Source organism: Mirounga leonina, unplaced genomic scaffold (genome assembly GCF_011800145.1).
Source record: "Mirounga leonina isolate KUSES-001 unplaced genomic scaffold, KU_Mleo_1.0 Mir_175, whole genome shotgun sequence".
Lineage (NCBI taxonomy): Eukaryota > Metazoa > Chordata > Mammalia > Carnivora > Phocidae > Mirounga > Mirounga leonina.
Window position 1 is genome coordinate 23,923,050 of NW_023270453.1, and position 112,054 is coordinate 24,035,103.

Sequence of the window (112,054 nt, forward strand, 5' to 3'; positions counted from 1 at the left end):
CTCCCACTCAAGTTATGTGGTCCTCTGGTGGCCCCCATTGAGACAGGGGGAGAGGGAAGCATCATGCACGGTGGGGAATCTGGACCTCGCAGATGTCCCTGAAAAGCATTTTCCATCTACAGCACATAAAGACTTGTAAAACCCTTCCCATAATACTATTACCACTCCTGACAGAATTAATGACTCCCAAATACCATCCAATACATGGCGTTGAAATTTCCCCCAATGTTTCCAAAAGAAAAATGCTGTTTTTACAGCTTTATGGAGATCTATCTCACATAGAAGGTTCATCCATTTATATAGTTAATAAATTTTATCCATCCATTTATATAGTAAATAAATAAAAAGTCAATAATTACACTATATTCACAGAGTTGTGCAACCATCACCACAATCTAACTTGAGAACATTTTCAACAGCTAAAAAGAAACCCCGTCACATTTAGCAGTCACTCCCCATCCCTGTGCCCTCTTGAGCCCCCTCTTCACTCAGCACAAAGTCTTCAAGGTTCAGTCGTGTCATAGCAGGTATCAGTACTTTGGCCTTTCCGTGACTGAGTAATAGTCCACCGCGTGGATGGACCACTTTTGTTTATCCATTCATCCAGTGGACATTTGGTTGTTTCCATTTCGGGGCTCTTGTGAATAGTGCTGCTGTGAACGTGTGTACTAGTTTTTCTGTGAACAGGGCGCCTGCGTGGCTCAGTTGTTAAGTGTCTGCCTTCGGCTCAGGTCATGATCTCAGGGTCCTGGGATCGAGCCCTGCATCAGGCTCCCTTCTCAGTGGGGAGTCTGCTTCTCCCTCTCCCTCTGCTTCTCCTCCTTGCTCTTGCTCTTTCTCTCTCTCTCAAATAAATAAATAAAAATTTTTTAAAATCTTAAAGTTTTTCTTTGAACACATATTTTCATTTCTCTTGGGTAAATACTAGGAGTGGAATTGCTGGGTCATGTGGTAACATTACGTTTAGCCGTTTCTGAGGAGCTGCCAGGCTGTTTTCTACAGGGTCTGCACCCCAGTTCCCCACCTGCAGTGTGTGAGGGTCTCAGTTTCCCCACATCCCCGTCAGTGCTTGCTATCGTCGATTTGATTATAGCCACGCTAGTCTGTATGAAGTGCTGTCTCACTGTGGTTTTGGTTGGCGTTTCCCTGATGTTGGGCATCTTTTCATATGTTTCCTGGCTATTTGTGTATCTTCTTTGGAGAAATGGCTATTCAGAACCTCTGCTCTTTTAAAATTTGGTTGTCTTTTCATTGTTGTAAGAGTCTTTTATAGATCCTGGAATCAAGTCCTTATCAGATGTAGGACTTGCAAATATTTTCTCCCATTCTTTTATAATATACTTTTGTGCAATTGCAATACATCTTTTAAAGCAGCTGTCACCTGCCAAAATACAAAAGTGACCCACACGGTCACAATTCCTGAATTGGCGGTGAAACAGAAGTATGAGGCAACCCTCTCCAAGTGTCACTCTCTAGAATGGCTCTAGAAACTTGTCTTGGACCAGATAAGGGCAGAGCCAGCTAGACACACCCCAAGAACCTACCTTGTCTTGGGGGTGACTTGGCTGTAGTCAGATCTGAGGCAGCTCATTAAGCTGGAGGCAGGGCTTTGCCAGCCCGATAACCTGGATGCATCATTTAAAACATCCAGGCCTGTTTCCTCCCCTGGAAATGGGAAGACCTGCCCTGCTTCCCTCACATGATCGGTGAAGTGAACGTGTGTACGTGAAAGCATTTTGCCTCCTGGACAGCATCATATGAAAGGAAGGTGAATTCTGCGTCAAGTAATACAGAGCTTCTTGAATTCTCCCCTCAGCCCTTCAGATCCTGGAAGGAGCAAAGAGGCTGCAGGAATTCGGGGGAGGAGAGGTCCTATTTCCTGGATTTGGCATTTTTAACACCGCAGTCACAGGAGATAATGTCCTGAAAGGGAGAAGAATTTCTCCAAAAGGCTGTTTGGGGATAAAATTGGTGTCCTAGAGAGGGTCCCCAAAGCAGAGGCATCCCCTTTCTATCATGGCTCTTTGTGCTGCTCTTCGCTTTTTCTTTTTTTACTGTAGTAAAATATACATACAATTTACCACTTTAACCATTCATGATGGTTCAGTTCAGTGGCAGGAAGCACATTCACCCTGTTGTGCAGCCCTCGCCACCATCCTTCTCCAGAACTACTTCTTCCCAAACTGACACTCTGTCCCCATTAAACACTCCTCATTCCCCTCTCCCGGCACCCACCCTTCCACTTTCCGTCTCTGTGAGGTTGTCGATTCTAGGGACCTAGTGTAAGTGAAGTCACACGGTAGTTGTCCTTTTGTGACTGGCTTCTTTCACTCAGCATCATGTCCTCCAGGTTCGTCCATGCTGTACCGTGCGTCAGAATGTCTCTCCTTTTTAAGGCTGGATAATATTCCACTGTATGGACGGACCACATTTTGTGTAGCCATTCTTCCATTGGTGGACATTGGAGTTGTTGCCATCTTTTGGATATTGTGAATAACGTCTTCCTTACTTTTTGTAAATACCTAATGAAAAGTTTGCCACGGGGCCACAGAGCCTTGTGCGAGTGGCCCCCTGCTTTAGTGTTCCCGGAGTAGCTGCAAGCAGGAATGGGGCTGAGGTCTAGGGAGGGGCTTGCTCTAGAAGGTGGAGCAGAGGGTTAAGGGCAAGGAGAGAGACAGGGGTGGCAAAGGCAGGGTGTCCCTGACAGGAGCAGCTTTAAGCACCTTTTGAATACCCAAAAATGAAGGTTAAAATTGGGGGCTGCCTGGGTCCTACTGTGAGGTGTGAGGATATGTCTGGGGGTAATGGGCGGGGAGAGGCCACCTGCACGGGGACTCAGCTTTGTCGGGAGAGGACAGGAGCCGTGTGCTTTCTCCAGCTGGGGGTGAGGGGGGGTGAGTTGATGGATTCTGAGACTGACACAGTCCCAGGAAGTGGCAGAGCCCAGGAAGTGACACTGCAGAGGAGTACGGTTCATGTGGAACGTGGAGGTTCAGGCCAAAGACCGTGTCCAGAGGAGGAGTTTAAGGCACTTGCTTTACTTTTTGGAAAACTTTAAGAAAGGAGTGATGGGAGATAGTTCAGGGTAGTCACGTGTTTTAGTTTATTTGGGCTGCTATAACTAAGTACCAGACTCCATGGCTTACAAACAACAGACATTATCTCTCACGGTGCTGGAGGCTGGAAGTCCGAGATCAAGGTGCCAGCACCACCAGGTCGTGTTCCGGTGAGAGCCCTATTCCTGGTTCATAGTCGGCCATTTTGTCAGTGTGACCTCACACGGTGGAACGAGTGAGGACGCTCTCTGGGGTTTCTTTTATAAGAACAATAATCCTGTTCATGAGGCTCCACCCTCATGACCTAAGAACTTCCCAAAGGCCCCACCTCCTAATACCATCATCTTCGGGGGGTTCAGATTTCAACATACGAATTTTGGGGAAGCCTTAAACGTTTATTCAGACCATAGCACCAAGTGTGCATGAACTTTGGCTTTGGACAGACCTAGTTCCAATCCTGACTCTAGATCCCCTTTCAAATGTGTTTCTTCAGCTTTGTAAGGTTTAAATGAGAGGATCCAAGTTGTATGCTTCCAGGCCTGTCCTAGCCGTCTCAGGTTCTAAGATGCTGGACTTTGAGCCTTGCAAGCCTTTACCCCTGGGGCCTTGGTTGCTTCTGTGAATTCCCTGGAGAGGGGATGGGCAGGTGCAGGGGACCAGGGATGAGAGGGATCATGCTCTAGCCTCTAGAATGCCCGCACAAAGGCTTTGTAAATTTCTGTCCATCTGAACTCTTCTGAATGTAGGGAAGGAGCCTGCCAGGGATGGTGTTTTCAGGGTGAAGGTGAAGTAAAGCATTTGAGGACACAGATACTCTGGAGGGCATGCCCCTGTATGTCCACTTCTGAGGCATATATGGCACCAAGCAGATGCTCCCCTGGGTAGGAAGTACTGTTCTAGAGGAGAACAGGAAGAGTCCTGTCTGATCCAGGATTTGGAGGCATCAGAGGTCATAGATGACACCAGAATCAGAGACCTGCCCTCAGGAAGAAATCAGAGCTAAGGAGGAAGTTCTCTCTGATAGAGAAGTTTGCTCTAGAGAGTAAGGGACCTCCTGGGGCAGGCGGAGGGGATGAGGTGCGTAGTTATATCCCAGAGCACCACTCACACCCCCTGTGGGGGGCGGGGAGGGTAGGAGGCTGAGTGGGAAGTGCCACTCCCAAGGCGGACTTGCATCTGCTTCCACTCAGGGCCAAGCTCTTCCCCCAAACCCCAGAGAAAACCCTCCCATCCTATTCTCTGAAACTATGTGACCTATTTTCCCTTTGAAACAGGTGAGTTCTGTGGAAGGAAACTGCCTAAACCAGGACATCCCATCTTTTCTATTATTTATTTATAATCTTGCTGGGAACTGCATTCTTATATCAATATCCAGCTTATTTGATTTTTATTTTGATTTATAGTATTGAGCAAATTCTAACACACAGATTAGTTGCAAATGCGATTTTAACAGCTCATCTTACAAGAGACTCTACTCTGTAAAGACAAAAGCAGCTTTACTATCAGGTCTGCACACAAATAAGCTGGCAGCAGAGATTATTTTCATGTCTTTAACATGTTATTTTGTATATTACATTTAAATGTATGGCAGTTGTAAAATACATATTTCAACTGCTTTTACTTCAAAGTTTATTTTTTAAATTGAGATGAAATTCAGATACTCTAAAATTCATCCTTTTAAATGCAGTTCAGTGGTTTTTAGTATATTCACAAAGTTATGACCAGATACCTGTCTTTTTGAGAGAGACAAGTGACTGCTTCACAAGGAGCTAACTGATCCATGGCTAGCATACTGCTGCAGTAGACTTCACCAGGAGACAGCCTGGGACCCTGGAAAAGGCAATGAGCCAGGAGCCTGAAGACCCCGCTTCCATTTCTAGTGTGCAGCTGGCCAGTTAGTGAGTTCTCAGTAAAATCAGGGGCTTAGACAAAATGCTGTCTAGTTTTCTTTTCAGTCCTACTCTGAGCTGCCCAGTCTATACCTGGAAAGTTTGGTTCTGTCAAAGTAAAGGTGAACCTCAGAGCTCCATAGTGAGGATTCTTGTTAGAAGCCTTGGAGACAGGACCCCGGTGGGGCGGGGGGAGGGGGGGAGAGGAAGGCATCTGTTCAGGGTACCCCCCCCCAAGGAGGGGAGCTTTTCATCCATCCAGTGTTTAGGTCTCTTCTGGCCCTTCCCACCCCCCACCCCCCCAGCATCCCGGCTTCCTAGGCTCTCTCTGCAAATCCTCCATCAGGGTTACCACCTCTTGTCACCCTCTGGGTGCTCATGCTGAACCCAGTGTGGATAACTATCTCAGACAGGATAGTTACAAGCACTGCAGCAGCTTCAGGATCTGCTCCTTGGGGGACATCTCTGGCCTTAGCCACTGATGGCACAATCCCCACTGGTGGCCAAGAGCCTCCCTGGCCCAGCTACCTCCTCGTGGCAGAGGGTCTGATGCACTGACAACAGTGTTTCAGGACCAAGGTCATGGGTCTGAGGGTAGGATTCCCACTCCCACATGGCATCTTTAATCAGAAGGCTTTCTAGTTCTAGGGGATGGGGAGGTCCAGGTCACCCAAGTTTGCAGCCATCTTATGGCTCAGGAAATGGCCTCATACCAGCTGGGACTGGACCTGGGAATGTCACACCCTGTATCTCTGTAGGGTGTAGTCGAGCATCTGGGTTCTCCAGTTTCTGGCTGTTTTTCCCTTGAAACAGTACAGGTGAGCAGGGAAAGCCTGCTATATAGGTGGGGTCAGCCGACACATTCTCTGTTAAAGACAGCAGCCCCCGGCCCTGTGTCCTTTCCAGAGGTCTCTAAACAGTGAACTCCCAGTCAGTATTCAGCTCTCAGAAGAAAGTGGGCTCCCTGAGCTTCTCCGCCGGGTGTAATACCTCTCCTGGCCTAACACACCTCTCCTCTGTAGCACTTAGCACAGCTGCAGTGTCACTCGTGATTCTCCATAGGAAGTTAGAAAACCCATAGATTCATGAGGAGGCAGGACAGCCTCTCTCCATAGAGCTGCCGTCATCAAGTCACTCAACCCAGAAACTTCCAAGGCCTCTCTGACTCCCTGCCCTCTCCCCTGCTAAGTCGTTTCTTTTGCCTCCCGAATCTGTCTTGAAGCCACCCCCTCTTCCTCATTCCCAGGACCCCACCTACTCCAGGCCCTCCTCTCTCACTCGCTCCACTGCAACCCTCTGTCCCAGCCTGCACCACAAAGCAGGGTACCCTGACTGGCCTTCCCGCCCCACTACGCACTGGGGCACCCCTCACCCAAGGCGGCAAGCGGGCGGCGGGGGGGGAGCCGGGGCGCAGAAGGCGGGGGCCCGGGGATCGGGGATTCGGGAGCCAGGCTTGGTATCTCCTCTAATGGGCCCGGGACTTGCTCGACGGAAGAGGTAGTACCCGGCTCCCCCAGGGACGCGTACACAGACCCCTCCCGCGGAGCGAGCCCCTGCCAGCCCTTCCCAGGCGGACCCATTGGGCACTGGCCACCACAGGAGAAGCGGGCGAGGGTGAGGGACGGAACTTCCACCGGAAGTACCCTTCCCCTCTGATTGGGCCGTCCAGCCCCGGGCCCGAGGGAGCCTCGCCTCCCATTACCTGTCGTAGCTGTCAGTATGAAGAGGGCCCGCCGTGAAGCTCTCTGGGAAATGTAGTTCCAGCCGGCTCTGCCTCCTACGTGGATCGGAAGGCTTGGGGCGGGTGATGCTTGGTACCATTAGCCTCAAGCTGAAAGGCTGTCCTGGAGACTCACTCGTTAAGTTCGTTCGCTCTTGTGATAAATATTTATTAAATCCCTACTACATGCCAGGCACCTTCAGGTGCTGGGGTTACTATGGTGAACCCAGACCATGTGCCTGCTTAGAAAGCCCAGTGTTAGAGGAGGAAACAGACATGAATCAGACAATTGTACAAACAAATGTAAAACTGCAACAGTAACTATTAAGGAAAAAAAACTGAAGCAGGAATCACGTGGTGGGAAATGACTGGGGAAGCCTCTACTTGAGAGAGGAATGTCAGGGCCTCCCAGGTTTCTCCTGCCAGGACAACTGTTTGATGGCAGTAATGATTCCTCAGAGATGTATCTCACAGCATCTCCCTTAACCCTTACACACTCGAAGGTATACTTCATGATTATTCTCTGGGCCTTCCAGGAGACCGAGACTCAATCATTTTCTGGAGTTAGCACAATCACAGGTAGCTAGGCTTTAACCACACACCTTCAACAATGAACCTGACTTCCACCCTGTCTCCTCCTACTTCATAACACATCCTGCAATCCAGCCCTGTTTTCTGCATGTGAGAAATGTGGATGATAACAATGGTGAACTAATCCAGGAAAAGTGCTCAGCACAGGAGAGCCAGGCACAGAACAAGCCCTTGATTAGTGTTGGACGTTTCCATCACTACTCTAATTGCCTCTGTCTACTCTGACTCACCTGTTACCCCAGTGCCCATCCTCTCTTCTTTCCACAGTATCCCTTAGAGTTACCTCTTCTCTCCCACTTTGTACATATAAATTTGGTGGGCCTGACCCCAACCACAGCTCCAGGAGAGTGCATGACAAGCAGGCCCGGCTAGTCTACTCCATCCCCCCAGCCACAGTGGTTGGTTCAGAGATGGGCTCATGAGCCACATCAGTCAAATGAAACTTAACTTCTAAGAGGAATGTGAAACTGTTAGCCAAGTTCTCTTTTGTTCCAGAGTGCCAGGGTGACAGTAGTTCCCCTTCTTGTAATTTCTTGGGCAGCCTAGCCTGCAAGTGTAGGACCATTCTGCCCACTCTGGGTGCTTTCCCCTCCCTCACTGAGGGGATCTTCTAGAATGGGAACAACAGGCAATAATGTTGTCAGGCCAGCTACCCTCTGTGCCAGTGATCCGAGCTATTTTAATCACAACGCTTTACTCACAGGAGGTTCAAGGCATTAGGATATGTAGACCCAACTCTTTAAGGTCTCCTTATCTGTTGTATTAGCTCAAAACAATTCTATTTGAAATGCACGGGGCGCCTGGGTGGCTCAGTTGGTTTGGCGTCTGCCTTCCGCTCGGGTCTTGATCCCAGGGTCCTGGGATTGAGCCCCACGTCGGGCTCTTAGCTCAGCGGGGACCTGCTTTTCCCTCTCCCTCTGCCTGCCACTCCACCTGCTTCTGTTCTCTGTGTCAAATGAGTAAGTAAAATCTTAAAAAGAAATACAAACCATATTTACCTAATTTCCTTCAAATGTGGCTTGTTGCAGTTGTACCTCTTTGCTAAATTATTCCTTCCAAGCAATAGACCATCATTAACATTTTTATCCTGAGAACTATCTTAGTCAAGCTTTTTGCTAAATTCCTTACAGCTTTTCTGGGCCACTGTTAAACCTCCTGCCCACTTGTAAATGACAGCACCAATGCCTATTCCCTTTCCTCCTGTCAGTCTTGTAGCTGTATCCAACAGCATAAAAGTGCCAGAGCCACAGAAATGTCATTCTTTAAATGCACAATTTTAAGCACTTGCCATGTGTCCGTCCCTGCCCTCACAGAGACATTAAACCACTAGTTGTATAATTACTATTCAATTTTGTAATGGTAGGTAGGGATGGGGCAGGAGGGTGTTCCAGGTAAAAGGGAAAGCATGTTCACAGTTCCTGAGGAAGTAAAGAGCTTGGTACATTTGATGAACTGAAAGAAAGGCAGTGCAGCTCAAGAGAGAGAATAAAGACAGTAGCTGGGGGCGCCTGGGTGGCTCAGTCGTTAAGCATCTGCCTTCGGCTCAGGTCATGATCCCAGGGTCCTGGGATCGAGTCCCATGTCGGGCTCCCTGCTCAGTGGGGAGCCTGCTTCTCCCTCTCCCACTCCCCCTGTTGTGTTCCCTCTCTTGCTGTCTCTCTCCGTTGGAAAAAAAAAAAAAAGTAGCTGGGGTTGGCAGGGAAGTAACGGTTAGGAAGGTTATGTTGAATATTTTGGATGTTATCCTAAGGACAACCGGAAGCCAGTGGAAGATGTCAAGTTGGATGGTGACATGATCAGACGTGTTGGCTATACTGGCAGAGAACAAGAGTGATGTGCGAGGTTAGAGGGCTATTTCAGTCGACCCCAATGAGTACTGTTAAGGGTGGTGGAGACACAGAGAACCAGTCAGAGATGTATCTGAGGCAGAATCCACAGGACTTGATGATGGAATGGATGAGCAGAGGAACAGGGAATGTGTTGGTAGCATGAGCAACTGTATGGGGCACCACACACTGGAGGCAAACAGATTAAGGGCTAAAAGCTTGAGTTAAGTCTAGGGCATGTGTTTTGATGCCTCCGACATCCAAAGGAAGATGTCTCACAGAAACCTGAATATAGGAATCTGGAATGCAGGGAGGGAAGAAATCTGGGCGAGACATAAAGTGAGGTCTTTGTAATCATGGAAGTGGCGAAGCTCGTTTGGGGGCACCTTGTACTCAGGTGAACCCAGAATACAGTAAGCAACAGAAGCATGTTAGAATTCGGCTGCGAGGCACAGAGAAAGCCGACGAGGAGACTGGCGCTAGTTCTAGAGAGGAGATACTCTACCTAGGGCAAGTCGGAACCACAAAGTGTCCTTTCAACAAGCCAAAGGTACACAAATTGGGCGAGCCGGCAGCTTCGCATTGCCAAAGCAGGCTTCGGGACGGGGAGGTAGCGCGGGCTCCTCCCGCCCTTGGCGCGCGGTCTGCGCCTAGAGTCGAGGGACGGAGATTGCTCTGGCCCCGGACAGTCATACCGGTGGTGCAGAGGGCGAGACCGGAAAGACCCGTCGTCCAACGATCTCGGCCCCGCCGCCCAGTTTTTGAGGAGACCGCCCCGCGGTGCGTGCCGGGGATGGGTTGGAAACCAGTTCAAGGCCGCCGCTGGGAGCCCACCATCCATCGCTTCCTAGCCGCCCCAGACGCCCCGGGAATGCGCAGCCGCGCAGCCCAAGGAGGCCGCCGGAAGTAAACGCACCACTTCCGGTTCCCAGCCTTGTGGGCCGCTCTAGCGCGCGCCACCTCGCTGGCATTCCCGCCGGCCTGCGCAGCTGGCTGCGGAGCGAGAGCCGCCTGGGCGCGCGGTGGCCGCGCAGAGCCTTTTGGGAGTCGTACGGGACACGGCCGGTTTTCACCTCCGGTGCTGGGCGGGTAGCACGCGGGCCTCTGCTGCCCTCCGTGGCCTCAGGTATCGATCCCCGCCATACCGCGGCGGCGGAGCCGGGGCTGGAGCTGGAGGGGACTTCGAAGTCTGGGGTTGCCTCACGGGGTTACGCTGGAACTTTCTTCTGCGTTCTGGGGAGCTAACGACTTGTACCTGCATTAGGAAATGGCTCGAGGTCACGAATTCACACTCCAAACCCACAGTCCCGCCCGTCTTCAAAATTCTTCAAAATTGGTTGCCATCCAAAACCACTGGCGTGTAGAAGAACAAGTTCACTTCATTGCCCTCCTCAGAGAACAGCATTTATTAGATGCCATACCGCACATGGGACAGACTTAATCACAGCCTAGTGAGAGCGTGCATTCTAGAAGTAAGACTGATGAGAACACACCGAAATCGGTAAAATCAAAACATTAGACAGTACAAGTGCACATAACAAACCTACTTCTGAGGTATCCAAACGAACTGGAGATTGCAGCATATTCTCGGGGTTATATATACATTTATGTTATATCCCCAGCCTCCCCAGGGTGTTAATGTAAGGAGGGATGTCTAAAAATAAAAGACAAAAAACCTGTAGTCAGATGGACATGAAAAGATGGGTAATGATCATCCTGACATTGGATCAATAGCTCTCTCAATCTACAACTAAAGCAGATGAATATACATACTTCAAATGAAGATCAGTTATTTTTTTAACAGATGGTCAAAGCAAAAACACTTTACCACTGAAATCCTATGAAGATAACGAGTTCAATGAACCATTCAAAATAGACTAATTAGATAAACTATAATCTGCCTTGTACACATACTCAATAAATTGGCAGATTACTTTGAGCAAACTCTGCGGTATCAGATTGTGTAAGGCGCTGCAGTCATCAGAACAATGCCACTTAATTATATGGAATCTCAAAAGTCAAAGACTCAAAACACCATTTACTGTGAAATGTCACTTGTTTTCACTCCCTGTATACTGGGTTAGTCCTTTTCTGTGTTAAATGGGGAGATGTGAATAGCCTATTAACTACTGCAACAAGGCTCTAAACAAAACTATATTGAGTACAACTCCTTCCAGATTAACAACTAAATCCCACCCTTTCTTTAGTTATAAAATATAAACTGTTGACATCTGAAATCTACTGAAATAATGCTGTTTGTATCAGTGATGGCTGTTAATACACCCTGATATTCGGGCAGTCACATTAAGGACTTGTTTGATACACATTTTCATCTATGCATCAACAACAGAAACCACATTTGTTCAAAAGTCAATTTCTTCAGTACAAAGCTCTCACCCTGCATAGTATGTCAACATCCATGCTGCAAAAGGTAGTGAACCAACCGTTCCTAACAATAAACTCCTGCGTTTCTCATCCCTATATTAACTTTTATCCAGTATTTGTGTTTTTTTGTTTGTTTGTTTTTTTAAAGATTTTATTTATTTATTTGAGAGAGAGAGAGCACATGAGAGGGGGGAAGGTCAGAGGGAGAAGCAGGTTCCCTGCCGAGCAGGGAGCCCGATGCGGGACTCGATGCGGGACTCGATCCAGGGACTCCAGGATCATGACCTGAGCCGAAGGCAGTCGCTTAACCAACTGAGCCACCCAGGCGCCCCTATCCAGTATTTGTTAATACTAACATAGCAGGTTAATATCTCTCAGTTAATGACATACTGTGAAATCTAGTTCCATCAGTCGACGCTGTAAACAGAAAGGTGAAAAAACCATCATCATAAAAACAGCATGGATCTCATAGTGGACTAACTCCTTTCTCCGACTTTTTGGGCTCAGAGCAGCTTGAATTACATCCAGCAAATGTACTTAGGTGCAGGTGCGCAATAAGGCAACAACTAAAAATATGCCTCTTTCACAGTAACTGACACTCAAAGTTGTTTCAATTTTTTTCTGCATACCAGTCATTAACAATGATTATTACACCAAAAAGGCATCTTACACTTGTGTGTATGTTAATATTTTTATAAAAGTGCTATTTTTCTAATCTCTTATGGAGGTTTGGCATAATCTTACAAAATCTGGAAAATAAAGAAAAATGTAAAACCTGAATTTAATTGTGAAGGAAGCCTCATCTGGGAAGGTGACTTCCCATACTGAGGTGCAGAACAGCATATATGGCATAAATTCTCACCTTCCCCCATACTGTCGTAGGAGCAAAGGAAAGCATGGCAGCTTCCATCTTTTATGCCCGGCGCATTTTGTCCACATACCTTCTAAGATAGCCTTTCCTACTTTCTGCAGCAACTGTGCAAGTAGGGGCCTCTTTCCCAATTTCATTCCCTGCCCTGCAACTCTGTTCAGCCACTGAAGGCAGAAGCAGGAGAGCTGTCGGATAGTGCTTTCTGGTATTTAGCAAGATTATTATATCCCAAAGTTGGCTGATAAGAAATCTAACTAGAGACCATTTTTCTACACAAGTCTAAGCTCCCCAGAGATTTGCTGAAGAACCACCTACAGATGACCTCACTTTTTAATTTAAGACCCTAAAGCCCTAGCAGACTGGTGTCTCATATTGAGTGGAGACATCAGAAACAGAGAGTCTAGTATGACCTTTGACATTCAGAGCACAGGGTCTCAGCTGTGGATCTGCAAACAAGAAACAAGAACAAAAAGGGGGAGAGGAGTGGGAGCTGGGTTGGAGTCTCCATTTCCCTTACTCACCAGGAGTATTTTCTTGCCTCTAAATAGTGTTAAAAGCTTACAGCAGTAGCCAGCCTCTTTTTGTATATTCAGTTCCCAATTGGCTGTTCTGTAGAAAGACCACATCTTCCAGTACTACTCTCCTAAAGAGGCTTATCATTGCTCACGAGGTTTCCCAGTGATAACCCCACTTTAATCAATGCTGTACTTCTATACTATTTCTGTAAAATTAAGACCATCCTCACATCCTGATCAAAAGTCCATTAAAAACCGGTCTTGCTGACAGGTACACAATTTTGCTTTAAAGAGAAATTGTGTAATTTACAAGATTCCCTGGTTCTTAAACATTAGTAACCATTCCATTCAACAACATTTTGCTCCTATATTTATATGTAACAGCAGTATCTAAAGATCTATATATTGTCAAGTAGTTTGGTTAAACTCTAATTTTTTTTAAGATTTTATTTATTTATTAAATAAATTTTATTTATTTATTTAATAAATAAATAAACGGGGAGAGAGAGAGAGACAGAGACAGCGTGAGAGAGAACACAAGCAGGCAGAGTGGGAGAGGAAGAAGCAGGCTTCCGCCTGAGCAGGGAGCCCGATGCGGGGCTCAATCCCAGGACCCTGGGATCATGACCTGAGCTGAAGGCAGTCGCTTAACCAACTGAGCCACCCAGGCGCCCCTCTAATAGTTTTCTGTATGTATTTTTCTCTGGCGATCAGGAGGAAATTTTTTTTTAACCAAAATCCAACTAAAACCATAAGGACTGTACTCTATAGAGTTTGCAATCTCTGATCTGATCACAGGAATAGGAGTTTGAACTGGAAGTCCTGGGGAATCTTTCTGTTGCTTTATTACCATACACATTAAATCAGACTTGGGATAAAGCACAAAGGCAATGAAAGGGTTCTAGGATGCGTGTGCACAGGGTAGCCTCCATGATGATTATCCTCACCCACCCGTCTCAGCCTTCCTGGCTGCTTGTGGTCCTAACACAAATGCCAACACATAACAGGGTTGAAGAATGCACAACCTTCAGCATCAGAGACACCCAAGGTTAATGCCAGCTTCAGCACATTCCTATTTTTGTCTTAAGCAAGATACTGACTTTACGAGGGCTTCAGTTTCCTCGTTTCTGAAACGAGGATAGCCCTTTCTCTGTCAAATTTATCCTAAAGATTAAATTAGATAATACCCCTAAAACATCTAGCATGTTCACTAAACAAGAGTTACTGTTATTCATAGAAAGGCAGGTAATGTACTTTGGTAGAGACTTAGAGGTAACTCCTTCCAGAGAGGAGCAAGTATCTTTCCCTAGATCAAGTCGGGTGCCAGGAAAGGCTACAGTCAGATTGCCAAAATTCCTTGCAAATGAGTCACAAAGGCAGTGGCATCAGAAATATGAGAATGGAACTCCAAGGATACTAATAGCCATTACGACACCAACTTGCCCATCTATTTGGGAACTTTTCACACAGGCGTAAAAGCTCCTAAACCACATCAGAAATTCACATGTGAAATATCATCTCTTACAAATGTTACATTTAGTTATAACCCAAAAAAGTGTAAGACAGAGACAGATTACTTTCCTAGATACTAGATCTGCAGAACTGGCCAAAAAGAAAAAAAAAAAGAAAGAAAGAAAAAGGAAATTCTCCTTCTTCTAAAACTTACTTAGAAACCATGTAACAAAATTAAAAGAACTTCTAGCCAGACTTTCATTTTAATGAAAACTGAATTTAAAAAAAAGTTCCATATCATTCTCTGGCTCATACAAATGGAATGTGAACAGTGACTGAGTTACTGAGTTAGAATCCTGGCTTCATTCACTAGCTGTGACATTATCCTTCTTCAGTTATAAAACAGAAATCATAGTGCCTAAAGCAAGGTTGTGATGGAGACTAAGTGACATGTGACATAGGATGCATGTAAAGTGCCTGGTACATAAAGGGTAACTGGTCCCCAGTTTGCAGTATAGATACTGAGAAGCACAGCGTTAATGAAAACTTGCTATATTTACATGGTGGTTTTCGTATGGGTTTGCTGATGAACAATGAGATGCATATTCAACCTGAAACTTTTCCCACACATGGTACATTTAAAAGGTTCCTCTCCTGTGTGGTTCTTCTGGTGGCATGCAAGCTCTGAGTCCAAAATAAAACTTTTTGCACATGTTTTGCATTTATGGGGCTTTTCCCCTCTATGAATGCTCTGATGGGAAATAAGCTCAGAGACACGAAGGAAGGTCTTCGCACACTCAGGACATTTTAAAGGTTTAAATTTTGAGAACAAAAGCATATTTTCCCCACAGTCACTGCAGTGTTCAGAGTCATCTGCATGGCCCTGCTCGGGGAGGACGAGGTGTGAGGACTGCCCGAAGCACTTCACACACTGCATGCACTGGTACTGGGTGGCTGACGTGTGCGTTTTCTCATGCAAAGCAAGATTTGTTTTCTGCCCAAAATATTTACTGCAGTCAGTACATTCATAGGCTCTTTTGGCAGCGTGGGTTTTCTGATGCTGTGACAATCCTGGGAGCCACATAAAACCTCTCCCACATATGCCACATGTGTGGGGTTTCTCCTTTATGTGGATATTCATGTGCCGAGACAGATGTGAGTGCTGGCGGAAGCTGCTGCCGCACTCAGCACACTTGTAAGGCTTCTCGCCAGTATGGATCCTCCTGTGTGTCCTCAGGTTGGCTCTATGATTGAAAATCTTCCCACAGTCACCACATTTATACTTTTTCTCCCCTGAATGAGTTTTCTGATGCAAAACAAGGTATGAGTTATCACTGAAGCTTTCGTCACATTCAGGACACTTGTACAAATTTTTGGCTTCTTCCCCAGGAAATTCAAGAATTTCAGAAAGTGCTCCGGTTCCTAAACACTGAGACAGTTCTTGTAATGGGGTTTGGTTTTCAATGGTAACTAATAGGCTTATGAACCTTTTCTTGCAAGCAGGAGCTCCACCTGATACTTTCCTTTCTGGGTCTCCAACTCCAGTCTCAGATTTTTCTGGGTAATAGATAAGGGGCACAGTGATGGAGGAGTTTTCTGGGGCAAGTTCTTCAAATCCCGCAGACTCTAGATTTAACTGTTGAGAAATGTCAGTCTTGCCTTCCCCTCCTGTTGATAAAAACAAAACAAAGCAAAGCATAGATAACACCCTCAAGTGGTACTGGGGAAAGAACAAGCTAGTTACACAGGGACCAAGAATCTGTAGATGGCTTATCCTAGAACCCAGACACTCATACTATACAAAATCAGGCCAGCAGGCTCTACTGACTTCCCAGAGGATCTAGTTGTTAGTGATCCTGTGAGGAGGAAGCGGAAAAGATGTGTAACTATGTTAGGGTCCAGCAGGATAGGAACTAAGGGCAATCTTGGTAGATGCTGTCTACAGAAGGTTTCCAGTTAGTCTCCTGAGTCTCAAGAACTTTTCATCATTTAAGGAATCTCAAGTGACCGCTGAACAACCACAACTGGAATAGAGATTGGGATTCATATTTAAGAGAGAAAGAAAGAGAGCAAGTGAGTATTTTTCTACCTAGCAGAGAAACAATCTGGTTATTAGAAATAGTTTTATTGTCATCAGGAGAGTTCTTCAAAATTTCTTTACCTCTCCTGGAGGAAAGATCAAGGTAGAGCTGCCATGCATACAGCAGCCAAATGATAACTGGTCTCACTGCTGGGATGGCTGATAAAACTTGGGCTGCCAAAAAACATTCTTTTTTAATATTTGTCCAAATATTCTTAATTTGTAAAGCCAACATATCAATATAAAAGGGGTCTTTCCTTCCAGAGAAACAGCCCTATGACTGCCCTAGTACACTGCCTAGAAAGGATTTCTGGGCTGCAGTGCAGTGTGGTTTTGCTGTTTTGAAGAGACCAAATTCAGGGATGCCAAGATGGCTAGAATTTGACAACAAAATACTGGGGACAAGGCAGGTGCCCAGGCAGAGCTCTGGACATCTAGGTAGGGCCCCGTTAAGACTTGGGCTGAACATTAATCTGTAAGTGCACATGAAGAAACTACCCCAGACTGGGAAAAGAATCATCAAAAAGGAACACAGAGAACAATCTTCAGAGTTCACATCATACATAGTTCAATAGTTCATGTTCCTGACAGTCAAGATGGAACACACAAGGTATCAGGCAGTATCCTCAGAAAGACATTGCTTTAGCAGCAGGTCAAATGGGCCCTAGACTAAAGGCTGCTCTGAATACACCCTAACAAAACAAAAAGCAAGCCCTGAAAGGATCATACTGATCCCAAGTAACTTAAATGCAAAGTCCAAAAATATTTTTAAAAATACAACAAAATGAACATCCAACAACATAAAACTCACAATGTCCAACATCCAATCAAAAATTATCAGACATGTAAAGAAGCAGAAAAATATGACCCATAACTAAGAGCAAAATCAACTAACAGAAACAGACCCAGAAATGACACAGATGATGAAACTAGTAGCAACAATGTTAGAATAGCTATAACTATACTTCTTATGTTCAACAAGGTAGAGGGAAACATGAACATGATGAGGAGAGAGATGGAAAATATGAAACCTGAGTTACGATATAGTTCCAAGAGTCAACCCTAGTCAGAGACAAACTCTACTCAGGCATGGGAACATTTCTGCATATAGTTCCCCTTACGTGAAAATGGCATAGCACCCCCTTAAAAGTAAATCAATTTCGAATCTTTAGTAGATGACAGGAACCTATACTCATGAGGTTTTGCAAGTAAAACTGTGAATTGACTTTAACAAATATTTGGGAAGATTACTGGATACTGCCATATCTCATGCAAAACCACAGTCACTGTACTAGATAGGCTTTTTTTTGGTCTTTAAGAAATCATCTCATCCTTTGACTACTGCACTGTCGTGCAAGTTCTTGTCATATCCACATAGATCACCCAGAAAAAGGTCCCACGCCCCCATATCAACATGTGAATGAGACATGAAATCCTGTTCCTAGAACTGACTAAAGTTCCGAAATGCAGGAAAAACAACTGCCTTACCCATCAAGGCCATATCCTCGAAACACTCCTGTGTAGTGTCTCTGCTGAGGGACCTCTGGGCAGGGTGCAGACTCACATACTCCTCTTGAGAAAAATACACAGCCAGATCCTCAAACAGCATTGGCCCCTGAAACAACATGAGAGCCCATCTCAGGACAAGAGGCCCCAAGGCCACCCCCTCACTCAGTTTAGGAAGACTGAGAAGAGCTAGAAACATCAGAACCAAGGGAGGAAGGGGCTTGGTGTAAAAGGTTCCTGAGTGCTGGGGATGGTGTATAAGTGGGTTCTAAGGGTGGTGGTGGAAACTGGGAAGGACATAATTTCTGAGACAGTGGTATAAGGGCCAAGACAGTAAACTGTAAGAAGTTCTAGAAGAGACTTCTAGAAAAGATGAGGGAACTCTCAGGGAGGGAAATCATTACAAACAGATGCTCTAAGGGAAAGAAAACTGAGCAGCTCAGGAAGAATCATGAAAAGGGACAGTGGTTCCAGTGTTCTCCCAACATCCTTCTGCTTGATAGTCTCTCTCCTCCTTGCACATGACACTCAACTGCTAAGCTCTCTTTAGAATCATATCCAGGCCTAGTCCTCCTTCCCTTAGTTTACCAGTCTTATAAACCAACAGAACCTCAACGTGATTAAGAATCACCTGGGGTTTTTGTTTCTGTTTATTCAAAAGGTGTGGGATGTGCCTAGAAATCTGCAAGTTTGAGCAGCATTCCAGAAAACCACTTTGAGGTACTCTGATAGCCTTCTCCAATGGGCCCTGCTCCCAGCTGGTGGTTCTGAAAGGAAGAATGTGATACGCCATTTCTCCGAAGTGCCTGGTCCCGGGAAGACAGCTTGATCAGAGGGCTATTTGGGGATCGGGAGCCCTCCCACCGAGACGGGCATTCCTAACCCTCTTCCAAAGGAAGGCAGGCAGAGGCCGGAAAGTAGCGACAGGAACTGGGACCCCGAGAAGGGACCTTATCTTACCTGGGCCCCGGTTGTTGGAAGCGTGGACGCCATCTCAGGGGGTGGGAGTGCCTTCCTCAAGTGGCCAGACTGACTTCGAGACAGATCTAGGAAGGGAGAGAATCATCCTCAAGAAGGGCCAATTTGGCTGCAAAGCCCCTCCACGGACTCCCAAGGCTTCCTCGCTTTCCCAGCCCCTTTAAAACCTGAGCCGGGGGCGCCTGGGTGGCTCAGTCGTTAGGCGTCTGCCTTCGGCTCAGGTCATGATCCCGGAGTCCTGGGATCGAGCCCCGCATCGGGCTCCCTGCTCAGCGGGAAGCCTGCTTCTCCCTCTCCCACTCGCCCTGCTTGTGTTCCCTCTCTCACTATCTCTCTCTGTCAAATAAATAAAATCTTTTAAAAATAAATAAATAAATAAAACCTGAACTGAAGGTTCCTCTCCGCAGCCCAGCCTCGGAGGGGCCGACTCCTCGGCGGGCCAGGTCCCACCTACCGCTCCGAGACTAGTGATGTTAGAAAGTCTCCCGCTACCAGGGCAAAAAGAGCAGAGGGCGACGCCCAAAAGGCACTCTAGACCGAGAGCCACAGCCACTGCGGAGCTCCCACACTCCTCTACGCAGGAGCTGCCGGGAAAGCCGCCGGAACCGGCCCGCCCCCATGCGTTCATGAAACTCTGCCCTGTGATTGGCCAGCGGTACTCCGAAGGGGGCAGTCCTTCTCGTGTGTTGACCAATCGAGTACGTTAACAGAGGACAAAAACTCGCTGGGCATGCTGGGAGATGTAGTTTTCCTTCTGTCTCTCGAAGTAAGTATTTCCGGTTCCGCTGCCTGAGTCTCCAGGGTGAGCTCCTGCCCGCTTACCTGCCGGCCGGTAACTGTGTGAAGAGGTGGGGTGACCCCGGAGCGACGTAATGTTTCAGGGAAGAAGGAAAGTAAGAAGACAGGGAGATTCCGAACCCGAAGGACTATTGGTACCGAAATGTGGGTTTGGGCGGCAGTGCTCCGTGGGCCCAAAACGTGGGTCCGGCCAGGGTGAGGTGAGTGGCCACGAGTGCAAGTCCTAGTCTTGGCCTGAGCAGTAAAGTCCGCTGTGTTTTGGGCGGACTGTGGGGCCGTGGAGTGAAAAGGGGTGTTTTCTGCGTGGATAGAATTCAGATTGGCTTCGACCAGGTTGCAAGTCCATGACCCAGTGCATTCTAGGGGCGTTGTGCCCCGCGACTGCAGCCGAGCTGAGCCAAATCAGGCTCAGAGACACAGCGGAGTCTCAAGCGGGAGTAAAGCCATTGGCTTGCTTTGCGAGACGCCGTATGCCTCCTGATACCTCACATTCGACCTGTCCCATTGCCACATATTTTACACTTCACTGACACTGGGTGCGGTGGTGTAGGGATTTGGAATTTAAAACTGAGCTCGTTCTCAAGCTTTGCCACTGATTGCTTGGGTCATCTTGGCCAATATACAACTTTGCTTTCCTCAGCTGCAAAGAGTTCCAAATGCTTCTCCTCAGAGGGTAGTTTCAAATAAGTTGTCAGTTTATAAAGGTGTCAATTTACAAAGGTGAAAAAGCAAGGATGATAGGTACCTTAATAGAAAATACTGGGTAAGTCTCAATAATTATTTTCTTATTCTAGTGCCAGACATGTGCCTGTGTCTAAAAGGTTACTCAAGAAATTGTTGTATGGTTATTGAAACAGTATTATCAGAATTGACAAAATAAGTAGTGGAAACCAGTGGAATGTCAGACAGGAAAGTTTCAGTTGCAAGTAACAGAAAACCCAACAAAACTATGTTCAAAAGTAGGGCAGATACAGATTGGTTAATTCAGTGGCTCAGTGACACCATCAAGGTCTTAATGCTTCCATTTTTCTCCTCTGCCATCCTTAGCATGTTGGTGAAAGGGACACATAATACATGCAGACGTGCATTGTGCCAGATACCCATCCTAAACCAATCATTATCAAGGGTAAAAAGACTATACCTACCATAATTGGTTTTGACCAACCATGGTTCACCCCCTAGCACTGGGAGAAGGACCCAGCCTCCCCTGGCCAACTACCTGCACAAAATCAGGGCTCTGTTAGAAAAGAAAAAGAAGGGAGTAGAACAGATATCAAATCGGTAACTAAGAGCATCTGCCACAAGTGACATCTGTTAACAACAAAGATCTAGGCCTTCTGACAATGGGTCACAAAAGAAGTATCTAGAGGTGGGCGCTAGGGGGAGGAGAAAGGTGGTGAAAGGACAGGTAGAAGAATGATAAGGAAAAATTTCCCCACAGGCTAGACCAATCCAAAGCATAAATGTTGAGGAAGAGCTAACAGCCTGGTACGTGGAGGTCTAAACTGAAAGCACATTCATTATCGAATCATGGTAGTGCTGAAGTAGTCATATTCCTCCCCCCCTTCCTTGTATTTAATGCTATTCTTATGTCAAGGATATCTCATTTAGGGCTCAGATTCTCCTGATTTTGATTTTTGGCCCCTTCACCAAGAACAAGAGGCTCTTATGGCCTTTTCCTTTGAACTTTGGTCTCATAACAAAGAAATAAACACAGTTTCCAATGACCAGAAGTGAAGCTTGTGGTATTAACTCAATGGATAACCAGAGAGAAAGAGTTATCTCTGAAATGGGAGAGGAAACTAAATCTTCCCGAGACCCTCTAACTACCAAAACTGAGCAGAGTAGATCAAGAAGGGAGCTTGAAAGATTGATCTTGCTTAAAGTAAAGAGATGAGATACAAAGTCTAAGACCAAGATTGAAAGAATAAGACTGAATTATATGCCTAACTTTGTTTTTTAAAAATCAGAGATGCTTGACTATATATCCATTATATGTTCAAGTAACAGATTTTTTTTTTTTTAAAGATTTTATTTATTTATTTGAGAGAGAGAGAGCATGAGGGGGAGAGGGTCAGAGGGAGAAGCAGAGCAAGGAGCCCGATGCGGGACTCGATCCCAGGACTCCAGGATCATGACCTGAGCCGAAGGCAGTCGCTTAACCAACTGAGCCACCCAGGCGCCCTAACAGATTTTTTTTTAAGATTTTATTTATGAGAGGGCGCCTGGGTGGCTCAGTTGGTTAAGCGACTGCCTTCGGCTCAGGTCATGATCCTGGAGTCCTGGGATCGAGTCCCGCATCGGGCTCCCTGCTCGGCAGGGAGCCTGCTTCTCCCTCTGACCCTCTCCCCTCTCATGTGCTCTCTGTCTCTCTCATTCTCTCTGTCTCAAATAAATAAGTAAAATCTAAAAAAAAAAAAAAAAAAAGATTTTATTTATGAGAGAGAAAGAGAGAGAGTAGGGAGAGGAGCTGAGGGAGAGGGACAAGCAGACTCCACACTGAGTGCAGAGCCAGATACAGGGCTCAGTCTCCAAAACCAAGAGTCCGACACTTAACCAACTAAGCCACCCAGGTGCCCCTCAAGTAACAGATTTTAATATTCAAAACTCACAAATCCTGGGGTGCACAGAGACTGGTTAAGATTCTCTCCCTCTGCCCCTCTCCTCCCTGCCCCCCCCTCACTGACACACTCTCTAAAAAAAAAACAAACTCAAAAATCCTTTTGCCACAACCTTCTGACAAGCTTCTTCATTTCAGCCTTTAACATATCAATAATAATCTGTATGTATTAAAATTCTTTCTGTAGCCAAAGATCTGCTGTTTCTCTGAAGATCCCATTATCTTTCTAAAAATTAAAAATAACTTTTTATAGGAGCGTCTGGGTGGCTCAGTCAATTAAGCATTCAGCTCAGGTCATGATCCCAGGGTCCTGGGATCAAGCCGCAAGTTGGGGCTCCCTGCTTGGCAGGAGGTCTACTTCTCCCTCTCTCTCTGCCCATTGCCCCCCTCATGCTCTCTCGCTATCTCTCAGTCTCAAATAAATAAATGAAATCTTTTTAAAAAATAACTTTTTATTATTAGAAAAGCAGTATATATGCGTTTTAGAAAGTTAGAAAATACAGATAAGAAAAAACCAGAAAATAAGAGCACTACATTCTTATCATTCAGAGATTACCAATGTTCTCTTTTAAGTATAGATATTTTCCCTGGTAATTTTAAACATAATTTCCAGAACAAATTGCTTTCTACGTTTGGCGGGTTTTTTTTTTAAAGATTTTATTTATTTATTTGAAAGAGAGAGACACAGCGAGAGAGAGAACACAAGTAGGGGGAGTGGAGGGAGAAGCAGGCCTCCCGCGGAGCAGGGAGCCCGATGCGGGGCTCGATCCCAGGACCCTGGGATCATGACCTGAGCCGAAGGCAGACGCTTAACCGACTGAGCCACCCAGGCGCCCCTACGTTTGGCGTTTTTAACATTCACAGACAGTACTGTTTTTCAGGGTCCGTTACTTAAAAATAAGTATGTCTCTGGTTCCTACAGCCTTTGTATCCTTCGTGAGATGTAAATACCAATGAGAAATTGGCAGGGCCATATCAGGATGTACCAGAAGAGTACAGATAAGCAAGATTAGTTTTTTCTCCCAACTTCAGCAAGAGGCTTTTCTCGCAGGAATTCAGAATGCCTGACTGGGCAGTTAGGAACCCCGGCTCACTAGTATCCAGTCTCTAATGAAGGGAATGATGGTTACTGGTCATGCCTGCAGGACCTGCTGTCACAGCAAGAGGCTCTCACGACTTTGAAGCTAGGATTACCTCTACCTGGGCAGGAATTCCTTCATCAGAAAGAGACTCAAAAAAGAGAGAAAGAGTGGAAGGGGGGAGGAAGGAGGAAAGAAGGAGAAAGGAAGGAGGAAGGGGGCTAAGGGCTCTAAGTTGTGCCTCCAATACATTAATCCTGTGACCAGAAAGTGGTTTTGCTCTGTGTTGACTCTAACAGAATTTTCTCAGTCACTGAGGCTAGAAATGCTTGCAAAGGAAGATTCTGGACCTACTGATACTGACTGATTCTTGCAAATAGAAACTGTAAGCAGAGATTTCTGGAGGATGATAAGATCTACAGAGCATACAGGTTGGGCACAGTGAGGATGGAGAAGGAACAATGGGTTGGAGAGTAGACGAGAAGACAACATGCTTAGACAATTTCCCCCCAAAGGATCCTTCAGATTAAGCTTTCTGAGATCAGGGGTTTAACTGTCTGAGACACTTGGCCCAGGAGTGCACAGAAACAGCATGGCGTGGCCAGGAGGGACATGATGGCCTGGCCTCTTTCTCCCCTGCAGCAGACGGAAAGGCCGTACCTGGAGGAGTGAGGCACAGAGCCAGCTGGAGTTGGGAGAAGAGTTGCAGAGAGTGAGTCAAAGCCTGCTGTGTCCTGCTGTGGATGATGCGCTCACAGAGGAAACCTACTTGAATGAAACCCATTTTATTAGTCAATATTTTTAAAAGATTTTTAAAAATTTATTTATTTGAGAGAGAGAGCGCACACAAGCAGGGGGCAGGTGGGAGAGGGAGAAGCAGGCTCCCCGTCGAGCAGTGAGCCAGACAACATGGGGCTCAGTCCCAGGACCCTGGGATCACGACCTGAGCCCAACGCAGACACTTAACCGGATGAGCCACCCAGGCGCCCTATAAGGAGTTTTTAAATAATATGGGGAAATGCTAACATTAAAAATTTTTAAGGGAAAAATACAAAACTGTATGCAAAATACTATCATTATTAAAAATGTACTGAAGAGGGGCGAATGTTAAGTGATCATCTTGGGTTGGTGAGCAAATGGTAATTTTTTTCTTCTTTATGCTCTTCTATATTTTTCTTATTACAGTGAGTAGGTGTTTCTTCCAAAACTAGTCTGGAGTTGGACTGTGTGGCTTGAAATTGCTCTTAACAGCTCTAACATCTTGGATTCATTATTTGTCCTCTTGAAGCCTCAGTTTCCATAGCTGCAAAAGAGGAACAATGAGTGTAAATACCTCAGGTCCTTCCTCATGTCGTTGTTAGGATGATTAAATGAGATACTATGTGACACAACACTCTAACATACAAGAAGTGCTCAAAAGCGATCAGACACATCAACATAGTCCACATAGAGCTTCCTGCAATGATATGTTTCCCAAGAACTTGAAAGAAGGGGAATAAGGCTGAATGCTGAGAATTAAGCTGAGAAAATTGAGATGAAATCAATTTCTTCAGAAATAACAAGTAACAGGGCACCTGGGTGGCTCAGTCAGTCGTTAAGCGTCTGCCTTCAGCTCAGGTCATGGTCCCAGGGTCCTGGGATCGAGCCCCGCATCCGGCTCCCTGCTTGATGGGAAGCCTGCTTCTCCTCTTCCTCTTCCCCTGCTTATGTTCCCTCTCTCGCCGTGTCTCTCTCTCTGTGAAATAGAATCTTTAAAAAAAAAAGAAGTAACTTTAAGCAAAGCCTGGAAAGCTCATCAAGTTGTGATCTGTGGGTCTGAAAAGGAATGTGTTTACCAGAGGGGCCTAGTCTGAGTGGAACCAAGAGGAAGAAGAGTCAGCAAGAGTCTGGCACCCTCCTAGTGCTGCTCAGGCAAAGGAATGTTGAATGAATGGGACAAGCATTCATGACACTGTAGAAGGGTCTGCTGTGTTGGACCAGGGCTTGAGTAAAAGATCTCCCTTAAGACTCTGTTCCCTTCTTCATACCCCCTGCTCACCAAGAACTTCCTGATTAGTGATCTAGCTTCCTAGGAACCCTAATAGAGAAAGAGGTATCTGGAACAGGACTAGGAGTATTCCAGTGACCCTTAACCATAAACAGGTAAGCCAGAATTTGGCTTAAGCCTCAGCTTTTGTGAGTCTGAGCAGTAAGCCCAGTCTCAGGGTGTACTGACAATATAACTGGAGAACCATACCCTCCCAATATGCTGGCCTGACACTCCGAGACCAGGCCAAGTGGCCACGTGGTTATCCTGTGCTCCCTCTGTCTTGGTTTTATTGCAGCAAGCAGGATCATCCTTGGTGACCCAATATATACACTTGTAGCATTTTACACCAAAAGGGAATTTCTTTAGAAGCAAAATATTTGGTTCTTGGTTGTAGTGGCTTTGATCCATGCAAATGTTAATAAACCCTTCAGGACCATGAATCAGAATAATCTCCCCCACCTCAAGCCAGTCTCATAGAGCCTTTTCCTCTCCTGGGAGTGCTCCCAGAGTGGTCCAGAGCCCTCTCAGGCCAGGCAGATGCTGGTCAACCATTTACAGTGCTTGTATGAAGTGGCTCGTTCATGGTCTGTTTCTGGGACCCTGGAAAAGTGTTTTCAGGGTCTTCCTAGAAAGCCTGCCTTTTGAAACCCAGCTGTCCCCCTGGGTGAGTCAGGAAAGTGTAGGCATCATGGTCTGTAAAATGGGGTCAACCATACCTACTTCTCAGAGTTGTTGGGAAGTATACAAGGTCCCTCAGGAAGGGCTGTGACGCAGGGCATAACATATGGCAGACACTTAGCAAATACGTGTTCACTCATAGTCCGTTCTAAAATTCCCATTGTCCTGTGTAAGTGCCTCTTATCAGGCCATCTTGTAATCATACATCTGCTCAAAGGCAGAGAATACATCTCAGTCACCATTTGTACCCACAGCCCATGGCATAGTGGCCAGCTCTCTTGAAGAGAGGGAAGAAGGAAGGAACAAAAGCCTGTATCTAAGCTCAACCCTCACCTCACTCACACTTGCTTTTTATTGGTGAAAATATCATATTGCTTATGCGCATAAATAAGATCTACGAGAGGATACCAGGATCCTGGCAATAGTGGTTATCTGGAGAACTCTGGCACTCAGAGTCAGAAAAAGGAAAACTTACTTTTCACCATATCTCCTTTTGCTGTGTTTCTGAAAATTGGCCATGGGCAAGCATACTTCTAAAAAAAAGTTTGTTAGGGACATCTGAGTCTTTATCTTAGCTCAGGTCTTGATCTCAGGGTCATGAGTTCAAGCCCCACGTTGGGCTCCACACTGGGTATGGAGGCTGATGTGGGAAACAAAGGCAAAAGAGGAAACTTAGATTTCCTTGCTGCTTACAGCCCACTGACAAGGCCTTGAAAAAGGCAGAATGACCTTCCTCTGCCTCGATGTTGACACCTTGGTAAGGGCAAAAGGCAATCTTAGCCTGGCCTCCCCCCACCCACCCCCCAGGAGCCTGTAAGTCTACTTTGACATATAAAAATTCCTTGGAAACTTCCTTTATCTCTGCCCACCAAGATATAGGTTAGCAATCATCCTCCAAGCATATGGCCCACTGATATACATCTGAAGGGTCTCATGACTGAGTTTTTATTGGACAGTAATAAATGACCTTTTCCTAACAATAGCTAGCCTCCTCAGGGTCATGGAAACCTTGTTTCCAAAATACGTTGGAGGCTTCTGCTGTCCCTAACCCCCTCTCAACTTGAAAGTATATAATCGGCCACTCCTCGTGACCCAAGTGCAGATCTTTCTGCCTATAGGTCCTGTCCCTGTGCTTTAATAAAACCACCTTTTTGCCCCAAAGCCATCTCAAGAATTCTTTCTTGGCTGTTGGCTCTGAACCCCACCACTTCAAACCACATCAGAACTTACTTAAAAAGAAAATTAAAAGTTTGTGTTAGAAAATCCCCCACGCCCCAGTTAAGCCCAAACAAAAATATCATGTTGGACACATCTGTAAAAATCATATATAGAAGAAATATAAGTGGTTAATAAAAATAGGGAAAAGTGATCAAACTTACCAAGAAATACACATTAAAATTATGAGATCTTTTCACCCAGATGCAGAGAGGTAAGGAATAATAATACCCCATGTTGGGCACCTGGGTGGCTCAGTCGGTTAGGCATCTGCCTTCAGCTCAGGTCATGATCCCAGGGTCCTGGGATCGAGTCCCACATCAGGCTCCCTCCTCTGCCGGGAGGCTGCTTCTTCCTCTGCCTCTCTCTCTCTCTCTGTCTCTCATGAATAAATAAATAGAATCTTTTAAAAATTAAAAAATAATAATACCCCATGTTGGTGAGGATATGTGCGACAGAAGCTTTCTCACTCTTGGTGTCAGAATAAACTAGTAAAAACTTTTGGGCAGAGGTTTGTTTCCAAATTGAAATGTGGTCAATTAAAAATAATTTTGGGGGCACCTGGGTGGCTCAGTCGGTTTAGTGTCCGACTCTTGGTTTCAGCTCAGGTCATGATCTCGGGGTCGTGGGATTGAGCCCCACATTGGGAGTCTCCTTGGGATTCTCTCTCTCCCTCTGCCCCTCCCCCAGCTCTCTCTTTCTAAATAAATAAATCTTTAAAAAAAATTTTTAACCAACATTCTAGGAATTGTTCCCTAAAAAAAATAATCTGAAATGTGTGCAGGTTTCTCTACAAAGTTGTTAGTTGCAATGCTGTTTATAACCTGAATGTGTGGGTATTGCAGGGGAAACCTTGATTGCCAGCCCCTGCTATCCTCCTCCCCAACCCTAGTCCATTGTTGACAGAGTAGTGAGTAGGGCCCTAGATAAGTGGTATCACCCATGCTTGGAATAAAAGAGTAGTACCCAACTTTGTTCCTCTATGGGCCAGATGAGACCCCAGGGACCAGAAGGGAGAGGTGAAAATTTAAATGCCTTAATTTCTGGAGAGATCTTGGCCTTGGAGATTCATTAAATCGTGAGTATATTTTACTTCCAAAATTAGCAGAGTAATTAAGCCAGGGCTTGGGAAGGGCAGAGGCAGCCCATGTCGATGGTGGCTTGCTGCTCGCCCTGGCCCAGAGAAGCCTGGTTACCTCCCTGTCTCCAAGGCTGGGAGAGGGTTCTGCATCTGAGGAGGCAGGAATTGAGGGTTTCCCTTCAAGTGCTCCCTGGAGTACTGCCTCTGCTTGGCAGCTTGGAATGCGGCTAAGCTACAGGAGTAGAGATTGCTGGCTCTCCTCGAGAGTAGTGCCTCTAGGTTTCTCCCTGCTTGACCCATGGCCATGAGTAGGCAAGAGAAAAATAACAGTACAGCAGAAGAGGCCTTGCAGCCAGAGGGAGGAGGAGCAGACAGAATGCTCAGAACAGGCAGCTCCTGATGAAACAGAACTGGAGGAGACTGATGACCACACTACCCAAATCACTGAGCCAAGAGACAAGGGGCTGACCTTATTTCTTATCTATATACCAGAGCCTTGGATTTATTTATTTTTTATCTGTCAGAGAGAGCACACAATCACAAGCAGGGAGAGCGGCAGGCAGAGGGAGAAGCAGGCTCCCCATTGAGCAAGGAGCCCGATGTGGGACTCAATCCCAGGACCCTGGGATCATGACGTGAGCTGAAGGCAGATGCTTAACCGATTGAGTCACCCAGGCGCCCCAAGGGGCTGACCTTAATTGATTAAACCAATTAGGGACCATTTTGCGGGTGGAATGTTTTTTTTTTTTTTTTTTCAGAGGACAACTACCTTGAATAACCCTTGTAGTAACATGTAGTAAGATGTGGTACCTCCTTGTCCTGAGGATAAAAGAGATCCTGTTAGAAGCTTAACACAGCCCTTGGCAAGTAATAAGCCCTTGGGAGAATATTTTCTCATTTGTGTTTAAAAACAGTGTTTTTAAAGTTTGGATGTATATGCCCTTCTCAGTTTTGACAGTTCATCTTTAAGTACTGTGCATAGAACCCTGGAAACAACAATGTTATACCTCTGTCATCACATAGGGAGGGCTTCTCAAACTTTAATGTTTCAGTGTTTCAAACTTCCAATGTTTTAAGGCTTCTCAAACTATAAATCAACTAGGGATCCTGTTAAACATAGGTTCTTAGTTGAATGCAAATTCTGATTCAATCTGGCTGAGGCCTGAGGTTCCATATTTTTAACAAGCTTCCAGGGATGCTGATGCTGCTGGACCACAGACCACACTTTAAGTAGCAAGGAGATAGGTAGGGTTTCACTTCTCCCGTGTTACTGAAGGGGTTTATCACTGCATCCATTTTCCATGGACAGGAACACAGGGAAAGGGGAGAAAGAGGAGGAGGAAAGCAAGCAACTTCCTTTTTTTAAACCTCATCTCTTTATTTAAAAAAAATTCAAACCTGGGACGCCTGAGTGGCTCAGTTGGTTAAACGTCTGCCTTCAGCTCAAGTCATGATACCAGGGTCCTGGGATCAAGTCCCCCATCGGGCTCCTTGCTTAGTGGGGAGCCTGCTTCTCCCTCTGCCTGCCGCTCCCCCTGTCTCTGTCTCACACAAATAAAAAAAATTTTTTTTTAATTCAAACCTGAATATTTGAAAGAATAATGCAGCAAACACCTATGTACCTGCCAACTCAGCTCCATCAATTGGTAACATTTACACAAATTGCTTTTAAGGACATGACATGGTAATAAGTTTGGCATACAGCCTCACCTTGCTGCAAGGGAGGCTGAGAAATACAAGCCTACCTTGACAGCTATTTGCTTGCTGTAGGGGGTGGGGTTCTGTTAATACAAGAAGATGTGATAAAGCAGTTATTGGAGAAGGAGAAGAAAGACTTGTGGGACAATAGACAGTAGGTAGCAGTTAGCCACCTCTGACACATTGACCCCTTAAATCTTATAACCAGTTGTTCTCTTGGAAGTGGATTCTGGAAAGATCAGAGCTGAAGTTTCAGCCCATCTCTAGAAAGTATATAGGACCTCAAAGTGCATTTTACACACCCACCTCACCACACCCTGTTTGGCCCTCATTTATCTTGCTGTACTGTATGGATCTTTCTAATCAGTCTTAAATCTTTTTTTTTTTTGCAACAAATTTAATTTATAAATAATTTAATAATGACACACTAAATATAATTGTGTGAAGTCCTCAAAATGTTCTGAATGGGCCCAAACACAGTTCACCACAGCATCTTTGCTTTCAATAGCATGTTTGCGGTCCTTAAACATGTAACAGTGCAGAGGTGTAAAGAGTATTATATCAATTTTCATTTTGTTCAAGTGTTATTTTCAGCTTTCTTAAAAAAACAGGAACTTACAGAAACTGTTACAAAAAGGAAATATAAATATGGGTTGCTTTATATAAATCAAGATTCCATCAGCCTCTACACATCATACTATGTAGACAACAATAGATTATTCCTTCTTGTTTTATATTGTCTTGTTACCTCTCTTTTTTTTTTTTTTTTTTTTTTTTTTGAGAGAGCACACAAGCGAGGGGTGAGGGGTGGAGGAGGGGGCAGAGGGAGAGGGAGAAGCAGGCTCCTGGCTGAGCAGGGCGAAGGAAGTGGGAAGTGGGGCTGGATGGCAGGATCCTGGGATCATGAAGGCAGACACTTAACAGACTGAGACACCCAGGCGCCCCATATTACTCTTGATCTATTTATACCAGTTACTTTAAAAACTTCTCACCTCTTTACTTTTTCCTTTTCAAAATGTTAAAAAAAATACGCTTTTAACTTTTCTAAGATAGTGTTATTTTATTTAGACTTTTGACCTGTGATAACGTTTATTCTCTTGGATATGAATGAAATCCTTTTAGGGTGGATTATTCTAGCCTTTGGCTGTAAGCAGGTCCTTCTTATTCCACCCTTTGGCTATGTGGACCACTTTTATTTGAAGGCAAAGAATAAATTCCTGCTTTAAAGTTACTATCAGATGTTGCTCAACTCGGGTTCCCTACCAACAGAACTTGAGTTCGATCTTGTGATACAGACCCTCCTGCACCTTGAGTGCGACCGACCCCTACCCTTTGGCACGGCGACAGCCCTCCACAGCCTTTGTGCGTAGACGGACTGGCTGTCGTGGACGCGGCCTACGCTTCCCCGGCTCGACGCGCCGCCGGGCGCCGGGGATGGAAAAGCCCGAGCCCCAAGCCCAAGCGAGGGGAGCGTCAGCCCAGGCAAGACTGGAGAACAGGGAGCAATCCCTGTCTCGGGAGCCCCCCCGCTCTGCGTGTGGGGCACTCAGCCGGGCCCAGAAGGCACCAACCGGCCGGCTTCCACCGGGGGGGGGCAGGAGGGGGCGCCGGGGTCGTCTACGTCCGCCAGCGCAGAAGCGCTCGGCCGGCGGCCGGCCTCGTCCGCGCCTCCGCCCGCCACCGGGCCTCACCCGAGACCCGCCCGCTCGTAAGATGGCGGCGGCGGCGGCGGCGTCCCACGTGGGGGCCGGCGGCCAATGGGCTTCCGGCCTGCGCCGCCGGCCCGGCGCGGGAGGCGGAAGTGCCGCGGGCCGCCGCCTCCGTCCCGGCTGCGGCCCCTGCCGGTTACATAACTCGTTTCGGGCTCCGCGCGGCCGCACTTCTTGGCTGCCTGCGACTCCAGGATGCTCTGAGCCCCACGACGGCGTCCGCTGCCGCCGGCTCCCGTCCGAGGTGAGGCTCCCCCGGCTCCGGCCTGCGGTGGGGCAGGGGTCTTGAGGGAGGAGGGAGCCGCCCGGACCCGGGCCGGAAGGGAGAGGCGGGGCCCGAGTCGGCCGCGGCGGGGCGCGACCCACGCTTCTAGGTGCCCAGACGTGTACGCGGGGTGACGAGGGGGCCGCGGAGCTCGCGCTGGCGGAGGCTGAGGAGGGCCCGCGGGGCGTCCGCGGGGTGAGGACGGACGCGCTTCCCAGAGCCGCCCCTCCCCCCCGCGCCCCCTTTGCCTGGGTGCCTCCCGGCCAGGCCCCAAGACGAGTTAGTGGGAGGAAATTTGGGACCAGAGGTCAGGCTGCCCCTCGTTTCCCTCCCGGTCTCCCTCCTGCTGAAGGGCCTGGCCTTTTCGCAGGTCAGCGGTTCGCCTGGCCTTGCCTTTGCTTTGGTACTTGTTGCGCGGATTGTAGTTATTTGCCGACTTGTTTGCCCTCCTGTGAACTCCGAAAGCCTGGGGCTCTGTCTTCGTTGTCTCCGACTCTTTCGTCCTCAGCTGTACCTTTTGGTTTTAAGATGCGTCAATTTCTTACGTTTTTGATAATTTACAGATTGGCCATGCAGACCCTACGACAGCTCTGACCTCCTCCACCAGATCGGGCACTTCTCAGGGAAGACTGGGAGCCTGTAGCTCCTGTGGTGACGTGTCCCCGTGGGAAAATTGTGAGGGAGACTGTGGGTCTTCTCTGGACCACTGACAACACATATCTGTGTGCCCTGCGGGTGCCGGAGCTCAGGACCAGGAGTTATTCTGCAGTAAACGTGGGCATTGGCAGCTTCATTGATCTGTTTCACTCTGCCAAGTCCTGAGCCATAAGATTTTGTTACTCAGTTGTCCTGATGGAAAAGGATAGCAGCCCCACACAGTAGCTCCCTGTGGCGCCGGGGTGGTTGGTAATTGGAGTGTCAGAACTGGAGAGAACATTGCTGGTTGCAGAAGTGTCACCAGAGGACTGACGGCAGAAAGCCTCTAGTTAGTGATTAACTGAGTGATCCAGGAAAGATAGGTGACTCCAGGTCATCTAAAAAAATACCACAATTCCTATGACATCTTGTGATGTAGAGATAAGTGTGAGAAGTTATTTGGCCCGCGAGGCAGGAAGGAGGGGAGTCTTGAGCATCACTGAATTAAAAGGGGCTGGAACAAAAACAAATTTTGTCTCTCACGAAAATCTCTGAATTGCCTTGAGTTTGGAGAAGAAGGGAGTAAACACTAGAAGAAACTCAGGGATGGCTGAAATATAAGTCCCGGTCATCTTTCCAAATGGACAGATAAGTCATGGCAGTGCGCATAGGTCTTCAAGCCATTTAGGATTTGTACCCGTCAGAAGCAGTGTGCAGCTCGGCCCTGGAGAGTGCAGTGTGCCTGAGCTCCTTCTCCGTTGGGCCACAGTTGGCTGCAGTTCCCTCTCACTGAGCTTACAGAAATGCTGGGATTCTATGAAGACAGTTAAAACCTGTACAAAACAAAGTCAAGGCATGGTGTGGCGTTGACAGGCCAGAATAAAAAGTACAGGCATGTTTTTAAAAGGTCTTTGTGTAGCTTTTGCCTCTCTGTAACTTGCAGTGACTTTGTCATCTGTTTATTTTAACCACACCCACTCACAGACTTCAGATATGACTTGAAGTTGCTTAGTAACAGCATGCCTCAGTCTGGGATGGAAGAAAATTCCTGGATGGTAGGAGATTTGAGAGATAAAAGATACTTACACCTGAACCGGGGTGATGCTGTCATTGCTGACTGGGTACTCGGCTCCAAGACTGTCTGAGCATCAGGAGACTATTAGCAGCATTTTGGTTTCTAGCAACCTGACGTGTGTTTAGACCAGATGGACACAGCATCCTTACACCCAGCTGCCCCAGGTAACACAGTGTAGAGAAGAATCCTCAGAGCTCTGAATTTAGGCTGGCACACGTCTTTGCCCTGCTAAAATAGCCCAGAGGTCTCAGCTGTTTGTGACAGCTCTCCTACCTGAATAGAGAGCTGGCTGCCTATCAGGCATTGTCTTTTCTTAAATGGTTGCTCCTCCGTGTCTAAGTTTTTTCTCCATTATCTTCCCTTGACATCTCTTTCTGGAAGGAATCCACAAAGCCCTCGTGGTTTTTCCATTTCTGTTCCTTGTGTGCAGAAAGCAAGCTTGGGGTGTAGACCCCGTGTCAAAGCTGGTCTTGCTTATGTCTGTGTGCATTGCTTTCAAGTAAATACTGATCTGCAAAATAATGCTGGACCTCATGGGTCTCTTTCTGGCTAAGTTCATATGCTGATTTTTTCCCCCCAGGAAGTATTTGTGTCTTTGATAACATCACGATCAACCCTCCTTTCCTAAATATCATTCTTTTTTAGCACTAAGAGTCCATTTAGGGGCAAAGCTCCTCTGATAGGAGCTAGCTGGCAGGCCAGTTCTGGGTTAGCTGATTAAAGAGAGACCCATGCATCGGAAAACCCAGTGAGCAAATGGTAGGTTAGTGTTCTCCTGTGAACCTTAAGGCATTTGCTCAGTTCTCATGGAATAATAGGAAGGACGTCTGGACAGGGAGCCAGGGCTTTCTGCGGGAGGTGGTTTGGGGTCCAGGTCAACAGTTGAACCAGTGTTCCCTGGAGCCTGAGTGCCCCACTGCGGAGGCCCGCATGCATGCGACAGTCGGCCAAGGTGGTCACAGCACTGAGCTGAGCTAGATGGTCAGGTAGAGGAGTAACAGCCCATGAGGGCTGGTCCTTTGTTTGTCCTGTCTACATCTCAGACTCCCCATCTCTTCACCTGAGATCAACTTCCTGCTCAGGTAGGGCCTGTGTGGCAGGAAGGGGGCGAAAGTACCTATGAATGTGACAGTGTAGAGATTTTTAAATGTCTCTTCAAATTGTAAGAATGATTACCCATTTTGCCCCTAAATGGACTCTTAGTGCCAACTTTTACTCCATGGCCTTGGAATAGCATGGCATTTTGTCTACTGATGCAAGAAATAAACCTAAAGACAGATTGATAGTCGTAAAGAAGCAAAGAGGAGGTGCTTGTGGAAGGGGACACAGAACAGCTGTCTGAGAAAGTCTCTGTTCACTTTGCTTCCATAGGAACACCAGAGAAACGTATTTTGTCATCTTTAATAAACCGCATTAAAAAAAATCCTTCCAGTTCTATTTCTTGAATAGTTACTGTTGTTAAAAATCAGATTGCTTTCCTCTTTTTTTATTTCCTGAATTCCTGAAATATGATCTATTTGGGCAGTGAAGTATTGAAATTTGAGCCCATGTTGAAAATGACCGAAAAGAAAGCAGTTTCATTGTATAAAACAGCCTGTGGGTAATTGTCCCTTAGGTACTAAAAAGAATTCTTTTTTTTTTTTTTTAAGATTTTATTTATTTATTTGAAAGAGAGAATGAGAGACAGAGAGCATGAGAGGGAGGAGCGTCAGAGGGAGAAGCAGACTCCCTGCCGAGCAGAGAGCCTGATGCAGGACTCGATCCCGGGACTTCAGGATCATGACCTGAGCCGAAGGCAGTCGCTTAACCAACTGAGCCACCCAGGCGCCCCCTAAAAAGAATTCTTATCTGGAAAATGTTGACACAATATTTACACCTTTTCTGTAGTGTTCATGGGAGTGCTGCTGAGTACTTGCTTCAATTTTGTTTCTTTTTCAAACCACTCCTTCTCTCTTTAAACTCTGCAGAAGGGCTTGCTGGTTCAGAGAGTTGCTACTCTTTCTAGTCTTAGTTTCAGATTACTTTGTTTCTCCTCTGGCCATCCATTTTTAACAACTTCATTGAAGTGTGCCAACAGAAAAAAAGTACACTGCTTGACAAATGGTCATGGGATGAGAGTACCTGTATACCCACCACCCCAAAGACCCTTCAGCCCCTTACCAACCAAGCCCTCTCCTATTTAAAAACAACAACAAATCATTAAGATTTTATTTATTTGAGAGAGAGAGAGCTGAGAGGGAGCTGAGCGAGAGAGAGCATGAGCAGGGGTGGAGGGGCAGAGAGAGAAGGAGAAGCAGGCTCCCTGCTGGGCAGGGAGCCCAACGCTTGCTGGTTCCCAGGACCCTGGGATCATGACCTGAGCCGAGGGCAGACGCTTAACTGACTGAGCCACCCAGGTGCCCCCCAAAAATCATTTTCTCGTAGGAAACACCAGCAACATTAACAGTCATTTTACTGGGGATGGGGTGAATAGGGGAATCTTTTTTTTTTTTTTTTTGAATAGGGGAATCTTAGTTTTGCTTTATATTGCATGTGACTGACTTTACTGTGAACATGTGTTCATAGTAAAACAAAAAAGTTTGCAAGAGCATTTCCCTCCTTCAAGAAGAGGGAAATGTTTTTATCTTATTTTAATTTAATTTAATTTTAAGTAATCTCTACACCCCACATGGGGCTCAGACTGACGACCCAGAGATTAAGAATCGCATGCTCTGGGGCGCCTGGGTGGCTCAGTCGTTAAGCGTCTGCCTTCCGCTCAGGTCATGATCCCAGGGTCCTGGGATCAAGCCCCGCATCGGGCTCCCTGCTTGGCGGGAAGCCTGCTTCTCCCTCTCTCACTCCCCCTGCTTGTGTTCCTGCTGTTGCTATCTCTCTCTGTCAAATAAATAAATAAAATCTTTTAAAAAATTAAAAAATAAAAAACAAAAAAAATAAAAAAAAAAGAATCGCATGCTCTTTGGACTGAGCCAGCCAGGAGCACTGGGAATGTTTTTTTTAAACCTTTTTAAAAATGGTCATCTAAAACTTGTAAATATTTTAAATTGGCTTTTGTAAAGCCACTTAAAGTGTTGTTTAATAATTACACAGGAGCCCTTTACAATATGTTTACAAGTCTGTTTATCGTCCTTATCCACAACTACGTCCTTTTGCTTCATTACAACTTTGAATCTGTGTTTAGAACATTTATTTCTGGTACCCGTGCACAAAATGCCATGCTATTCCAGGGGTCTGGGATTTGAAAGCACTATGAGAGACTGTTTGGGGGCAAATGGGTAATCATTCTACTTATAATTTGAAGAGACACTGTAAAACTTCCAAGTTGTTGCTAATTAAAAACAGCCCATGAGATAATTTTCATAAAAATGTATTCATAATTTTCTCATACCACCTGAAAGTCTTTTTTTTTCTTCTGAAAACGAAAACAACTCAAGCTCATTTTTAAAAAAATAAATAAATAATACAGAAAGGAGTGGTGAACACAGACATCTGTGTAATTCCAGAGGCAAATGCTGACAGGAGGTTGAATTACTTTTTAAAAATAATAAGTTAGGGCGCCTGGGTGGCTCAGTTGGTTAAGCGACTGCCCTCGGCTCAGGTCATGATCCTGGAGTCCCGGCATCGAGTCCCACATGGGGCTCCCTGCTCAGCGGGGGGTCTGCTTCCCCCTCTGCCCTCTTCCCTCTCGTGCTCTCTGTCTCTCATTTTCTCTCTCTCTCAAATAAATAAATAAAATCTTAAAAAAAATAATAATAAGTTAACCTCATGATCAAGTGTTAATTTATACCAAATTTGACCCACTTTCATAATTAACATCTCTTTGATTCCGAAGGATCTTAAACGCAAAGCCAGAGAAACGGAGATTAAAAACCCATCAAACAACAAAACCTCGCTGAGATGGAAACCTAGAAGAAAGGCCGGGAGGCCTGGCCTGCTGGGGGCAGCAGGGGGGGTGGGGGAGGGGGCAGAGTCTCTGAAACCCAACTCCCCTATTGCTGTACTTTTTCCTTTCAAAGTGAGCAGCTGCCTGGTCCCTGTCACCTTCTGCCCGCAGTAGTGCTGAGGGCTGGTCGCAGCTGCCAGAGTTCTCTGTGGGAGAACACACACTCCTGGCTGAGTTTGAGCGCTAGACAGGGTTCAGTCTCGGCTGATAGTCAGGACTGCAGATTATTACATACGTTTTTATTCCCACCCCCTAAAAATTTGGCTGTTTACAGGTAGTTTTGTTGGTAAACCAAACTAGTTGACCACTCAGTGGATCTGAACTTGGAGCTCTATTCTGGGGGCATCTTGTCAGGTGGCCTCCTACCAAGATCCCAGCTTAAAAAGCCGAGGGGCAAACATGCTTCTTCTCCAAGCCATCCTCAGGCCCGACCAGCCCACGCCTCTGTGGCCCTGACACCCTTGCGCTCTGTGTCTTTCAGCGCCAGCATGTGAGCTGGCAGTGGGGGCTCATCTGCACCCTCGTGTTCTATTCTGGGAAGATGAGACACGTCTGGAACATTCCGGCAGGGGGACCATGGTGCCTGCTCTCGGCTCCACATTTCTGGCCCCCGGTTCCCGTGTCCCCTTTTTCTCCTAGCTCATATTATCCAATCTTCCTCTTTGTCCTTGTCTCACCCCAGACATGGGCTTTCCTTCTCCGGTTCTGACAGTGGCCAGCTAAGGCCACAAAAGGCAGAGAGCCCTTCGGCTGCCTGCCCACAGTCCAGTCCCCTGTCTGTGTGGAAATTCGCCGGCCCCAACGCTGTGACGAAGGTCCTGAGAACAACCAGAGGATTCTCTACGACTGTGTTGACCAGTGTTAGTGCAGATGCCTTCCCAAGGAGGATCCGAGGTTTGCAGGTGGCACGTGTGCACAGTGGTCTCAATATATGCCCTCCACATCTGGTCATTGTACCTTGGATGTGCAGTAAAACAAAATAGAGAAATAAATTTAAAACAAAATTAGATCTATGTCATCTTGCACAATGTAAAGCTTAAGAGCAGAGCTCCAGAATGCAAGATGTCCTCCTTGTACTGCACGGAGGTCTTTGTCTTTGCCTTCTCACCCTCGAGAATCTGAAGGAGGGCCCACTGTCAAGTGCAGGTACCCCAAGTTCGCCGGCCCCTGGCAGAGAACTTGGCACCTGACTAGTGTTTACTCTGCAGTCAACTGCTCAGATCTGAAGCAGAGCCATATGTTTGATGACCATTGAAGGAGACACAGCATATCACCATCGCCCCAGCAAGTTGCCTTCTGCCTCTTCTCAGTGTCCCCCACTGCATCTGCTTTCCGATTTCTGTCACTTTTGATTCTTTTAGCCAGTTTTAGAATGTCCTACGAATGCAAATGCAATCCTCTAATATCATCAATTCGCGTTTGAAGAGAATTGTCTGTGAGAATTACAGGCTCCCCTCAGAGCATGATGAGGTGGGTTTTAAGAGGAAGGCTGTTTGGAGCCAGAGTGTCGGGTGCTTGTTTCTTGTCATCTTGTACATTATTCATGTTGCTTCTACACTGAGGTTTTAGAAGGAGCCCAGGCTGCTGTGGAGACGCTTGCTCCCCGCCCCAAGCAGCTGCCCATGTGAACAGCTGAGCTGTGAAGAGTGCTCACTGTGTCCCTCGGTCTCCTGGGAGCCCTGTAGCCCATTTTACTGCTGTGAAAGGCAGGCTCCTGTATCCATCCCTAGCTTAGTTTTCCTTTTGTCCCACATCCATCCTAGAGGCAAGAGCTTAGAGCTCATTACTGTTGGATTTTTCAAGCCGATCAACTGGTGTCTGCAGAATTGCACGTTCCTGAGAGCCCTGCGTCTAGTTCTTGGGCCGAGGACGAGTGTGTGCTAATCTTCCCTTGAGCCTCACCTGAGAAGAAGCCTGGAGTTTGGGGAAAGACTTCATCATGGGTGAAGGGAGCTGAGGTTGTTTTTTTTTTTTTTTAAAGATTTTATTTATTTATTTGAGAGAGAGAGAATGAGAGAGAGCACATGAGAGGGGGGAGGGTCAGAGGGAGAAGCAGACTCCCCGCCGAGCAGGGAGCTCGATGCGGGACTCGATCCCAGGACTCCAGGATCATGACCTGAGCCGAAGGCAGTCGCTTAACCAACTGAGCCACCCAGGCGCCCGGGAGCTGAGGTTTTGAGAAAGGGATGGACTCAGTTGTGAGCTTGAGAGGGTTTGGGGAGGAGAGTCCTGAGGGAGGCTGCTGGCTTCCAGGGAGGGGAAGCTGTTGGTGCCTTGTTGTGGGTGTGCTGGAGCAGAAGCTGGGCCGACGATGGGCACGGGATAAAGCAGGAAGGTGGCGGCACGTGGGGCAGTGCAGGTAGTTGTGTGGAAGGGAAGCAGGTGGCGGGAAGGCCTGTCCAAGACGGGGATACACAGTACTCAGAGGAGTGGCTATGTGCACAGGAGGAGACGTGGAGCTGGGCCAGCAATTGGGGTGGCCCTTTGGAAAAGGCCATCTCCTTTTATCTTCTCAGCTACAGAGAAGCAGAAGCGCCTATAGGACAGATGTCTCAGTGGTCACAGTGACCCCAGCATCCTTGCAGGGTCTGACACCACATGGAGGACATAGCACCCAGAGCCTAAGTGGAGGGTGGCTAACCTCGGCAAGGAGAAAGGACCCTTTGAACCAATGGGAGTGAAAGAAGAAAAGGAAGGGAAGGTTCTATTAGTGATAGAGGGTGCAGTGTGGCCATGGCTGGCCTGAATACCGGATGTCTGATGAGGGCAAGGGGAGAGGCCAGAGCAACTCCTAAGACATTAAGAGGATGGGGTGGTTTTTAAAAGTTGAACGTGGCTTGTGTGAGACCAAGAAGCAGTGCCTTTGAAGAAGGACTGTGGGACCTGTGTCCCACAGGACTGTGGGTGTCAGGGCACAAGGGGAGGGGTGTCCAAGAATAGGGTTATTCCAGCCTCCTTACTTGGGATGGGAGTGGAGTGCCCTGTGGGCCTCATGACAGTGCCGGGAGACCCCTCCAGGAAGTGGAATGATTCCATTTTCAGCCCCCAGATTCTGAATCCCCAGCACTTGCCAGTGGAAGGGAGATGAAGGTGTTCCTGTGGATGTTGGGGATGTCTTGGTGGCTTTTCCACCACTTCACTCTGTCCCTCTGGCTGAGCATGTGGAGGCAGTGCCCAGGTGTCCAGACATCACCCCTTCCTGCCACCTGGGAGTCCTCAGGGAAAAGTGGCCTTCGTACAGGGACCAGGGGGTCATTTTAGCACAGAAAGAAGACAAGGTTTGCAGACAGCCTCCTGAGGATGAGGTCGGGGAAGGAGAAAGGGTAGAGCAGGTGAGCAGGCAGGCCCTTCATTTGGATCTTGGAGAATCTGGTTTCTGTCCCCCTGAATTGCTTCACTCAACCACCCCGCCCCCCCCCCCCCCCCCCCGGAGGCAAAGGGCAGGATGCAGACCCAGGAAACCCTGGCAAGAATTCTCATAGAAGCCTGAACCTTTGCAGCTTCATGTTTTAACTTCAAAGCCTAAACGAATTTGGGGTTCCCTGTACAACGTGCCCCTACTGTTGTAGTGTAGATGTGTCGGTGTCTTTGTAGGGAAATGTCCCGAAAGGTGGCTTGTGTGCTGAGGCTTCAGTGCCAGCACCCGAGGGCTCAGAAAAGAGGCCAGAGGGGGGTGAGGTGGGGCGGCTGTGCTCTGGCTTCACCCTCTGGCCCCTGTTCTCTAGTGAATCATCAGGATCCTTGTCCCTTAAGCCCTAAGAGTAGCCCATAGCAATAGGAGACTGGCACATGGTGGAAGGTTCTTGATGGGTAAGTGGGGATTCCTACAGGTGCCAGAGGTGGGTCTCCTGGCCTGCTTCCTGTCTGTGAACCGGCCACTTGCCACACCAGCATCTCATGTGCCCTGCCACCCTCTCTGTAAACTGGGCCTCCAACGCTGGTGTTTCCTATGGGACCCACACACCAGGCTCTCCCTTTCCCTGCCTTCCTGTCCTTTCTCTGCCCGCTGACAGCTGGGCTGGAACAGACTCGGCACTATAAATGCTGCATTTCTCCCTTAGTTAAAAGTGACTTGTTTCTATTTTTAAAATCAAGGCTTTTGAAAACATGGAAGTACTTTTAATAGGGATGTGAGAATCCGCAAATAGCTGTGCATCTTGGAGCCCAGTGTTTGTCTTGAAAGTCAAACAGGGAACAAATCCTGTCCCTTTGGTCAAGAGCCTTGTCTCAGGGATACTAAGGAAAAATTTATAAATCCCTGGAATGAGATGCTCATTTATTATAGATCTCTCCCTTTGCTATCAGGCTTAACGTAGAGGGTTTTTAAAAAACTTTTAAAACCAACTGTATTGAAGTTTAGTATACATATGACAAACGCATCCAGTGAGTTTTAATCTGTGTGTGTGTGTGTGTGTGTGTGTGTAACCACCACCACCATCTACAGAGAGACATTCCGTCCCCTCAGGAAGTGCCCCACCCCCAGCCCTTGCTCCCGGGCTCCTCAGATGCCCAAGGTCGGAGACTGTCCAGACCCTGACTGCTGGCTGATGTTGCTGGGTGCTTGTACTCCTTCTGTCCCCTGTGCTGGAGGGTCTGCTGAGAGCACGCTGTTGGTGTCCTGTCCTGCACCTCCTTTCCGCGGGAGCTCAGAGCACATTTGCTGTTGACCAGGAGCACCGTGGGGCACAGCCAGTGAAACACCTGGAGCTCTGCAGAGAGCAGCGAGGGCAGGCAGTCGTGGCACCCCGTTTCTCGGGCTGGCTCGAGCCTGCCTCGCAGCAGATGAACATGCTAGAGAGCTGTTCCTGGAAAGAGGAGGACATGGAGTTTCCTGGCACAGGTCAAACATTGGAGCCGAAAGTTGATTTCAGATTCATCTGGTGATTGTGGTTCGCGTTGATTTCTCGGCTGGGGCTGGGTGGAGTCTGACTGTGATCTTTCCTTTCTCAAAGGCATTTTAAGTTGCCTCCCCTGTGAAAACTCATAGACCGCACAGACATTCTTGGCTAAGACTCGGTAAGTTCCTCTGATCACTTCTTACACAGCGACAGATTTTTTCCTTTGAGTATGAAATAATTAAAATTGGCCCAAATCTGGAGTAAGCTACCAGGTGGGCCTTAGTGGGCTGGTGGTTCTTCCTCTTCTCTGAGTCTGTGTTTTTTGCCAAGCTCCCTGATCTTCAGCCTTGTCTTCCCAGGGGTCCCCCACCCCACCCCGGCCCTTTTGGGGGTGGCAAAGATGCACATGCATGCATGTACACCCCCCCACATGCCAGGTGGCAGGGTCCAGGCCAGCCCCCCATGGGCACCAGCCTGGGTCCCTACAGTTAATTTGCAGGCTACAAAGCTTCTGATTCTTTCTGGAATCTACTGTGACTGTCTTCAGAAATAATTTTTTTCATCCATTTGTTCACCAAAGAAACATTCAGTCAGGATTTGTTTTGTTTTGTTTTGTTTTGTTTTTAACAGCTTTATTGAGATATAATCCACATGCTATACAAATCACCCGTACAGAGTGTACCATTCAGCATTTTTAGTGTATTTACACAGCTGTGTGTCCATTACCACATTGAGTTTCAGGACATTTTTACTGCTCCCAAAAGAAACCTCACACGCATAGCCAACCCCCCCGCCAGATCCAGCCAGCCTGCAGCAACCACTCGCTTACTGTCTCTCTGGATTTGCCTGTTCTAGACATTTCATGTAACTAGAATCATAAGACATATGGCCTTTTGCGTCTGACTTCTTTCACTCAACGTCACGTTTTCAGCATTCATCCGCGTTGTAGCAGGTGTAGGTTTAAATGTCCCCTGCAGTTTATTGATTTGTTCATCCATTGACAGTCAATTGTGGACTCCCACTCCCCCGCCCTGCTCAATTCAGAAGCGGGAGTGTGTCCTTGCTGGGGTGCTGAGGAGGATTTTCATAGATCATCCTGTTTGGCCACCTGGATTGGCAGGTGGTGATGTGTTTGGGCTTGTCCACTAGGATTTTCCCTGAAGATTGTTGCAAGGGAGGGGGGGGCTTGTCCCCGGAGCCTTCTCTGGAAAGACTGCACTGAGGGACAGGGCTTGGCCTTGGATGATGTGGGGTTGTTGACTTTGACCCAGAGGCTCCAGGTTTTGGCAGGGACTTCGTGCATGTCCCAGTTTTCTTGGCCCTGAAGTGGGGAGGCATTGCCCTAAATTGGCCCTGTGGTTGATATTTAGCATCTTGGGCAGCAGGCCAGCTCCCAAAACAGTGTCCTGTGTCCTGTCGCTCCTTAAAACATCAGTGGAGTTTGAGATTTGGTTAGCTTGGGTCCTGAGCAGTATTCCCTGAACCCATAACCCTCTGAACCAGGCGCCTAACCCACCTGGGATCCAGAATGCAGATCAGCGAACCAGCCATGGTTTGCCGAGAACTCACTCATCCAGTGAGCAGGTGTGCAGAGGGGGCCGTGGCTGCTGCAGCGTGTGGCGCTGCTTTCCGGAGCTCGGGCTGCAGGCCACCAGAGACATTGAAGTCAGCCACCTGGCCAACTTGCCATCTGTACCCGAAACTCGGCCTCCGTGGAAAAGTTTGGTTGGGGTTGGTTGGTTGGTTTTTAATTGGGAGCATTTTCTTTTCTTTTTTTGAGAAATGCACTTTATTTTTTTTAAGGTTTTATTTATTTGAGAGAGAGCGCACAAGAGGGGGGAGGGGCAGAGGGAGAAGCAGACTCCCCGCTGAGCAGGGAGCCCGATGTGGGACTCGATCCCGGGACCCTGGAATCATGACCTGAGCCGAAGGCAGACGCTTAACCGACTGAGCCACCCTGGTGCCCCAGGAACATTTTCAAACACCTATTTGGCATACCTATCATCCAATTCAACAATTATTAACATTTAGGCACTTTTGCTCCAGCTAAATTAAGTTACAGGATATGATGTCATTTTGCTTCTACATATCCAGTGTACATCTCTAAAGAGTATGGACATTTTCTGCACAACCACAATGCTGTTCTCCTATCTTACAAGATTAATGAAACCTTTGGTTGTTGCTTTTGTGCATGTGTTGTGCCAGAGAGCTGTTTATTTTAAAGTATCAGAGGTATCTCTCTCTCAAATAAATAAATAAAATCTTTTTTAAAAAGGGTGGGGGGGTGCCTGAGTAGCTTGGTCAGTTAAGCGTCTCCCTTTGACTCAGGTCATGATCTCAGGGTCCTGGGATCAAGTCCTGTGTAGGGCTCCCTGCTCAACAGGGAGTCTGCTTCTCCCTCTCCCTCTTCCCCTCCCCCTGCTTGTGCACTCGCTCTCTCTCAAATAAATAAAATCTTTAAAAAAATAAAATAAAAAAATAAAGTGTCAGAGGTAAACTGTGTGTGGATTCAGAACCCAGCTAAGGGGATTGTGGGGCAGAGCCTCCTTCCAGTTTAGGTGAGCCGGAACTGGTTTGGTGCCTCTCACACTGAACCAGCAGCTGAAAACCACCTAAGTTAGGAATCGGAGTAAAACTACTTAGGACATCACTGTTTGTTTGTTTTTTAAGATTTTATTTATTTATTTGATGTAGACACAGCAAGAGAGGGAACATAAGCAGGGGGAGTGGGAGAGGGAGAAGCAGGCTTCCCGCCAAATAGGGAGCCCGATGCGGGGCTCAATCCCAGGACCCTGGGACCATGACCTGAGCCGAAGGCAGATGCTTAACGACTGAGCCACACAAGCGCCCCAGGACATCACTATTAAAGGCCAAGGACATCACTGTTAAAGGCCTAGTCCCTGGACTAGCCAGACCATGCTGGTCACCAGTTGGTGGGCACCAACAGCCCACATTGATGGGCAGTTCTTCTTCAGTTCCTAGCCCTTTGCCATCAGCAGCTCATTCCAGCCTCAGCACTGTCCTGTTGGGCCTGACCCTCTCGATTTTAGAGGGGACTCAGAGCCTGGCTAACGAAGGGTGAGCCAGATACAAGACCAGGCTCAGTGTCTGATTCCATCCCTTTTGTGGAAGAAGGCAGGGTTACCCTCCCTTTGGGTGTTGTGCAGAAACCTCCAGGGGAGCAGTACTTTGTACCTGAATGTGAAGTGCCAGGGTCCATCCTGCTCTTGGTGGGCGAACCCCTCTAACCCGTACACTCATATTCTGTGGGACAAAACAGCCCTTGGCTCGGGCTAACTGGGGAACCACATCCTATCCAGTGACTGCTAGGATATATTTTGGACAGAGATGACTCATAAAACTCAGGACTTGCCATTTTTTGGTTGACCAATCCCATGTCCCAAGAGGTGGCTGGCCACTTGAGAGGCATGAGGTCCCTAAGGTCACACCAGCACGTTCTGGGCCACAGGCCGCATCCTGGATACCAACAAGGACGTGGGCTGGAGTGGGCGGCCATAGGTGGGGGTGCTGAGCCCTGGAACGGCCCCACTGTTCAGGAACCAAATAGTGGAGCTGTTGTTGACCCAGAGATCAGGCTGGACGGGGTCTTGTTTTTGAAGTTGCATCCCAAGAAAGAAGAAACACCAAGCAACATGGGAAGATCAGATTTGCCTAGATTGAGGGTAGTTTCTGTTGTTTGGTTGGTGTTTCAGTTTTGTTTTGTGTTTGGAACTAAGAACTTAAATATAGCCCAGCAGCTGGGGCCTACCCTATCCCAGCAGGCCTCTCACTTTAACTTTTGTGATGGCTGTGTCCCTTGTTTTGTCAGCACAGCTGGCTGTCTCTGCCCTGCCCAGAAAGAGGCTTTTGTCTAGGTCAGCTTAGCTTTCAGGGGTTCCATCAAGATCTCGTATCCAGAGACCAGCTCTGTCCCCTTCTAAGTGATAGGTCTCTAGCAGGGCTCCTTCGTAAGGTCGAGTTGGTACCTCAGCTGCTGCCTGACCCTGGACCCATGGGGGCCCACCAGTCCTCAAGCAGGAACAAACCCTTGTCATGATGAGCACCCCATTCTGTCCCCCCTCAGAGCCCCGGGGGAGGGCACCTTACGCTGTGGGGCAGGCCACGGGAGGGGTCCCCACCTTGCAGACCCCACATAGGCAGTGCGCAGGCACTTGGCTGAAAACATGGAGGAAGGAGGAGAAAGCGGGTCCCTGCTCATTTCAGCTGTTGAGCCAGTGCTGTGCAGAGGGACGTGTCAAGGTGACATGGTCCCCGCCACTGGGAGTTTGGCATGTGCTGGAAAGACAGAACCCAGTGTGGCCACAGAGCTCCTGCAGTACGTCCACCTCCTCCTGCCCACCTCCTGACTGCTCAGCCCACGTGGTCCTAGGGGGCTGCCAGCCCACAAGCGGCCCTCACAGGAACCCTTCTTGCTGAGTAGAGCCTTCGGGGGTTGCGCCCAGGGCTTAGAGGCTGAGCATCTGCCTCGCCATCCCAGTGGTCAAGCCTCGAGGTGGATTTCAGCCCCTGGCAGCTGGCACATTAGGACATGACCTTCCCAGGGACCCTCCCGGAGACACCTGAAGTCTCATGGGAACAAGGCACTAACGATGCCAGGGCAGTCCGAGCAGGTGACCTTGAAGGATTGTCACAGGCACTTACTTGGGCTGGCTGAGTGGTCAGGGCTGAACATCCGGGTCCCCAAGACCTTTGGGTGTCGCCGGGATAATCTCGGTGCACACTCACAGAACTGGTTTCTGGATTAAGCTCAGGTCAGTAGGTGATGACCAGCCTCTCTGGGGTCCTGTCACCCCCAACATTTGTTATGAAAAAGTTCGAACATGCAGAGAAGTTGAATGTGTGGGCAGTAAGTTCCTGTATTGTGTCTTATCTGCCACCTGGATCCAGTGGTGAATAGCATTTTGTCATGTTTGCTTCCTAAGTAGTTGTATTGTCTTGAAACATTTAGTTTCAGACCTCACAATGCCTCACTCCCAAGACTTCCTACATAATTACACACTTCCTTGTCCAGTACCATCAGTAACAGCTTCGTAACATCATCTGCTGTCTAGCCTGTGTTTACATTTCCCCAGAAGGTTATTTTGACTTGTTCTTTTTCCCATTGGGGGTTTACACATCACAATCGGTAGTAGATCTCCTCGCCTCTTTTAGTTTACTTTTTTTCTTTTTTTTTCTTGACCTTGATCTTTTGAAGAAACCAGGCCAGTTGTCCTGTAGAATGCCCCTCCTTCCGTGTTTGGTGGGCATCATGGTGCCCTTGAACTGAAGCCTGTGTGCCTTTAGGCCTGGAGGCTTGATTGGGTCCGCGCCCAGCATTTTAGGTGGAACCCTGGGTGATTAGCGTATTTCACATCGCGGTTAGAGGCTGGGCTGGCCGGGCTGCTGGACCTGGGTTGGCAGGTTCCGCTTTCTCGTAGTCAGTAAATCCTGGGGGTGCAGGTGCTTTGTGGGAGCCCAGCCTTTCCACCTGCCTTCCTTCAACTAAAACAAAGAGGCTGCTCCAGCAGCCTGGACTGAACATACTCTCCTGATGTAGAAGAGTTGTTAGCAGGGCGCCCGCCCCGCTCTCAATCTCAGGGTCATGAGTTCAAGCCGCACGTTGGGCGTGGAGATTGCTGAAAGAAAAATAAGAATGCAGGATCCTTTATAAAATAAATAAATAAATAATATATTTTAAAATATAAAAGTTATTAAAAACTCATGACCCTTGATTTGAACTTTGGCGTGTCTCATAGTCTCTCTTCCTGCCCATGAGTCTTTGTCCGCTGGCTGGGGGAGGAGGAGCAGCCTAGCCAGCTAGCGCCACTTCTGCTGAAATCCAGCCCAACCGTGGCCCCCCCCCAGACTGCCCCAGGGGGGACCCAGGTCGGGAGACATCGGGATGTGGGGCAGAGTGGGGGCGGTGCTCTCTGCAGCGGCAGAGAAACACAGAGAAACAGCATCGGGAGTGAGATGCGAGACCAGCCGGGGAGGAGCCGGGCTGGGGCGGGGCACCCCATTTCCTCGTCTGCAGTGTGGGGGCGACTGCCACCTGTGCCTTGGGGCTGTTGTGAGAGACAGACACACTTGATGCGGGTACTGAGGAGACGTCCGTCCATGGGGGACCATACTAGCTTCCCTGTCTTGCCTGCCTCACAGGTTAGCATGAGGAGGAGGTAGCGTGCGGTGACAGTGCCCGGTGGGCTGGTGAGGGGGAGCGGCTGCCCTCCTGACGCCGCCTCCCTCCCTGCAGGTGTGAATGACAGAGGTGGTGCCGTCCAGCGCCCTCAGCGAGGTCAGCCTACGCCTCCTCTGCCACGATGACATAGACACCGTGAAGCATTTGTGCGGCGACTGGTTCCCCATCGAGTAAGTTGAGCAGCACCCACTGTCCCAGCTGCAGCTCGGCGGGGTGGGAGGCGAGGCTGGGGGGGTGGGACACACGTAAGTGCCGGTGCTGGAGCCAGAAGACTTGCTGTGACAGCCAGCGTGGCCTGGAGGTGCCGTGGTGGCCCAGGGTCACCTTGCCTACTGTTGGACCCGAGGCCTCGGGCCTTGGCTACCATCAGCCTCTTTCCACCTCACCGCATCCCTCGTGCAGAGAGTTCCCCAGAAGGCCTTTCCTGAGAGTCTTTAGTTGAAAAGATGTTCAGTGCAGTGCTATTGATAATTCAGAAAATTGAGAAGCAGCTTAAGTATCTTAACAGTGAGAACTTGGTTCCATACATTGGGGTATGTGCCTGCAAAGGCTTGTTATTCAGCCAGGGGGATAGAAATCTGTTGAAGAGGTGTATTTGTTGATAAGGATTTTTTTTAATGAGATAATAAATGGGAAAAGTAGACTAGAAAACAGTGTGTATCCCAGGCCTGCTTTTATTTATTTATTTACTTATTTTTAAGATTTTATTTATTTACTTGACAGCAGGAGAGCACAAGCAGAGGGAGAGGGAGAAGCAGGCTCCCCACTGAGCAGGGAGCCCGATGCGGGGCCTGATCCCAGGACCCTTGCAACAAGACCCAAGCCAAAGGCAGCCGCCTAATCTACTGAGCCACCCAGGCGCCCCTCAATCCTGCTTTTATTTAAAAACTTGTACAAGAGGGGCGCCTGGGTGGCTCAGCCGTTAAGCGTCTGCCTTCGGCTCAGGTCATGATCCCAGGGTCCTGGGATTGAGCCCCGCATCAGGCTCCTTGCTCCGCAGGAAGCCTGCTTCTCCCTCTCCCACTCCCCGTGCTTGTGTTCCCTCTCTCGCTGTCTCTCTCTTTGTCAAAAAATAAATAAAATCTTTAAATAAATAAATAAATAAAAACATGTACAAGATAAAAGCTTATGAGGTTATATTCCATGTAGCAGGGTGTTTTTAGTAGTTTGAGGTGGGCAGATTATTAGCAGTTAGAGTTTTGTCTGTTTTGCTTCCGTAATAGGCACATACAGCTTGTGTAGTGGGAAAAATAGATGCTGGCTTTTTTTTTTTTTTTTAAGATTTTATTTGTTTATTTGACAGAGAGAGATACAGTGAGAGAGGGAACACAAGCAGGGGGAGTGGGAGAGGGAGAAGCAGGCTTCCCGCCAAGCAGGGAACCCGATGCGGGGCTCGATCCCAGGACCCTGGGACCATGACCTGACCCGAAGGCAGACGCCTAATGACTGAGCCACCCAGGTGCCCCAGATGCAGGCTTTTTATTTTACAAACTGGCAGTTATAAGATAAAGAAGTACTGGGGTGTAATGAACAACATGCCAACTACAGTGAACACTGCTGTATATGTTATATGTAGGAAGCTGTTCATATAGTAAATCCTGAGTTCTCATCACAAGAATTTATTATTTAAAAAAAAAACTTGTAAAAATGAACTAGATACTGCCAAGCCTCGTATTTCCATGAGTCCTGACCTCAGACTGGTGGTTTAATCTGTTGCAGGCCGGGAGGGAGGAGACAGGCGAGCCTCACGGCTCTGGTGGGATGTGCCTCAGCCTCCTGGGGATGTGGGCCAGTGGCGGCTTTACGGGCCATAGAGGGGCCCGTATGTGCCCAGTATGTGCTCGGATAAGACCCAGTTGAGGCGCCTGCGCCCGGTAGAGTCCCGCGGGGCCGTAGCCTCTGCCTCCTGAGGCGCCCGGCCTGCCTGCCTCTCGTCACAGCTTCCTACGCCGAGGCCTCAGGTTCCAAAGGTGGTGGAATGAACTGCAGTCCCATGGGCTGTGTGGTGGCAGCTCCGTGTCGTGGCTGCCATGCCAGCTGACCCTCTGGGGTAGTGTGAGGAGGACCAGGGAGGGAGTGCAGGTGATACTCAGGCCCTGTAGAACCTTCTGGTGAGTGGTCAGTGGCCGCTGTGGAGCAGAGCCGAGTAGAGGACCTGTCTGCTACGTCACCGAGAGGGTATGGTGCCCTCCCCCAGCTCTTGGTCTCAACAAGGCATCTCAGGCTAACCTATTACGTCTACCCCAAGCTAAAAAACAAGCCCACACGCCCCTAGGCCCCGAGTGCCCCTGCCCTCCTGACCATGTCTCCTGGCTGTGGTGAGTCTGCCTTTCGTTACTGTCCAGGGGCTTTGCACTAAATGTTCTCTTCCTGCTCCCCTGAGTGAGGGGTCTTGGTGAATAGCCCCTAGCAACCCTAGCCACACCCTGCCCTCGAAGCCTTGTCCTCATCTCTGCCCAGGGAGGTGCAGTGAACTCAAATGCCACTCAGCTGTGAACTTGGCTCTTCCCACACCCCCAGTCTTCAGAAGGACTCACAGAATTCTTGGAAATCACCCAGGTCTATGGGCTATCAAGGGCCATCAGTCTTAACTCATCCAGCTATCCAGCTGTCCCTCTACTTCCTGCTCTCGTCAAGAGAATGTCATCAGAGATTTTTTTTTCTCTCATCTCTCAAAAAATGATAGTAAAATTATTTTTCCCATCAGAAATTCCCAGTCCCGGGGCACCTGGGTGGCTCAGTCGTTAAGCGTCTGCCTTCGGCTCAGGTCATGATCCCAGGGTCCTGGGGATTGAGCCCTGCATCAGGCTCCCTGCTCTGCAGGAAGCCTGCTTTTCCCTCTCCCACTCCCCCTGCTTGTGTTCCCTCTCTGGCTGTCTCTCTCTCTGCAAATAAATAAAATCTTTAAAAAAAAATTTTGTATAAAAAAAAAAAAAGAAATTCCCAGTCCCGTCTAGGGGCTCCTAGGTGGCTCAGTCAGTGAAGTGTCCGACTCTTGGTTTTGGCTCAGGTCATGATCTCTGGGTCGTGAGATCAAGCCCTGCGATGGGCTTCGCACTCGGAGTCTGCTTGAGTTTCTCCCTCTCCCTCTGCCCCTCCCCACCAAAATAAATAAATAAACCTTAAAAAACCCCACACATTTTTAAGAAATTCCCAGTCCCATCTAGACAGATTACTGCTTTGAGAAGACCCTTTGGTGTAGGCTGAGTGGTGGACAGACTCCTTATCAGCCGTGGAAGAGTGGGCAGGGTGTGGTTCCACTGTGAAGCCCCACATTAGTTGAGCTTGACCTTTGGGGGTTCACCTCAGTTTGTTCTTCTCAGGTACCCAGACTCATGGTATCGTGATATCACCTCCAACAAGAAGTTCTTTTCCCTCGCCGCAACCTACAGGGGTGCCATCGTGGGAATGATAGTAGCTGAAATAAAAAGTAGGACCAAGATACACAAGGAAGTAAGTATGTGTGGCAAGGAGTTGGTGGTCCCTGTCGCTGCACAGGCCTGCGGGGGCTTGCAGCCAAATCACGCTGCCTGCTCTGTGGCCCTTTCTCCTTGCAGCCCAGACCGATTATGAGACTCATACCCAGTTGGTTTCTTTCTGGGTGTAGGTGATACAGTTAGACAAATTGAACAAGAGACCTAGCTGCAGGCTGTCATTTTAAAGTAGGGAGGAGTTAAAAAACCCCAAAACACAAAGTAGGGAGGAGTGTAAATGATACTGAGAACCCCCAAAGTTGTCAAGGGCTCTGGGAAGATCAGTGATTTGTAGAAACTACTAATGGTGCTGTGGTTGGTTGAAGGACACGCTAGGTTCCAGTTAGGGGTTAGTGAAGATGGAGATACAATTTCTTTTCATCCAGCTTCACAGACCTCTCCGAGATCTATGTTGGAGCTCCTAAGAGTCTGTGGCCCTACATCAGCAAGCTCTGCTCTGAGTATAAAATAAAATGAGAGGTCACGGCCACAGACACATTATTCCGTGTGGTTGTCTTGGGTCAAGATTCTGCCCAGTAATTTTGGTCATCTTCGCGACTGAGTAGTGTTTATCATGTGGGTGTTTACTCCAAGGACAGGAAAAAACCCACTCACAACTGGCAGCAGGTTCTATCTGCTCAGCTTCAGGTTATTTCTTTAAAAGTACAAGAAGAACATCGCCCTTTGAAAGACCCGACCCGCTCAAGTATACCCCATTTTGCCCGTAATTAGATTCTGGCGAAGGTAGTTTCTTTTAAGAGTGACTTTCTGTCCCAGCTTCCTGCTGAGGTTTTTTCTTCCACTTCATCTCGCATGGTGGTCAGATTTGGGAGCCCCCCCAGGCCGGAACTCCCATCTCCAGAACCGCACCGCAGGCACAGGGCGGCGTGGGGCAGAGCTCTGCCTGGTGTGGGCAGCACAGGGCGGTGAGGCCGCTCAGGCCCCCACTTCCTTTGCTCAGAGACCACCTGGGGGCAGCGTAGGATCCTTGAGGCAAACCTTTTCAAACTTTGTCTCGTCCTGGGTGTCCAGTACGTGTCCACGTGGCACAGTCGCTTTCCCGTTACTGCTCTGCCTTCGACCCTTGTCAGGTCCACCACACAGCCCCAAGAGGAGTGACATTCTGACAAGAGGAGCGACATTCTGTGTGTGTCCTTAGTTTAGCCATTTGTGCCACAAGGACCTGCACCCTGTCGTTTCTGTGTGGGTGTGGGTGTCTGTGGGACTGACTCTCCATTATCCTTTGCTCTGTCCCCTCCCGCCCCAGCCCCACCCCATGTGTTGTGGTCAGGGAGTCCGTGGGTGGGATGTGCCCTGCGGTGGTACCAGGAGCCTCAACCGTTAACATGCCTTTATGTCTGACTTTTCCTTCAGGACGGAGATATTCTAGCCTCCAACTTCTCTGTTGACACGCAGGTTGCGTACATTCTAAGTCTGGGAGTAGTGAAGGAGTTCAGGAAGCACGGCATCGGTAAGGGGCGCTGAGCTTGTGGGGTTTGGCACATGTGCTCCAGCCACCATGTCCGGTCATTTCCCACGTGCTGATGACCAGCCCCTAAATGTCCCTCGTTCCCCTGGCCTGCGGGGACGTTCAGCCTCCCGCCCCTCCTAGCAGCTCTCCCTGCCCCACCTCCACTCTGTTGGCCGTCCGCCTGTGCTCTTTGCACCCATCGTCAGGTCTCTAGGCAGTGGCCTCATTCCCAAATCTGACTTGATCAGATTCATAACGCTCCCAGATGTCCTGGTCAGGGAATGGGCACCTCTCACCACACCTGCCGCCGCACACATGGCTTATGTTTGGTCACAAGGTGTTCTTGATTAATAATAGAAAACATAATTGAAAAACAGTCCCAGGGATGCCTGGGTGGCTCAGTCGGTTAAGTGTCTGCCTTCAGCTCAGGTCATGATCCCCAGGGTCCTGGGATCGAGTCCCGCATCAGGCTCCCTGCTCTGCAGGAAGCCTACTTCTCCCTCTGCCTGCCACTCCCCCTGCTTGTGCTCTCTCCGTCTCTCTCTCTCTTTCTCTGACAAATAAATAAATAATTTTTTTTTAAAGATTTTATTTATTTATTTGACAGAGACAGAGACAGTGAGAGCGGGAACACAAGCAGGGGGAGTGGGAGAGGGAGAAGCAGGCCTCCCACCGAGCAGGGAGCCTGATGCAGGGTTCGATCCCAGGACCTGGGATCATGACCTGAGCCGAAGGCAGACGCTTAACGACTGAGCCACCCAGGTGCCCAAATAAATAAAATTTAAAAGAAAAAGAAAAACAGTCCCAGCTGCCATTTATCAGATGCCCGTTGCACGCAGGGAGCTGTGCCCCAGGCCTATCTCCAAGTCCCTCCACTCTGCCACACAGCCAGCAGGCAGCAGTCTTCCTGAGTGACCCAGGCCTGTCTGTCCTACCTTTTCCTGAGCTCACATTTGCTCTTTCTGTTGTGGGAAAGGTTAGTGAGTCTCCACCCCTGGCCCAGCCCCTGTCAGGGAAGTACTTGGCCCCCGTCTGTGGTTCCAGATGCCCGATGGTGTGCAGCAGATGAGCCCCATCTGACCATGGGATTTTAGGGGCTCTGACAGGGTGGTTATGGGAGTTCCATCTTTGATACAATGGCAGGGAGATCTGTAGAGATGTCTGGCAAGGTCACTTCCTTGTCTGCTTCATGCTCCCTGCCTGTCTGTCCTGCCGTGTGACTGTCGCCCCTTCTCCTGCAGGTTCCCTTTTACTTGAGAGTTTAAAGGATCACATATCAACCACCTCCCAGGACCACTGCAAAGCCATCTATCTGCACGTCCTCACCACCAACAACACAGCAATAAACTTCTACGAAAACAGAGACTTTAAGCAACATCACTATCTCCCCTATTACTACTCCATCCGAGGGGTCCTCAAAGATGGCTTCACCTATGTCCTCTACATCAACGGCGGCCACCCTCCCTGGACAATCCTATATCCTTTACTTCTCAGGGGTGAGGGATGTGGCTTCCCAGCCACAAGGGTGACTCGTAGGGTCATGGCCCATGTGCCAGATGGAGCCGCGTTGCCTTCACATGATTCATGAGGCCAAGCCCACGGGACATGTTTTTCCTGACCAGATGGTGTTGTGGGTAGATCTGGTTGTACTCAGTGTTCCTCAGACTTCACTGGCATGAGGTGTGGGTTTTAACCCTCTTGGCCAACAATCCACCTGTCCAACAAATACCGATTGAGAGCCTCCTGTTCCAGGTGCGCAGGAGAGACACTGTGAACCCAACAGATGGGTCCCCTGCCCTCAGAGGGCCTTGTGCCGCCTGGGGAGAAGACACACCAGCGGGATGAAAAGAATTGCTTGCCTTTGGGAGTGCTTGGGTTCAGACCTCCCTTTCCTGAGGCACCAGAGCTGTGTCCCTCCCCTGCTCCCTCTTTAACCCTCTCTGGGCTGGAACAGGAAGAAGGGAGGCCAGGAGACTTCCTGATAGAGGGTGTGGCCCCAGACACTGAGAGTGAGCGAGCTAGGAGTGAACTGAGTGAGGCTAGGATTTAGCCATGTCACGGGAGTAAACAGGAGGCAGAAGCCTGGCCCCAAACCCTGCAGGCCTCCCAGTCCCTGTGAAGATGGGACCCCCCCCCCACCTTGTCCCAGGGACGGGGCCCTGCCATTCTAATGACCGAGTATGGGAGTGAACTGGGAATGCTTGCTCTTCCAGCAGACCGGTCGCCCTGGTCCCCAGTCCCTGTCCATCAGCTTTGGTCCAGGTGTCCTTGTGCCTGAGGCCTCGCCCAGAAGGTCCTTTTGTACCGCGTGCCACCCTTGATTATTTTGCACAGCGGAGGTCCCTCCCGCTAACAAGGCTTTCCAGCGCTCCACGGAGGCTTGGCAGGCTTTGGGGCTCTTTCAGAAATGGTGTGACATCTGCACGCAGCCCTGCAGATGACCATGTGGGCCCCTGCTGACCGTGCCATCCAGGGGTATGTGGGCAGGCGAGGCGAGTCAGAGTCAGAGTCTTCCTTAACGATGCCCCACGGACTACATTCAGCACCTGGGCTCCGCGCTAGCAAACCTGAGCCCCTGCTCCATCCCGCACAGGATCTACCGCCAGGCCCACAGCCTGCTCTGCAGCTTCCTGCCGTGGTCCGGCATCTCCACCAAGGGTGGCATTGAGTATAGCCGGACCATGTGACACCAGCCGGCCAGCCGCCATCAAGCCCCACCCTTTGGCACCCTGTAGAACCCGCCTTCCTGGCCATCTGACTTCTGTTGTCTGCGAAGTTGCTGGTCGCCCCTTGCCTGGCCTGTCGGCCTGCCGCAGCTGCAGGCCCGGTGCTACGTGGGCTTGGAGCAGAGCGTCGCAGGGCACACCTGGTCTGACAGGTACGCTGGAGCAGGTGGTGTGGGGAAGAGGGGAGCAGAGCCCAGCGGGATGATGGTACCAAGTAATGAAGCCCGTGGCACACTCAGCCATAAAAACAGAAGGGCCTGAATGGGTACTTGCTGCACCAGGGTGTTGGGAAATAGTACCAAGAGCTGAGGTAGCCTGACTGACTTTCAGAAACTTCAGGAAGGAAAACAGAGTCCTTGAGCACTTGGCCAGACTTCTGTCTCTTCACTTCCTGAACTGCATGTTAAAAAAGGATGCATTCACATGGTTCAGAAATGGAGAAGGTACCAAAAGATCAAGCCCCGGCCCCAGCCACTCAGCTGCCTTCCTGAGGGGCTTCTGATGCTGCTGCGTCATGGCCGAGCTTCCAGGTCCGCTGAAACAGCAGCAGCTTGGGGCAGGTGCCTGGTAGACCAGAGCTCTGCTCAGATGCGGCCACTTGTGAGTGCCGTGTGTGCCACAGGGGGCTGATCTCAGACTTCCACGCCACAAGGGGTCATGGGGACCTCAAGGCCCACCCCCTGGTGCACGGACATAGCCCAAAGCAGTTTGGTGGTGGGGGTCACTCACACAGCGGCACTCCATGACCATCTGGGCTGGAATCCCCCCATCTGTGCCTTGATTTGTGCAGGGACTGGGAGGGACTCTGGGCCTGGAGGGCTTGTGCTCCAGGCTAGGTTGTGCAGGCTAGCGCAGGACATCTCCTGGGAACCTTCATCCCTGCTCCCTTCTTTCCCGCAGGCTCTTCCAGCCCTCCTTCCTTTTCTGGTAACCTCCGGAAACCGCCGCCTCTGCCTGCACCCTGGTCCCGCCTCCAGGAGCGTGTACCAGCCCCACTGGCCGGCTGGGGTGTGGCGGCATTCACTGTGGTCTGTTTCTTCCTCTGCCCCCTTCCCCTCCACTGCCCATTCCTTCTAGCTCCTTCCTCCAAAGCCGTAATGAACTTTTGCTGGAAGGGAGGAACCCAAGTGTTATGGACAGACCTCACCCTAAAGACAGAGGAGCCTCAGAACAATGAGGGGGTGAAATAAAGGGAATGCCAGATCCTTATCCAAAACCAGCCCACAGAATCCTGGGGTGTGAGAAGCCCCTGCCTCTCCGTGAGGGGCTGTCGCGTGGTGGGCAGAGCCTGGAGGCTTTTCACCCCAGCACAGAGCTCTGGGACTTAGACCCTGACATGGGAGGTCCAGTCTTCCAGTGGCCTCCTGCTGAGGGCTTCCTGCTGTCCTGGGGAGAATGGAACTGTCCATCAGATGGCAGAGGTTGGCTCAGCTGAGCTGCCCCCAGGAGCTGGACTGAGGACGGGTGCCAGTGAAGTTCCCGGGGGTTCCCTCCCCACCTCCCCAAGTCCATGAGCTGCAGCTCCAAGATGCAGACAGGAGGAAGCTGAGAGTGCTCTCGATGGAGTGGGGCCCCACCTTTGGGGTGGGGGGCTGTCACGTGCTGTGCGGCCCCTGAGTCCCCAGGGGCAGAGACAGGAGAGGCCGTCAGTGCCAGGAAGTGTGCGTGCGAGCATCACTCGCTTCTGGCGTCACCCTCACCCCCGTTCCCCAAAGCTGCTTGCTGTCTGCCCTGCCCTCCGGAGTAGAGGGCTGGGCGGCAGAGTCATGCCCGGTGTTGCTGCAGTGTCTCGGAGCCATGGCCACGGCGCACCAGCCTGAGGGCAGGAGGAGAAGGGGAAGCAACTGGGCAGGGGGCCGGAGTGACTGCCATGCTTCCCTCCCTCAGAACTGCCCAGCCTGGGGCCGCCTCCACCCTCGGAGTGGGAGAAAGGTGTTCCCAAGAGGAGGGCAAGCCCTCGGCCGGAGGAGCACTTTTCCTCCTTCGACCGCCTCCTGACTGGTGGTGCCTCTCGGGGAGAGGTCTGGGTCTCGCTGACCTGTCCCCACCTCTGCACTGACCTTGGCGTCATGCTGAGGCCCAGCCTGATGTTCTCTCTCATCTGAATCAACGGTGATTGTGTGATTTTTATTTCTGCCCTGAGGGGTAAGGAAGAGTCTTCTGGAAGGTTTTGCCTTGGACATTCATAATTGAGCTCAGAGGCCTCGCCCTGCCCCTCCCTCCCTGCCCTCAATCACTGCAGTGTCCAGCCCAGTGTTGAACAGATTGTAATGTTTGTCTCATTACAAATAAACAGACTTTAATTGGTCACATCGTGTCTTTCCAGTGCCGGCCCGCCACGCTTTGGGCTCTACCCCAGTGGACTCAGCCCTGGTGGCTGAGGGCAGCTCAGGAACTGCTTGTCCACTGTCAAGTTCCAAGGATGGCTTCCAGCTGAAAGGGCCGATTGTTTTTGCGTAATTCGCCAAAGAATGCAGTTGTGGGGAAGAGCTTCTAGGGCTGAGCAGCATGACCAGGCTCTGAGATCAGAAGGTCCTCAGCAGCCGCCTGCAGTTTAGGGGTCTCTGCGCAGCTCTTGGCCTTAGCTGGGGCCCGGTCCTACACTGTCCTGGCTTAGAAAAGGTTCCACGGGGGGGACTCAACACCATTGTCAGGTAGGGACTCTGGGCCGCAGCATGGGAGCCTGAGGCAGGGCGCAGGTGTGTCCCAGCCCGTGGCTGGGCCAAGCCGGGGACCAGGTGGTTCCACCAACCTCTCCTTGGAGCTTCTGGCCACTCTGGGGGGACGGGGTCATGTCTGTCACTCCATTGGACAGATGAGGAAAATTGGTTCAGGGACTGCGAGTTACCCCACAGCTGCTCAGCACGTGAATGGTAGCCCAGGCCTGGACCCCTCCATAGCCCGTGTGTACCACTCCCTGAGGGTCGGGCATCATCCATACAGCCCTCCCTGGGGGATAGGGCCTGAGGCACCTGCAGAGCTGGGTGTGTGGGAGCCCCTGGGGTGGGGGTGGGAGGTGATACTCCTATAGGGAGCCCCGAGCAGCGTCCTTGGTGCTGGTAAGTGACACTCAAGTTACTTACGCTGGAACATTTGTCTTCACTGTGCCAATGGGTCAGCGTCAGGAGTAAGTAGCTAAGTCCTTGGGGCTCTTGCCCAGTTGTGTGGCCAAGCATCAGCTTGCCCCTGCGGGGATGGGGGTTCTGATTGAGCCTTGCCCTGAATACAGCTGTGCCCTCCCGGGCTGGCCTCCCCACAGCGGGCTTCAAGGACCCAGTGTCCCAAGGGCTGAAACCGACCCCTGGTGGCCTGGTGCAGGACCCTGCGGCTATTGAGAGGGTGGAGTGGGGGCGCCCCAGGGTGGCCAGTCACATTTCCACAAGTGTCTGCTTGTCTGGGATGTTCCTTCACATCAGCTCCCAGTCCCTGGGACACTAGGACTGTGGCTTCGCTCTCAGCCTCTTCTGCGTGTTTTTCAAGAAAGTCTTGGGAGGTTAAGGGAGGAACTGTTGAGAGGTCAGCCTAGCGAGTTTTCTTTGGATCCAGCTTGTCTACTGCAGCAGATGTCTCTCCAGGGAAGAGCTGGGGCCGAGGGATCTGCTCCAAGAGGGCCCAGAGCTTGGCTGTGACTATGGCTGTGGCTCCCTCCACGTGGCTTCCACTGAACTGACTTGGTTTCCCATCATGTGGGACTGGCCTCCCCAGCGCACACACTGGAAGCTGCCAGGCGTCCTTCAGGCCAGAAGTGACACCATGTCACTTCTGCCACATTCTCTTGGTCAAGCAAGACCTTGAGCCATTCCCAGTTCAAGGTTGCGGAGGGGGACCATAGGAGCCAGAATACTGGGATGCACGCATTGGAGGCCACCACAGTGGCCACTGACCACAGCCTGGGTATCCCGAGATCTGGACTCTGGAGTAGTCTGCGCTCCCCTCTGAGCCTCACAGCTTCATCCAAAAGTGAGGGGATTGGGCCTCTATCTACTAGGACCACATACTGTGGCTTCTGGCAAGGTCTCGATTCTGCCCAGTGCCTGGGATGGCCTCCCTAGCTTCTGTCTTCATTCTACCTGGCCTTGGCCTTCTGGGGCAGTAGGTGCTGTGGCAGAGGGAGGAGACACCCTTTTTGTCACCCCCCAATGGCTCATCTGGTGGACCCGCTGAGTGGCTATGTCCCTGCCCCAGTCCCAGCTGGAGCATTCAACACCTGCTCTCATCAGTCCTCCTACTAGGGCTGCTCTCTGGATGCTGCAACTCAGGCTCCCACCACCCAAGGCCACAGCCACACTTGCAACAACCTGAAAACTACCCAGGGACCAAAGTCTCCAGAATATGCTGTCCCAGGGACCTACAAAATGTCCAATTGTGAGACCAGGGTACAAGGGCAGGGAGGGGGCCCGAGGGATTATTCCCCTCCATCTGGAAGGAACCCAGCTGTCCAGGTGTCCATAGTGACTCCATGTGACTTCATCACATGTGATCTGCCAGGAGCCCCTGGTAGGGCCAGCTCAGCCCTATCCTGACCTGGGCTGCCAGGACTAGAAGTCAGCCACACAGTGAGGGGCATTGAGACAAACCCAGATCGTTCCATCCTGTCCCCCCTGGGCTGAGGTCTAGTGATGTAGAGCAGGGGGTTTCAACCAGAGTGATTCTGCCACCCCCTCCCCCAGGGGACATTGGACACTGTCCAGAGATACTTGGTTGTCACACTGGGAGACATCCTACAATGCACAGGACAGCAGCCACAACAGAAAGATCCAGACCCAAATGTCAACAGAGTCGAAGTACAGAGAAGTCCAAGCTGAGTGTGCCTGGAGTCCAGGCCAGCTGGAAGAAGGGCTGTGTCCATCCTGCATGGAGGGACAGGGCAGCCAGGGGTCCCCATGGGGCAGTGAACTCAACCAAAGACTGAGTGAGCGGTGGCATGGGGTTCAGGCTAACATTTCCACCCAGGTTGAGAGTTGCTCTCTTCCCTGGTACTCTCCCTACACCTGGCCTGCTTCGTTTGTCCTCTGCTGCCTTGGCCAGAATGCCATGCCTTGCATTTAGGTCCATTGAGACATCGTCTATCCAGGAAGACTTCCGGGAGTCCCACCCAGAGGAGGATGTTCACTCCTCAACCAACACTGGGAGCGCCTTGGATCCTCCCTGGTATCAACCTGGAACTTTGCTCTCAACACAGATGGCAGGTGCTCTGAGAGGCTCTTTCTCTGCATTGACCTCACCATAGACAGACCCGGGGACAAGAAGGTGCAGGCCTTGGCTTTTATTGAAATTAGACCTGAGGGCTCCCCGGCCTCTTGGAGCCTAAATCTCCACTCAGCCTGGCCTCCCAGGTACAAGTGGCTGACCTGAGCTGGAGCAGGCTGCAAGGGCTTCTATTTTTTCTGTTCCTCCCGCAGGACTTTCTCCTCCCTCCCCGCCCTTGAGTGTTCTTCCTGAGGCTGGCCCAAGCTCTGGTGCTGGGCAGCTGCTGGGGTGTCTCAGTGTGGGGCGACTGCTGGTAGGGGCTGAGCCCTTCCTGTCTGGACCTGCCTCCTCCTCCTGAGCCATCCTTTTCTCTCCTGTCCCCAGCTGGGACAGCCAGGCTTGGTACTCAGATCCCTATGGTCTCTCCAGAGCCCCAGAGCGGGTTCTTTTGCACAAGGGACATGTGGACTCCTCTGAGGGCCCCCAGGACCTTTTGGGCCTGAGCCCCAAGACTTCAGAGGGACCAGGCTGGGAGAGGACACCCTTGGCTGGGTCCTTGCTGGAACTGGAAGCTGAGAAAAGTAGGGAGAAACAAGTCACTCGGAGGGACCCAAGTGGAGGCTGCCAGGCCATCCTATGAACCTAACCCCCAGAACCTGGCATTCTTCAAAGTAGGAAGGGAGGGGCAGTTCTCCTGAAAGAGAGCCCATGAGGGAGGGAGGAAAAGAAGGAAACAGATGGTTCAAGCTGGAAGGACCCTTGTCTAACGACCCCCTCATTTTATAAATGGGCACACTGAAGCTGGGGATGGCAGGGGTGATGGTGGGGAGCTGTCCAAGGTCCTTCATTGAGTGCAGAGCTGGGACAGGAATCCCGGAACACTGGGAGTGAAGAAGGGCCCATCTTGGTCCATCTGAGTCCCCAGCCAACCCTTCCCTGAGTCGTTCCCTCTTGTCCCCAGCCCTGCCTCACCTGGACACGTGCTCACCTGTATTTCCCAGGATGTCCCTGGGCACTGGAGCTTCCAGAAGGGCTGAGCGGTGGCTGTTACCTGGGCCCAGAGTCCCCTGTGGAAGGTCTAGGGGCCAGGCCATGCCCTCAGGCCATGGGAGGCAGCCCCTGGCCATGAGCTGGCCCAACCAGTGGCTCTCACACTGGCCAGCAGCCTGCATGTGGCCCGGCAGGTAGAGAGCCAGGCCCCGGAGGTGGCGCAGACGGAAGTTCTTGGGCTTGCTTCCCTGGGCGCTGGGGCACTGCTGCTGCTGGGCCCCCAGCCCCCCCTCGTAGATGTTGGGTGGTGTGTCAGGGTGGCTGGGATGTCCTCGGGCCCAGCTCACTGCATCTGCAGAGGGGAGAGCAGGAGGGTGGCGGTTGGCAGGCCGCAGCAGCCAAGAAAGAAGAACATAGTCACATGCTTTAAGACCAGCTCGTGTGATGGGCTCCACCTGTGGCTTTCTGAGCCTTGGCCTACCTTTCCATCAAATGGGCTCAGTCCCCTGCCTCCTACCAACCCCCACCCAACATATTACTCCTCTTCCCTTTCCCAACCAACAGGAAGGTCTGAGAAGCCTGAGATCGTGACACAAAGATCTCTTTCAGGATTTCAAGCCCTTTCTACCACCTCTTTTTGCCCCCTACCCTAGAAAGAGCATTCCGGTGTCAGTATAGAAATTGCACAGTGGGTCCAGGATCACACAGTCCAGGGTCACACAGCCTAGACCAGTGGTCATTCCCCTCTCCCAAGCATGCACGTCCCTGAGGCCACTCTGGTGGCTTTGGGCCCAGGTCAGGATAGGAGGGCATTTCTCCTGCCACTCCTCCTTGCAGCCTGGCACCTTCTCTTATGCGCAGCTCAGAGAACGCACAGACCAAGGCTTCCATGGAGGGCCAACGTGGTGGGGGAGGAGCGGCTGGGCCTCCTGTGCCGCAGGGCTCTACTCTCCCCTGCCTGGGTCTGCAGGTCTCCCATGGCAACTAGCTCTGTGATGTCAAACGGAAGACTCCCAGCCTTCCTGGATCCCCAACTTTGGGAGGGGATGATGCCCAGGGCTGGGCAGGGGGGTAGAGGGCAAGGGAAGGGGATGGAACCCGAGGGGAGGTCCCTGATCCTCTGGCTTGGGACAGGCCACACGAAACAGACTCAGCTCTTGCAGGCTGGAAAGTCACTTCCTGGGTGACCTCTTGGGGTCTCAGTTTGCTCCTGCGTGGGTGGGAAATGAGGCTTTAGGGACACAGACTTGTGAGATCTGAGCCAGTGCTTTGAACCTGCTGAGAAGGTGGTTCTGGGTGGCTGAGCAAGTCATTTAATTTTTCTAAAATAGCACTGTCCATTGCCCTATAAGTAAGTAATGGGGTATGATGTGGGTCGTACCAAGTATAAGGATGTGGAAGAACTGGAGCTCTCATGTACTGCTGAGGGGAATGTAAAGTGGTACCACTGCATTGGGAGACAGTTTTTGCAAAAGTTAAACTTTCACCTCTCCTCATTCACAGATGGCAGGCTCTCATATAGGGAAAACATTAATTCACATGTAAAAACAAAACCTATTTGAGCTGATAAAAACCAGTAGAGATAAAAAGGTTCAGCTCATTAGATACAGGACATAAGATCAACACACAAAAACTAATTGTATTTTTATATACTAGCAGAGAACAACAACAACAACAACAAAAAACAGGAGTAAATTTAAGGAGGTACAAAACAACACTGAAAACTACAAAACTTACAGAAATAACTAAAATACTCCCCCCCAAAAAAATCCTTGTTCATGGATTGAAGGCTTAACATTGTTAAGAAAGCAACACTCCCCAAAATGATCTACAAATTCAATGCAATCCATATCAGAATCTCAATAGCCTTTTAGACAGAAACAGGAAAGCTGATCTTAAAATTCATGTGGAATTACAAGCCAAATAACCAAAAACAATCTTAGAAAAAGTTTGAAGACTCCTTTTCCCTGATTACAAAACTTACTATAATGCTACAATAACCAAAACAGTATGGAAGGGGTATACAGCTAGACATCTCAACCAATGTAATAGAAAAGAGAGTCCAGAAATAGAGTCGTGCATCTTTGGTCAATTGATTTTCTACAAGGGTACCAAGACCATAAATGGGGTAAAAATAGTCCCTTCAACAAGTGGTGCTGGGACAACTGGATAGCCACACGCAAAAGAATGAAATCAGACCCCTACCTCACACCATATACAAACATTAACTCAAAATACAACAAAGGCCTAAATGTAGGAGCTAAAACTATAAAACTATTTAAAGAAAACATAGGGGTAAATCTTCATGACCCTGGATTTGGCAGTGGTTTCTTAGATATGGTAACAGAAGCACAAGCAACAAAAGAAAAAATAGATAAATTGGACCTCATCAAAATTGAAAATTTGTGTGCTGTGAAAGACATTATCAAGATGTGAAAAGACAGCCTACAGAATGGGAGAAAGTATTTGTAAATTATATATCTGATAAGTACAGTGTCCAGAATATATAAAGGACACCTATAAACTCAACAAAAAGGCAACCCAATTTATTTATTTATTTATTTTAAAGATTTTATTTATTTGACACAGAGAGAGAGACAGCTAGAGAGGGAACACAAGCAGGGGGAGCGGGAGAGGGAGAAGCAGGCTTCCCACCGAGCAGGCAGCCGGATGCGGGGCTCGATCCTAGGACCCTGGGATCACAACTTGAGCCGAAGGCAGATGCTTAACGCCTGAGCCACCCAGGTGCCCCAAGGCAACCCAATTTAAAAATGAATGAAAAACTTGAATAAACATTTCACCAAAAAAGATATACAAATGGTTAACAAGTACATGAAATGATGTTCAACATCGTTAGTCATTAGGGAAATAAAAAAAGTTTTTTTAAAGATTTATTTGAGAGAGAGAGAATGAGAGAGAGAGAAAGCTCATGAGAGGGGGAAGGGTCAGAGGGAGAAGCAGACTCCCTGCTGAGCAGAGAACCCAATGCAGGACTCGATCCAGACACTCCAGGATCATAACCTGAGCGGAAGGCAGTCGCTTAACCAACTGAGCCACCCAGGCGCCCCGGGAAATACAAATTTAAACCACAGTGAGATACTACTTCACTCGCACAAGGATGGCTATTAAAAGAAAAAAGGAAAATGACAAGTATTAATGAAAATGTGGAGAAATTGGAACTCTTGGACATGGTGCAGCCACTGTGGAAAACAGTCTGGCAGTTCCCCACTAGTTACAGACAGAATTACCATATGACACAGTAATTTCACTCCCACCTATATCCCAAAGAATTGAGAACAGGTATTTTTTTTTTTAAAGATTTTATTTATTTATTTGAGGGAGAGCATATGCAGGCGGAGCGGCAGGCAGAGGGAGGGACAAGCAGACTCCCCGCTGAGCAGGGAGCCTGACATGGGGCTTGATCCCAGGACCCTGGGGTCATGACCCAAGCTGAAGGCAGACAGCCAACTGACTGAGCCAGGTGCCCCAGTATGATTCCATTTATATAAAACTCTAGAAATATGCAAATCTACAGTGACAGAAAGCAGAGCAATGTTCCCCTGGAGTAGGAGGAGTGGGGCACAAAAAACCAGGGGTGAAGATTTGTTCTCTGTCTTGATTCTAGTTTCTTGCATGTGTATACTTATCAAAATGTATTAAATTGCACGCTTTAAATATGTGCATTTTTTGTATGTCAATAAAACTGTTAAAAAATTAAGATCCGGGGCGCCCAGCTGGCTCAAGTCAGGAGAGCATGCGGCTCTTGATCTCAGGATTTTGAGTTCCAGCACCACGCTGGGTGCAGAGATTACTTTAATTAATTAATTAATTAATTAATTAACTTAAAAAAATTGAAAACCAAGGGAGGAGGCTCTGACTCCCAAGTGCTTCGTTTGTGCTCTGCCAACTATAGCGGATGCTGAGTACAGTTGATGAGGGAGCAGAAGGCAAGCTGAGGATAGAGCACAAGCTGACACCCCTCAAACCTACCCCCTTCCCCAGGTGGGATACGTGTGACATTCCTCAGGCACCCCTGTCTGCCCTAAAGCTAAGGGAAGGAAAAAACAAATGGAGATTATAATCCTGCAAGACATGAGTCTTCCTCAATTTACAAATGTTTTAGTGATTTACAAGAAAAAAAGCATTCATATCAATAACCTGATATGCCTTGCTAGAAGGAAAAACAACCTTGACAATAGCCAGGCCTCCAGTATCTTGTAGGTCTTCATAAAGCATATGAAAGTCCTTTTGGACACCTCCCTTTTCCTTACTTCCCCCAACTCCCAAGTATATAATCAGTCACCCCTCACAACCTCAGTGCAGCAGCTCTTTCTGCCCACAGGTCCGTCCCATTCTTTAATAAAACCACCGTTTTGCACCAAAGACATCTAAAGAATTTTTTCTTGGTCGTGGGCTCTGAATCTCACCCCACCAACCTCACCTATATTCCAAAACTACATCACAGTACGGATCAGCGGACTGCTACCCTTTAGGGACAGTGTTCAGAGTTTGCCCTAACTTAAAGCAGAACTGGTGGGCTTTCCAGTGCCTATTGTGAGCACACAAGTCTGGAGCTAACCAGCACCTGGCCTACAGCCAGACCAGAACTGGGCATCACAGCCAGCACGGAGCATGGGGGTGGGGTGGGAGGGCAGGAAACAGACTGTATGGCCTTTCCTCAAAGACCTTTCACCAAAGCGAGGCGACTTCATTCATTCAGCCAGTCAGGTATTAAACAAATACGTTCTGGGGACCTACGGAGTGCCAAATACTATTACTAATACTTGGGGAGAGTCCAGAGTGGGGCAGAATAGGTATCTGCTTTCATGGAGCTTACCTGTCCAGACCAGAGACACAGAAGACAAGCAAACGAGCTGTTTCCAGATCACACTGTGAAGAAAATAAAACAGGGTAATGTGACAGGCAGGGGCTGGAAATATCCGCTTTGGTGTAGGCAGTCCAGAGACCTCTTCACAAAGATCTGAAGAAGCTGGGAAGAGCACTGCAGGCCAAGGGAACTGCGTGTGCAAAGGTCTGAGGCAAGAAAATGGTGGGCATGTTTCAGGGAAAGCAAGCCAGAGCAGATGGAGGGAAGGGAGTAAGAAAAACAGACACAGCTAAGGGGTTTGAGTTTTACTTGAACTGCAATGGGAAGCCATTGAATAGTTTTGATTTTTTAAGGCCTTTTTTGTTTTTAGTCATACTTACTGAGATACAATTTCAGATATGGTAAAATTGAGGGTTTTTTTAATGCCTAGTTCTATGTTTTGAGAAACACCTACCATCATGTAGTTAGCACCGTGATCAAGTTATAGAACAGTTCCATCACCCCAAAAAATTCTTTTGCACCTAACTCCTCCTGGCAACCACTGACTTGTTTTTTGTCTTTATATTCTCATCGTATCCAGATTGTCATATGAATGGAATTATACAGTACGTAGTCTTTGGAGTCTGGCTTCTTCCACTTAGCATAACGCTTTGGCCTTTCATCATTGTTCTGTATATCAGCAGTTTGTTTCTTTTTTATTGCTGAGTGGTAATCCATTATATGGATATACCACAATTTCCTTATCCATTCATAAATCGAGGGCCACTTGAATGGTTTCAAGTTTTGGGAGATTATGAATAAAGCTGCTATTTGTGTACAGGCTTTTGTGTGAAACCGAGTTTTTGTTTCTCTTGGGCAAATACTTAGGAGTGGGATTGCTGAGCCATATATAAAATGTATATTAAATTTTATAAAAAATTACCAGTTTTCAAAGGGGCTGCACTGTTTTACATTCTCACCAATGATGTACAAAAGTTCAAATTGCTCCACATCCTTTCAAACCCTTGGCACTGTAAGGGTCTTTGTTGTTGTTTGTTGCTTTAACCATTTTAATAACTGCCTAGTGATACCTCATTGTGTTTAATATGCATTTCCCTAGGGCGCCTGGGTGGCTCAGTCGTTAAGCGTCTGCCTTCGGCTCAGGTCATGATCCCAGGGTCCTGGGATCGAGTCCCACATCGGGCTCTCCCTGCTCAGCGGGAAGCCTGCTTCTCCCTCTCCCACTCCCCCTGCTTGTGTTCCTGTTCTCGCTGTCTCTCTCTGTCATATAAATAAATAAAATCTTTAAAAAAATGCATTTCCCTACTGATGAATAATCTTGAGCATCTTTTCATTTGCTTATTACTTGCCATATATCTTCTTCTGTGAAGTATCTTTTAATTCTTTGTCTACTTTCTAATTCGATTGTTTTATTGAGTTTTGAGAGTTCATTATGTATTCTGGATACAAGTCTTCCTATCACATGTGTTTCGTGAATCCTTTCTTCTAGATGGTGGGCTATCTTTTCATTTTCTTAAAAGTGTCTCGAAGAACAGTTTTAAATTTTGTTGAAGTGCAATTTATAAAAAAAAAATTATTTGTTTATTAAGATTTTATTTATTTGAAGGGCACCTTGGTGGCTCGGTTGGTTGAGTGACTGCCTTCTGCTCAGGTCACGATCCTGGAGTCCCAGCATGAGTCCCACACCGGGCTCCCTGCTCAGCAGGGAGTCTGCTTCTTCCTCTGACCCTCTCTCCTCTTATGCTCTCTCTCTCTCAAATAAATCTTTAAAGGGGTGCCTGGGTGGCTCAGTCGTTAAGCATCTGCCTTTGGCTCAGGTCATGGTCCTGGGGTCCTGGGGTCGATCCCCGCATGGGGCTCCCTGCTCTGCAGGAGGCCTGCTTCTCCCTCTCCCACTCCCCCTGCTTGTGTTCCCTCTCTTGCTGTGTCAAATGAATAAATAAAATCTTTAAAAAAATAAATCTTTTAAAAAAAGATTTTATTTGATAGAGAACAAGAGTGGGGAGGAGAGGGAGAAGCAGACTCCCCCCACTCCCCGCCCACCCCCAGCTGAGTAGGAGCACAACGTAAGGCTCCATCCCAGGACCCTGCTGTCATGACCTTAGCCGAAGGCAGACGCCCTAAACACCCACCCCCTTTTTTTTAAGGATCATACCTCTGGTGTATTTAGGAAATCTTGCTTAACATAGTCACAGAATATTTCTCCTAAGCTTTCTTCTAGAAAACTTCTACAGCTTTTTAAGTTTTACATTTAGGAAAGGGCGGAGGTTCATTTATTTGCATATGGGTTTCCAATTGTCCCAAAACCATTTGTTGAAAGACTTCTCCACTAAAGAGCGCTGCCACCCTTGTCACACTGACCAGGTGCGTGTGGCTCTAGCTCAGGATCTCTTTGAGGTCCCAGCGTTTTTGTGCGTGTCCCTTCGCCAAGGAAGCGGGGGAGGGCGGCCGGCGGGTGGCACTCCCTCCTCTGGGCCCGCCCTTCCGGGTCGCCACACTTCTTCGCCCTCCCCAGCCCTTCTCGGTCGCCAGCCTCCCACCGTGGCTGCGGGACAGGGAAGACCCCCAGGGGAGCATCCAGCTGAGCAGGCCACGTCTCGCGCGCAGCTCTCCCCGGCGCCCCCCGCAGCCACGCCCTCGCCCCAAGAGCCTGGGTTGCCAAGACAATCGCCGGCGAACGAGGACCCGGGCCGGTTTCCAGCCTGTCGTGAAGCCCGAGCGAGCTGCGCATGCGCGGTCGCCGCTGGGCCGCCTGTCGCCGCCCCGCGGCCAGCCTGGGTCTTGTCTTCCTACGTCCCCGGCCTCGCCTCTTCATCCCTTTGCGGTTTCTCGAGGGTCTCGGTCGCCCGCGAAACCAGCGAGTTTACCCATGCCAGGGAGAAATGTGCTTGGCACAGGACCCAGGAGGGAGACCCGGCTTCGTGACATTATCGTACATTCTAGGGAGTTGAGGAAGAAATGAGAAGCAGTACGTAGAGCGCCTAGCACAGCGTCAGGCACATAGTAGGTGCTCACAATGTGTCCGCCAGGACCAGATGTATGTTTGCAAAGTGTGTGAAGAGGACCCAGATGCCTCGCAGCTCGCACCCCTCGCTGCGGTCAGGTTCCTTTGGCATCCTCCGCACACCCCCTGCGCCTCGCCCCTGCGCGTGCGCACACGCGCGCCCGGGCCGCTTCGCCTCCGGTCCGGTTTGGCCCACGCCGCGCGCCGTCGAGGGCTCGGTGCGTTGCCATAGAGACCCATGAGCGCTGAGGGGCGAGCGGCCCAGACGCCGGGCTGCAGGGCACCAAGAGCACGATGTCTTTCCGCGACCTCCGCAGTAAGGCCGCCTTGCGCGCTGTCCCCTGCGGATCCGCGGCCCGAGTCCCCCCGCACGGGCCTGTGCGGCTCCAGGGCGTCCCTGGCCGCTGCCGCCCCCCAGGCCGAGCGCCCCCGCCCCTTGTCCGCACTCCGACCCGGCGGGAGGTGCTGTGTGTGCCCCTGGCCGCGTGTGGTTAGGCGGCTGAGGAGCCGAAGTGTTAATTTTGTCTGATTTTAGATGACTTGTATGAACACATGGGGCTGCTTGCTACCGGGTTGGAAAACTCTGAGACCGCTTTTGAGTTGGGTTAGGTGAAAAGCTCAGAAAAACGAACAAAACCGAGGAGGGGACTAGTGAATGGTAGTTGCGGGTGGCATTTTTTGAGTTCTTACGATCTGCCGGGGAGTTCCTGTTGTATGGGTGTGCATCATTTCATTGACTCCTCTGAACTACCGTGTGTTCTGTATTCATAGAGCAGGAACCGGGCAGGGAGGTCAGGGAACTCGGCCCAAGGACACAGGCGGTGGGAGCTGGTGCGGGAGTTTGCATTTGGTTTATCTGACTTCCAAAGCCTCATCCTTCCTAAAGGGACTGTGGAGAAGGGAACCCAAGTGCCTTTGTTAGGAGAGCGGGGAGTGGAATGGGGATAAGCGAATTAGTTCCTACTCCTTTGGGGGCACCTGTTAACACGCCAGGCGTTTTATATTCAGTATGTGATTTTCGTCCTCACGTGTACAGTGAGGTGGGTAGTGCGATCCTTACATGAAATACTTGGAGGCACAGAGAGGTCAAGTAGCTTACTTTAAGTCACGCAGCTAAAACTGAGTGGAAAGCACGGTTGGAGCCCGGGGACTGTGTGAGTCAAAATCCTTTGTTTTTTTATGAGCCGTCATTTTCTGAATCTGAAGCGGTTTGGCTAACTGGCTCCACCTGCACAGGTGTAGCAGGTGATTGTCAATCCGGTGTGATCTGGGGCGCGATCTTTACTGCCAGTTTCCTAACGAATTGCTGGACATTGCACCGTTAACGATTACTCCTTTTAGTTAGTAATTGCTCTTTTTCTACTATGTAAATATAGGGGACACTATATAGGAGCACCATAGTGTGAAATATGCCCTCTGGGATTTGAGGGTTTGTGGCAACTATGTGTTGCAGAGACAGGTTTCTCCTCCTTCGCAGGCCGATGCCAGCATTCTGCTAGGGGACACTAAATGCAGTTGTGCTGAAAGGAAGGTGTAAGAAAGGGATTTCTGAACATTTTGACCTTTTTTTTTTTTTTAAAGATTTTTTATTTATTTATTCATGAGAGACAGAGACAGAGAGAGGCAGAGGGAGAAGCAGGCTCCCAAGGAGCAGAGAGCCCGATGCGGGACTCGATCCCAGGACCCTGGGATCATGACCTGAGCTGAAGGCAGACGCTTAACCATCTGAGCCACCCAGGCGCCCCTGAACGTTTTGACCTTATATGAATGCCATACATTTGTGCAGTTTATGATAGGAATTGTAGTCAGATTGTCCCCGTTTTGCAGATTTAACAGAACTTTACTACGTAATGGGAAGAAGTACGGAGGCAATGCCTGGCTGTGTGGTGGGAAGAATTCTGTATTATTGATCATCATTCTGTTCACATTTCCCAGAAAACAGTGACAAGGGCCCTCTGTGCCCTTGCTCTTTCCTTTGCTCGTACCTTCTGTTGCCTGGTGAGATCTAACCTAACCTTCGGTGCCCAGGTAGCTTTTTTGTGAATGTTGTTGAGATATTTTGAACCTTCAGGAAGAGCAAGGACAGGCATTACAAATACAGCCCAGAAGCGCACCAAACGTAGATCTTGGCATGTTGTGGAAACGCAAAAAACGTTTGTTGTGTTCATTTTCTCATTTTGCTTAAAGCGTAGTGACCACTACCTCTGGTTTAGTATTAGTATTGTGTCTTGTTCTGGTTTATAAAAAATCTAAATATTGCTGTATAGTTCAACCAGTCTCTCTAAGGTTTCTTTAAATACAATGCAGTTGGGACACCTGCGTGGCTCAGTTGGTTAAGGTTTGCCTTTGGCTCTTGTCGTGATCCCAGGGTCCTGAGAATGAGCCCCGCATTGGGTTCCCTGCTCAGTGGGGGGGGGCGGTCTGCTTCTCCCTCTCCCTCTGCCCCTCACTCTGTCTCTCAAATAAATAAATAAAATCTTAAAAAAAAAAGATTAACAAGCCAACTCCAGAATAACTCAGAGAGGTGAACTTCGCCCTACAACTATCACCCTTAAACATAACCACTGTTAACATTTAACATATATATTTTTTAAATATTTATTTGAGAAAGATAAAGCATGCACGTGCACTTGTACATGAGCAGGGTGTTTGGGCAGAGAGAGGGAGAGAAGCAGACTCCCTGCTAAGTGTGGAGCCCATGCAGGGCTCGATCTCTTCACCCTGAGATCATGACCTGAACCAAAATCAAGAGTCAGAAGCTTAACCGACTGAGCCACCCAGGCGCCCCAATATATTTTTTCTTTATGACATTTTATAAAACCAGGTATTTCTCATTTTGAGTGGTAAAGAGAAAGATATCCAAGAGAGAAATGACGTATCAAAGAGAGAAATTCTATTCACAGCCAATCCCTAAACCCTATTATAATGTATAGCTTCCACTTTTTCCTCGCATTGAACTTAAATGTTTTTCAGGAAGCAGATTATGTATTTTAACTTTCATGTCCTTTTTACTTTCCCTCTTAGAGACTTGATAAATAGTCCCTGAAACTGTCAATACGTTGGGAATAAAAAAGGAAATCAAGGAAAGTATCTAAGTAAATAAGTAGTTGCTCTTTGATGGGGAACTGACTGAACTGTATTTTATCTTTGGACAGATTTTACAGAGATGATGAGAGCCTTGGGATACCCTCGCCATATCTCTATGGAAAACTTCCGCACACCAAATTTTGGACTTGTGTCTGAAGTGCTGCTTTGGCTTGTGAAACGGTTAGAAATGTACTTTATTAAGATCTAAGAATGAGTGCTCTATTTTATTCAATAGCCACCTTTTGAAACTGGATATTGTGATGAAGCAAAGGGAAGAATTCAATAAATTTTGAGTTTGACAGACTTAGTTGTAACCTGTTAAAAATCCGTTGAGTCTGAAGAGTGCTGTGGAGAAGAGATATACCAGGCAATGGTAAAAGGAGATTTTTCAGTTAGAAGCTGACACTGGGCACTGGTCCAAGCTCCTCTTCATGCTCTCACTTTGATCAGGGAGTGACAGGGATCTGTCCACACACTCTAATGACTATACTGAAGTAGAAATCATTTAGATTCAGATTTCAGTTCGTCTGAAAAACCTAATATGATTCAGGGTTGGGGAACTTTTTTGAGATCATAAATATAGGTGTTGCAGGCTACATAAGATCGTTGTTGCATATTCTTTCATGGGTTTTGTTTGTGATAATGCTTTAAAAATGTAAAAACCCTTCTTAGCATGCAGTCTGTACAGAAAGAGACCAAGGGCTGCAGTCCGCTGACCCCTGGTGGGTCATCAGTAACTCGAAGAACTCCAATAACTCTGCTGCTTCTCAAGCTAACTAGTTAGCCCTGGGTCAAGGGCTGTCAGCCAGAGTAATAGCTCTATTTTAATTAAACTTTGAGGTCTGAGATTTAATTTTGTAAGCTGAGCCCCAAATTTGATTTTTGAAATCACTTAAATCTGTTCTTAGGTGAGGATTCACTCCCTTGGGTGCATTCTATGCTGCTTTTGAAGTCTCTCTTAATCTTACTACCTTAGCCGGGACTCAGAGAGCTTGCTGTTACAGATCCTCTCAGCTGCCTTTCTCTTTTGTGAACTTTGTACTTAATTAACTTGTCTTCTCTCTTTCTCTGAAAGGTATGAACCTCAGACCGACATCCCTTCCGATGTTGAGACTGAACAAGACCGAGTTTTCTTCATTAAGGCAATTGCCCAGTTCCTGGTTAGTTGACATTTATTTGCTGGAATTTTAATATTAAGTACATTACAGATGAGTCCCAGCTGGGGCTGTTTTCACGGTGTCTAAGCCCATCTGGTCACCAGGTTCCTGTGGAGGCATTTCGCCAGCACAGGTTTTTGTGTTTTTGTTTTTAATTCATTATTTTTTAAGAATTCTATTTAGTTGGGGCGCCTGGGTGGCTCAGTCGTTAAGCGTCTGCCTTTGGCTCGGGTTATGATCCCAGGGTCCTGGGATCGAGCCCCACATCGGGCTCCCTGCTCCGTGGGAAGCCTGCTTCTCCCTCTCTCCCTCCCCCTGCTTCTGTTCCCTCTCTCGCTGTGTCTCTCTCTCTCAAATAAATAAATAAAATCTTAAAAAAAAAAAAAGAATTCTATTTAGTTAGTTTAGAATACATAATATACATCATGGTTCAAAGTTTTTTCTTAATTAAGAAGCAGTATAGAGTAAAATGACTTTTTATCCTGTCTGCTGTTGACCCAGTTCATCCCCATTTCCATCCTCCAGAGTTTTTTACACATAGATAAGCAAACACAGTATACATTCTGTCCCCTTCCTTTTGCACAAATGGTGGCGTACGGTACACCACTGCTTAGAATCTTGCTTTCTTCACTTAATGGTACTTTTTGGAGAACTTTCCAAATACATATCCAGTTTCCTCATTCTGTCTTATACCTGAGTAGTATTGCTTTCATGAGTATACCATAATTTATGTAATTTATATAGGTAGGCTTTAGATTGTAACTTTTGCTCTTTGAAACTATGCTGTAGTGAGTAACCTATACGTATCACTTTGTGACCGTATCCCTAGGGTAAGTTCTTAGGATTGGAATTGCTGCGTCAAAGATGGGTGGATTTCTAATTTTATTGTCATTTACCAAATAACTCTCCATCAAGATTGTATAAGTTTAGACACCGACTTGCAGTGCTTGAGTCACTTGGAAGTTTGACTCAATACAATCAGGTTATTGCAAATTACTTACATGGGTTTCGATTTAGATTTTACATGGAAAGGGCCTTACACTATTTTTTTTTTTTTGGTCTGAAAATAGGCCACCAAGGCACATATAAAACTCAATACTAAGAAGCTTTATCAGGCAGATGGGTATGCAGTGAAAGAGCTTTTGAAGATCACCTCTGTCCTTTATAACGCCATGAAGACCAAAGGGATGGAGGGCTCTAAGATAGGAGAGGAGGACATCAGCAAATTCAAGTTTGATCTTGGCTCAAAGGTAAGGACAATGAAAGGCTCCCAGTGTGGGACATTATGTGTATTTCTTAAACTCTGAAATGGAACATGTCAGATACTCATGTCTTCGCTTCTTTCCTTACTCCTTGACTGAGAGCATTTTGTCAATTCTGTGCTCATCAGCATTTGGATACAAAAAGAAGTCACAGTAAATTAATCCGACTACTTACCAAAAGCCCACTATATGCCAGGCTCAGTTCAGATGCTGGGGATAACAGATGTGAACAGCAAGGACAGAAATCCTCTGTTCCTATGGCTCAGTGGGGGAGTCAGACTAAACCACAAAGCAGAAGGAATGACAGGTCAGAGGTGATCAAGGTGTGGGGAATGGTAAAGCAGGGCTGTGGCAGGTATCTTCAGCAGGGAGATGGGATGGGTGACGTCTTTAGCAGAGATCCGAAGGAGGGAAGGAGCAAGCCGTGCAGTGGAAGGGGAAGGGTAATCCTTGATAAAAGTGTGCTTAGTGTGTTTGAGGAAACGGGGCATTCGAGGAGAGCGTGAGAACTTGGAGGGGGCGGTGACAGACCCCGCCCTGTGGTCCCTGCACAACCACTGTAAAGAGGTTGACTTTGAGGTGGAAAATCATTGTGTTTTGAGCAGAGAAGTACATGATTTGAAACTTCATATTAAAGGTGTAAGACAGAATGAGAAAAGGATCCCTCTGGCTGCTGGGTTGAGATCAGACTGAAGGGGGGGTGAGGGTGCAAGCAGGCCTGTTAGAAAGCAAGAGATGACAGTGACTTTGAACAGAGTGGTTGGTGATGTCAGGAGCTCAGCTGAGATGGGAGAGAGCTGAGCTGCCACGCATCAGAGGACTTGATGAAAGCAGCAAGCCAAAAATGCAAGTTAAGTCTGTAATCACTTACTGTGGTGGTTTGGTCAAGGGGTTAAAAGCAGAGGAAGCGTCACCTCTCCCTCCCGCCACGCTGTTCCTTTTTCTCCCAGGAGTTGGCACACCCTTCAAGGGGTTGTCTCCCAAGGGAGCTCTGAACAAAAGCCTCCGACAGTTTTATGCACCCTGAGGTAGGGGAGGACTAGGAGTGGAAGAGTGTCCGCAGGTTTTCTCCCCAGCTCCCCCACAAGGAGGCCACGGCAGAGGCGCTGAAGAGGACCTCAGCCCACCATGAAGAGACCTGGGAGTGAAGGCCCTGGGGCTAGGAATGCACATGATGAATGCGGGGGTCAGAGGCCCTGAGTCCTTGACTGCCAGTCCCTTCAGAGCCTGCAGTGTCTTGCTGAGCCTGGGCTCCGGTCACCCCCATCAGGCCTGCTGGAGAAAGCCTTTGTGATCACCTGTGGTCAGGCCGGGGAAATCACACCTAGGTTTTTAATCAGGATCCAGATTCCTCTGGAAAGAAGTGGCCAGGAGTTAGAACCTAATTTGAATCTTGTGGAGTTGGATGTGGGTTGAGAGAAAACGGACCATGCAAGGAAGATCCTATAGCCACACTGTCTACTAGAACTTTCTGTGATGATGGGTGTGTTCTCTATCCATGCCATACTGTGGCAGCCACTAGCCACATGTAGCTAGCACCACCGAATAATTTTATTTAAATTTTATTTAAATTTAAATAATTTATACTGTATGGTGACTAACGTAACATAATAAAATAAAATAAATTTAAATAATTTAACATTGAAATGGCCACGTGTGGCAAGTCCACACTGTTTTAGCCATCATAGCTCTGAAGTTTTTGGTCTGAGCAACTGCAGGGGCGAAGTTGCCTTTACTGAAATGGAGGGGAGTGTGAGAGGAGCGGGCCTGGTGGGAAAGGTGGGGAGTTTGGGTTGGAACACGTTCAGTATGAGGTGTCCGGCCTCGGATCGTAGCAGGTGTTACAGCCAGGAGCTTAGGAGGGAGTGTGAGTGGAGAAGAGTTTAGGGGACTGAACTCTGATGGCCTCCAGGGTTGGGAAGCAGGGGAGATGATGAGACTCCTGCAAAGGAAATGGGACGTTTGCTGCTATGAGATGGTTTGGGGAGCAGGGAGCTGGAGCTGGAAGGAGCAGAACCCTGGAGGACTAAGGGAAGGGGAAGAAAGTCAGCAGCTATGAATGCAGAGGGAGACGTGCTACTGGTGGTTTGGGAATAAAAGCAAGGTGGGAATTGAAGAGAGGAAGAGTGAACAGAGCAAGGAAATGTTTGGGTTCTCTGGAGAAGTTACCATATGCAAGGAAGTGGGGGTGACCTGCGCACCCTAAGGAAGAAGCTTGTGCTGCACACTAGAGGCCGCCGTCTTCGCAGCAGCCGCCACCCTTGGGGGAGCCGGGTACTGCCGTGGGGCTGTGTGCTGGTTAACTCACGGGAGCCTCAGCAGCCCTGCGCTGTGCCGTCCAGAGGCGGAGAGCCGGGGGGCGGCAGGGTTCTGCAGTAAGACGTGTCTCTCAGGTTCCCCTCTGGTCACCCTGCTATTGTCGGGGTCCCCTGGTGTGTCCTCGTCCAAACAGGAAGAATGTCACTTTCACCCTCCTATAGTTCCTGGTTAAAGATTACATTTGACTTGAGATTTGGATTTTCAGAGAGACCCAGATGTCCTGGGAGCACTCCTCCACAGGATGTAAATATGTGTCTTATGGAAAACGTGTTCAATAGTCCAGTATCCTGATGGGAGGCAGGAATTGATACTAACAAAGCGTTTATTTTTTATTTTTTATTTGTTTATTTTTTAAAGATTTTATTTATTTATTTATATGAGAGAGAGAGAGAAGAGAAACAGCATGAGAGGGGAGAGGGTCAGAGGGAGAAGCAGGCTCCCCGCTGAGCCGGGAGCCCGATGTGGGACTCCATCCCAGGACTCCGGGACCATGACCTGAGCCGAAGGCAGTCGCTTAACCAACTGAGCCACCCAGGCGCCCGTCAAAGCGTTTATTTTTTTATTATTTTTTAAAGATATTATTTATTTGAGAGAGAGAGCACCTGCGCACGAGCAGTGGGGAGGGGCAGAGGGAGAGGGAGAAGCAGACTCCCCTCTGAGCAGGGAGGCTGAGGAGACTTGATCCCAGGACACTGACATTGTGACCTGAGCTGAAGGCAGACGCTTGACCAACTGAGCCACCCAGGCGCCCCAAACTGGTTGTTTCTGAATGTCTATTAAAAACCCGTCACTGGGGGCGCCTGGGTGGCTCAGTCATTCAGTGTCTGCCTTCAGCTCAGGTCCTGGGATCGAGCCCCACATCGGGCTCCCTGCTCGGCGGGAAGCCTGCTTCTCCCTCTCCTGCTCCCCCTGCTTGTGTTCCCTCTCTTGCTGTGTCTCTCTGTCAAATAAATAAATAAAATCTTTAAAAAAACAAAAACCAAAAAACCTGTCACTGAAGTTTCTGGTTTTGATATTTTCCCTCCAGATTGCAGATTTGAAAGCAGCCAGGCAGCTTGCTTCTGAAATCACCTCCAAAGGAGCATCTCTGTATGACCTGCTGGGCAAGGAGGTAGAGTTGAGGGTGAGCCATGTTCAGATACTTAAATACTTCCTCGGCTAAGCATTTTTCAAGCTTTTCTTTCCGATTCTGCTTTTTCCTGGCCTTCTCATTTCGTCACACTGTATCTGATTAAATGAGATAATCTGCAGGGTGGTAATAGCATTAGCTGCTAGTCCTGCTTCTAGTGGCCCTAGTCTGTTCTTAATAGCTTTAACTTCTAGTTCAGGAATGGCAATTATGTAGCATGTTGCTGGAACTTTCCTCCTTGTGCCCATGGCAGACTTTCCTGGTCATGGTGTTTTTCCTGGGGAACTCAGCATTCCTGTCTACAAAGTGCTCTTCTGAGCCCCTGGTTCCCAAACCTTCCTCCCACGTGGAATCCTGTGGGGACCTGTAAAAACTACTGATACCTGGCTTCCATGCTGATGTCACTGGTTTGGAGTGGACCTGGCATTGGAGTGATTCTAATGTGCAGCAGAGCTGGACAGCCCAACGAGGGCTGTCACTATTCCTCAGCTGAAGTTGGTGTCACTGTTAAGATTTATTTGCAATCCTTGTTCTAGCCAATGCCAACTAAGAAGAATGCTTCATCTACTATGTTTACCGAGCTGTTTAATAAGAGTATGGCTCCTAAAACCCCTATAGAGCTCCTGTAGTCCTTTTAAATCACCTCATGTCTAGGTTGTCCCCCATACCAGTGAATCAGAATGTCTGGGGGTGAGAGCCAGGCATCCAGCCTTTTTTTTTCCCCCTAAGATTTATTTATTTATTTGAGAGAGAGAGAGAGATGCACAAGCAGGAGGGGCAGAGGGAGAGGGAGAGAGAATATCAAGCAGACTCCGCGCTGAGTGTAGAGCCCAATGTGAGGCTTGATTTCACAACCCTGAGATCATGACCTGAGCTGAAACCAAGAGTTGGTCGCTTAACCAACTGCACGCCCAAGGCACCCTCCAGGCGTCGAGCTTTTAAGGATCTCCAAGTGATTCTAATGTGCGGCAGAGTTTGGGACCCACTGGTTTAAGAAGAAATGGAGTATTGTTTAATTCTTACCTGTAAGGATTTATGGCATTTGAAGCATACATGCTCACTTCTAGTGTTTTTATATTAAATGCATTTAATTCGTTTTATTGCAGTCGGGTATGTCGGCCATGACCTCTCTCTCACTGCCTGACCTGTGTTCTGGCATCACTGCTGTAGTGTAATGGTATTTTTCCTCTGGCTTTTCATTTCTGCCCCAGGAGCAGACTGGAAGCAGGGGACTGGAGTGCCAGCTCACCATCATTGATATATTAACCTAGCGATCGCCACCTAGTAAAAGGCAGTTGACAGAACAAAACTGCCACTCCTATCTAATAGCTAATTTAGATAACTAACAAGGCAGCTCCAGGATTTCTGTGTTTTCTCTTTATAGTGCAGTTTGTGCCCGTGTCTACACACATGTCTAGCAGACCTGGAGACAGACCTATCAAGAACTGGTTACTTGTTAATTGCCACAGAGTGGCTTCATTGTGAGACTTCAACCAGGATTCCACTGGGGACTCTTGGCACCATCCTGTAATGAATTGAAAGAATCAGTGGCCGAAGTGTTGCCATGGGAGCCAACTACTCAAATTCTGTATACAGCTGTGATCTGAGGAAGATTCTCTATCCAGTATTGGTTTTTCATACACTCAACAAACATTTCTTGAGGACTAGCTCCAACCACAGACAGGCAAGGCACTGTGCTCTGTGTAGGTCATGATCCCTGCCCTCCATAGTTTTCTACCAGTGCTGAAATAAAGGAAGCCCGAGACAGTTTGGGAAAGTGCTGCAGGAACCTCATAACTGCATTGGTGTTAAAATCCCATGTCTCAGAAGTTCCTAGCACTGGTGTGATAGGCACAGATGCCTCCCTTGATTGGTTAATGGTTAATGCTAGGGGCAGGGCCAAGGTGACTCCTCTCATCGGTTACAGTTGGCAGTGAAAGGCAACTTAGAGGAAATTAATCATAGGAAAGATGATAGGGGCTGGGAGGGGTTTCAGACAGCAGGTTGAGCTGCACTTGGTTTCAGGTTCACCTGAACGAATGTAGGTAAAGAAGCAAATTTGGGAGAAAAGATGACGGGGGTAAGCTCAGTTTTGCCCCTTATGTTGTGGGAATGTGGGGCCTGTAGCTGGGGAAGGCCCAGGGCACCAGAGGGAGGCCAGGTTGGTGGTAGGATTACCAACTGAGGCCTGGCTGGCTCAGTTGGTAGAGCATATGACTCTTGATCATGGGTTGTGAGTTCAGGCCCCACGTTGGGTGTAGAGAGTACTTAAAGAAAAAAAAGAAAGAAAGACATTTGGAAGAGGGGCTGGAAGAAGTGGTTTTGCATCAGAGATCCACCCTGTAATGGAACTTTCGAGAACTAGTCTATAAGCCATATCCAGATTTGGGGATTGGTTTTGAGAATATCTTTTCTGAAAGTACATGTAATTTCATTTCATTGTTTCTCATAGGAACTGAGAACAGAAGCAATTGCCAGACCTCTGGAAATAAATGAGACAGAAAAAGTGATGAGAATTGCGATAAAAGATATTTTGGTAAGATTTATTTGCTTTTATTTAATGTTTCTGTGCCTAGGACTTGAAAATACTGATTTATTCCCTGCCTTCTTAAGACAGAACAATCCTGGGCGCCTGGGTGGCTCACTTGGTTAAGCGACTGCCTTCAGCTCAGGTCATGATCCTGGAGTCCCGGGATCGAGTCCCGCGTCGGGCTCCCTGCTCAGCGGGGAGTCTGCCTCTCCCTCTGACCCTCCCCCCTCTCATGCTCTCTATCTCATTCTCTCTCTCAAATAAATAAATAAATAAATAAATAAATAAATAAATAAATAAATAAAAAGAACAATCCTAGGCCTAGTGACAGAGAAGATATATGATCATGGGGAAATGGAAGATGCAGAAGACATTCTAGGATACCTAGGTTACTTACTTCTATTTTTTTCCCTTTGTTATAAGTATGAACAACTTCTCCCTAAAAATTTGTCAGTTTTAATAATTTAATAATTTGCTTAAATTCTTCAGTACTTTTCATAAGTAATGCTCTATTTAATGGACTCTTCACACTTTAACAACTTCCTCACTGCTGGGCATTTAAGTGATTTTCAGAGGTTTTTTTTGTTTTTTGGGTTTTTTTGGTGCTGAAACCTGGGCACAGAGATTTCTCTCTCTCTGTCAAGATTTATTTCAGAGAGAGCATATGAGCTGGGGGAGGGACAGAGGGAGAGGGACAGGGAGAGAGAATCTCAGGCAGACTCCTCGCTGAGAGCAGACCCTGATGCCGAGCTCGACCTGAGCTGAAACCAAGAGTCGGACACTTTAACCAACTGCGACACCCAGGTGCCCCTGGGCACAGAGATTTCTAACTAGTGCTGTGATGAACAGAATGCCATCCTTTATTGCTTACCCACAATCAATTATTTGCTCATCTCATCTGACACATTCATTTGGAGGGCAGTAGTGAGGGAGACTCCAGACTCACACTGCTTACGTTTGAATCCCACTGTGTGATCTTAGGCAAGTTACTTAACCTCCCTGTGCCTCACTTTCCTCAACTGTAAAATGGGGAGAATGGCAGTGTCTGCCCCATAGGGTCCTTATGTACATTCATTATGACAGTGCATGTTGTACATAGTCTCTGGCACATGGTAGGTATTCAGTCGTTATTAGGGATTCATTTTATTCAGTAGACACAGACAGGAGAGCCTTATGTAAAGTAGGAGTAGCATAAAACAAGGATTTGCTGAGAGTTGTAAATTCTAAGATGGATAGGTTTTTATAATATCCTTGTCATAAAACAGTACTACTCCCTGGGCGACCCAGCACCAGGGTTCAGCCTCAGCAGGTGAGGGCAGGGCAGCTGAGATGGGAGGTCTGTTACATACAGGCAGACTGATCACGTAGGTAAATATGTTAAAGATAACGGAAGCGAAGTTTCTCACTGTTGGAAAAGAGAGTTGCAGATATGAAAAAGAAACTTAGAATGAACCCTGAAATTGGAGGTGATGGTTAAATGCATGGTTTTCATTGGATAGAGAGGTAGGTAGCTAGCTAGCTAGCTCTAGGAATACTTTTGCTGTGCATGCATGTTTTCATACATGAGTGTATGTCATATATTTATGTACATGCGCATGCACACCCACATACACATTCATACATTTCCTAGCTCTGAGCACACCTAGCACCCAGATCTTGGCTTCTAAATGGCATTCTCCACTAAAGGGAACCAGGACTCTTGGGGAGAAGTGTCTGAGTCCAGAGCTGGGACAGGAAAGTACAAGATCCTCTTGGGCTGGAGAGCAAGGAAATGCCCAGAGAATGAAAGGGGTCTGTCAAAATCCCTTGCAAAACAGATGCCAGCCTGAGTGGGCTTCCCCTGGTCAAACCAGGGACAGTTACGCTTCAAAATAAATAAATTAGTGTAATGGGTTATGGACCATTGAATGAAATGGGAGACCATGAGTTCTTACTGAAATAAAAGTGAACATACTGAAAGCTGATGAAGAGAAGGTATTTCACATAGTTTCAAAGTAGCTCTACCCAAAAGTACTTAGTAATTACAAAGGAGAAAAGAGTGACTTCACATGAGAATCCTGGCAGACAGCCGCTTAATCAGGTGATTAATTATTGAATGCCAGGGTGAACTCCGCCTGATGTTACAGACTCCACAGGGACAAGTGGGGAAATCTGAGTGGGTCTGAGGAGTAGATTGTTGATAGTGCATCTGTGTTTATTTCATGTTTCAGTGATTGTGTCATGGTTGTGAAGGAGAGAGTCCTTATTCATAGGAAATATACACAAATATTTAGAGGTGATGGGACCTCAGATGAGCAACCCACTCTGACCTAAGTTAGGGAAAAAATGCTTTATGTTCTAATCCAGCTGTTTGTAAGTTTGTGATTGTTTTTCAATTTAAAACTCTTTTATCTGCTGATGCTCTTGTGCTTGTCAGTGTTCTGGCTGGATCAAGTTAACATGGCATGAATGTGCCTTTAGCACTAAGTATATATTAGAATAGTGAAATGAGGGCACCATTCATTTCTTGGTGACTCCCTGTATGTATGTATGTATGTATGTATGCATCTATGTATTATTTATTATTTCCCCTTTTTTAAAAGATTAGTTTTGCGAGAGAGGGAGAGTGCGCGTGCAGAGGGAGGGGCAGAGGGAGAAGCAGACCCCCCTTTGAGCAGGGAGCCCAACGAGGGACTTGATCCCAGGACCTTGACATCATGACCTGAGCCAAAGGCAGATGCTTAATCGACTGAGCCACCCAGGAGCCCTATTATTTCCTTTTTTTTTTTTTTTGAAGTATAGCTGACACACAATGTTACATTAGTTTCAGGTGTACAACATAGTTGGTGAACACCTTTTAATATATCTGTTGTTGCAAAATATCTATGATATTTGATAATTCTAAAAACAAAACCAAAGCAACAGTATGGATACTTAAAAGGGGTTATGATATATAGGCCATTTGTTTCAGAAAGCTAGGGAAAATTGTGTTTATCACACTGATAATTGTTTTTTAACTTTTTTTTTTAAATTAATTTATTAATTAATTTATTTATTTGAGACAGAGAGAATGAGAGACAGAGAGCATGAGAAGGAGGAGGGTCAGAGGGAGAAGCAGACTCCCTGCCGAGCAGGGAGCCTGATGCGGGACTCGATCCCGGACTCCAGGATCATGACCTGAGCCGAAGGTAGTCGCTCAACCAACTGAGCCACCCAGGCGCCCTAACTTTTTTTTTTAAAGATTATCTATTAGAGCGTGTGGGCTCGTGCATGCATTGGGGAGAGGCAGAGTGAGAGAGACTCTCAAGGAGACTCCCTGCTGAGCACAGAGCCCAACTTGGGGCTTGATCCCACAACCCCAAGATCATGACCTGAGCGAAAACCAAGAGTCAGATGCTTAACCGACTGAGCCACCCAGGCGCCCCACTGATATTTCATATTTGAGGAGCACATACCTTTAACAAATTGCTTTTATTTTTGAAGTCAGATAAATTCACTAGGTTTAATCTGACTTGTTCAGAGAAATAGTTGCCATCAACGTGAATTGTTTGTTCAGAAACTCACCTTGTCTTCCTGTGAGAGTAAACTCATGTCTCATGTGGGGTTTTTAAAGCACTTGTAGCAAATGGATAGTGATAAGATTATTTTCATGATAACATCTTGGAAATGATTAGTGTACTTAGTTGAAAAAAACTCAACCATAAATAAACAATGGAAGTGGTTGCTTCCAAATATACACTGTCTTTGACTGTCACAGAGAGTGTCTGGGCTCCTTCGATGATTTTTTTGTGGACCCCATAGTGTCTCAGAGACCTGTAGGTAAACCGTCACTGAGCCTTCGTGGGGCATGACACCTTGTGCCAAAGTACTGGTGGGGAGAACCTATGTCAGGCATCAGGAACTAAGAGTTGGGACGTCAGAACTTGGAAGGCAGTCACACACTTAGCTGGCTCCGTTCCTAAAAAAAAAAAAAAAAGGCAGTTCACCACTGAGCCACAGGCCCGACCTGGCCAGCTTTCCAGACAAGACAAGTGTGAAGACTGTGCGTTCATTCTGATTACCCCTTGTCAGATGAACGTGCTCTTGTGGGGTTTTGTCCATGATCTTTCTTCCCCTTCACTTTCTTTCTCTGCCCCTGCTGCACAGGCTCCCTCCAAAAGCTGGGTGCACTAACGGAGCCCTTTGCTCACTGACTTCACAGAATGGTTTCTCTGCTTTAGTCCGTAGTTGTACTTGCCAATGGGAGGGAAGAGAACCTCTCTCAGTCCCAGCAGGCAGTGGAAGAGGGCTGGGACCGCCTAATACTTCTTTTTGTCCCCTCCTAAATAAAGCCATATGTATGGGTGCGTATATTCTGTGAGGCAGATATTTGTTTTTGTTTTTTTTTTTAAAGATTTTATTTATTTATTAGAGAGAATGAGATAGAGAGCATGAGAGGGGGGAGGGTCAGAGAGAGAGGCAGACCCCCTGCTGAGCAGGGAGCCCAACGTGGGACTCGATCCCGGGACTCCAGGATCATGACCTGAGCCGAAGGCAGTCGCTTAACCAACTGAGCCACCCAGGCGCCCGAGGCAGATATTTGTAACTAGGGGAGTGAGCTGAACGATACGAATAAAGGCAGACTGACCATCGAGAGTGTTATGGAAGCAGTGTGAGCAAGTGAGCTGCACAAGAGGTCTGGGCCTGCTCCCCTCTGCTCAGGACACTGTTCTTGCCATCTTCATTTGTTTTCCTGGGCACAAACACCCTCCTCTCATGGAAAAAGGATGATCATTTTTTCTGGGCCTATGTGACCTCCCATCTGGAAATAGTTGGCTAACTGAGTGATGGCTTGGGGGAGGGTTTGCTCTGTGCGTCTACTTTTGCTTTTATGTAGCATGATGTCGCTGTGCCTGAGGAGCTGTGGAATTCCTCTCTTCCAAGAGTCAGGTGGGAGTTCCTTTACTGGCACATTGTCTCATTCATTTCCTGTTCAATGCAGGCGCAGGTGCAGAAGACTAAAGATCTGCTCAATAACGTGGCCTCTGACGAAGCTAATTTAGAAGCCAAAATTGAGAAGAGGAAATTAGAACTGGAACGAAATCGGAAGCGGCTCCAGACTCTGCAGAGTGTCAGGTAGATCCGAACACCTGAAGAGTGGGTAGAAAGTTGTCTTCAGAAGTTCAAGCAGGGTGAGGACATGTGGTCAGTGGTGGTAGCCTCTCAGGTGTAAGGCCATCTGGACTGAAAGTGCGCGGGCCACGCGCATTCTAACAAATGCTCTGCCAAACTCATTGTCTTTACTGCTTTCAGTATGCTTGGGAAACTGCTCAATTCTCGAACCTCCCTTCAGGCTTTTATAGCTTCTTGGAATGCAGGGCAGAGTAAGTGAATCCAGATGGTGAAAGTTATGCAAGGCTTGAGGTGGAAACAGAAGCATACTCCCATTTCTTGGTTTGAGTAGATTTTAGATCTTTATAATTTTTCACCAGTAATTCATCTTTCTTTTGACTTTCCCTCTCTGAAAGTACGTTTTTCCAGGGAATATGAATGGATAATGGTGGTGCACAATACCTTCCAGGTCTTCAGAGCCTTTCAAGTGGGTTCCTCACGTTTTCTTGGAACTGTTCTCTCTCTCATTGTACACCCTCCTTCTCTTGCTCTGTCTCTTTGTCATTTTTTCTCCTGCACCACTACTCATCCTTTTCATTCTCCCTTTATTTTTCTCTCTCCACTCCATCTGTGTAGCTGCTGCATCTGTCTAAATGTCGTACTTTTTGGAGATACTGGTGACTGGGCCACACCCTGGCTACTGTCCTGACATCTGTGGGAAGGAGGCCCTGGGGACATGAGTAACCCAGGGAGCACCAGCCACAGGCAGGCCCACGACCCTTCCACCTTTGGAATCTGGGCCACCTGATAAATGTGTCTCATTAAACAATTCTGCCTCTTGGGCATAAATTCATTTTTGTTAAGCTTCATGGCCTTTCAATAGAAAAGTTTCTGTGTTTTGCTCTAGTCCCAAAGATTTTTTTATTATTTCTGAGTGTATCTGTTTATATTTTTAAAGAAGAGTGTTTTCCCTTTAAGATCAAAAATAAGAGAAAAGAATAGATTCAGCAAACCAGTTGAAACAGGTTTTTGTGTTATGGTTTTGGTTTTAGATTTTATATTTTTAAAAACTTAGATTTAGGGGCACATGGGTGGCTCAGTCAGTTAAGCATTGGACTCTTGGTTTCAGCTCAGGTCATGATCTCAGAGTCATGAGATAGAGCCAGCCCCACATCAGGCTCCCCACTCAGCAGGAGTCTGCTTAAGGATTCTCTCTCCTCCTCTCCTTCTGCCCCTCCCTGTGCGCACTCTCTCAAAAAATAATAATAATAATAATAAAGTCTTTTTAAAAAATTTAGCTTTAATTTGTAGCAACCTATGTTTCCCTTTTTTGGGGACTGAATACATTTTGGAGCATTCAGACAGCAGAATATTATGCTCAACTAAGATAATGCATATATTTAACTTCTTGATTTTGTGAGGTGTATATGATGCATGATTACTTTTTAAGTCTTTATTAAAATCCAGGGCATGTTGAGTAAGAAAAAAAGACTGCAAAACTTCATTGAAGGTAATATACTTAATGATGCTTAAAAATACATTCCTATATGTGTCCATGCATAGAAAGTCTGGAAGGATGCTTATCAAATATTAAGTGCTTATATCTGGTGATAGGATTATGAGTAATTTTTTTTAAAGATTATTTATTTGAGAGAGAGAGAACGAGAGAGCACGAGAGCATGAGAGAGGGGAGGATCAGAGGGAGAAGCAGGCTCCCCACTGAGTGGGGAGCCTGACACGGGACTGGATCCCAGGACCCCGGGATCATGACCTGAGCCAAAGGCAGTCGCTTAACCAACTGAGCCACCCAGGCGCCCTGGATTATGAATAATTTTTACCTTAGTCTTCATACTTTGGGGATTATTTCAGATTTATAAAGAGCTTTTGATTTTTTTTTTTAGATTTTATTTATTTGAGAGAGAGAGAGCGTGTGCACAAGCAGGGGGAACGGCAGGCAGAGGGAGAGGGAGAAGCAGGCTTCCCGCTGAGCAGGGAGCCCGACACGGGGCTTGATCCCAGGACTCTGGGATCATGACCCAAGTGGAAGGCAGACACTGAGCCTTAGGGGCACCCAGGTGCCCCTAAGAGCTTTTGATTAAAAAAAAATAAGTATGTTCCTTTCAAGGGGAGGGAGGAGAAAAGGCAAATTAACTTTAAGCAGCTGCAAGTTGAAGAACCGTCTCCAGCTAAAGGCTTTCCACAGCAAACCATGATGGGACCTGGAACTCAGAGTACTAGTTCAAACTTCTGTATGTTGATTAATCTTTCACTTTTTATTTCATTCGGTTGTTTCAGGCCAGCCTTTATGGATGAATATGAGAAGATCGAGGAGGAGTTGCAAAAGCAGTATGACATTTATCTAGAGAAATTTCGAAATCTGGCTTATCTGGAACAGCAGCTTGAGGACCATCATAGGATGGAGCAAGAGAGGTTTGAGGTAAGTAGTTAGCCCACATCTCTGTACAGACCATTCCTTCTGCTGGGTTAGTTTGTACTTGTTGACGTGTCAGTTTGTAAATATCATTGTAGAAAAAAAAAATCTGTGAATGTTTTTTCTCCCTGATCAAGTCTGAGGATTGCTCATGGAATTCTTTTGTTTTGCTGTCAGTGTAGCCTGGCCTCCAGGGTTGTCAGCTCTCTGGTGGGTTTGGTCGGTTAGGACTGCGGACAGGACCCACACGTGACCTGTGTCATTGCACAAGACTCAGAAGGGCCGGTGCTTGCTTCAATGCTGTGCTATCACTGGCTTGAAATTCTTCATAATTTTTAAGTGCATTTTAATTTGCACTGAGTCCCAAGAGTAGGTAACTGGTCTTGGGTAAAGATCTAAAAATTTGCTTGGTCAGTTTAGTGAAAGATTTTCAGGGACCCTTGTTAATTGAATCATCCAAACCAGTTTTTTGTTTTTGTTTTTAAGATTTTTGTTTATTTATTTGGCAGAGAGAAAGACAGCGAGAGGGGGAACACAAGCAGGGGGAGCGGGAGAGGGAGAAGCAGGCTTCCCGCGGAGCAGGGAGCCCGACGCGGGGCTGGATCCCAGGACCCTGGGATCATGACCTGAGCCGAAGGCAGACGCCCAACGACTGAGCCACCCAGGCGCCCCCATCCAAACCAGTTTATCAGAGACTGCTTTTTATTTTATTTTTTTAAAGCTTTATTTATTTATTTATTTGACACAGAGAGAGAGAGATAGCGAGAGAGGGAACTCAAGCAGGGGGAGTGGGAGAAGGAGAAGCAGACTTCCCACGGTACAGGGAGCCCGATGCGAGGCTCGATCCCAGGACCCTGGGATCATGACCTGAGCCGAAGGCAGACGCTTAACGACTGAGCCACCCAGGCGCCTGTATTATCACTTTTTGAATTGCCCTAATCCCTTGGGGATATTTCTGCTTAACCCAAGAATGGTCACTTGGAATCTGTGTTCACGATGAAATTGGTCTACAGTCTCCCTTTCTCACACTGTCCTCGACAGCTTTTGGTATAAAGGTTATGGTAGCCTTCCTACAGACCTGGGTGTTTGAATGAGGTGAAGCTGTTCTGGGGTACAAGAGGCCTGGCTGGGGGTAACCGCTGCACTCCTGTGGACGAGTTTCTCTCAACAAGGAGCCCATTGCCACCATTGCTCTAGGTTAGGGGCAGGCTGCGGAGCAACAGGGTCCAGGACAGGCATGTTTTGAGGGCAGTGAAAAGAGCCAGGAGTTCAGGACATTTTAAAAGTTGGGTATCTGGGAAAGAACAGAAAAGGGCCAGTGAAGGTAAAATGAGCATTTCGTGCTATCATGTGGGGCGGCCGCTACGAGCACAGAGTGTGCCAGAGAACTTGCCTCGGGATGCGTGTTCTTCCATCCTTCAGCAGCTACTTGGCTCCTTTCTCCTGTGCTCTCCTCTCTTCTCTATGCTTATAGCATCTGGCCCCTAGGGCTATCTCATGCATGAAACAGTGCTCTCTTTTTAATGTTTAGAACAATAGCAAAGTTTTAAAAGTCAGTCTCCTCTCCCATTCTCTCTTTTGATGGTAATCAGGGCCACATTTTGTAACCCAGCTGAAGCACTAGCTTTTGTCCCCCTAGGAGTTAGACTAGTATTTCTTTCTTTCTCCTTTCATCCTTATCAGTCTCACCATTTAGCATCTTTTGGGGCTGGAATTGTGCAGGGCTTTAGTCTTTAGGAGCAGGAGGCCCGTAGTTGATGGATTTGTTCCTGTGTTTACATCCCATAGCGGCACACGTGATCGCATGTGATGGCCTATCACCGCGTTGTTCCGTTCTCTGCAGGGCTCAGAGGGCCATCTGCACCGCTTCTGGCTGCCTTCCTTTGTCTGGGCTGCTCCTGCTGGTGGAGAGCGGGGGCCCTGGGGTCTGGCCCTGCTCCTTGCTCAGGCGGTGTTCGTTCTCTTCGTGCCGTTTAGATCTTTGCTGGTTCTGCAGTACAGACTTAGCCCTACTTACCCAAATTCTAAAGAAGAATAAAACAGTCCAAAAAAGGGTCCTCTCTTCTGAGTCTTGTGTTTGCTGTCCCATAGGAAGCTGAAAACACTCTGCGCCTGATGCAGAACAAGCTGAAGGAGGAAGAGAAGCGCCTGCTCCGGAGTGGAAGTAAGGCCGCGCTCACAGATGGGGCTGTTTCCTCTGGGCGGGCGGCAGTAGCCTTGAAAAATCTTTGTGTCTATTTTATTTATTTTCAAAAGGCAGTTTTCTCACAAGTTTTGTATCAGGTACCATTTTAATTCATGCAAGAGCTTAAGAGGCTGGTTCAAATTACATAACATTTAAAGCACTTTGGTTTTCTTGTCAATGATAAGAAATGATTTTCTGTTTAAATGATACTGTTAGTTTGAATTGCGTATAATATGTAACTATGAAAGAAAACTGGGTCTTGGAGGTCTGTAGGGTTCCTTACATTAGGGCAGACTGATAGAAAGCAAGTGTCGTAATGCTGTGCATGTGAATGGGTCCCCCTACCTACCTACCCGTCAGAGGTCCCCCAGTAATCCAAGATGGTTCAGTGAGGCTGTTGTCTGTAGGGAAATGGGGGTTACCTATCTATAGGAGCTCCATGCTGGGGAGGACTGTTTTCCGTCGCTGGTTAGTGAGCTTCTCCTCGAACTTCACTGAGGTGTCAGGTCAGGCTCGGGAGCCGTAGCAGCGCATGGTCTTCATGATGTATTCTTCGTGCTACGTGTCTCAGGGTGCCTCCTTCTCTTGCTTATTGCTCTCTTTTTTATGATGAAATATTTTATTCTCTTGTGCTTGAGGATACTTTACCTGGAACTTCAGGCTTGTGCGTGAGCTCTCTGTCTCCTTTTGTACTTGTTCTATGCCTCTCTCTCCTAAATCTCAGGAAACTCTGGAAGGAGAATAGGGACTGCTGGAAAATCCTTTAGGGGCAAGTTTAGGGAATTCCAAGGGCCTCTCTAGCCAAAGCAGCCCCTCACCTTTATGGTTCCAGGTCAGCCAGGAGAGCCTGAAGCGGCCCTAAGTGATAAGTCTGCATGGAGTTTATCCCCTCCTGAGAGGCCCGGCACAGGTAAGAGCCCTGATTGGTTGGCTGTACCCTGCTCCGTTCCCGGGCCAGCGTGTAAGACCTTTCTCACTGATCTTGATTTAGTCTTCTGAACTCACACTTTAATTTTGTTATCCATAGGTTTGGGATCTCTTGAAGGACAAGCATTCATAGGAGCATCTCTGATTTCCTTTTTTTGGAAAAATAATTTCCAATTTAAACCAACTGAATAAAGGATAACACTTAATTAGCTTGGGGTGGGCAAAGAAGTTAGGAAAATATGAAGGACCATTCTCAGTTCTGTTCACCCTGAAGTTCTTAAGGTGTTCTGTCTTTCTTTGCTATATATGTGGGAACATTGACCAGAGAATTGGGATTGGGGGGAGATATAAAAAGGAAGACTTTCTGAAAGACTTCTCTGAACAGAAAAACCTAATAGGACATGGACATGAATTAGGGGCAAGAATGAGCAAAATTCAGGAGGTGGAAGAGATCATCGTGTTTAGACCACTCTGCAGGCAGCTGATTAAGTGCAACAAAGCATTGTTGAATATCTCTTCTGGGTGCAAAGGATTCGTTAGTGGACAAAAGACAGGGACCTTTGCTTTAACCAGTCTACTTGCCAGTGAGGAGACAAACATCAAGCAAGCTGTAAGCAGAAGGTGAAAAATGCCCTGGTTGGGGGAGGGGCGGTGGCGTCGGAGGGGAAGTAGAGCAGAGAAGGGGATGGGGAGGATGGGATGGAATTGCATTTTATTTTATTTTATTTTATTATTATTATTTTTTAAAGATTTTATTTATTTATTTGAGACAGAGAGAATGAGAGACAGAGAGCACGAGAGGGAGGAGGGTCAGAGGGAGAAGCAGACTCCCCGCCGAGCAGGGAGCCCGATGCGGGACTTGATCCCGGGACTCCAGGATCATGACCTGAGCCGAAGGCAGTCGCTTAACCAACTGAGCCACCCAGGCGCCCCTGGAATTGCATTTTAAATAGGGGGTCAGCGTAGGCCTCATTAGGAGATGCTATTTAACCAAAGCCTAAGTAAGTGGATCTGAGGAGAAAGGAGGTACCAGATGAGGAGAGTCCTGGGAGTCTGTAAGAGAGGATGGGAACCAGAGCCCAGTGAGGCGATGAGTTTTGCTAAATGTGTGAATACAGGACTTGAACTCAGGCAGGACAGACAAGCTGGAAGAAGGATCATGTGCCAGAGGGCTCCCATCTGATGCTCCTGTCTTCTCTGTTGAGCAGGAGGTGAAGTCACCAAATTGGCTTTGTGGGTTTGGAGGAAGGGACTTGAAGAAGAGAGAGAAAGTCTGAGTGCTTAGAGACAGGAGAATGCCCTAGGGGCCCCAGAGATTAAAAAGGCCAAGTATTTTGTTCAGATGCTCTGTAATAGGAGGGCAGCCTTCATCTTCTCACCATCCTTTTAAACCTCACTGCTGGTGGTAAATTCATAAAATGACCCAGAAATTTCTAGAAAGCACTTTAGTAACCTTGCTGTGGTTTTTATGGTGTAGTGAAGAGCAGATGTTCCTGCATTTACACTTATTTTACTGCATGCCTACTGCATGTCAGGCGTTGTGCCAGTACTCGGGACACAGTGATGGATGAGGTACTCAGGAAGCTCAGAGTCTAGAACTGTGCCACCCAGTACCTAGCCACAAGCCATGTGTGACTCTTGAGCACTTCAGGTGTGGCTGGTCTAAATTGAGGTTTGGTGTTTGTGGAAAATATACACCAGGTTTTGAAGACTTAGTATGATAGAATAGTAAAATTACTCATTAATTAATATTTTACATTGTTCACTTATTGAAATGATATTTTAGACATATTGGGTTAAGTAAAACATTGCTAAAATTAATTTACCTGTTCCTTTTTACTTTAATGTAGTTACTAGACAATTTTTTTTTAAAGATTTTGTTCATTTATTTGAGAGAGAATGAGAGAGAGAGACAGAGAGCATGAGAGGGGGGAGGGTCAGAGGGAGAAGCAGACTCCCTGCCGAGCAGGGAGCCCGATGCGGGACTCGATCCAGGGACTCCAGGATCATGACCTGAGCCGAAGGCAGTTGCCCAACCAACTGAGCCCCCCAGGCGCCCGTTACTAGACAATTTTAAATTACATCTGCCAGCAGGCATTACATTTCTGTTGGACTGTGTTGATCTCAAAGGAGACACAAAGAAACTGTTTAAGTGGGTATGAAGTATATCTCTTTGTGGTTTTGATATGAGTTCCTCTGATAGCTAATGAAATGGAACATCTTTTCTTTACTCATTGGCCATTCATGTAGATCTTCTTTGGAGAGATGTCTATTCATGTCCTTTGGACATTTTCAAATTGGGTTATTTTTTTATTAGTGAATTGCAAGAGTTCTTATATGTATTCTGGATACTAGATCCTTATGTGATTTGTGATTTGCAAATATTTTCTCTCATTCTCTGGACTATCTTTTCACTTTCTTGGTGATGGCTTTTGCTGCACAAAGTTTTAATGAAGTCCACACTATCAGTTGTCCTTTTGTTACTTGTGTTTTTAGTGTCATATCTAAGAAACCACTGCCTAATTTAAGGTCACCAGGATTTATCCCTAGGTTTTCTTCCAGGACTTTTATAGTTACAATTCTTATTTAGATTTCTGATCCATTTTGAGTTAATTTTTGCATGTGGAGTGAGGTAGGGGTCCAACCTTATTGTTGGGCATGTAGCTATCCAGTTGTTCCAGCACCAAAAATGGAAAGACTGTTCTTTCTTCTTTGAATTTTATGGGCGCTCTTGTCTGCCATACTTTATTTTATTTTATTTTATTTTTTTTTTTAAGACTTTATTTATTGGAAGGCAGCTATATGCTCACCACTATACCACCAACGCCGGCTTTGACTTTATTTATTGGAGAGAGAGAGTGAGAGCACACAAGCAGGGGGAGCGGCAGGCAGAGGGAGAAGCAGGCTCCCCTGCTGAGCAGGGAGCCCAGTGCGGGGCTCGATCCCAGGACCCTGGGATCATGACCTGAGCTGAAGGCAGATGCTTAACTGACTGAGCCACCCAGGTGCCCCTGCCATACTTAATTTTAATGCATCACTATAACTCGGTGATTTCAGTGTCAGCATGCATTAATTTAGTGTATTGGCTGGAGTTTGTCAGAAGAAATCATGTTGAGCCTGAGAAACATGTTGATATTTTAAAATTTGTAATACTTGATTTATATTGCATGAGGTAATGATATAATATCATAATATTCCTGGATGAAATAGAAAGTGAGCAAAGTTGAATAGTAATTTCAATTTATAGTCATGAATTTGTATTAATATTTCACCATATTCTCTGTATAGGCTTTTGTAAGGTGGTAGTTTTCAGATAGGTTGTGTTGAGGCCCGGGCAGGGTGCTCTTCCTCACACTTGCCCTGGCTCCAAGGTTAGCCCTTCCATGCTGGAGAGCACAGCTCTTCCCTCCATGGTGAAGAAAGCAGAGCACTTTCCCTTGGTGCCCAGCTAGATGCAGCTGCCATTGCATTACCCCCTATCACAGGGGCTAAGCGAAGCCTTTTCATAGATGCACAATTACTATCCTTCCAAACTGACTTCTGACTCGGTGATCAGAACAGCAACTGCAAACTCCTCCAGTTCCGTCCTTCCAAAACCAGTGTCTCTCTCTGGTTGCAGGGAATCAGGCTGGTCAGTGAAAGCTTTTTCTCTCCACTGTGGAAACTCTCCTTCTATAGATTCACTGTAGGAAATGTCCAACCTGACTCCAGGAGAGTATTTAAGAAATTAATGTATAAGGCTGTTGCACTGAGAATAATCTCTGTTTATATTTGTCTATGATGAATTCTCTCCCGGAAGCAGTATCCTGAGTACCAGCTCTTGTTGCCACTCATTAGGTCGCCATCTTTCTCAGGCCAGCCGTGCTCGGCCATTCCTGGCCTGGTCTCCGTCTTCCCTGCAGGCTTGTTTGGCACAGTCACTCACCTTTTCAGGGGGCTCCGCTTCCTCATCTTCATTATCCACAAAGAGCTCAGGTTGGGGTAACATCACCTAATACTGAACAGAGAGTGGTTCCCCCCCAAACTAACCAAGAACTTTGAACTACCTTGACAGCTGGCTATTCAACTTTTAGTTTCAGCTGCCAGAGTGTTTCTAATTGATATATTCTGATCCACTTTTGTCTTGCTGTGGAAGATTGTTTAAAAAAGCAAACCAGTATATCATTGTCTGCAGTAACTCCTAAGTATCTACAGGCAAATCCTGAGTCTCTCAAAATCTAATGCACTAAAAGAAAGACTGAGAAGTGTAGATGGTTTTGCACAAGAGCCTTGTGGATAGGAGCTGTTTTAGCGGTAATGATGGAGCTGCCCTTTTGTTTTGCATACTTGTGTTCTCCCAGGTAATGATGACTCAGACATTGACATCCAGGAAGATGACGAATCTGACAGTGAATTGGAGGAGAGGCAGCTGTCCAAGCCACGGACGGCCATGGAGGTGCTCATGCAAGGTACCACGGCTGCTTTCGCTTGCCCTCCCCGCTGTGCCCTGTCACAGAACACTGGCCTCCTGTGTATCAGGATTCAGCTCTTAAACTGCTCAGTGGTCACCTTTGCTGCTAACACTCTTACCTATGGTCCCAAGAATAGCTGATTCTTCTTTGTGGCCTGGGATTTCTCACAGAGGCCACGGGAATACACGGCTTCTGCCACGGAGCTGTGTTCTACCCACTTTGGGTCCACACGGCTCTCAGTGCAGTAGCATCCCCTATAATCAGAGAACTAATGCACAGAGAAAGGACTCAGACAACCATCTCTGCCATTTAAAAAATCTTTTAGTTTCTACTTTTTCACTGCTAAAGACTCAAGCAAAAAAATCTGTGGAGCAAATGTGGGTGTTCCCCGAGGGTCTTCTTCATGCCCTACTTTCCACCTTAGAGGGGTCCTGGTCAGTGGCTTGGGGATGTGTCCTTCCAAATTGCCTTTCCACACACATACCGTGAAATACACAAAGATCAGCTGAGACTTTTTTTTTTTAAGATTTTATTTATTCATTTGAGACAGAAAAAGAGAGCATGAGCAGGGGGATAGGGGCAGAGGGAGAGGGAGAAACAGACTCCCCGCTGAGCAAGCCTGATGTGGGGCTTGATCCCAGGACCCCAGGGTCATGACCTGAGCCAAAGGCAGACTCTTAACTATCTGAGCCACCCATGCACCCCCCTAAGACATTTTTTAACTTAATGGGACCAGACTCTGTATAGTTCTGCAACTTGCTTTTTTTAAAAAAATTATTATTAAATATATTAGAACAACTCCTCCCATGTCAGTAAACTAGAAATCTGCTTCGTTCTTTTTGACAGCTGTGTAGTATTCCATAGCATGACCATACCCAGGATTTACTTGGGCATTCCCATATTAAAAGATATTTTTTAAAAATATATATTTATTTTCCTCTTTTCCTTGTATATACATCTTTCTGCTTGTCTGCAGTGTTCATACCATTAGATGTGGGATTCTTAGGTCAAAGTTTATATAAATCTCTGTTTTGATAGATACTACTAAATTGCTCTATATTTGCCTTTAAAACATCTGTCTACCATCTGTTAATATTTGGAGCAGTTTGCATTTTTATATACATGGTACATTTCAGAGGCAAATTATCTTCACTTTATATTAAGTTTTGCTGCTAACTGCTCTTTTTTTTTTTTAAGGTTTTAAAATTTATTTTAGAGAGCAAGCGAGCACGGGATGGGGGACAGGGAGAGGGAGAGAGAATCTGAAGCAAACCCCACACTGGTGTGAAACCCAACGTGGGGCTCGGTCCCCTGACCCTGAGATCATGACCTGAGCTGAAATCAAGAGACACTCAACCAACTGAGCCACCCAGGCGCCCCTTTCCTTTTATTTTTTAACAGGTTCATGATATAAATAGAGGTTAGAGGTTATGACTCCCATTCTATAGATGGGAGCTGAGGCTCTGAAAAGGTATGTGATTGGCTCAGGAGAACCTAATAAAGGCACTGGTGCTCCTAAATTCTGCTGACCGCTCAGCCACCAGAAGTAAAATCTAAGAACTATAAATAAGGGCTTTAGACAACATAAGGTTTGCATTTGCATTTTATCTGACCAAGGGAAGTCTATAATTAGCTCTTGGTGGTCACCCCAGGCCTGTCCTGAGTGAGCTCCTCTGTGAGCTCCCCTCTCTGCTTTTGCCCCTCGCGCAGCATGGAACTGGGTCCTGGGTGCCCCTTTCTCAGCCTCGGGTGTGAGGGCAACTGTCTGCCTCCCGCCAAGGAAGGACGGTTCCTGGGTGTTTGCAGAAGTCACAGCTAGGCAACTGTGATTTCCAGAGGAGAGTGGAGAATCACTGAGATACTGTGGGTGTTTTGAAAGATGAACTAATGGTGAGCCTCAAAAGTTTTCCTCTTTGGAGCTCAGACATAGATTCAAATACAAGTAACATTGGTCCATGCAGGGAGACTGCATTTCTTTTTTCAGCAGATACTAGAGCTGTTCTACCACATAGATAGAGCAGTATCCGATGATTTTTTTTTTTTCATTATGTTAGTCACCATACAGTACATCATTAGTTTTTGATGTAGTGATCCATGATTCTTTGTTTGCAGATAATAACCAGTGCTCCATGCAATATGTGCCCTCCTTAATACCCATCACCGGGCTAACCCATCCCCCCCACCCCCCTCCCCTCTAAAACCCTCAGTTTGTTTCCCAGAGTCCATAGTCTCTCATGGGTTATATCCCCTTCTGATTTCCCCCCCTTCATTTTTCCCTTCTCCTAATGTCTTCTGTGCTATTCCTTATGTTCCGCAAGTAAGTGAAACCACATGATAATTGACTTTCTCTGCTTGACTTATTTCACTTAGCATAATCTCCTCCAGTTCCATCCATGTTGATGCAGAAGTTGGGTATTCGTCCTTTTTGATGGCTGTGTAATATTCCATTGTATATATGGACCACTTCTTTATCCATTCGTCTGTTGAAGGGCATGTCGGCTCTTTCCACAGTTTGGCTATTGTGGACATTGCTGCTATGAACATTGGGGTGTATGTGGCCCTTCTTTTCACTACATCTGTATCTTTGGGGTAAATAACTGTGGAGGTTCCTCAAAAAGTAAAAATAGAACCACCCTGGGATTCAGTGATTTTTTTTTTTTAAACTTGTACAGGATGCATATTTAGTTTTCTGGTTTCTGAGTAGTGATTATATTTTATTACCCTTTTCCTTTTTTTCTAAGTGGAAATGTAGAAAATCCATTACTGTTTGTTGGCAGTTTTGATTATTTGGATGCGACTTAAGTAAATGTCTTAGTTGATTCTTGTTTTTCCCAATTTTCTAAAGGAAACAAGTCTTGAATGCCATTCCTTGCTTTTTCTTTCTTTTTTTTTAACAAGGTTTTCTTAATTTTTTCATGCTTTGGTTCTCCTCAGGAAGACCCGGCAAACGCATCGTGGGCACAATGCAGGGCGGAGACTCTGATGACGACGTGAGTCCCGACCAGCTCCCTTTAGCAGCTCTGTTCTTCCCGGTCTCAGGCTGGCCTCATAGACTAGCTGAGCTGACAAGCTGAATGCGAGGGGCTGCCTCTCAGCCTGGCCCGCTGCTGGGTGTGCTCCAGAGTTCAGCCTCCCAAGGAGCTGGACTCTTCTCTGCTTGTTGATGGCTCTTTTCTTTTCTTTTCAAATGAATATGCTTGCCCTCCCCCCCCTTTTTTTTCCTTCTCACTGTTCTTTCCATTCTCACTTTCTAAAGATGGAAGCAGCACCAGCTCTCTTAGGTAAATGCAAGAATTCCAGCTCCAAGAAGCAGGTTGGTTTTCTTTTTCATCTCGTGTGTGTGTGTGTGTGTGTGTGTGTGTGTGTTAGTTAACCAGCTTAGGGCCCCCAGAGAGCCTTCCCCAGCAGTGATGCCTCTTGCTGGGCAAGAGCCATGCACAGCAGGCCTACAGTGAACGGTGCAGTTGCCTAAAGGTCCCTGGCAGGAGAGGAGGGTTGAGTGCTGAGCCAAGGTTATCAGGACCTTGAAGTATAACTTGGAAAAGAAGGGAACCTGCTGAGAAGGGAACCTGGGAACCCCAGGCCAAGACCAGCCCTCTCTTCAGTTCCATTCTGGGGAAGAAACAGGAAAGGGAGGCTCTCTTGAGACAAGAGCCTCAGGCTGGGCAGGAGGCTGCGACATCAGGCTGCTGGTGCCTTGAGTGTCCTTGAGGTAATACTGACTGGGAAACTCACTGGAATGGGCCCTGCTGCCAGGGCTGCCCCATCCATCACCCTGGGTCTGCTTTCTTTGTGGCAGTCTCTGGCAAGCTGTGCCCACAGACCCCAGACCTCCTCATCAGGTCATCTGCCACGTGTGTCTGGAGCATGGCCCTAGTGGCTACAGAGGGGCAGAGCGTGAGCCTGACATTCTTGTACAAAAGATCCCTTTATTTAGTGCCAACAGTGGATTTTGTGACCAAAGTCCACAGAGGGAAAGGTCACTCAGGTTTGCTGGCCAAGATGCACAGAGAAGATTGAGCCTTGAAATCACAGAAGGTAGTCTTAGAGAAGCAGAGAAACCACCTCAAACATTTTTTAATAGTCAGGGGTGGGTGGTTAGGTAGCTTCTGCCCATCCATCTTACCCATTCGAGGCAGGAGTAAGAAGTCTGGTGTGAGTCCTGGGGATGCCTGGACAGCACCATCTGGTCCCTTGTCTTCCGATCTGCTTGGTCATGCGCATAGCTTTCTCAGAACGAATGCCCAGGCTACAGCTTACATCTCCCCTGTGCCTCGTGCCGCTTGTTTGCTTCCAGGAGGCTGCCTGCACACATTCCGCAGGCACACGGGCTTGTCCCCTGTGTGCTCACTCTTCCACTTGACATATTTACCGAGTGCCTGTTATGTGCAGGTGTTGTTACAGATTATGGGCAATACACCCCTGCCCTTAGGGAGCTTATGTTCTAGTGGTAATCAACTGGATACATCGGGTCATAATGGCAAGAAGAAAAAGCAGTTCGGGGAACAGAGTGACAGGGTTGAAGGAGGAGATTGATGTCTTTTGATCAGTCAGGGCATGTCTCTCTGGTAAGGTGACACTGGGCAGAGGCCTGAATGGAAGGAGGGCTGTGGTGCAGGGAAGGGCATCCAAGGCCCAGGGAATGGGGTTCCTGCAGTGGAGGACCAGAGATGGTGGCGTGACTGGGATGGAGTGGGCTGGGGGCAGGAGCAGTAAGAGGCAGTAGGGGCCGTGCAGAGCTTTGCAGGACGTGATGAGGACCCGGAGTTTTCTCTGAGTGCAGTGGGCACGGAAATCGTGAGCCCAGTAGTGCCAAGAGCTAACTGGCATTGAGAGACACCCATCAGGAGGCATTTGCACTAGTCCAGAGGTGCTGGCGGCTCAGCCTGAGGTAGTGGCAGCAGAGGTGTTAAGAAGTGGTCAGATTCTGGATGTTTCCAAGGTCAGAACCATGAGGGTTTGTTAATTGGACATGGGGTGTGAGAGCAAGAAGTGAAGGAGGCCTCGCTTGTGTCATAATGTGCTAATAGTATACATAGAGTTTGCATTTCCCCGAGATAGGGCAGGCCTGAGGAGGGGCTTGGAGAGCAGAGCAGGAGTTTGGTTTTGGACATTCTACCCATGCACGGCCTGCCAGCCATCCACATGCTGCGGTTGAGTAGCCAGTTGGAATTCAAGTCTAGAGTGCAAGGGTCAGGTCTGGGCTGGAGTTGAATTTGGGAGCTCTCATAATTAGGTGGTCTTCAAGCCACCAGGATACATGTGATGGTGTGGGGGAGAGAGTAGCAAGAGAAGAGGAGGCCCAAGACTCTAAACTGAGCCAGTTGCAGAGTCATGGAGATGGAGGGCGTAGGGGTATGAGAGACAGCGAAGATGTGGAGTGAGGTGGGGCGAGTGCCCAGAGAGAAGGGTGCCCTGCAGCAGAGTGGTTTTCGAGGAAGGAGCCGTCCTGTGCCCAATGCAGCCTAGAGGTCACGAGACACCTGAGACTCACTCACGGGATTTGAATCCGCTGAATGTTTCGGTAGATTGGCAGGTGAAAGCCTGCTGAGTGTTTTGAGGAGGCAGTGAGAAGGGAACCAGCAAGGTGGTGGGTTCAAAACTCCTTCAAGGAGTTTGTTGTTGCAGGGGTGGGTAGAAGAACAGGGCAAAGCAGCTGGGGAGGAAGGTGGGATTAACTTTGGGGTTTTTGTTTTGTTTTGTGTTTTTAAGAAGAAGGAAATAGTAGCATGTATGTATGCTGGTGGGAATGATCTAGCTAGAGTGGCTAGCCATCTTGGTTTACCTGGGACACAGGACTTGCAGTTTTAAAACCTGGCTGAGTTGGTCACCCTAGATCTAGGTGATGGAGAGAGTGTTCCTTTTATTTTGCTCCTAATGCCCATTTCCTGTGTGGCTTTCCATCCCTAATCTGGTAAAAGGCAAAAAAAACAAACAAAAAAAACGAACCCTCCTAATCTCCAAGCCCCACCCTCCTTGCTGTCCCCTGGAGGGTGTCTGGGCCCCCAGGGGCAGAGCAGCCTCCGGTGAGCTGCGGTGCAGATCCAGTGATGTTGCTGAGACCTCTGTGGGAAAGCCAGCCCCTGCAGCACCAAGCATGGCTACACACTGGTGTCTGAAAGTCACTGGTTAACTGAGCCAGTTATGTTTGTATTTCCGCCAGCAGTGTGGGACGTGGACCCCCCTCTCACGCCCCCACAGCCTGACTGCTGCTCCGCCCAGCTCTTCCTTCACATGCGGGCATTGCTCGTTACTGAGCTGCTGGTGAGCAAGGGTCTCGGCTGACAAGCTGTGGCTAATGAGACAGGCCCTCAGTTGTCTTTGCTATCTTCGTGTAGGAGGATTCTGAGGACAGTGAGATTGACATGGAGGGTGATGAAGAAGACGACGATTTGGAAGATGAGAGTGTTGCTCTCTCGCCAGCTAAGCCCAGTCGAAGAGTCCGGAAGCCTGAGCCCCTGGATGAGAGCGACAATGACTTCTGACCCTCTTGCCCAAGGGACCAGACTGATTAAATCCCTCAGATCTATATAGGTAAACAGGAAGTTGGAAGGTTAGGAAGGAAACCTATTTTGTTCACTAAACTAGTTGGACTCAGTAATGAAGCAACACCTAGTTGTTCTTTAGCCTCCTCTGTGTTATTCCACAGAGCTTCAATAAGAACTGAAGTAAGCCCCGAAGAGAATGTGTTTTTTTTGCCTTATTTATGTCCTGAAACTTGGGGAATGCATGTGTTCTTAGAGATGCACATGCACGGGACAAACACCCAAGGAGAAATAAGGGTTGGCACCGTCAGGTCTTGGCTGTTGTTGTTGTGATGTGTTTGCCTCTCAGAGTTGGGGGGACTGACGTGGGGCTGGGCACCAGGACTCAGTTTAGGAATTGTGGGGGAGCGTACAGTTTTGGACATTTACTGTATATCGGCTTTTAATTCTAGCTTTTATTTAGTTGTCTTATTTTCTTCTGTATGTTCACAATACCAAGCTTGTTCTGAATGAAAGTTAGCTAAGTCAGATGAAAACCCACTTTCGTTAAAGATCAGATAACAGAGAGATGCTCCAGAATATAAATGCTCCATTTTCTCTCAGAAGGTTGACATTCCTCCTTAGGAAAGCAAATTAAAGAAGAAATGTTGGTACACGCTTGTGTTTCTGACTCTAAAAAGATGAACCAGAATGCATTAGGTTGAGTAGCACTAGAATAATTACCCTGATGTGAAATGAGAAGTAACAGGTGGAGTTGTTTTGTTTTTCTGATATGGAAAACAGAGCAGTTTTCATTTATTTTTCACTTATAAAGTTAGAAGACTTCTGAAGTTACTTGGCTCATAATAAATGTATTTAATTCCTTGTTTTTATATCATTAAATAAGTTTTACTTGAAAGTTTAATTACGTTCTTTATTTGCACTTATAACAAATACTTGGGAGACGTTTATAGGTTACTATGGTACATGTAAATTTTTAAGATATGACGTGATAATTATTTCTATCTTTGCTTTTTTCTTTGCCTTTTCCTAATTCCTACATAAGAGATTACCCCCTTTTTTAAACATTGAGCATTCAACTAATTCACTAGCGATTTGAGATATGCCATTGTTGAAATGATGACGTAAAAGGGAAATGGGAGTGTCAGGAGCCATGTCAACCCCCTCAGGTGCCGTGGCTTCTACGGTGCAAAAGTCACTGCGTCTTCTTGGATGTTCTAGTTTTGGTGTCCCTGAGTCTGACCTGCCTTATATTTAAAAAAATAATAATAAATTTCCATTTTCTTTATGGGATGCTTTCTTCTAGGGGGCATTACCACAGGAGTGTGGCCCGCGCCGCAGGTAACCCCTCCACAGACAGAGGCATCCCTTGGTTACCTGTTGGGCAGTCTCACCATGGAATGGCACTTCCTTAGAGCAGCTTCTGTCAGCCAAGGAGCCTCAAGCACCTGATCGTAGTTACGAACATCTGTCTGTCACTACTGTGACAGACCCCGCAGTCAGGTGTGTGCAAGTGCCTTTTGACCTTGTGCCATTGGTTTTGGCCAAGCATCAGAGCTGACTCGTGCCCCAGAGAAGACTGTGTGACTAGGTCAGTGAAAAACCAGTCGTTAGATCATTGTCGACAGTTGTTACTGTCTTAAACTGTGTGATTAAAGGACCTCCTAAAATGCTTTACAACATGAATATTGACAGAAAATGTAAAGAGATTTTTTAAGTCCTTAATTTTTATTGGTGGCAGCCATGAGAACAGAGTCCAAGGACTTGCAGTGGGGAGTCCGAGGAACTGTCTCCCTTTTAGCCGGGACGGGAAGAAGACCTGCAAGCGCTCTTTCGTTAGCATTTTAAACTATACTTTCAGTGTCACCCGTCTGAAAGGAAGCGGAGTCCCTTGATGACGGCAGCTCACTGCATAAGTATCCCTGCTGTTGGATTGGCCCAGGGGACTCTTAGGTGCTGGAACCGGGCCTGGCAGCCTTGGAAGAGAACTGAAACTGGCCAGAGCAGAAGCCCTTCCTGGAGCCGGGAGGACAGAGCGCTCATCAGGGAAACATGTCACTGACGGGAAACCCGTGGGTCTGAGACACAGGGTTCTCACTTGACACCTCTGTTGGGCAATCTGGAAAGGATTAAGCAAGAGTAACATAGAAAATTAAGTTTTTAAATGATGCACTGTTAATTCTAAAAAGAATAATAAATTATATAGGAGAGACTGGCTCAGGAGTAATGAATACTAATCAAGTCATAAGATAAACACTAATGATTTAAACAAATATCATACTCTAATAAGTATGTTGGAAGGACGTAGAAACAAAAAATGGGGATGTAAGCTGATGGACATCCAAGTGCCCTTTCCCATGTAGAAGTCAGCAGATAATCTCTAAGATGATAAGACAAGAAATAGCACATGTAGGACTTCTGGTTTCGGGGGTAGGGGTATTCGGGAAGCGGGGGAGGCAAGACAGAGACTGCTGTTTTCCCTTATAAGCCTAGTAGTTTTTGGCTTTTTAAACTATGTGTTACTATGAATATTGTTTTCATGAATTTTTGAAAAGGTAAATCTATAGACAAGAAAAGGGTAAGGGCTGGAGACCGAGGTTTGAGGATCATTTTCTTGTGAGATTTCTCAGGGGAGAACATGTGGGATGCGAAGAGACCCAAGGGTGGAAGCCTGAGAAATGCCTGTGTCTCAGGGGCAAGGGCCACAAGGAGCCAGAAGAAGAGACTGGGAAAGTATTTTCTAAGTTTTCTAAAGTGACTATATTTTATTTTAATAGTTAGGAAAAACTGTTCTATTTTCGAAAGAGTGTTGAAGAGGGGTAACGGAAAGGTGGGAGGACTGGAAGGTTCTGTTAGGGAAGCCAGAGCAGGGGAGAATCTCCAAAGAAGTGCTAAATCCTTGTCGTAAATGAGCTTGAGTCAGAGAGGCCCCTGGAATCAGCAGTTAGGAAATCTCTGGTGACCTTAGCCAGGAGCAGTCACATAACTAGCGATGGGTCGAAGAGCGGTTCGACTTTGAAGTGAACACAGTGAGTATTGACGAGTGTTCAGAAAGGTGGGCGCTCACAAGAGGAAAGAGGGCATGGCCAGGGGAGGAATGTGTGGTCGAAGAACATTGTGGAGGGGCGGGGGAGGTTTTGTTTTGTTTTTTGAGAGCAAAACTTGAGCATGAGTTTTCAGCTGGAGGGAACAAGCTTGTGGAAGGGAAGGACTTAAATCTCTGAGAGAGAGTGTGTGTAATTGATGAAGCGAAGGTTTCATTAGGAGTCATTCTGTTTAAATCCATACTGTGTATTGAAGACATACGCACCAGATAACCAGCTGGGCTGACCCTACCATTTTTTTTTAGAGACTTTATTTATTTATTTGAGAGAGAGACACAGAGAGCACAAGCGGGGGGAGTGGCAGAGGGAGAAGCAGACTCCCAGCTGAGCAGGGAGCCCGACGCAGGGCTCGATCCCAGGACCCTGGGATCATGACCTGAGCCAAAGGCAGATGCTTAACCGACTGAGCCACCCAGGTGCCCCCTGATGCTACCATTTAGGGTAAGCTGGCTTTGGTTGATGTGACAATCTTTTACACCTGGATTTCTATAGTGTCTGCTGTAGATAAGGCCCCAAACAGTTTGTTGACTTGGGCACCAGGTAGAGTACCCAGAATATGGAGACATTGCCCCAGAAGTTGGGCCATAGTAGCCCTCAAATAAGGATGGCTGATCCTGGCTAACAAAACTTAAAACAGCAAGCTTTGAAAAGATCTAGCTGTTTCTAAGGCAAGTGTCCCAGGATAAAGCTCAAGAATTGTAAGGAATATAAAAATCTAAGCCAAACAAGATAAAATTCCCAATATCTGGTATCCAATCAAAAATTACCATAATGAGAAAAATCAAGAAACAGACCCAGAAATGACAGATGATAGACTTAGTAAAAAAGGACATTCCGATAGTTTTTAACTCTCGTCCCTATACTGAGATGGTGGAGGGAGGCATGAGCATATTAAGAAGAGAGAAGGAAGACCTAAATCTCAGAACTTCTAGAGATTAAAGAAGTGAGACAAAGACTGTGCAAACACGCACTGTGGTTTGAGGCACCACGGAAGTGAACAATATGCTGACCATGAAGACACAGCAAGAGGAACTGTTCAAAATGAAATGACGAGAAGTCCCACCCCGCCGGCGGGTTTATTGCCTCAGCTGTGCTCACCTTCTGGCCTGCCCTACAGTGGTAGAGCTAGTCCTTGTCAAACCTCTCTGCTTTGCTGGCTGGCAAGAGCGTGGGCCTTGTCAATAGGCTGCTAGGGAGACTTTGGAGAAGGAAGGGGCTCTCCTTCCCTGTCTGGTGTGGCTTGCTCGTCAAGTCCCCAGAGAGCATGATTTTTCTCATCGCCCCTGAGGTTTCTCTGGTGCTGGATTCCTGCAAGGCACCGCTTTCTCCACCATTTGCCTACTGCAACTCTTGTTCCGTCAAGGTTGCAACTAGGTGGACACTGCCCAACGCTGCACAAACCAGAGGACAGGATAGCAGCATCTTGAAAGTACCAGGAGCCAAATACCAGCCTAAAATTCTATACCCAGCAAAAAAAGCTTTAAAAACCCAGCAATCCAAATAAATACAACACAAGACCCACATTCAGATGTCCCCCATTTCCAAATACTTTTCTTTATAGCTGATTGTTTTTCTTCAGTTGAGGATCCAATTAGAGATCTTGCATTAAGTAGTTATGTCTCTTTAATCTCCTACAATTTAAAATAGTCTGCAGCCTTTTGTATTTTTCATGACATCAACATTTTTGAAGAGGTTAGGCTAGTTTTTATTTTTTTATTGCAGAATGCTGCTTAATTTGGATTTTGTCCAATTTTTCCTTCTTGATCAGATTCAAATCAGTATTTTGACATGGTGTGTCCTCAGTTCATCACATCAGGGGCGCATTATGTCCATCCATCCCATTATTGGTGATGTTAAGTTTAATTACTTTGTTAAGAAAGCATATGCAAAATTGTCCATCTTTAAAGATAACCTTTTTCCCCTTCGTAAATATCCCTTGTGGGGTGAGATTTTGAGACTGGGTGGCTATCTTCTTCCTCGATAGAGTTTCATCCATGGTTTTAGCATCCATCGAGGATTCTTGCCTGAACACTCATTTTTAGAGGCATGTTTGGAACAAAAATGCTTCCTGTTCAAACTTTAAAATGATAATTATAATCTTCATAAGCATTTTCCTTGGTTATTTAGTGGATGACAGCTGTGGTGTCCATTAGGATCTTTTTCCCTTCATCACAGACAGACGCCCAAGGGAACCTGTACCATATGGAGGCTCAGCTTGCTCGCCTTCATGGAGAAGCTGCAGGCATAACAGTGGTTTGGGAAGCCCAATGTAGAATAACATTACTAAGGCATCCACATTTAACGTGCTCTTGATAACCAGTGTGCCAGACCCCACATAATATATGCCAGACATAATCCGTGCCTTTGAGAGATTTTGTAATGGATAAAAGATGGCAAGAACCTTGGACAACTTTTTTTGTCTTTGTCTCTAGAATCCTGTCATTAAATCCTTCATTTCTCTTCAAAAAATTCTCATAATTTTTCCATGTGTCTAAGGATCATACTCCTAAGACCTTCTAGTTTTCTTGAGAAAAGAGAGGTCCCTTCTGTCACCAATGCCAAATTGATCCTCTATATAGGCTTGAAGATGGCAGCTCGTTTCAGAGTGAGGGGGATGATTTTAACCAGTGGAGAAGGGCAATAATAATAAAAATTAGGGGCACATGAAGACCTCCGGGTATAAATAAGCTCACACCGGCTTCTTATCTGCTGAGCTTTAAGACCTTCCCTTCTCTGTGCCGTAGCAGAGAATCCATCTCACCCCTGCCTGGACTGACCCGGGTCCAGGAGAGGTGCTCCTGACCTCTTTGGCAGCATCTTTCCTGCCTCCTTTTAGGAGACCAGCTTTTGTGTGGGTCAGCATCATTCCCAGACCACAGGAAGGAACCCTGGAAAATGGTCTTTCCGTTCAGAAGCTTCCAGTTGTTGCTCCACCTGTCCTCCCACCAGGTCCACCAGGAACTTGTTTTGCTCACATTTCAACAATGCACGAAGGAGCATTTGTCCTGATAGCGTCTGAGATCATCCTGGCACCAGATTCCCCAATGTGATTTCCTTGGAGACTACAAGAGAAGGATTAGGACAGGACTTGAGAGATGGGCTCAAGGCCTAGAGGCATGCAGGTTCTCTTTAGTAAAGAGCATGAAATGCAGAGCTCCAGCCAAGACCTTCATGCTTCCCGGATCCCTCCCATGGAGAAGGCCCAGAATGGCTCCCTCTTATACCAAGTTTCCCTGCAGAGCTGCTGAAAGACCCAGGAGTCAGCTGTCTCCGAGAAGCTGGGAGTTGTTCTAAGGATGAGCAAGAATGGCAGGGAAGGGCAGGTGCTGCTGAGCCCCACTCACTTGATATGCTGGAGGCCATGGTTTCCAGATAATGCAGTGGCAACGAATATTGCCCCATCCATCCCCAAGGAATTCTCTTGAAGACTAGGCAGAGAAAAGATCGAGACACCACCGTGAGCTATTCGGTACGTTAGAACCCGCCCCAGGAAGCAGCACTGCATTATCCTAGGGGGCCGTGGAGGAAATATGCACTTCTGGGGATGATTTGTCCACAGCAAGGGGGTGTTTACCCCTGAGACCAGTGTCTACAAGTAGCCGGGTGGTCCCATCCAAGTGCCATGGAAGGGGCAAGACCGAAAATGCAGATGTTAAGTGACTTAGCTCTGGCATAAGCTAGACAGAATGAACAAACCCATCTGCAAGAGGGACTCTAGCCATCAGAGCTATTTATATTCGGAAGGAAGCAGCTACCGAGGAAATCAAGAGCATCTCCTCTCATGGGGGAGGTTTCAGCAGAGAAGTCTGCTGCTCTGGGGCTCAGGTAGGTCTCTATAGCCACTCACTTGAGTCTTCGGAGACTTGAGTTCACCTTCAGAGCATTTGCCAAGGCTTTGGCTCCAGCCACCCCGATGGCATTTCCTCGTAAGCTGTCCGGAAAGATATGAAGCCTAAGGCACAGTGTCAGCTGTGGGGTGAAAACTGTACCTCTTCCGAGAGCATGGGCTCCTGGTAGAGGCAGCATGGACTCAGCAACCATGGGGGTGAGGTTGCTTCTTTCTCACTCCTGGGTGCAGAGTGGAGATCGGACAAATCTGGGTGGTTTGTTGGAGCCCTCCCCCTCCTCCATCCCAAAGAAAGGAGAGTGGGGCTGAGATAAGAAAGGCAACACTTCAGGGTGCCTGGGTGGCTCAGTTGGTTAAGCGACTCCCTTCGGCTCAGGTCATGATCCTGGAGTCCCGGGATGGAGTCCTGCATTGGGCTCCCTGCTCTGCGGGGAGTCTGCTTCTCCCTCTGACCCCCCCCCCCCATGTGCTCTCTCTCTCAAATAAATAAATAAAATCTTAAAAAAAAAAAAAAAAGAACACTTCATCCAGCAGTCCTCACATCCTCAGCATCCCAGGACCACAGGAGCAGGGATGACTGGGACATGCCTGAGAGCCCCACTGAGCTTAACCCCCTCCCCCAGGAGTCTGGATCTTCTCATTGTTTGAGGTCAGTGGCCAGGGACCCCTACACAGGACCTTGGGACGTGGGCAGCCTAGGCAAGGCTGAGAAGAGCAGGTCCTCAAGGAGAGGAGGCCCAACAGTAGTGACTCCCAGGGAAGAGGTATGCAGTGGGAATGGGGAAGCTGGGGCATGCTTGATCTAAAGGACGATGTTTAAATGATTTGTGAGTTTCCATGTAAATTGACATTTTTTTTTTCCTTCCATATCTTCATTTCCAATCAACAGCTTGGTTTCTTTGGGCAAGAGACTATAGCCAGAGACTGGAATACTTACTCGAGAATCTCCAAGGTTCTGTTCACAGCCAGGGCGTCCCCTAGCGCCTGGGCTCCCCGGGAGCCAATGGAGGCCACCTGCAGACTGGAGGAAGAGATGCGTCAATGCAGAGAGGCCTCACCAGCCCGCACCCTGCCTGGCCCAGCATCCACGCATACTTGTCCTTCCTTTTCACCACCCCTGGAATTAGGGCTGAAAGTGGCAACGCAGCACTGAAGGTTATTGGCCCGTGATCTGTCCAAGGAACGCTGCGCCCCCTGCGTGCACTGTCTGAAGCCTAGGACAGAGATCTGGATGCTCCAGATACAGCAAGGAGAGCTGGCCTCCTGGAGAGTTCGAGGGAGAACACTCCCCGAGCCCCTACTTCTTACTTTCCATATGTTCGATGTCCCAATTGCTAACACTAGGAAAATCAAACACACCTTCCTTGACTGGAAGGCAAAACTGAGGTGTAGTGTGCGGGGCCGGCCTCCCGGGCTGCTGTGCACGTTAGCACTTACTAGAGCGCAGTGAGGGCCGTGTTGGCCTTGAGTGCGCTGGCGACTGCAGAGGCGCCTTCGTCCCCGATGGCATTCTCCTGTAAACTGAACACAGAGAGTGACCCCTGGGCTCACAGGGCACCATGCTAGCACTGTGGCAGGACACGCTGAGCTTGGACCTTCTAGATTTCATTTGGACCACGCACACCACAGACTAGACTCCCAGGGACCTTCTAGATTTCA

The 112,054-nt window shown here is 47.8% G+C and overlaps 5 protein-coding genes across 17 annotated transcripts in view; 2 read left to right on the top strand and 3 right to left on the bottom strand.

Moving 5' to 3' along the window:
* Nucleotides 1-13,670: 13,670 nt before the first annotated feature.
* On the bottom strand, nt 13,671-19,446 carry ZNF597 (zinc finger protein 597). 2 transcript variants are annotated; one of them, XM_035022115.1, is made up of 4 exons: nt 19,324-19,446; nt 18,852-18,937; nt 17,874-18,000; nt 13,671-15,973 (listed from the first exon to the last, which is right to left on the bottom strand). In XM_035022115.1, the coding sequence occupies exons 2-4, from the start codon at nt 18,882-18,884 to the stop codon at nt 14,862-14,864; spliced, it is 1,272 nt and encodes a 423-aa protein (XP_034878006.1). In that variant the 5' UTR covers nt 18,885-18,937; nt 19,324-19,446; the 3' UTR covers nt 13,671-14,861. The 2 variants fall into 2 exon arrangements, with proteins under 2 accessions (XP_034878006.1, XP_034878005.1); XM_035022114.1 differs by having other exon boundaries at nt 19,252-19,446.
* Nucleotides 19,447-31,850: 12,404 nt separating this feature from the next.
* Nucleotides 31,851-58,709, top strand: NAA60 (N-alpha-acetyltransferase 60, NatF catalytic subunit). 3 transcript variants are annotated; one of them, XM_035022124.1, is made up of 7 exons: nt 31,874-32,020; nt 48,690-48,899; nt 52,053-52,182; nt 53,577-53,673; nt 54,915-55,149; nt 56,204-56,551; nt 57,300-58,709. In XM_035022124.1, exons 2-6 carry the CDS (start codon nt 48,790-48,792, stop codon nt 56,358-56,360), a joined length of 729 nt encoding a protein of 242 aa, XP_034878015.1. In that variant the 5' UTR covers nt 31,874-32,020; nt 48,690-48,789; the 3' UTR covers nt 56,361-56,551; nt 57,300-58,709. The 3 variants fall into 3 exon arrangements, with proteins under 3 accessions (XP_034878017.1, XP_034878015.1, XP_034878016.1); XM_035022125.1 differs by having other exon boundaries at nt 31,906-32,020; nt 48,784-48,899; XM_035022126.1 differs by lacking the exon at nt 48,690-48,899 and having other exon boundaries at nt 31,851-32,020.
* CLUAP1 (clusterin associated protein 1) lies at nt 32,006-105,654 on the top strand. 7 transcript variants are annotated; one of them, XM_035022123.1, is made up of 13 exons: nt 70,637-70,727; nt 73,567-73,678; nt 74,574-74,658; nt 75,726-75,905; nt 79,264-79,359; nt 81,818-81,901; nt 86,856-86,989; nt 89,261-89,402; nt 91,488-91,560; nt 96,849-96,956; nt 99,894-99,949; nt 100,216-100,272; nt 103,298-105,654. In XM_035022123.1, exons 1-13 carry the CDS (start codon nt 70,706-70,708, stop codon nt 103,442-103,444), a joined length of 1,296 nt encoding a protein of 431 aa, XP_034878014.1. In that variant the 5' UTR covers nt 70,637-70,705; the 3' UTR covers nt 103,445-105,654. The 7 variants fall into 7 exon arrangements, with proteins under 7 accessions (XP_034878009.1, XP_034878008.1, XP_034878010.1 ...); XM_035022118.1 differs by lacking the exons at nt 70,637-70,727; nt 100,216-100,272 and adding an exon at nt 32,006-32,020; XM_035022117.1 differs by lacking the exons at nt 70,637-70,727; nt 100,216-100,272 and adding an exon at nt 56,475-56,551.
* CUNH16orf90 (chromosome unknown C16orf90 homolog) lies at nt 62,004-63,558 on the bottom strand. The gene is made up of 3 exons (XM_035022476.1): nt 63,459-63,558; nt 62,578-63,003; nt 62,004-62,161 (listed from the first exon to the last, which is right to left on the bottom strand). The coding sequence occupies exons 1-3, from the start codon at nt 63,556-63,558 to the stop codon at nt 62,004-62,006; spliced, it is 684 nt and encodes a 227-aa protein (XP_034878367.1).
* Nucleotides 105,655-108,979: 3,325 nt separating the features above from the next.
* Nucleotides 108,980-112,054, bottom strand: part of NLRC3 (NLR family CARD domain containing 3) — a 32,558-nt gene continuing 29,483 nt past the window's right edge. For all 4 annotated transcript variants that reach the window (XM_035022107.1, XM_035022106.1, XM_035022104.1 and 1 more), the window contains 5 exons: nt 111,833-111,916; nt 111,333-111,416; nt 110,396-110,479; nt 109,893-109,976; nt 108,980-109,610 (listed from right to left, as the gene is read on the bottom strand). In XM_035022107.1, the coding sequence (XP_034877998.1) occupies nt 109,520-109,610; nt 109,893-109,976; nt 110,396-110,479; nt 111,333-111,416; nt 111,833-111,916 (427 nt within the window). In that variant the 3' untranslated portion in view covers nt 108,980-109,519. The remainder of the gene's footprint in view (nt 109,611-109,892; nt 109,977-110,395; nt 110,480-111,332; nt 111,417-111,832; nt 111,917-112,054) is intronic.

Coding starts and splice junctions, on each gene's coding strand:
- ZNF597 (XM_035022115.1), bottom strand. CDS start 18,884: ATGGCGTCCACGCTTCCAACAACCGGGGCCCAG. Junction 18,001..18,851: donor TTCCAACAACCGGGGCCCAG/GTAAGATAAGGT, acceptor ATGTTGTTTCAG/GGGCCAATGCTGTTTGAGGA. Junction 15,974..17,873: donor CGAGGATATGGCCTTGATGG/GTAAGGCAGTTG, acceptor TTTTATCAACAG/GAGGGGAAGGCAAGACTGAC.
- NAA60 (XM_035022124.1), top strand. CDS start 48,790: ATGACAGAGGTGGTGCCGTCCAGCGCCCTCAGCGAGGTCAGCCTACGC. Junction 52,183..53,576: donor GGACCAAGATACACAAGGAA/GTAAGTATGTGT, acceptor CTTTTCCTTCAG/GACGGAGATATTCTAGCCTC. Junction 55,150..56,203: donor CACCCTCCCTGGACAATCCT/ATATCCTTTACT, acceptor ACGATGCCCCAC/GGACTACATTCAGCACCTGG.
- CUNH16orf90 (XM_035022476.1), bottom strand. CDS start 63,558: ATGGGAGACCTGCAGACCCAGGCAGGGGAGAGTAGAGCCCTGCGGCAC. Junction 63,004..63,458: donor GGCCCTCCATGGAAGCCTTG/GTCTGTGCGTTC, acceptor CTGGTCTTAAAG/CATGTGACTATGTTCTTCTT. Junction 62,162..62,577: donor GGACATCCTGGGAAATACAG/GTGAGCACGTGT, acceptor TACTTTTCTCAG/CTTCCAGTTCCAGCAAGGAC.
- CLUAP1 (XM_035022123.1), top strand. CDS start 70,706: ATGTCTTTCCGCGACCTCCGCA. Junction 81,902..86,855: donor TTGCGATAAAAGATATTTTG/GTAAGATTTATT, acceptor TGTTCAATGCAG/GCGCAGGTGCAGAAGACTAA. Junction 100,273..103,297: donor ATTCCAGCTCCAAGAAGCAG/GTTGGTTTTCTT, acceptor ATCTTCGTGTAG/GAGGATTCTGAGGACAGTGA.